General features: G+C 35.6%; 9 protein-coding genes, 4 long non-coding RNA genes and 1 other non-coding gene across 23 annotated transcripts in view; 6 read left to right on the forward strand and 8 right to left on the reverse strand.

Annotated features, from left to right (window-relative positions):
* The window catches only part of LOC18448659 (DUF842-domain containing protein), a 5,415-nt gene extending 2,117 nt beyond the window's left edge, over positions 1-3,298 (reverse strand). Inside the window, exons 1-2 of the mRNA XM_006858720.4 lie at positions 2,484-3,298; positions 1,330-1,467 (exon numbers count right to left, since the gene is read on the reverse strand). Coding sequence (XP_006858782.1) covers positions 1,330-1,467; positions 2,484-2,606 — 261 coding nt within the window. The 5' untranslated portion in view covers positions 2,607-3,298. The remainder of the gene's footprint in view (positions 1-1,329; positions 1,468-2,483) is intronic.
* Positions 3,299-5,258: 1,960 nt separating this feature from the next.
* LOC18448658 (Calcineurin-like metallo-phosphoesterase superfamily protein) lies at positions 5,259-8,226 on the forward strand. The gene has a single exon (XM_006858719.4). It carries the CDS (start codon positions 6,261-6,263, stop codon positions 7,389-7,391), a length of 1,131 nt encoding a protein of 376 aa, XP_006858781.1. The 5' UTR covers positions 5,259-6,260; the 3' UTR covers positions 7,392-8,226.
* Positions 8,227-18,210: 9,984 nt separating this feature from the next.
* LOC148781859 (uncharacterized) lies at positions 18,211-18,834 on the forward strand. Its single transcript, XR_016057361.1, has 2 exons — positions 18,211-18,257; positions 18,597-18,834. It is a non-coding gene; the product is annotated as an uncharacterized LOC148781859 (long non-coding RNA).
* Positions 18,608-18,732, forward strand: LOC148781860 (small nucleolar RNA snoR86). The gene has a single exon (XR_016058690.1). It is a non-coding gene; the product is annotated as a small nucleolar RNA snoR86 (small nucleolar RNA).
* Positions 18,835-27,598: 8,764 nt separating the features above from the next.
* On the reverse strand, positions 27,599-32,184 carry LOC18448657 (uncharacterized). The gene is made up of 4 exons (XR_002283439.2): positions 31,998-32,184; positions 29,665-29,711; positions 29,514-29,577; positions 27,599-28,575 (listed from the first exon to the last, which is right to left on the reverse strand). It is a non-coding gene; the product is annotated as an uncharacterized LOC18448657 (long non-coding RNA).
* Positions 29,978-32,184, reverse strand: LOC148781861 (uncharacterized). The gene has a single exon (XM_006858718.3). The coding sequence runs from the start codon at positions 31,851-31,853 to the stop codon at positions 30,687-30,689; it is 1,167 nt and encodes a 388-aa protein (XP_006858780.1). The 5' UTR covers positions 31,854-32,184; the 3' UTR covers positions 29,978-30,686.
* A 1,622-nt stretch (positions 32,185-33,806) lies between these two features.
* LOC148781862 (uncharacterized) lies at positions 33,807-38,771 on the reverse strand. The gene is made up of 2 exons (XR_016057369.1): positions 38,533-38,771; positions 33,807-35,958 (listed from the first exon to the last, which is right to left on the reverse strand). It is a non-coding gene; the product is annotated as an uncharacterized LOC148781862 (long non-coding RNA).
* On the reverse strand, positions 37,116-38,554 carry LOC18448656 (transcription termination factor MTERF8, chloroplastic). The gene has a single exon (XM_088869222.1). The coding sequence runs from the start codon at positions 38,400-38,402 to the stop codon at positions 37,170-37,172; it is 1,233 nt and encodes a 410-aa protein (XP_088725348.1). The 5' UTR covers positions 38,403-38,554; the 3' UTR covers positions 37,116-37,169.
* A 1,401-nt stretch (positions 38,772-40,172) lies between the features above and the next one.
* On the forward strand, positions 40,173-46,053 carry LOC110008520 (uncharacterized). 7 transcript variants are annotated; one of them, XR_016057363.1, is made up of 5 exons: positions 40,173-40,263; positions 40,486-40,710; positions 40,976-41,031; positions 42,956-43,068; positions 44,744-45,170. It is a non-coding gene; the product is annotated as an uncharacterized LOC110008520 (long non-coding RNA). The 7 variants fall into 7 exon arrangements; XR_016057365.1 differs by lacking the exon at positions 40,976-41,031; XR_016057364.1 differs by lacking the exon at positions 40,173-40,263 and having other exon boundaries at positions 40,354-40,710; positions 42,956-43,057.
* Positions 46,054-48,105: 2,052 nt separating this feature from the next.
* Positions 48,106-80,435, reverse strand: LOC18448654 (Phosphoribosyltransferase family protein). The gene is made up of 7 exons (XM_006858715.4): positions 80,288-80,435; positions 78,231-78,546; positions 72,513-72,608; positions 72,283-72,351; positions 72,064-72,192; positions 48,748-48,847; positions 48,106-48,659 (listed from the first exon to the last, which is right to left on the reverse strand). The coding sequence occupies exons 1-7, from the start codon at positions 80,398-80,400 to the stop codon at positions 48,520-48,522; spliced, it is 963 nt and encodes a 320-aa protein (XP_006858777.1). The 5' UTR covers positions 80,401-80,435; the 3' UTR covers positions 48,106-48,519.
* A 3,025-nt stretch (positions 80,436-83,460) lies between these two features.
* On the forward strand, positions 83,461-89,836 carry LOC18448653 (uncharacterized protein At4g08330, chloroplastic). Its single transcript, XM_020676304.2, has 3 exons — positions 83,461-83,774; positions 85,382-85,429; positions 87,285-89,836. Exons 1-3 carry the CDS (start codon positions 83,749-83,751, stop codon positions 87,619-87,621), a joined length of 411 nt encoding a protein of 136 aa, XP_020531963.1. The 5' UTR covers positions 83,461-83,748; the 3' UTR covers positions 87,622-89,836.
* LOC18448652 (RNI-like superfamily protein) lies at positions 88,375-89,836 on the forward strand. The gene has a single exon (XM_006858713.4). The coding sequence runs from the start codon at positions 88,375-88,377 to the stop codon at positions 89,521-89,523; it is 1,149 nt and encodes a 382-aa protein (XP_006858775.1). The 3' UTR covers positions 89,524-89,836.
* Positions 89,837-91,110: 1,274 nt separating this feature from the next.
* On the reverse strand, positions 91,111-101,378 carry FAS1 (chromatin assembly factor-1 (FASCIATA1) (FAS1)). 3 transcript variants are annotated; one of them, XM_020676295.2, is made up of 13 exons: positions 101,187-101,378; positions 100,290-101,084; positions 99,325-99,424; positions 98,882-99,029; positions 98,732-98,786; positions 95,951-96,429; positions 95,493-95,858; positions 94,837-94,918; positions 94,614-94,754; positions 93,433-93,897; positions 92,298-92,435; positions 92,162-92,207; positions 91,111-92,010 (listed from the first exon to the last, which is right to left on the reverse strand). In XM_020676295.2, exons 2-13 carry the CDS (start codon positions 100,884-100,886, stop codon positions 91,568-91,570), a joined length of 3,060 nt encoding a protein of 1,019 aa, XP_020531954.1. In that variant the 5' UTR covers positions 100,887-101,084; positions 101,187-101,378; the 3' UTR covers positions 91,111-91,567. The 3 variants fall into 3 exon arrangements, with proteins under 3 accessions (XP_020531954.1, XP_088725350.1, XP_088725351.1); XM_088869224.1 differs by lacking the exon at positions 101,187-101,378 and having other exon boundaries at positions 100,290-101,093; XM_088869225.1 differs by lacking the exons at positions 98,732-98,786; positions 98,882-99,029; positions 99,325-99,424; positions 100,290-101,084; positions 101,187-101,378 and adding an exon at positions 98,478-98,692.
* A 32,222-nt stretch (positions 101,379-133,600) lies between these two features.
* On the reverse strand, positions 133,601-143,359 carry IQD13 (IQ-domain 13). 2 transcript variants are annotated; one of them, XM_088869227.1, is made up of 7 exons: positions 143,021-143,359; positions 142,765-142,858; positions 141,957-142,078; positions 139,716-140,039; positions 137,133-137,360; positions 136,743-136,877; positions 133,601-134,447 (listed from the first exon to the last, which is right to left on the reverse strand). In XM_088869227.1, exons 3-7 carry the CDS (start codon positions 142,029-142,031, stop codon positions 133,779-133,781), a joined length of 1,431 nt encoding a protein of 476 aa, XP_088725353.1. In that variant the 5' UTR covers positions 142,032-142,078; positions 142,765-142,858; positions 143,021-143,359; the 3' UTR covers positions 133,601-133,778. The 2 variants fall into 2 exon arrangements, with proteins under 2 accessions (XP_088725353.1, XP_088725352.1); XM_088869226.1 differs by lacking the exon at positions 142,765-142,858.
* Between the last annotated feature and the right edge of the window lie 820 nt (positions 143,360-144,179).

Below are 144,179 nucleotides of genomic sequence, written 5' to 3' on the forward strand. Positions count from 1 at the left end.
GGAGGCCAACGAGAATGGGGACAGACTGGCAAAACTGGGTGCTATGGGCTCTAAGTTCAAAGTCCAAAGGACTCTTTAGTGTGTCCCAAAGGTGAGCTACTATTGTTCATGGAATCTTGGCTAAATCACTGGATGCAGTGTGCCATCTGGGTGTCTCTCCATTTATACCATCTAAATGCCTCTCTCAAACACGTTTAGAGAGAGGACCATGTGAATGGGGACAGACTGGCAAAACTAGGACCTGTGGGCTCTAAGTTCGAACTCCAAAGGCCTCATTAGTGTGGCCCAGAGCCGATGTACTATTTTGATCAGGGAACCTTGGCTAAATCACTGACTGAACATCCCATCGGGGTGCCTCTCTCTTTTTATACCCTTTCTCTTTCCCTCCTCCTCGCACATAAACTGCCCTCCCGAGTTTTCTAGGGTGGGGTGCTAAAAATGCTTTACAGGGATTGCAGATTAAAGACAGGTGAATCCATTCCCTCTCATTCTCTCCCTTTATGCCCCCCATGCCAAAGAAAAAACAGGCCACCCGGGGGGGGGGGGGGGGGGGGGTGGGGGAGTGGGGTCAGTTTAAACAGCAGGCAATGTTGCCATTTCTGTACACAAGGTGGCATTTTGTAAGCTATAACTTTATATATTAATACAATACAACCAACATTTCACAAAAAAAATTGAATTCACCTACTCCATCTGCAGCCAGCAAGTCAATGTATATTTGGATATGCCATTTTTTTATTTCAAACATTCTCATGATATTCTAAATTTCAATAAAACAGCTATCTACAAAACTATAAAAAAATTAAGTAAATCAGTTATATTTGGTCATCAATGGAAAAATCACTTTTGGAGGTCCTATACTTTATCTCCGGGTTTCACAAAACAAGAATGCTTTAGAAATATCTGTTGACTTCAATGTCAGGAGGAAGGAGAAAGTAGCATTGACCAAAACTCTAGGCCTTTGTTCATTCATTTGCATTCCAACTGCTTCTTAAGAGCTCACCTAAGAATTCATACTGCAAGGAGAAAATTCAATACCAAACACATTTCAATCCGATTAACCAAATAGCAATGACTCTTAAAAATATTCAGATATGGCCATGGTGACTTTTAAAGTTTCCTTCAAGATCATTTCGAACAAAATATGTATAGGTCTGACCACTGAAACAGGTTTCAATTGTTTTTTCTTTTTTTTTTTCAGATGTATGTGCAGAAATAATGCAATAGCACTCAAGAAGATTTCATGCACTCTCAGTCCTCTGCAAACAAGAATTTATAAGCCAAAGTCTCTATCATAAAGAACCTAATAATGCAAGTTTATTAGATTACCTGAAACTTGGCCATCTCATCCTGAACAAGGCCATTGGCTTGCATAACAGGCACGCTGCAATGCTCCACACAATCGTTGATATCTTCCTGCCTTCTCCTTCGGTCAAAACATTCGTGCGCACACTTGAAATAAGCTTGCTGATTCCACCATTACAGTAGAAGTTCATCAGAAGAAACCCCAACTAAAAGGATGAGTATATAAAGGGATGAAATATGAAAATAAGATATTAACACATGAAAACTAGCTGTGCAATGGACTGTAAGAAGCACCTCATTGACTTGAGACGGTAAAAGGGTGGTTGATTCTTGGGTAAGTTTTATCTTTTTATAATTTACTACATTTTTCTTTGGATGTACAGGTAGGTAGATAGATTGAGAGAGAGAGAGAGAGAGAGAGAGAGAGAGAGAGAGAGATTTTCTTAAGAGATTGCATAGAAAGGGTTACTTTCTACAGAACCTAGTCCATAAATAATTAATGCAAAACCAACGAAAATGAAAAATGACCTATAATTTAATGGGTGCTTTCAAATAATACATACCACAAAGGCCCGCCCCCCAAAAAAAAAAAGATGAAATACTCAAACAGAAATATGCATGGTTCTACAAAGGAAATCAGAAAGCAAAACAGAGGATTTTATCCCCAAAAAAAAAGAACACATACATTTCAAAAGCTCCAAAAAAATGAGGTCTTTCTTATTCCTCAAAACAAATAAATGAGAGCTTTCTTAAAGCTAAAACTTAAGACCGGATGTTATTTAAGGAAACAAAACAATAAAATGATGAAAGGAACCAAAAATACTAATAATGCAAAAAATCAATAATGCATGTGTCTTCAAGGAAAATAAGAACAAATTTACCCCAAAAAAATCCAATTTTTTTTAATAAAATAAAGATGGGTAAAAGCGTAAAACTAATTTTTCTCATAGACAGTCCAATATTTTATATAAAAGCTAAGAAACAGAAGAATGGGGTCAAAGAAAAAAAAAATCAGTGAAACCCATTTGTCAGGATTCAAGATTCATGAATCAACGAATTCATAAGAACCAGAGAACAATAAAAATCAAATAAATATTAAAGAACAATAAAAATCATTTTTTTTCCAGACAAAATAAATTGTGCATGAAGAAGAGTAAATGGAGAAGAAAACCCAAAACCTGAAGAGTGAAATTGACATGGTCTTGAACTCCTGAGAGCTGCTTCTGAACTTCAAGGTTAACATCGTTCAATTTCCTCTGCAATCTATCTGAGACAATACGCTCTTCCCCCGGAAAACTCATCGTAAAATTGGCTCTTTCTCTCGCTAGGGTGAACCTCTTTCTCTCTCTAAATGGGCTACTCTCTCTCAGGAAATGGGCCTCTCCCTCGCAATAAATGGCGCTACGCTCTCTACAGATGGACGTCTCTCTCTCTAGAATGAAGCTTCCTTCTCTCTCTACAGTTAAGCATGTCTCTCTCTCTAGAACCACGCCTGCAAGGTTGCTTCTCTCCCTAAAGGGAAAAGTTTATATATATAGAGCCGAGGCTCTAAACAATCAAACTTGAGCCTACATCAAAATGCTCATTAAAAGAGGTCGTTTTGGTGCTCAAATATCTTTAAATTAATCATCTTTATTTGAAGATGCATAATCATGAGAAAAATATAGATTTCAAATTTTAAAAATAATATATTTTGGAACTCATTTTTTGACCGTCAATTTTCAAAATTTTTAAATTTTTATAAATATATCGATCTACACTATTTTTTAAATTTTAAACTTTATAAGTAAAAATAAAAATATATTTAAAAACTATCATAAAGATTTTCAATATTAAAACCATATTTTTAGATACCATTTGAACAGGCTCTAATTTGATTGTTTAAAACTTAGGCTCTATACAAACACCACCCCCTCTCTAAAAACCCCGGATGTAACGATCAGAGCCCTTAAACCCTAAACTGTCAACACAGATGGAACAAACGCCTAAACCCATAAACAGCCCCGGATATTCATAAAATGACCGAGATAGCCTCGTAGTTATAGACTTTCGATTTTTAGAACGTTGAAAACACCAAAACAGATAAAATTCTTATGGGATGGTATATTATGAGACAATTTATTTTTAGTAATTATTTATTGAATATAAAATTTAAAAAATGAAAATGTTATAATATTAAAAAAATTTTATTTTAGATTTTGTGTCTAAATAATGACGCATTCTCGCTTATCAAATTTCAAATTTAATAATCAATGATTCTGACTTTTTTATATTAAAAATAAATAATTTTATTATATAAATTTTCAATTATCACATATATTTTATAAAGCTCTCCATATTTGAATGGGTGCAGTTGGCATATAGATGCATGGGTAGGTATAGAGGCAAGGTGCACCTTCAAATTTTATCATGGTATATAATTTTGATGTAAAATGTTTTGAGGATTATCTCAAAATATAATTTTATATTTAATTATAAAATTTTAAATTTAAAAAATGGTTAAAATGAAGTCGATCTATAAACATATGAAAATCTTGAAAATGAACATGCTAATGATATAAGAGCCTTTCCCTTTTGATGAATTGTTGCTTGGCTTACAATATTTTTCAACTTGAAAACAAGGGCAAAAGTGAAAGAAATTGCTGGAAAATTTTTCCAAGGAACCCTTGACAGCTCTATCGGAGCTGTGACGGTGAGAATATGGATATAGGTGTATTAAACAGGAGATTTTGGTACTTCTAAAAATATAGAGAACTTGATGGGATAATTTCTCAAAAAACATAATGGAAATAGAATAGAAATTAGAAATAACAAAGTAAAATATCAAATAAAAAATATTAAAAATAAAATACATTTAAATATAAATAATAACAAAAAAAAATACACATAATTAATTACATTAAATAAATTTCATTTATACTAAATAAATAATAATTGATTCAATAATAATGATAATTATTTATATTAAGTCCGGTTTTTCGAAACACCATGGAGCGACTTGTTCGATGTTTGTATTACTGGACCTGCCCTTTCTATTAGATATGGCTGAACACTTACAAGATTTCTCACTTGTTTGGTGTCTAAAATGTTGGACGGGTGATAATTTTAGAGAGAAAAAAAAAGGGTCGTCGGTTAGAGGTGGTCTCATCGTAATTTATGCAAAAATAATTAAGAAATTGACCTATTACATAATAAAAACATTGAAACTATATCCATACATAAATTTTCTAAATTTATATGATTTGAGAAAGAACTTTCTCATACAAGTGGACAAAGGGACTATTTGTTCGTATTAGTCATAAAAGTGAATGCTCTTAAGTATTCCAATAAAAAAGAGGAAAAAACATAATAACCTCGTCCATGACAAGATTTGGTATATTGCTTATTGCTAGATTTATGCAAGAGAGGTATAAAAAACTAGATTTTGGTACCAAATCTAGATTTTGCTAGATTTGGTATACCAAAAAAACTGACGACGGCTTCTATACTGCTCTTATTACATGGAAGATATATGTTTTTCTTCTCCGCCATTTAATTCAGAACAAGTAAGCCATTGATCATGTGATCTAGATCATGTTCCATAGTATTTTTTTTATAGTTTTTCTTAAAAAATTATTTGAATATGAAATTTGGTACTGCTGTCATTCCAATGGGGCACCTTAAAACAAATATTAAAAGTAAATTTTCAATAAAATGTAATAACCAAATACCTCTTGAATCTTTCAAAAGCATTTTAATCATTTTATTTTTATTAAGAATATTATTTTTATATTTTTACGGGTATGCTTTAAAAGAGGAGTGGACACCCAAAATTTGATGTTTCTTAAAAAAAAGATAGTGCAGAGGTATGACATTATGATTGAAACCATCTCAACCGTCAAATAAAAATGGAACGGCTAGATAGAAGGAGCATATAAGTTTTATGCTATAGAAGACGCATAGAAAACTTGTCGGTGAGAAAAGCGCCACATTGGTCACCCACCAAATCGATCTGAATAGCTGATTCAAGCTGGATCGAAGTAGTTATCCAAATCTGAAAACGGATTAAAATAGTGGGAATCGGCCCAACTAGTTGGAAAAAAAATCATGATTTTTAAACCCGATTTGATAGGGCGGATCTCCCTTGTAACCAAAATTGACATTTTCAAGGCAGATGCAGAGAATGGGAGAGTTTCATCTGGCTAGTTTTAGAGAATGGTAGAGTATCACTTACCAAGTTTTAAAGAGAGAGGGAAGATTTCAATCAGAAAGTAGAGAGAGAAAAGTACAAAGTATCTCCTTTCCTTTCTATTTCAAACTCGGTGTGCCATGCTTTTCCTTTGCAGATGAGAGAGAAACGACTTCTTCGTAGACTTAAGAGAGAGACAGAGGAGCCACTTTATTTGAGAATCAAGAGAGAGAAAGAGAGGTGACAAGCACTCTTCTCGTGGAATGGAGGGTACAACAATCCTAATGGCTGATTCTTGAGAGAGATTAATCCATTGTCTTACATACCAATTTATTATTAGAATAAAGGGTGAGAAACGGATTCAAATTCTCTCTCTAGACCTATCACGTACCTCTCGCTCTCCCTCTCTCTCTCTCCCTCACCCACACACGCAGAGGTACACACACCAGACCCATCTTCCATCTCTCTCCCTCTCTCTCTCTTTCTCTCTCACCCACACACGCAGAGGTGCACACACCAGACCCATCTTCCATCTCTCTCGCTCTCTCTCTTTCTCTCTCACCCACACACGCAGAGGTACACACACCAGACCCATCTTCCCTCTCTCTCCCTCTCTCTCTCTTTCACACACACATACCCCAGACCCATCTGTCTCACCCACACGCACCAGACCCATCCCTCTCTCTTTCTCTAAACCAGCAACCTCGCACCAGACCCCAAACCCAATCTCCACCTGTCTTCTATCTCTCTATATACCGGACATTTCAACCTCCGCATCCCTGATCCAATGGACCCCATCTGCCAAGACGTGCCCTGCTCTCTCTCTAACTTCGTGGACACCTTTGTCGACTTCACAGTGAGTGGACTCTTTCTCTCTCATCAGAAGCCCCAACAGCAACAAAAATCCACATACCCATCTCAACCTCGCTTGCTGGCAGTTGGGGACCTCCATGGCGATCTCCAAAAGGCGAAACAAGCTCTGAAAATGGCTCAAATCATCGATGAAAATGATCGATGGATTGCAGGCGACTCCATGGTTGTTCAGCTTGGCGATATCCTTGACAGAGGAGGTGAAGAGCTCAAGCTCCTTTATTTCTTAGAAAAACTCAAGCAAGGTGCGGAGAAATCGAATGGGAAGCTCTTGATTTTACAGGGAAACCATGAAATCATGAACATAGAAGGGGATTTCAGGTATGTGACAAAAGCTGGCCTTGAGGAATTCAAGAATTGGGGTGACTGGTTTTCTATAGGAATTCAAATGAAAAGCCTTTGTAAAGAATTGGAAAAGCAAATTAACATTTTTACTGGAGTACCCAAGAATTACCCACCTGGAATTAGGGCTAGAATAGCTGCTTTGAGACCTGGAGGCCCAATTTCTACACGTTTTTTAGCTGATAACCCTACTGTTTTGTTGGTGGGTGGCTGTGTTTTTGTTCATGGTGGGATCCTCCCTTGTCATGCTTATCTTGGCTTTGATTGGATTAATGAGGAGGTTAAGGATTGGATCAATGGGTTAAAAGGGCGATTTGGGCCTGACTTCGTCAGAGGGAGGGACTCTCTGGTTTGGTTAAGGAAATTTTCGGAGCAATCTGAGAAGAATTGCGAGTGTTCTCTTCTCGAACATGCTCTGAGCGCGATTCCGGAAGCTAAGAGATTGATTGTGGGTCACACTATTCAAGAATCAGGGATTAATGGAGCTTGTAATAATCAAGTGATTAGGGTCGATGTGGGTTTATCAAAAGGGTGCATTAATGGGCTACCTGAGGTCTTAGAGATAAGGGGAGATAGTGAATTGAAGGTATTGACTTCAAATCCTCTGTATCAGAAGAGGGGAGCTATTCTTAAGCAAGAAGAGAGGGTTGGGTTAGGGTTGCTGCTTAAGGATAATGGAGTTAAGCCAATAGAGGTGAAGGCTTAGGGCGAAACCTTAAGCTTGAAGTGGTATGTCTGTTGATTTTTTTGTGTAATTCATTAAAATTCATGGTAATGGATTCTTTCCTGGACCTTGGTGATAGCATAGACAGATCTCAATCACTGTTTCAAAAATCGCATGTCCGGTTTGGGACTTGCCTTAGGCGGACTAAATTGAGAGGCTGGTGATTCTGGGCACAAAACTCTAGGAACAACCCATCTTCTGATTTTCCTGGTTTTTTTAAATATTTTAAATATATATAGCTCCCTGAGTCAGGCGTGGGGGATCTGGACTTGGACCCTGCCAAATCGGGGCCTGATACTGATATTTGAAACACTACTCTCAATTAGAGATGGCAAAAAGAATCCGAAAGAAAAATTAAGAGGGGACAAAAAATGCTACGTATAATTGGAGGATTTTGAAATTGTGCTTGTTTCGAACAATTGAATTGTAGAGTGGGATGCGCCATTTGGAAATTGATCCTTGATATTTTTATTTCGAGAAAAGTTGGCACCTAGAGCTCAAGTTTCATTTGGATGTGGACATCAAAGAGTGATTCCATGGCGGATGCAAATAGAGTGAAGAAGATGACAATGAATAGTGGATTTTTCAAGACTACAAGACCATTGAAAGCCATTTTGCATGGGCATATCATTTGAAATAGCGATCTCTATTTGCACATGCCAAGAATTAGCCTGATTCTTGAATGGCCTTGTCCTGATAAAGGCCCCTGAGATCATGGTGTATGGTATATGAGAGGGATATCCTGTTGTACTCTTCGCACCGTTAAAGTGCCTGCCAATTCTAATGCAAAGGTATGCCCTTCATAGTCCCTTAGAAATTTCATCCTATACTTGGAATGCATTTTAATAACTCTGCCTTTGCCGGTCCCAAGCCCGGATGAGAAAGGAGGAGGGTTGTGTTAGGTCGGCAACCAACGTAAAACTTCTGCCACATCTCTATCATGAATCATGTTCCTGATTGCGAAGCATGATTCGTATAGCCAACCCCAAATAGTTGGGATAAAGCTCAGATGATGATGATGATGATATAAAATGCATCCATGATATCATTGGTCATTGGAGTTGTAATGTGAGCTGAATGCATACTTCAAACATTCACATGAACACACAATCATACATAATAGATCCTTTGTATCTATGAGAAAATTGTTTTTAGGCATGTGGCTTTATAAACCTATGCCTCAAATTTCACAAGAAATTTTGTTACTGCCTGAAAACCTGTAAATAAATCATCTTGACCTCGACACTCATGGATTTTGGAAAAAGAAGGATTGAAAAGCCCTAAAACTAATATCTATCTTTATGACACATTTTCAGAACTATTCATTTCAGATGTTCATAAATCCGCTAGATGTGCACTATTTTTGGAGCTTCAAATTCCATAGTCAGGGGTGGACATAGATTTGCAGCCTATCACAAGCGTATCCTAATGTCAGAACTGCATTTTTAAATGGGGTTATGAGTGCGGCTTTATCAAATATTATAGAGTTGAGCCCCTACAAAAATTGTACCCCGTGTCTATGATGAGCTAGTATTTATTTATATAGGTTAGTATGCATGGTTAGCTAGTAGCCACTTAGCTGGATTGATTCATATATGGGTATGTACTGACAATGCATCGTCACGAGAATCTAAGAGTCGAATTGATTTCGCACATCTCATGGACCAAATTCTCAACATTCTTATGTAAATCCAGGTTTTCATTTTCCGGAGAGAATGAAAAACACAAAAAGTGACAAGTTCCTAAATTGTCTCTCTAATGAGAGAATGCTCATCTGAAAAGCACACAGGTGCATTCAATTGTGATTGTTTTGTCAGTCTTATCATACCCAATCACTATTTGCTATGCCATGCTGAGAAGACAAGGATACTTCTTCAGGGTCCTAAAGTGTTAAGCTTAGAAAGTTCTTATTAGAATAGCACCTTAGTGACATTTTCTTCACCATCAAGTCCATCGAATATGAGACATTTTAAGTTAGGGTGAGGTTTTGATGTTTTTAGAGTGATACAAAAATCACAAAAACACCACGAGTTGTTGAAATTTGGTAAAGCCATGCATCAAAACCCTACCAGAAAATCAGATCCGGCAATAGAAAAACTTACAATGGCGAGCTTATGAAAAATCCACTTCCGCCGCTTACTATGGAATTTGAAGCTCCAAAAATGATGCAAATCTGGTAGATTTATAAACATGAAATGGAGATATGGAAAAAATTGCAAGATGGACTAGTTTTAGTGCTTGAAGTCCATTATTCTTTCCAAATCCATGATCATCGAGATGGCAATGATTGAATTGCGGGTTTTCTGCGGAACTACATTTTTTGGTGAGATTTTAGTTGTGATTGTATAAAGCTGCGGCTTTACGAAATGCCTTCCCTTGCAAGTTAAACAATTCTAAGAAATGTTAACCGTAAAAAGTCCATAAGAATAATAAACCTGTAAGAAATGGCAGCTTTTGACTGAGGGAGTGCCTGTTAAGTGGATGTTTTGTCATTCTTTTAGGGATTTATAGCTACTAGGAAGCATTACTCACAAAGTAGGAGAACTAGCCTGGCTAGACATTGTATTATTAGAGCTTATAATTAAATTAAACTCAGGCCTCCTTTCCTCACCTTTTTCTCCTTATTTCTTCAGATTCTTCTTATCAGTGTGCAGACAATTTTGCAGCTTAATGCTCTCCTCTTAACATTGTTTAAGTGCTCGAGCACTATTGAGTGTATTGTGGTTTTTCAATTTCTTGCAAAGTTTATTATTGAAATATGTGACATAGTTTTATACTACATATTTATACATAGTGGCACAAGTTATTTAACCACTGTTATTCCCTTAGAAAGGCTGATATTTCCAACCAAGCATAGCTTTTCTTGTGAGTCTAACCTAGTGGAATGTTTTGGTGGATCGATTTCGGATTTTGTTTGGTTGCTCAAATGCTTGGCCTTGGGGGGCCTTTTGCAGCAGAACCGATTCACTGAGTCATATGTTGGAGCATAAAACAGAAAGTTAGAAAAGTCTCTTAAAAATAAAAAAGTTTTAATGCATCAGCAAGAGGGAGAATTCGTAAGTGATGAGGACAGTAGAAACTATGAAAGATAATTAATAATCTGAAATTCTGTTTGATAAGTTTATGTATTTGGAGAGGAGGCAGGGGAATCAGGTTATAAATTTCCCAAGAGATAAAGGAGTCAAATGCTCTAGTGTGGGGCCTTAGCTGGCCTTAAGTGGTGTACAGAGAATTGCTCCTCCTTCCTGTTTTACTGCCTATTTTGAAGTACTTTACTCAGTAGAAATCAATGAATCACTCGGAGATTTTTGGAAAGCTGGTTGAGTTAACCATGGCTAAACTCTGAAATTATCTTTGCTTTAAATGATCAATTTCAGTTATGATACCAATAATAAATTAACTCATTATCCCACAGATATTTCCCCTTGAGCTGCACTTGCATTGTGAGCACTGAAATGTTGTATGGTGATTGAGCATTTGTTCTATGATTCTCTGCATATTGCTGTTATGAATATGATCTAGAGTTTGCTTTAATACATTTATCAACAAGATGATCTCAATGATATAGTTTAAATTTCTAAAAAACGCCTCTGTTTTTCTATCCCACAGTAAGTTTTTTGTTATTTTACTGTGATGGATCGAGGAAATTTAGATAGAGTTGTTTTCCTGGGTGCAAAATTTAAAGAGAATTGTGATATTTCGACAATGGACTGAGAATGAAGCATAGAAAGCAAAACTTTTGGTCGTCCTATATGATAACTGAAACAATGACCTATACCATCTCTGTATCCATTCATTTGGTTAGTGGAGATTGAGGAGGAAATGTTAAAACCATGTACTACTGAGCAGCGGGCAGAGTGAAGGTCCATTGAGATTTTTGCCGTCATACAATTGCCTGAGTTACGGCAAAGGTGTTTCTGGCAGTCTCTTGGCCAGCTTGCTGGAGATACCGTAAGCAGTAAATGAAGGCAAAAGAATGGCATTTTCCATCAAGGTTTCCACCATTAAATATCTTTGGGTGAGCTTGGGCGGAAATTTCCATGGGGTCCTGCCAAAATGTCTCGAAAATAGGATGAGGACAGTTTGGATCCTCAGGCTGCAGGAGGACCAAAACATTTTCTATGAAAGAAATGATGAAAATGCAAATTGTCCACATTTAAGAATATATATGAGCAGCTAATCCTAGGAAAAAGTTGTTCATAGCTTGTTCATTGTAGTTGTAGAGAGACAGTAGTATCAGGAAAGAGAGATTACTCATGTCCCCACCAAAATTTCTTATTAGTAAGAATGATTTATGAGTCCTTAGTCCCTGATATGTGTCTATCACTTCTGAATCCCACTTAAGTAGATTGTTGTACATTTAGCTATGCCTCGAATCCTTGTCCGGAAATCACTTAGGGCATTGGAAATTGGAAATCCCCGTGATGCCTCTAAAATGAATTTCTAACACTGACTATGAATTTTGAAGTTAAAAAAATACGATAGTTCTTGTGGATCCGTGAACACATAATTTTTAGGGGGAAAATGGACGATCTGGATCATTTATTATAATATACACTATCCTTAAGGCTTGAAATCTTAATTTTCTTTTACAACCATAACAGTCGACGTGGAGATGATTGATTTGAAGGTTTTTTAAAGCCTAAACTGTGATTTTTTATAAACTGCAATTTCATGCGGGTTGGACCACATTTCTACGTTTGCAGTCCAGAAAGTGTAAAGCATCCATCTTAAAGATGGATGCAAGTTGGTGTTCCATCTACGAACAATGGAAACTAACGGTTCAAATGTTTTCTTACTAGAATTATTAATTTTATTTTTTAAAATTTATTTATTTATTTATATGCATGATCTCTATGTTAGATATTACATGTCCTTCAAAATTAAGTCTTAAATCGAACTTAAAAATAGATTTATTAAGCATTTCTGCAAATGCGGGCTTGGCCACATTGAAATCGGTCCATCATAATTTAGATGGTCATCTTTAAAATATTTGATCCAAAATACATCTTTAAAATGGATTTTTGGATAAAGGACTGGTTTAAATAGGTTGGACCTAGTACTCATGAAAACCTTGTGGTTTTCGTTTTATTGCAATTGTTGGAAGAAAAGCGCGCTTCCCAAAATCATCATAAAACATCGAATGAGGTTTCTAAAGGACTTTATGAAAACAAAATAAAGCCTCACCTATAATCTTCGTCTGGAAAGCACGGTCACCAATAAAAATCTCCACTGATAGTTCTAAAATCTATTTTTTTAATACGGACAATAAAATTTGAAATTAAAAAAATGTGAAGATTTTGCAGATATATAAACAGTTACTTTAGAGCAAAATGGACGATTTAAATAATTTGTTACAATGTATATTATTTTTAACGCTTGAAACATAATGTTCAAGCCAAGTTGATCGATGGGTTTTCAAGCATTTTCGACCGAGTTATGAGGTGTAGACCTATCAAACCATTTTCTTAAAATGTCATAATAGTAAATGAGGTTAATGTGACAATATAACTAAAGAAATTATTATAATAATAAAAAAGTATATTATTTACCTTTTGCATAAGATGGTCTCAATAAATTTTGACTTTTAGATGTGAATTTGAGTAAATTTATTCTATTGACTAAGCACAAAGGATAAAAGAAATTTTGGCCAATTTTGTGACACTCACACTATCAAATTTTACATGGGATGGTTATAAGCAAGTCTGACCTTTTTGTACAATAAGGAAAGGGGTGTAGTTTGTATAGAGCCGAGGTTATAAACAATCAAAGTAAAACGTATCTTCAAATAGTATCGAGAAATGTAGTTTCAATATTGAAAATCTTTGTGATAGTTTTAAAATATATTTTCTTATTTAATTATAAAATTTAAAGTTTCAAACTAAATATACTTTGATTAGATCTATGAAAACTTGAAAATTTTGAAATAGAAAGTTCTAAAATGTGTTGCAAGATGCAATATTTTCAAAACTCAAAATCTACTTTTTTTTCTCATGTCCATGTATTTTGATGTTGAAGGATCAATTTGACAACCTCTTCTAGTGAAATTTTTGAGGTGAGCTTTAATTTGATTATTTAGAGACACGGTTTGGTATAAACTTTTTCCATATAAGTAAATAGTTTGATTATATTACAAGATTATAACAATCCTTAAAAACAGCGTTTTAAAAAACGCCGAGTCGAACCGGACTCGCCGGTTCGACTCGGAATTCGCGAAAAGGGATCGGATCGGTTGAAAAATCGGAAATCGTCCGGTTCTAGAGAGAATCGGACGATTCCGTACAGTGACTCGCCGATTCACTGTACGGAATCGGCGAGTCCGAACAGTGAATCGGCGAGTCCGTAGGTTTTTTTTTTTTTGTAATCCATGATAGATTTTTTTGTAATACTTGATCGATTTTTTTGTAATCCATGATCGAATTGTTTTTGTTTTTTTGTAATCCATGATCGAATTGTTTTTGTTTTTTTGTAATCCATGATCGAATTTTTTGGTTTTTTGTAACCCATAATAGAATTTTTTGTAATCCATGATCGAAATGTTTGTTTTCTTTTCTTGTAATCCATGATCGCTTTTTTTGTTTTTTTGTTTTTTTTTTGTAACCCATGATAGAATTTTTTGTAATCCATGATCGAATGTTTTGTAATACATGATCGAAATGTTTGTTTTTTTTTTGTAATCCATGATCGAAATGTTTGTTTTTTTTTTTGTAATCCATGATTGAATTTTTTGTTTTTTGCTTTTTTTGTAACCCATGATAGAGTTTTTTGTAATCCATGATTGAGTTTTTTGTAATCCATGATCGAACTGTTTTTTTCTTTTTTTGTAATCCACGATTGAATTTTTTGTTTTTTTTGTTTGTTTTTTTTTGTAATCCATGATCGAATTTTATGTAATCCATGATCGAATTTTATGTAATCCATGATTGAATTTTTTGAAAATTTGTGATTTTTTTTTTTTAATCCATGATCGAATTTTTTTTTGTAATCCATGATAGAATTTTTTGAAAATTTGTGATTTTTTTTTAATCCATGATCGATTTTTTTGAAAATTTGTTTTTTTTTTTTTTAATCAATATTATTCAAAGAGAAAATGAGAGAGATGATGATTCTGAGGCCACCCTATCCCAGCCATATTATTCACATATCGAGTCCTAATAGCAACAGTGTAGGGATGAGCACGAAATACTGTAAATTAAATGCTGAATGGCGGTTCATGCAGGGAAAGAACATATCAATATTCGCATATTCATTCAAAAACATGAAAATTCTTAATGGAGTACCCTCATTTTTTATTGAATTCCTAAAAAACAATATTTATAATGAATTTTAATAATTATTTTGAATTTTTTTTAAGCTTTATTATGACCGATTCACCCGATTTTCGATCCGGATTGTCGATTTGCCGATCCGGATCGGTTTTTTGGAAATCCAATCCGGGTCACTGATCCGTTTTTTAAACCATTGCCTAAAAACAATGGTTTAAAAACCGGATCGGTGACCCGGATCGGGCTTTTCAAAAACCGATCCGGATCGGCGAATCGGCGATCCGGATCGGAATCGAGTGAATCGGTCAGAATAAAGCTTCAAAAAAATCCGAAAAAATTATTAAAATTCATTATAAATATTATTTTTTAGGAATTCAATAAAAAATGAGGGTACTCCATTAAGAATTTTCATGTTTTTGAATGAATATGCGAATATTGATATGTTCTTTCCCTGCATGAACCGCCATTCAACATTTAATTTACATCACACAAAAGGATAAACATAGAATTATCATGGAATAAGTATATCAACATACATGGACTACAATAAAGCATAAAATTAGTAACATACGATCTAAATTAAGATGTAAAAAGTTTAAATTAACCTGACAGTTCAAAAAGAAAAATAATCACCATATGTAATGATAATATGTTGCGGTAGTTCATGTAGTCATATTCGTTGTTATTTGTTATTGCAAAAGGACAATAATATTTCCGTACATATCAATTACAAACATTTAGAATAATACAAAATGCAAGTTCCAAACATGGCTACAACTCAATTATCAAGAACATACATTTTTTGCATTAAAAAATTAATAATAAAAACAATTCTTCAAAGAGCCGGCTAACATCAGTCATTCCAACTAAAAAATCCATGAACAACAGATAAAAAAAATACAGTTTTGTATTGAAAATATAATAACATGCATTTTTTTACATAAATAATCCATCAACATACAATTTTTTCAACAAAAACTTTAACATTAAAAATTTAAAATATGGTTTAATATCTCATGATAATTAAAACCTTGTCACGATTTTCACATCTTTTCGGAAAATCATCATTTTTCAAAAAATTCGATCATGGAAAAAAAAAAAAAAAAATTTACAGCAAACTCAAACAATAAAAATTAAAAATTGGGTTTAAATGTTTAATACATCATGATAATCAAAACTTTATCACGATTTTCACATCTTTTAGAAAAATCATCATTTTTCAAAAAATTCGATCATGGATAAAAAGAAATAAAAGAAAAAAGTACAGCAAATTTTCAAAAAATTCGATCATAGATTAAAAAAAAAAATTAACAAATTTTCAAAAAGTTCGATCATGGATTAAAAAAAAAAAATCATAAATTTTCTAAAAATTCGATCATGGATTACAAAAAATTCGATCATAGATTACATAAAATTCGATCATGGATTACATAAAATTCGATCATGGATTACAAAAAAAAAAAAAAACATAAAAAAACAAAAAATTCGATCGTGGATTACAAGAACAGAAAAAACAATTCGATCATGGATTACAAAAAATTCAATCATGGGTTACAAAAAAAAAAAAAACACAAAAAATTCGATCATGGATTACAAGTAAAAAAAACAAACATTTCGATCATGGATTACAAAAAAGTCGATCATGGATTACAGAAAATTCTATCATGGATTACAAAAAATTCGATCATGGATTACTTAAAATTCGATCATGGATTACAAAAAAGTCGATCATGGATTACAGAAAATTCTATCATGGATTACAAAAAATTCGTTCATGGATTACATAAAATTCGATCATGCATTACAAAAAAAAAAAACAAAAAATTCGATCGTGGATTACAAAAAAAGAAAAAAACAATTACATCATGGATAACAAAAAATTCAATCATTGATTACAAAAAACTCTATCATGGGTTACATAAAAAAACAAAAAACAAAAAATTCGATCATGGATTACAAAAAAAAACAAACATTTCGATCATGGATTACAAAACATTCGATCATGGATTACAAAAAATTCTATCATGGGTTACAAAAATAAAAAATAAAAAATAAAATTCGATCATGGATTACAAGAAAAAAAAACAAACATTTTGATCATGGATTATAAAAAATTCGATCATAGATTACAAAAAATTCTATCATGGGCTACACAAAAAAAAAAAAAAAAAAAAAAAATTGTTCTTCACAGAGTCGTTTTACATAAGCGATTTTAACTAAAAAATTCACCTCCAAGTGAATAAATTACATCCAATTGACTATATTTTCTGATAAACAACAATATAAGGAATCAAAAACCTAAATTTTTAACACATTATTTCAAATATATCATGAAAACAAAATCAAAAGGCGGAAAAAAAAAAAAAAAAACAGAGAATTTGGTTCCGCAGGCATCTCACTGTTCATATCAAATTTCTTGCTGTAATTGATCAGATTACGTAAAATTGAAAATTTTAAATCATACTAGACACAATAAAGATTAAAAACCCTAATTATTGAACTCATTTTGTTCAAAATATGCCGTGAAATAAATCAAATGGCGGAAAAAAAAAAAAACCCAAAGTTCTTACCTGTTTTTGTGAACCGAAGCCTTCAATCTCCAAAAAACTCTGTTTTTCTCAACGATTATCACAAATTAGTAACAAAAGCTTTTGATTCACAGCTTTACGATCAATATGCCTACAAATTTTGAAAGATTCATGCCCTATTTGGCATGAAATTTTAGAAATGGCGGAAACCCTAAACCCCGAATTTTTCTTGATCAAAAAACAACCAATTTTTCCACCATTTAATCTTTGAAAATCTGAATAAAGCTGTTTATAGCCTGCAAAACAGATCACATGCCGAAAAAAACAAAAAAAATGATAAAAAAATGACAAATTTGAAAAAATCCGTGAAGAACACTGTGCAACCCGTGTTCTTCACGGACTCGCCGATTCCGCATAGTGAATCGGCGAGTCACTGTGCGGAATCGTCCGGTTCTCTCTAGAACCGGACGATTCCCGGTTTTTGAACCGATCCGGTACCTTTTTCGTGAATTCCGAGTCGAACCGGTCGACTCGGCGATTTTTTAAACGCTGCCTAAAAATATTCCTCCCAAGTTGTTATTTCCTCATGGAGCTAATGTACAGCATGCTCTTGCTGGGGTGCATTGTATGCGCTCGAAGTGATATGTTAGTTATTTCTAAAAGAGATCCAGGGATATTTTGGTCATTTCTATAAGAATAAAAGGGGTTAGTTAACTCATTCCAATGGACGTTCCAGATTTAACTAGCAATGGCAGTTTCCAGTCCGATGGTCCAGATCGCAAGCTCGAACGCTGGATTCATCTCTAATCTGGACCGTCCGTTCCTATGAAACGATATCCAGACCGCTGGTGGGCTCATTCCCGAAGCTACTCTCTACTTCCATTCTCGGCCGCCGGATCGAGTAAATCGAAATCTAACTGTCCATCCCACGCGAGCCACGAACCATTAGGGTTAGGTTTTCTCCCAAAACCTCCGCTATATATACGGGCATCAGCCATACTTTTAATTCCGTACCCGAGGTAGCCATTTTACCGGCGCTGGAACTGTGTTTTCCGGTGAGTTCCGAGACGCCTCTCTCTGTCTTCTCCAGTCGGATCTGCATTTGCTGGTCATATTTGTGGTGCCTCTTTATGAACCCGCTGCCTGCAAAATAATTACCCTAGTTATAAAGGCTTAGATTTGGGTTTTCTCTTATATGCATGCTTCGTTTTCCACGCTGGTGATCAATAAAGTTCATGTCTTTTATCCTTTTTCCCCTTTTTTGTTGTGAATTTATTGCTGTTTATGAGTTAGGGTTTGAGGATTTATCTGATTCTCTGATAAATTTAGTATTTTTGCTAATTTGGGGATTTATTTATTTATTTATTTATTGTGTTATTTTGTTTGAGTGGAAGCCATTTTGCAGAAGCGAACTCGACAGTTTTAATGGCGTAGTTTGTTTTGAAGGATGGCGAAAGCAAAAATTCTCTGCAATTCTCCGTGCCTTTGTGATCTTTCTTTTGCAAATGGCCTCGAACAAGTTGCTACATTTTTTTGTTTTATTTTTTCAAAATTTTGAGTTCTTTGTGACCCTTTTCCTTTTCAAAGAAAGGAAACTGTGAATTGTTAAAAATTAAAAACTCCTGTTTACTCTTTTTTTGTTTCTTTAGTTTAGATGCTTGGTTCCTTTTATTTGTCCCTCTTTAAGCAATTTTTTTAAGTGCGCTTTTTTGCAACTGTTAGATTGTTGTTGTTGTTGCTATTATAACAGACATTTATTATTATAATGAGGGAAATGTATTAAAAATATATATCTAAAAATGGGTAACGTTTTAGAGTGGGTCTATTTGGATAGATTTCAGATCCTATTTTGATTTTAACAGTTTTTAAAAACTATTTTAGTTTTTGGTGGGGTTTGTACAGAGCCTAGGCTCAATCAAATTAGATCCTACCTTCAAATAGTGTGACAAACGTGGTTTCAACACTAGCCTTTGTAATAGCGTTAAAATATAGTTTTAGATTTATTTATGAAGTTTAAAGCTTAAAAAATAGATCAGACAGATAAAAATTTGTAAATCTTGAAAATCAACTGTAAAAAAATGCATCGCAAAATACACTATTTTCAGAGACTTGAATTCATTTTTATTCTCATGTCCATGCATCTTGCATCTTGATGGCGGGATATGGAGGCTCTAATTTGATTTGTTTAGAGCCTCACCTTAATTTGATTCTTTAGAACCTCGCTCTATTTGAACTTTTTCCTTTTAGTTTTGAAATGAAATTTTAATAGAGATGAAATTTTTTGAGATATACGCAGGGAGAGGCTATTAACAGACTTTAATGCATCCTAAAATACTAGGTCAAATTCACTTCTGACCCTAAACACTAGGTCTAATTCACTTCTGATCCTCGACCTCGACCTTAGTTATGTCAATTGTGGTTACATCTGTTCGTAGCTTGGTCCATCTTTATTCCATTTCACAAATGTCTGAGGATCCGCATAGCCCTCGATTTATGTGTTATTTATCAATTTCTACTCTTTAAACAAACTTTAATGCATCCTAAAATACTGCTCAAAAAATTTGGTGCGTTTAGGTTTGAAAATCTAGGGAAGATTACTCCAATGCCTTGTCCATAAACCCACTCTTTTCTCTCTTATTTGATTGCTTAAATCATAAAGAGAGTAAATAGTAAGAGTAATGATTTTATGTGATCCTCTCAAACCCATGTCTTTAAAGTCTTAAAGAATCACCATTAAATTTGACAACCATTAAATTTGGTATAGATCTTTAAAAAGGTTATTAGGATTTTTTTTATAGATTTATGTTAAATTTAATGGTGATCTGTAAGTTCATTTTTCAAATAGTTAAGAGTAATGATTTTATGGGACCCGTGTATAGGATCCCGATTTCTCACCGTAAAACATGGGAGTGGGACTTGACTATCCTTATAATCATGATGTGGGAGGGTATTTAAGGTTATTTCTCAAATGGTAAGGAGTATTGATTTTACACATAGTAAAGACCTCAAAGGATCATTATAAAACATGGTGTGGGAGGGTCTCATAAGGTTATTTTTCAAATAGTAAAGAGTAATGATTTTACACATAGTAAGACCTCAAAAGATTATTATTAAACTTGGTATAGATCTTTAGAAGAGTTTTTTTGAAGGATCATCATTAAATTTGATTGATCTTGAAAAAAATTATTACATTTTTTAAAAATTTATCACATGGATGTGGGATTAAGTTTTTTTAGAGATTTGTCAAATTTAATGGTAATCTTTTAATGGGTTATAGTGTGAGAGACAGTCATTTTCTTACGTGGGAGGGTCTCACAAGGTGATTTCTTTATAAGAACGGGCTTAAGCGAATGTGAGGGTCTCATCCAATCATTTCTTTATAAAGACGTGCTGAAGCTTAACATCTCCACGTGACTTTGGAAATTATTATATATATATATATATATATATATTAAAAGAATAAAAAAATTATATTTAAATGAAATTTAACAAAAAATAATTATTAGGGTTAAGAAAGTAAAAAAGAAATATAGATTTTAAAAGATGAGTTTGTGAAGGAGGGTATTTTGACATTTTCTTTTAAGAAAGACAAATTTTAAAATAAAAATTTATACCAAAAAGTATTTCCTAGCTAGTGGTGGCAATTGGCAATGGACCTCGATCCGACTCGAGACTTGAGGGGTAGACTTGATTAGATTTGGTTATGGGTCTAAAATTTAAACCCGGGGCTTGGGTCTTGGTATGGGTCCAAATCTTTGGCTTGAACACTTTGGGTTTCGATTTGATAATAATTTTTGGATTTTAATATATAAAATATGTTAAAAATAATAAAATTATAAATTTTTAATTTTTGGGTTTGAACAGGTTTGGGTCAAGTTATATTTTTTAGGTCTCAATATTAGAAAAGCATTTAAATATAATGAAGTACATCAACTTTTTAACTTTTGGATGAGGTCTCGGACCTCATATCATTTTTCAGATTGGGTTCAGGGTTTGGCCATAGCTGAACCGACCCAATCGGACCCCTTGATACCTCTATTATCAACTATTATTTTTTGAGTTAGACCTCTAATTACACGGCTTGAGCCTGAGTAATCGGGAATCAACGGACTTTTTTCGAACCCCGATCATCACACAAGCGTTATCAAGCAAGTGTGCAGTTTGTATAGACGCGATGTTTTAAATCAATGGTTTAAAAAGCGGATTGGTAACTCGGATCGGGCACTTCAAAAATTGATATGGATCGACGGATCGGCTGTTTTGGATTGGGATTCGATTGAATTGATCAGATTAAAACTTCAAAAAAAATTTAAAAATTTTATTAAAATTCATTATAAATGTTGTTTTTTAGGAATCCAATAAGAAATGGTGGCACTGTATTAATAATTTTCATTTTTTCCATCAATTTGTGAATATTGAGATGTTTTTTCTTTGTATGAACTTGTGTCGACCATTAAATTTATATCACACAAAAGAAATCATAGAATTATCATGGATTAATTATATAATTATATATGGATTATAATAAAGAGTTTGACTAAATCGATGAAAATTTGGCCACTAAAATTTTGAATTGATCGGTTAAAAAAAATCCAAATTATTACAACTTAACTAATTATAATATTATATATCAACAATATTTTATAATTATTTTATTATATAAATAATAACAAATCCAAAATGTTTTATAATATCATCTAATTTAAAATGTATTTTTGACAATTGTAAGAAAAATAGTACATTACATGATTTATAATACAAAAATTAATAAATAACTGGAAGATTTAGTTATCAATGTAGAAATTATTAGAATGTGTATCAATTTTCTTTAATTTTTTAGGTTTCTAGAATAAATTAGTGGAAGAGATTGTTAGTAGAAAGCAATGGTTTAAAAAACGGATCCGTGACCCGGATCGGGTTTCTAAAAAGCCGATCCAGATCGGCGAATCGACGATCCAGATCGGGAATCGGGTGAATCGGTCAGAAAAAAGCTTAAAACAAATCCGAAAAAATTATTAAAATTCATTATAAATATTGTTTTTTAGGAATTCAATAAGAAATGAGGGTACTCCACTAAGAATTTTCATGTTTTTGAATGAATATGCGAATATTGATATGTTCTTTCCCTGAATGAACCGCTATTCAGCATGTAATTTACATCACACAAAAGGATAAACATATAATTATCATGGAATAAGTATATCAACATACATGGACTACAATAAAGCATAAAATTAGTAACATATGATCTAAAAATAAAATGATAGACGACGTTATTGTTCTTCTTGGTCACGCTGGTGCCATTGATTGAATTCGTTTAACAATTCATTAATTCGATCTAAAAACGAATCATCGATATTAGCAGGCGTCTGACTATTCCCAAATCCCTGAGTGTTAGTGTTTTGTTGTGTTCCCAATCTAAAATCCCCAAAGATTGTCTATCTTTCATGCTCACCTGTACTGTCGTGCTCATCCCTACACTGTTGTTGTTGGAACTCGATATGTGAATAATATGGTTGGGATAGGGTGGCCTCAGAATCATCATCTCTCTCATTTTCTTTTTGAATAATATGGATTAAAAAAATAATAATAAATTTTCAAAAAAATCGATCATGGATTAAAAAAAAAAATCACAAATTTTCAAAAAATTCTATCATGGATTACAAAAAAAAATTCGATCATGGATTAAAAAAAAAAATCACAAATTTTCCAAAAATTCCATCATGGATTACAAAAAAAAAATCCGATCATGGATTAAAAAAAAAAATCACAAATTTTCAAAAAATTCAATCATGGATTACAAAAAATTCGATCATGGATTACATAAAACTCGATCGTGGATTACATAAAATTCGATCATGGATTACAAAAAAAAACAAAAAATTCAATCGTGGATTACAAAAAAAGAAAAAAATAATTCGATCATGGATTACAAAAAATTCAATCATGGATTACAAAAAACTCTATCATGGGTTACAAAAAAAGCAAAAAATTCAATCATGGATTACAAAAAAAAAAACAAACATTTCGATCATGGATTACAAAAAAAAAACAAACATTGCGATCATGTATTACAAAACATTCGATCATGGATTAAGAAAAATTCTATCATGGGTTACAAAAAAAAAAAAAAAAACAAAAATTCGATTATGGATTACAAGAAAAAAAAACAAACATTTCGATCATGGATTGCAAAAAATTCGATCAAGGATTACAAAAAATTCTATCATGGGTTACAAAAAAACAAAAAATTCGATCATGGATTACAAAAAAACAAAAACAATTCGATCATGGATTACAAAAAATCGATCAAGTATAACAAAAAAACCTATCATGGATTAAAAAAAAAAAAAATATTCTGTACGGGATTCGCCGATTTATTGTTCGGACTCGCCGATTCCGTACAATGAATCGGCGAGTCACTGTACAGAATTGTCCGGTTCTCTCTAGAACCGGACGATTTTCGATTTTTTAGCCGATACGATCCACTTTTTGCGATTTCAGAGTCGAACCGGGCGAGTCCGGTTTGACTCGGCGTTTTTTAAAACACTGGTAGAAACAGAGAGATTTCAAATGGTTGTATTGTATGAATCTTATTTTTAAATTAATATTATTAAATTTATGTTAAAGACCATCTTGTTATAAAAATAAAAAATATAATTAGACCATTTATTCTTAGGTTGTATGAAGAAATTACTTTTTTTTTTTTTGACAATAAATACTTATTGTGTTATTTTTTATTTTTTTTTACAAGAGAAATATGATACTTGTTGATTATTTTTGTTTTTTTTTTTTTGTACAAAAGAAGATGTTGTATTACTTTTTTTTTTTTGCTTGTTGTATTACTTTTTATTTTTCTTTTACAAGAAAAATAAAAAAATGATGCTGTCAAAGTACATTTATTTTTTTGTGCCTTTTATTTTATTTTATTTGCAAGAAATACTTGTTATATTACTTTGTATTTTTTTTACAAGAAAAATAAAAAAATATTGTATTATCTTTTTTATCTTTATCTTGAAAAGCCTTTTATTTTATATCTTTTATATTTTTTTACAACAGTATTTTTTGCCTTTGTTTATTTTTTTGACAACAAATTGTATTTTTTTTTACAAGAAAACAAAAAAAATGTTGTATTATCTTTTTTTTCTTGATCTTGAAAAGCTTTTTATTTTATATTTTTTCTATTTTTTTACAACATTATTTTCTACCTTTGTTTATTTTTTTGACAACAAATTTTTTTTTGTATTTTTTGGTTGTGTTAAGGGCTTTGAACTCAAAAAAAAAAAAACTTGTTGTGTGCTAAGTAAGGGGTTCGAACTCAAAATATTTTTTGGTGTTCGTTATGGGATTCAAACTCAAGACATAGACCGAGAATTCGGTGTTGTCAACCAACATGGCCACATCACCACATGTGATTTTTCTAGCTTCCATAATGATATATATTCATTGATATTGTTTTAATGATTTTTTGTGGGAATTATCCCACATTAAAAGATGAGTGTTGCTTGGTTCTCTATAAGGTCATGTGTATTAGATTTCTTGTTGCGCGTGTAGAAACGTGAGACGAGTTGCCATGTGTCACTCTCGTGCGATGGCTACGTGTCACTCATGTGAGGCTTGAATCGGTGCACGTGTGGGAGTGTGTGTGTGGCACGTGTGACACGTACACACATGTGAAGGCTAGTTCCGGGAGGGAACCGACTAGAACCGGGAGGGAACCGGCGGTTTTGCTATAGAACCGGGCTAGTTCGATTCGAGTCGGCGTTTTTTTAAACACTGTTTTGAACTATCAAATTAGAGCTCACCTTGAAATAGTATCGGGGAAATGTAGTTTTGATATTGAAAATATTTATGATAACTTTAAAATATAGTTTTATTTTTAATTATAAAATTTAAAAAATTTAAAAAAATTTTAAAATTTGAAGGTCCAAAAAAGTTTTGCAAAATGTACTTTCTTTTGTGTCCATATATCTTGATGTCGAGACGATCAATTTAAGGATATTTTGAGCATAAGCGTTATATAATTTTTTTCTAAATGAAGCCATCTTAAAAAATAGAAAGCCTAACACATATAATATTACGAGCATATCATTTATACAAAATGTCAAAATCTCGAAAGAGCCACGTTGAGCAACACGGAAAAAACAGTGGTTCATAGGGACTAGAAAGATGAGTATAGTCCACCATGAGTTCCTCATTTATCATACAAGACTATGAAATCAAAACATTCCAAAAGGACATTGTTTTGACAAAAAAAAAAGCTAATACAAGAGAATCAGTACCACAACATTCTTCTTCATTTCATAAAGGTGAACAGTCTCTACTCAATGAGAGTTTTGAGATGCAGTCCCTTTAAGCATACTTTTAGAATGTAGCTAGTTTGAAATACTTTGAAATTTTTCTAATGAAATACAACTTTTAAATGTAGAATTAAAGTGTAATTCAAAAATCCATGGGAAAAGACCATCTTGATGTTGGAAAACCCTCTAATTCATCATCGTGACATGGAGATATATGAAGAAAGGTTTTGAATCTTCATGATTAATTAATAAAATTAAGTAATGTTGTCAAAAAAATAAGAAGAAGAAGAAAGGTTTCGAGTCTTAAAAATAATGTATCTTGCAACACGTTATCTAGACTGTCTATTTTTTTAATTTTCATGTGTTTATAGATCTATTGCATTTGAACTATTTTTAGAATTGAAAATTTATAATTAGAATTGAAAATGGATTATCAAGCCATCCTAACTTTTTATATTAAAATTATATCTTATGATAAACTTTAGAGCTACACCTTATTTTGATTGTTTAACATTTTAACCTTATACAAACCACACTTTTTCCTTTACTTTTTTTAAATTACATCCTAGAAAATTGTCTTCCGACTTGCTAAAATTGTGAAGAAAGAAATTGCTCAATTGAAATGTGAGGAATCTTTTGAAAATATTAGAAGTCGTGGTTAATAGACTTTGTTCTATCTTAGAATTTGGAAAATAATAAAAAATGTCTTTTCAAATTTTGGATATTACCGATAACTAAAATGTCCCTTTTTTTCACCTATACCCATTTTTGTCATATTTTTATTAGTACCAAATTTGCCCTCACCACATACCCATTAAGTCAGTTGCACAGATGAGTAACACCCAAGCTATATATGGTTTTCTGCCAAAAACCACCATGACTCCATTTATATATGTGTTAAAGAGCCAAAACCTTCACAGACTTGTCATATCTGTGGCAGTTTTTGGTGCGAAAACACCCATAAGCCTATCATATCTGTAGCGGTTTTTGGCTCAAAACCCCGCCACAAATCTAATAGATTGTGGTAGTTTTTTGTGGCAAAACCACATATGCTATGGCGTTGCTCATATGCTCCGTAAACTTGATGGGCCATGGAAAGGGTAAAATTGGCATTAATAGAAGTACGAGTAAAATATTTATATATCGGTAAGAAAAGATATGTGTTTATTACTCGCTTGAACTACTTAGGTTGATTTCTTAAGGCATTTTGTGGGATGTAAAAAACTTCCCTCATGGGGTTAAGTGCAGAAATATTTTTATATTAAGTGGCTGTCAATGTGAAATGATACAATCAATGGTTAAAAAGCGGATCAGTGATTCGGATTGGGTACCTCAAAAACCGATCCGGATCGGCGAATCGACGATTTGGATCGAAAATCGGCTGAATCGGTTGGATTAAAGATTCAAAAAAATCCAAATAAATTATTAAAATTCATTATAAATGTTGTTTTTTAAGAATCCAATAAGAAATGAGGATACTACATTATTAACTTTCATTGTTTTCATCAATTTATGAATATTGAGATGTTCTTTCCCTGTATGAATTTATGTTGACCATTAAATTTACATCACACAAAATAAATCATAGAATTATCATGGATTACATATATAATCATACATGGACTACAATAAAGAGTTGATTAAATCGATGAAAAATTGGTCACTAAAATCTCGAATTGGCGGAAAACCTTAATCCGTTAAAAAAACCCAAATTGTTACAACCTAACTAACTATAATATTATATACCAACAATATTTTATAATTATTTTATTATATAAATAATAACAAATCCAAAATATTTTATAATATCATCTAATTTAAAATTTATTATTGACAACTGTAAGAAAAATAATACACTACATGATTTATAATATAAAAATTAATAAATAAAATAAAAGATTTGGTTATCAATGTATAAATTATTAGAATACGTACCAATTTTCTTTAATTTTTTAAGTTTCTAGAATAAATTAGTGGTAGAGTTTGTTAGTAGAAAGAGAGAGATTTCAAATGGCCTCATTGTATGAATCCTATCTTTAAATTAATATTACTAAATTTATGTTAAAGACCATCATGTTATAAAAATAAAAAATATAATTAGACCATTTATTCCTCGGTTGTATTATGAATTTCTTTGGTTAGCATTTAATATAATTCCTCATGCCAGTAAATCTCCCTTCATACAATCTATCTCCTCCACAAATCTCTCATCATGATAACTCTCATCATGTGTTATCAGCAAGTATACCTCCCTCTTTTCCTAGTTCTTAAAGAGCTGTGAACTTGTCCTCCTCTGTCACCATACTCCCGAGAATACAGAGTGGGATTGTAATGTACAAGTTAGAACAATAAGCTTCATCTAGTACACTCAATTTGCCACCCTTATCACATGTTAATGTAATGCCACTTTTGGTGAAAATGAGCACCTCACCTGCCAAAAGTTGTGGATACCCGTGGTTGCTCATTTTGTCACACATATCTGCAATGTGGTGTGCTTCCACCCACTTATTTTCTTGGGTTGGACCCAAAACCCAGCTTTCGAACCATGGTTTCCGTGTGCAATACAAACAACAACATCCTGGTCTAGGGTTGTATGTTCCTGTAGGCGGTCGGTTCTGGTTTATAGTCTCCCACTTCTTCATCCACTTCCTCTGTCTCCATGTTGAAAGCCAAGATATCTCCAAAAAGGAGGTAACATATGCGGCCGTGTGATGCTGATCTCCAAGGGGATACTGCCACGAAGCATAAGGTGGATGGCATGTTGGCCTGGGGTTATTTGGTTCCTTTTGAGCCCCAGTAACTCAGCCATTAACGAATTGGGCGAAGATCTTGAAATTGTAGTTTTCAGGGATGAAATAAAACCCAAAGTTATCAACATATAAAGGACCAGAAAATTTTGGAGTGGGGGAGCATTGGCCAGTTGCTGGGTTGGCAATGAAGAAAGTATCTATGTTTTCCTTACTGAGGCAGCATAGAATGCCATGGCTGATTTCCATATACTTGGGTGCTTTAAACTTCAAGCTTCAAGATGCGAAAACCATCGCCGAGATTGTAGAGAGATCCAAAAAAGATTCTGTATTATGAAATGATCAATATTTTCAATCATTTTACATAGTAATAGTTTTAATTGTGTGTAATTTGAATTCTTGTTAGTAATCTTAATTACTCTACAATTAATAAAATTTCAATCAGATATATTGAAGTCCCATTGATCAACTAATAAATAGATTCTTGATAAAAATACTATAATATCCCACATAAAACTTGCCATTGAGAATATCTCAATAGGAGTCATTGTCATTAAAATGGTAGGTTGGACTCAATAAATATTTGGGATTCACTTCGCTATAAACCAATGTTTCAAAAAACGGCAATTCAGATCAGGAATCACAGATCTGAATCGGGAATTGGTGGGGACTAATTCACTATAAAGCAAAAGGAAAATATCCCATCCACATAATGTGGACTCTTCAGATTGAACGAGCCCATATCCAAGGGCCACAAAATAATTCCTTTTTGTTTTAGTTAAATATGATCTTTATATGGGCATAGATGATAGAACACTAAAAACTTGAACATAGGAAATATTCTGGTCAATTTTTTTGTTTAAAACATTTTTTATTATTTTTATTTTTTATTATTTTTATTTGATGTCCCATATAAAAAAGCATCTATACTTCAAAATTTTAGACAAAGATAAATTTTTTTTTTTAAAAAAAAAAACAGAATTATTTTATGGCTGTTGAATGAAACCAGGTTCAACCGTTCAAGCATTCATCACATGGATGCTATACCATCCCATAAAAGAAGCTTATCTTCATATGGGGTGCAAGCTTCCACCTCTGTATGATTCCTTTTTCTCAGCTTTTTTAACTTGAGCTTCTCATGGGTTTCCATAACCACTTGCTTATACCTCCATTTATCCACAAAGATCATTAACTGCATCAAAGAACTCTCCCTTAATCAAACCATACAAGAACATATCTACCAAGTTCTGGTCAAATTTAATACTTGGGTTTTACTTGCCAGAATTCACCATCATCTGATTCGTCCATTTATCCACAAAGATCATTAGCTGCATCAAAGAACTCTCCCTTAATCAAACCATACAAGAATACATCTACCAAGTTCTGGTCAAATTTAGTACTTGGGTTTTACTTACCAGAATTCACCATCATCTGATTCGTCACCTTAGTCCATGGAAGTGAGCTGTCGAACATAGAAGAACACATTTGCAATAAATTTTTTTTAAAAAAAGCAAACCCTTCAACAACTACCACCACTAGGAAATGCAAAGGGAAACAGGGATGAACAACTACCACCACAAAGGAAATGCAAAAGGATGCAGAGATGAACTACCACCACCACAAAGGAAATGCAAAGGGATACAGAGAAGAAGAGTGCTCTCCTTCAAACATATGAAAGTTTATAAGATCCACAAAAACAAAACCATAAACAGAAAGAAAACAAAGATATTCCACGAAGCATTCATAAGCATTGCATTCCCCAAAAGAGAAGACAAAAATCTAAGAATCATGTATCCAGAACATGAAGAATACAACTGAAAACCAGGGGTTCAGAGCCTACAACACTGCACTCCATTTCTTGGGTGATCAAAAGGTGCAAATGAAGCTGACATTTTCCAGAGTTTTCTTCAAAGGAAACCCCAAAAGAATCTTCTCTTTGCCCTAATTTGTCTTTAACCAACTGAACACAACTCCAAACAGGAATTAAAACCCACCTAATAGGAGGAAAAAAAATCCCAACTTTTCTAGCTAGAGCTTCCACATTTGGAGAAACCCAGCAAAATCCTCCCAGAAAAACCCTAAACTTGAGGAGAAATGAGCTCAGCAATCCGACAATGACTTCCCATGTTTAGAGAGCATAATCGAGCGAGAGAGGCCAAAATGTGTGCAAATTTCCAGACAAATCCATCACATGGTTAGAATAAACCCAAAATTATCACCATCTAATTTTGCATCTGTGTAGAGGTTAGCAAGCTTTTCTGCTCTTGTAACCTATATTATACAAGGCAGAACAAAGAGAAGCAAGGCAAAATCACAAGGATCACAACACAGAAAGTTTTGACATTCAGTTCTTCTTTTTCAGAGATATAACAAAATAAGAGTCATGGAATTCAGATTTTAATGGCTATTAAGCCTGTTTTAGACCATAGACTCAGCATCAATTTCTTGAGTTTTCTTTGTTTCCCTTATAAATATCGAGCAAATTTTCTGCCTCTTCTCCAAAACTTAACACATATCTCTCCAAGAACACCTTCTCCGATAAAACACAAATTGTCAATAAACTTGCATCCTTTTCCAGCAACTTTCTTGACCTCAACACTTTCAATAGATTAATCCTTGGGATCAACCTTCTCTCTAAATTAAAACAGAATATAAGTGGATGAAAACACAGATATTTCTCATCATATTTAAGTTCGTTGATGAAATAATTCATAGTCTTTTGCAACTTCTGTTCTGAAAGACAAAATATTACAGGCATCTTTTGGAAAGCGGTGCGAATATCTTCTTCTGACCACCCAAAGCTCTTAAAAAACTTAAATTTCCTCTGCCATGTCTCCTTGCTCATCGAACTCATGAACCCAACAGCATGAGAGTACATTTTAAAGTGAGATTCAATACCCAATTCCTTAACTTTCTCTGTGATTTCTATAAGCCTAATGGACTTCACTTCAAATAAGAATGTCCTTTTCAATAAGAGTGCTCTCAACTTCGAGCCGCCAATTCCCTGGCTCTCCATGAACCTAACATTGGACTGCAATCTCTTGGACACCAAGACTGAACTACGACCTTGACCTTTGAGAAGCTTCAAGAAACCTTTGGGATCCAAGTAGTTTTTAAGGAAGAGAATGTTAGGGAGAAGTCTTTTGTTTAAGCTATACATAACAATGGTTGGATGTGCAGAGATGACGGCCCCAAGATCGAATTTAGAAAGGCCCAAATCTTCAAACAATTTGAATTTGGGTGCTAGGTTTTTCTCGACATTGGCTGCAAGAAGATGGGGGCGCTTGCTGATAATTGTATGGATATGGATTGCTTCAAAACCTTTGGCTTTGAGGAAGTTTAGTACCGAGAGAGCTTTCTCAGGGGTTTTGATATGGAGAAGCTGGGAAGATGCAGCAATGGCTCCTTGCTTTGAGAACCCAAAAGAGTCCACAAACAGATTAACCATGAAAGAAGAAGTAGAAGAAGGTAAGGCCGTTCCATCATTAATGAGAGAAGAGGGTTTTGTGGAGAACTGTTGAACATAAGAATGAAGAGAGAGAGGACTGACAAGGGAAATGAGAAATTGGGGTTTGCAGAAAGATTGGGCTTTTGTCAAGGCCATGATTTTGAAGATTTAGAAGAATATCATCAGTTACAGTGTTCATGGACTAACAACACTTTGCACTCAAAAAAAAAAGGGGGAAGATCGTTTATGTTCTGATGAATGAAGAACACGCAGCAAAGAAAGAAAGAATGAGGACCATACCCAGTGGCTTGCTGTAATGGGAGGACCGGTAGCTTCCTTGACGCCCTTTCTTTCCCTTTCTCCAAATAGTTTATAGAGAGAGATTCAAATAGCGAGGGAAGTGCCTTCGTCAAGGTTTAGAGCGAGAAAGTGTGACTGTGATCCTTAGGGCTTGACATGCATCAGAGTAATTTTTCCTCGATCGAGTGCGGGAAGGATCGCACTTAGTGCTTTAAATGGGTTTGGGTTGATGCTGAAACAAATCCGCCCCGACCGTGTAAGGAGTAGCCTAGACCCAGAACCGGATCAGACCCCTCAGGTCCAATATCTAGACCCAGATGAGGTCGATCCCATATGTTAATCCAATTAGCGCCCCTAATTATACTTACTAGCAACCAAGCTATGTTGGAAAAACCGGGTGATCTAACTGGTATATATGCCCATTTAGATTGGAACTGGCCATTGGCCGGTTTCGGGTTCTGACGGTTTTGGTGATTGACTGGTATTTTAATAAAAAAAGTTCAAAATAAATGTATATAAAATTTCAAAAATAAAAAATTTTGTTTATAATATATTTTTTAATATTCTTTATATTATGGTAAAGATTAGAAAATGTTGCGGTCATTAATACTCACTTCTATAGCTTTCCATTTTTTGCGAAAAAATTTTAAAATATCCCTCTGCATAAATCAATTCTTTATAATTTATTTTTTTATTAATCTTCAATTTCTTTTGAATGTGTTTTGTTTTAATCAATCTTTACATGCTTTTCATATTTTAGTAGATTTTTTTTGTATATTTTTTTATTTTTGTCAACAATTTTTTGACTGCCTGGGACTTATTCGGTTAGAACGGTTGAATAAGCTGGTTTATCAATTAGACCGATTAAACTGCTTCTGAGCCCATGTCCAGTTAGTCATTCCTATTTGATTTTGCAATCACTACAACCAAGTGGTTGAGGTGTAAAAGAGATGGCCTTGGCTCGGGTCTATCTTAGTAGAGGACCTACATGCGGACCAGCACTCAAACGAGTCTAGATTCTTCTCATTCAAACCACCAGACTCTGGGATGGCACCCAAAGCACTAGACTTTGAGGATAGGTTTGCTCAATCTAAACCCAACCTAACCTTGGTTTTCGTATTCCTTCTATAATAATAAGTACACAGTTTCTATGAGTCCGGATAAAAATGATTCGCCTCTTAAAATTTTATTTTTGAGATGGATTTTTTGAGCTAATTTTTAAAAACATCTAATCTATTTTTGAGATAGATTTTTGGACCTCATTTCTAAAGACATGCAATTTCTAACATGGAGATCATAAATATAAATAAATAAATAAATTTTTAAAAAAATTAAAAAAATAATTTTTATTAAGAAAACATTTGCATAATCGGTTTCAATTGTTTTGTTTATCAGTTTCAATTATTTTGTTTATAGATAGACCACCTATTTGTATCCATCTTTAATATGGATGCTTTATTCCCCAAAGACCGCAAATGTAGAAATACGGTCCCCGCCATCGTGAAATAATTTTCCTAATCATAAAGCCTTGGAGCACTATCAAATGAAACATTATACGAAGGATATTTATACAATGTGTCAACCTTGGATAATCAAAGTTAGGCGCCTCCAAAACTGGTCAAAAGACAATTTGAGTGCCACAAACCTCTATTACGATTTGAAAATCCATTTCCACCCCAAGTTATGAAATTCAAAACTTAAAATGATGCTAATTTATAAGCTCTTGAAAATGTTGAAAAAAAATTAAACATGTTATAAACCATGTGCAAGTCACAAAGAACTTAACAAAACTAATCAATAAACCCCATATTATCAAGAATGCATGGGCTTCTCATTCAAGCTCACAATTACAATGTCGGCGAAATTCTCACAATTGTCAAGAATGATATTCATCAGCTCAGGTACATTCTCCCTCAGAATTCCAATCGCAAGGACAAGAGGGAGTGACTCCAAACCTTTTAGGGCTTTAAACACAATCGAAATGTTAAATATCATCCCCTGTTTCACCGCCGATTCATTCTTCTCATTCAAGCTCAAACCAGACTCTCAAAACTCGACCCGTGGACCGGAACCCACCAATTTCGTCAAATTTGAATAGAACCCATGGGCTTCGTTCTCCTCCACCTCCATTGCCACCTAATAAGCATCACCCATCTTTTTCCTGGATTCAATGCCCACATTGCTGCCTCTTGGGTGTTCAAACGCACATTACAAGCCTTGCTTTGGACCTTATCAGCATCAATCAAGTCAAGCCTGATAATGTTAAGCAGCCATGATATTATAGCACAAACTATCACACGTCACATCATAACAAAGGTGGCCATTGCATAATCACGGGGTCTATGTCAAAATTTACGTCCACTTTGAAAGATGGGCGAATAACAAATATCCACATTCTCAATCTATATAATCTTCACTTCAGAGTTTTGAGGGGTCTAAAATGGTGAAGAATAAGAAACCTTCTTCTCTACATCTATAACATCCTCATGCTTTGGCACGACAAAGTACTTGAGTATGGATGAGCTTCCTTCCCATTTTTAATTCCACTTTCTTCATTTCAAGCTCCAAGAACTTAGCAGTCACATCCTCGAGCATGAATCCAATTATGCTGAACTTTTCCCTCCATTATTCAGTAAGCTTCCTTCTCCAAAAGGCTTTTTTCCAAAATATACAACGTCCCATTTTCTCAATTTTTGATGGGTTCCTGATCACCTGCAAAATATATTCCCTCTAGGCTATCCCATCTTCATTTCTCACCTTATAGATCAAAACCACCAAATTAAACGCCAAGTTTGCAGGCTGCTATAGAGTTTCAAGGATTTTGGACTTCTTATGGCTACAAAGAAAGTGGATTTCATTTGGGGGTAAAGCCTTGCATTGTTTCTGGGAACACATCACTGAGAAGGCAAATATTCAGGTCATTAGTGGAGGGTGGCTTTGATAATGCTATGGCATCAGCTGAAGCCCAAGGAGAGCTAAGATTTGGTGACCCCCCACAAGCATACATACTAGTGTGTTGGTCCAACGTTTGGTGACCTCCCACCTAGTATTTTTCATGTACAACTAAGTTTTTTTTTTTTTTTGAGAAAATTTAACTGTATTAAAAGGCCAAAATTACAAAAGGTCAGGTGACCCAAGAGAAGAGGAGGGCACATCCTTGAACAAAGGATTAATGGTGGCGAAGAGGAGGGCACATCCTTGAACAAAGGATTAATGGTGGCCTAGAAGGCCACAAGGTTCCTGACCTTATCTGCCAAAAGCCTTGCTGAGGACCTCCTTCCCCTGAAGATTCTCTGGTTCCTTTCAGTCCGAAGGAACCAAAGGGTGGCAGAGACGGATGCTTTCCACAGTAGCTTCCCCCCCTTCAACCAAGGTGAGTGGATAAAGGTTTGAAACAGATGAGGAGTGGATCTAGGGGTCATCCAAGCGTAATATATCTCAGGAAGTAGGTAGCTTCTCTACAAATGTGAAAACTGACTAGTAGCCAAATGATGCCCCCAATATTAGTTGTAACAACAGGCACCCTTCAACCAGATTAGTTTCATCAATCATCACCTCCGCTGTCATTGACGGATCTGAATGATGCAAGTTTCCACTGTAGTAGAGTTTCGAATACGAGATCCAATATTTCAGTGCATAACTTCCACAAAAAGCAGATCTCAGAGGTAAAATAACCAAGACAAAATATTCTTAATCTTCATTAAGATGCCTGGAATTTTGTGATGGCAGCCAGTTTAAACTATCTGCACAGTTCATAGTGATGATTGAGTATGTCCTAATGGAAAAGTAATGGCTAGGAGTTTCCAGAAATGATTCCCAAACATTGCTTTGATAAAGCCCCAAGCATTATCTTCCAAATGCTCCAAGGAAGCAGAGGAACACAAGAAATGTCAACTTTCCATTAAACAAGCATCCGGAGAGTACATGAAAAGTCATATGCAGAGAGAGTTCCAAGCCAACCCTATTTTTAAAAGCAAACAAAATTTTTAGAACCAACTGAATTCTTGAATTGCAGAATCCATGACAAATATCGATGCATTTCTTGAAATTTTTTTTTTTGAGAGAATCATTTCTTGAATTATTCTCTCCACAATCGATGCCTCAATCCTTAAATTCAAAAAATTTCTCAGGTAATCAACCCAAGCAAGAATCATCAAAAAAGGTCCAAGGAATAATGAAATGGCAGCTTCCCAATTAAAGAGGCATTTTAAGAGGACATGAAAATTTTGAAGAAAAAGAAATCCACCCCATGAATGAGATTTTAGCAGCTAATTTAGATCACATGCAATAAAACAAAAGTAGCCGCTACCTGTTGAATTATTATCTTAACAACTGATGCCTCCATCAATAGATTCCATAGTTTCTTATGTAACCAACCCAACCCAGTTTCTAAAACCAAGAAGTAGAGAGCGAGAACGAAGAAACTTTCAAAGAGAAGAGCACAATGAGGGGTAACGAGGAGTAGGTGGTTGGATTTGGTTGAGAATCCGAGTTTGGAGTTGAGAGAGAGAGAGTATTCGCATAAAAAGAAGCAACAAAATCTTATTAACCAACAGCTCTCATTTTGGGGGAAATCATGCATTCAAAATGTGAGAGAGAGAGAGAGTATTCGCATAAAAAGAAGCAACAAAATCTTCTTAACCAACAGCTCTCATTTTGGGGGAAATCATCCATTCAAAATGAGAGAGAGAGAGAGCAGACATAAATGAGGCCTCTTGGGGGGCTGACTTTCCGCACTAGGGGCAATCTTCGCTGCAAAATAAGAGAGAAAGTGCAGCCCCTTTGCCCTGAAATGGGTTTTCAACTTCCCTCGCAAGGGTATACTTCCATCCCTAAAGGGGTGACCAATGTTTTGTGCCAAAGGCAGAAAGTCATAACTTGGGAAGGGTGGAGTGCATTTTCACTCCAAAGTTTGAAAATCGAAACAAATGGGTGGACTTTCTGCACAAACAAACACATACAAAATCCTAGACAAAACCGTAATATGGTCAGAAAAAAACCAAAATTATAGCCTGCTAATTTGCATCTGTGTAGAGGTTAGCAGCCTTTTATAATCTACTAACCCATATTCTGCAATGCAGCAGCAAAGAAAAAATAGAAAGATGCCAAAGAGTGAAATTTGACATACAAATTCTTCTTTTTCAGTAATAAACAAAATAAGAGCCATGGTGTTCAGATTTTAATGGTTACGAAGCCTTTTTTTAGATCCGCAGACTCAGCACCAATTCTTGGGTTTTCCTTGTTTCCCTTATAAAATTTTAGTAAACTTTCTGCCTCTTCTCTGAAACTTAGCACATACTTCTCCAAGAATACCTTCTCCGATAACACACTAACTGACGATAAATTGGCATCCTTTTTCAGCAATTCCCTTGACCTCAACACTTTCAATAGATTAATCCTTGGGATCAACCTTCTCTCTAAACTGTAAATGAAAATATGCGGATGAAAACACAGATATTTCTCATCATATTTAAGCTCATCAACAAAATAATCCATACTCTTTTGCAACTTCTCTTCTGATAAAGAAAAGATTGCAGGCCTCTTTTGGAAAGCAGTGCAAATATCTTCTTCTGACCATCCAAAACTCTTCAAGAACACAAATTTCCTCTGCCATGTCTCCTTGCTCATTGCACTCATGAATCCAACAGCATGAGAGTACATTTTAGAGTGAGATTCAATACCCAATTCCTTAACTTTTTCTGTGATTTCTTTAAGCCTCCTGAGCTTCTGATTGAACATATACGGCCTTTGCAATAGGAGTGATTTCAACTTCAAGCCCCCAATTCCATGGCTCTCCAAGTGCCTTATATTGGGCAGCAATCTATTAGACACCAATAGCAAACTACAACATTTGACAAACCTTAAGACATTTTCATCGGTTCCCAAATAGCTTTTGAGGAAAAGAATTCTAGGGAGAAGCGTTTTGTTTAAGCTATAAGTAAGAATAGATGGATTTGCAGAGATGAAGGCCCCAAGTTCAAATTTAGAAAGACCCAAATCTTCGAGCAATTTCAATTTGGGTTTTAGGTTTTTCTCAGCATCAGCTACAAGGAAACGAGGGCGCTTGCTGATAATGTCATGGATGTGGGTTGCTTCGAAACCATTGTTTTTTAGGAAGGTTAGAACAGACAGGGGTTTCTCATCTGTTTTGAGGTGGAGAAACTGTGAAGATGTGGCAATGGCGGATTGCTTTGAGAGCCCAAAAGAGTCTATAAGCAGATTAACCATGAAAGAAGGAGAGGAAGAAGTTAAGGTCATGGCAGCCTCAGTGAGAGAAGAAGGAGATGAAGAGAGAGAAAGGGGTTTTGTGGAGAATTGTTCAACATAAGAATGAAGAGAGGGAGGAATGACAAAAGAAATGAAATAGTGGGGTTTAGAGAGAGATTGTGCTTTTGTCGAAGCCATGATTTGGAAGGGTTAGAAGAAGATAACCAGCTCTGGGGCGAATACAAATAACACCATTAAGGAATACAAAACCTCAAAAACACAAGAATCATTTAACCCAACAATGAAATAGAAAGAACGAGAACCGTACTCTGTGACTTGCTGTAACGCGAGTAAGCTGCAGCCTGTATACCCTCTCTCTCTCCTCCCAAGCACCCCACCATTCTCTCTCTAAAATGGAGAAGGAGAATCTCTCTCTCTCCTCTCTGTCTTCTTTCAAATAGAGAGGAAGAAGCAGGCACTCTCTCTCTCACTCAATTTCAAACAGAGGGATAGGCCACATTGTTGTGTTGGTGATGAGTGAGAAAGTAGTGGTAAGATTTCATGAGTAAACTTTGTAGAGAGAGAGTGTAGCCATGACCCCTTGAAGCGTAGTGCAAAGGGTGATCATTCGGCTCGAAAGGACGGACGGTTAAGATCGTAGGACGGGCGATGGAATTGACGGCCGACGATGGTAGGCTAATTGGTAAATCTACGCTCATAACTCTTTATAAAAGATGAGGCTTATATAAGGCCTGGGCTTTATGGAAACAAACTTGTGCCTCACCTCCAATCCTCATCCCGAAAACACTTTCGGCAAAGGAAATCTCAATAAAGGCTATAAAATTAGTCTAACACTAGCAATACAATTTGAAACTAAAAAATACTACAGATCTTATATATATGTGAATATTTATTTTTACAGTAAAACGGACGGTCTAGATAATTTATAACAATATACACTATTTTTAGAACTTGAAATCCTATTTTTTTTCACAACCATAATGTTGAAGTCCAGATGATTGATATGAAAGTTTTTTCATGCTTGAATTGTGTTTTTGGATGAGTTATGAAGTTAGTCTTTGCTTATTTTGATAGGGCCGAAGCCCTATCAAGCCATTTTCCTATTATAAAATGAAAAAATGTTTGATAGTACAAATAAGTAAATCCTCACTTTATAACTCATCGAAAATTGTAGTTAAAGTATTAAAAAATCTTTATATCGATCATCTCGACTTAAACATTATGGTTGTAAAACAAATTACGATTTCAAACTCTAAAAATAGTTCATATCATACAATAGAATCAATTGGTGTGAAAACATTCCTACGCCTAACTATGTGAGAATTTTTTCATGTTTCATGTGTTAGTTTGAAATTTAAATCCCTTTTGCTATCAATTAATTTAAAATTAAATATGGAATTTGATATCGATGAAGATTTTATGTTTGACGATCCAAAAAATAAAGGGAAAAATCAAAAAAAGGTTTGAAACCCACTGCAGATGACTAGGGAGGCCAAAAGGTAACATAATTATTTTAAATCCATATACAAGTACGTCCCCCAAATAATAGAGAAAAGTTTTCAAGTTTCCCATGTTTCATGTTGGGAAGCCAAAGAGTTAAAAGAATACTTTCAGTAATTTTGACCTTGGTTATTATTTGGTTAAAGCCCTGAGGGTAAAATTATCGAAATATCTCTTTGGCCTTTCCAACACCGAACAAGGTAATTTTGTAGTTTTTAACATTTTTCGTTAGGATGTATTTTATTAATATAGAAATTTAAAAGCATACCCTGATGGGAACTTTGTAATCTAGTGATCCCTTTAGTAATATTATTAGGGGTTTTAACACTTTTCTTGATATTTTTAGTTTGAGGTTAGATAACGTTCTAGATAATAAATATACAGTATGCTCCTGCTGGAGCATACAATCATTCAGAAACGCTTGAAGGTTACTGTATCGATCGAATCCCTGATCAAAGGTCGTTTCAAACGCTCGAGAATCCCCTCCCTACAAAGAAGCACTAATCAAAGGTCGTTTCAAACGCTCGAGAAAAATGGGGTTTCATGCTTATTCAATCTTTCTCTATCTAGTTTCCCATATTTCTTGATCCTTATCTGACTCTCTATCTCTCTCTACCTCCCCTTTCTTGAGCCATTATATAGATCTCTAAAATTCTCTTTCCTGATACTTTCTTGATCCTTCTCTCCCTCTCTCCTCCTGATGTTTTTGTTTTTTATTTCTCTCTTATTTATTTATTTATTTATTTCTGTCTCTGTGAAGCAATTTTGGATCTTGAAAATGCCACTGAGTGTTGAGGATGTTTTGAAGAGAATCGAACACTTACCTCACAAAGTGTGTATCATGAAGGACGAAGAAGACCTTACTCATTGTTGGGAACAAATAATGGCACCTGCCCACAGGGCTTTGAGTGATATCCAAGGCTCTTATGCTGAACTCTCTTTCCTCAGGACCCATATAGAAAGTGGGGTAACCCTAAAATCAGAGGTAACCCTAGAAGCCATTGCCTCGTATGAAAACAATATGAATTCCCTTTTGGCATGGATTAATCATAATGTGACTTCATTATTGGCCTTATTTGATGACATTGTAAGATGCCATGAGAAACCTACACCAAGGGATAGAGAGTTGTTTAAGGTGCATATCAATAGGATTGCTCCTTTCATCTGTTCCTTCCCTCCTAGTAAGAGAATGCAACAAATTGAGAACATTGTTGGTGGGTTTCAATCTCTCTCTCTCTAAATGTTGATAGGGATATTGTCGGTGGCCTTGAGTCTCTTTCCCTAAATTTGAAGGACTAAAAGTGTGGTAAGTGCCATCCCATCCCCTTTGTTTATTATTATTACTATGTTTTTTTGAGAAAATCCTTTCTTGATTTATGGCTTTGCTCTTCTTCTTTTTTTTCATTTTTTAATAAAAAATATGTAATAAGAGGCCTATCCCAAGTAATTGGGAAAAGACTATGATGATGATGATGATGATGATGATGTAATAAGGGGCATTTACTTTTGGTACACGCAGATTATTATTCCAGTTAGGTATGACATTGGGCAGTGTTGTGCTATTAGTTGCATTCAGAGTTTTAAAAGAAAGAATTGAGTGATTGTGATATAAAAGATAAATGACCTCTCAATTTTTTTTAATAATAATTTTCAAATTTATGAGATGAGGTTCATTCTTTACCTGTGTTTGCCTTCCTACTTTTAATTCATTATGTTAAATTAGATCTTTTGTCTTCTTATTTAGAAGTTTGATATGGAATTAGGGTTTCCACCCCTTGCTAGCAATAAAAATACTACAACCAAATTCTATATTTAGTGCAATAAATCCAGAATAAAACGAAATAATGAATACTAACATAAATAATGAAATAACAAGTTACCAGTATGTGAAAACCATCCTTAAGGAAAATTGATTAAAATCCAATTGCCTAGAATGTCATATGACAATGGCTATCTGAGCAGCCACAAGGCTAATTAATCTTTTTAAAACTTTAGGTTTTTGATTCTTCAAATGGAACTAACCAACCCAAAGCTTACATTGTAGTAAGCAGTTAACCACTATTTAGGCATCCATCTCAGTCCTAATTAAGAGAACACCCATTTCTCTGGGCATTGCATCCTTCTTAGAGCAAGGGATTGTATATTATGCTTTGTAGGATATCACAGAAGGGGAGCAATAACCAGCATGACAAAAATTCACCAAGTTGTTAACCTAGCTTATCTATTCTCCTCCTGGCTGATGATATTAGTCAAGAAAAATAGAGTTCATGTTTCATGGATTACTGTCACATTGAACCAAGAAATAGAAAATTAACCTATATGTTAAATATACAAATCTAGGTTATGTTTGAAAAGAGCTCAAAATGCATTATTTGTACCATGTGATTACAAAAGGGAAAGTATATAACCAGACCATTTACTTTTAACACAAGGAGGTCACAATCCTCTTGTCCTTTAGATTTCAAATCGAGTGGTTATAAGCATATGAAAATATCTCGAAATTCAAGACACATCCAAGCCATCCAATTCGACATCTAATGGCTAGGAATAATTGTGACTTCCTTCTAAGAAAGATAAATGGTCTCATAGTATACAATCCTATAACAAAATGCTCAGTAATGGAACCAGTCGGTGGCTAATTGGGTAACTGTTTAAGCTAACTCTCTCAACCATTGTTACCAAGATCAGATTAGGTTACCAAACTAGGGTGAAGGTGCTTGTCCAAACCGGTTATAAGTTTTTTAAAAAATATAAAAGTAAGAATAATAATTTAAAAATGAGAAATGGTCCTATACAACCCTCTCCCACCCATGTGTAGGTCCCGAAAGAATCACCATTAAATTTGACACGGATCTATAAAAAAGTCAAGTCCCACACCCATGTGAGTACTTTTCTAGAGAACCATGCTAACTCTTTAAAAATATAAAATATATTAGAAATAAGTTTATTAACTTTGTACGTTTGTCAGAATTGTGAAAACTGGAAGGTCCAACAGTCAAAACTAGTCATACACTGAATTTTGAGTGGTTTTCAATCAAATCATTTTTTAACTTTAAACAAGACTAGATGAGGCCCTGGACCACAGGCCCCAACTGGTCGGATGGACTGACTAGTTAATGCGGTACGATCTTTATAACTATGCTCCCCATCTTGTTTCATTATACAAAACAAAGGACATCATGAAGTTTTATTAGTGTGCTATTTTACTTGGGTTTAAAATTCGCTTTCAGATTTGGTGGGGGACCGACCCAGTCCAACTTGGAGGGAACAACCCAATTCTGCAATGACTGATGTCGTTTTGTCAGAATCAACATTCCGGGTTAGAGAATCGGGTGATTATCTTGCATGTATTTTTTTTTAAGAAAGAAAAAATATGTATAATAAGATAGATTATTTTAAGCACAAGCTATAATCATTATTGACTATTTGACTATTTTAGATGTGAAATCGGGATTGGTGTGATGGATTGGGCACAAAAATCGGGAAAAATAAAAATAAAAGAAAAGAAAAATCTCAACATGTATGACGCACCATTCGATTTCACATATGATGGCTAAGGTACTCGGGACCTCCTTGTACCAAAATTTTTGGCAGCAGTATATCTTGCCCTTTTTTAGGTTAGAGGTTAGTTAGGATTCTAAACAATAAATAGACAGCATGCTCCGCTGGGTCATATATCTAAATCATTTAGATATGTTGAAGGTTGCTCTATTTATCCCTACAAAGAAGCTAACTCATGTATTAAATCAAAGGTATTACGGTGATAAACATGGGATTGCTTTCCTATTCTGGCAATTTACTTTCTTGATCCTTATTCAAGTTTTTCTCTCTATAGCTTCCCATATTTCTTGATCCATACTTGACTTTCTCTCTCTACATTTTCTTTCTTTCTTGAATCATATGTAAATTTCTAAAATTCTATCTTCCTGATTCTTTCTTGATCCTTATCTCTCTCTCCGAATGAAACTAGTTATATTTAACTCCATCTCTCCCTATCTGTCCATCTATATTTACTTTCACTCTCTAGTTATATTTAGCTCCCCCTTTCCTCTCTACCCCCTCCAGTTTTATTTTAGATCTCTCTCCCCCTCTCTAGTCTTATTTTCTTCATGTCTCTCCAAAAACAATTTTTGGACTCTCTTTCTCTCTCTAGAAACAATTTTTGGAAAGAAAATGTTGATGGTTGAGAACATCTTGGAGAAACTCCAAACCTTCCCTAATGAAGTCTTTCTCTTGAAGGCCCAATCAAATTGTGGGGTTCTTCAAATCCCCTCCCAAACCATGGCCAAGCCTCTTTTGACTCTCTCTCTCTCTCTCTCTCTAGGGGCCAACACCAAACCCTAATGGCCTCTTCACTAAAAGAAATTGATGAGTATGTGAATTCATTGTTGGCCTTGTTCAATGCTTGGGCCTTCAGTCTGTTTCTCTATTGTGATTTATGCACACCTTGAAGATGTCTTTGCTAGACTTAAGGCAATATGTGCTAGCCTTAAATTTGAAGATGGGGCTCAAATTGATAATATTTTGAGTGGGCTTGAGGCCCTTTCCTTGAATTTGAGCAAGGATAGGGATGGTGGTCATGGGACTCTTTGAGCAAAATTGATTTGATGAGGTATGTGGTGTTAAAAAAAAAATTTGTTTCTTAATTTTTTTTTATTTTTTTATTATTCTTATGTTTATTTCATGATGTTTGTCTTATTTATTTGGGGAGAATTTGATCCTTGGTTCTTTTATTTCATGATTTTTCCTTTTGTTTGGATAATCTTAATGTAATAATTTTGGTGTTTGGATTATTACTAAAATACTAAAAGATTCTCAGTCTAAAGGTATATGGAGCAAAACTTGTCCTTACACAAGGTTTAGTAAATTTTGTGAACTTATTCGATCTCTTATCCTTTTTCATTTCCCAATAGAATTAAGGAATAAGGTTTAATAGATTTTCTGAACTCTCTTGATCCTTTTTTTTTTTTTCCGAATAAAATTAAGGAGTACTTCTAAACTTTCTTTCAACATTGCAGGTAATTAAACTCTTCAATGGATGGAGAATGAATTCATGGCTGAGCCTCTCTCTCTCTCTCTGCGACCTGATACATCTCTCTCTCTCTCTATCTCTGCGACCTGATACATCGAGGCTTAGTTTCGGATACATTAAAGTTCAGTTTCAGGCTTCTACTCTCTTCATTCATTGATAGCTGCTGACTTTACATGAAAAATCCGGATTTTTCTTAATATTTTTGTGAATAAGGATCAACTTCACTCTTAGCTCATTGATAGGTGCTGTGTACTTGAAAAATTAAGATTTTTTCTTAATACTTTTGTGAATATAATGGATTCTGGAGTTTGTTTTATTACAATTTTGAGTTTTTTTTTTTTTTTTGAGAGAATGCGAGATTTGTGAAAGTACAGTTTTGAGTTGGGAAATGGTTCATCCACGTTTCATTGGCACTGTCATGGATCTACTCTCTCTCTCTCTATCTATGATATGATTTGATGAGGTATGTGGTGTTAAAAAAAAAATTTGTTTCTTAATTTTTTTTTATTTTTTTATTATTCTTATGTTTATTTCATGATGTTTGTCTTATTTATTTGGGGAGAATTTGATCCTTGGTTCTTTTATTTCATGATTTTTCCTTTTGTTTGGATAATCTTAATGTAATAATTTTGGTGTTTTGATTATTACTAAAATACTAAAAGATTCTCAGTCTAAAGGTATATGGAGCAAAACTTGTCCTTACACAAGGTTTAGTAAATTTTGTGAACTTATTCGATCTCTTATCCTTTTTCATTTCCCAATAGAATTAAGGAATAAGGTTTAATAGATTTTCTGAACTCTCTTGATCCTTTTTTTTTTTTTCCGAATAAAATTAAGGAGTACTTCTAAACTTTCTTTCAACATTGCAGGTAATTAAACTCTTCAATGGATGGAGAATGAATTCATGGCTGAGCCTCTCTCTCTCTCTCTGCGACCTGATACATCTCTCTCTCTCTCTATCTCTGCGACCTGATACATCGAGGCTTAGTTTCGGATACATTAAAGTTCAGTTTCAGGCTTCTACTCTCTTCATTCATTGATAGCTGCTGACTTTACATGAAAAATCCGGATTTTTCTTAATATTTTTGTGAATAAGGATCAACTTCACTCTTAGCTCATTGATAGGTGCTGTGTACTTGAAAAATTAAGATTTTTTCTTAATACTTTTGTGAATATAATGGATTCTGGAGTTTGTTTTATTACAATTTTGAGTTTTTTTTTTTTTTTTGAGAGAATGCGAGATTTGTGAAAGTACAGTTTTGAGTTGGGAAATGGTTCATCCACGTTTCATTGGCACTGTCATGGATCTACTCTCTCTCTCTCTATCTATGATATGATATTGTGTGTTTTCGGGAGATTCCATGATGTTAATGGGAGTGCTCTATGGTGTTTTTCCAAGTTTGACGACTAGTAGGTATGTATTCAGATGGGCAAATATACTGAAGACAGATTAAAATTACTTTTTTGAGAGAGTAATATATATATATATATATATATATATATATATATATATATATATATATATATATATATATATATATATATATTTCTTTTTTCTTTTTTTTTTCAGGTGCTGGTTCACCTACAAATCTGTGTTATGATCCAAAAATATTTAAAAGGAATAAAATAAAAAAAGGAAAAGTTCATATAGAGCCTAGGCTCTAAAGAATCAAATTAGAGCTGACCCCACAACTTCCAAAAGCTTATTTAGATGCTTGAATATCATCAAGTTGATCATCTCAACATCAAGATGCATGGATGTGAGAAAAAATGGATTTGAAGTTTTGGAATGGTGCATCAAATGGATTTCAAGTTTTAGAATGGTGCATCAAATAATGTATCTTTGGATCGTCAATTTTCAAGTTTTTATAGATTTGCATGATCTAAACTATTTTTTAAGCTTTAAATTTTATAACAGAAGATGAAAACATAATTTAAGGCTATCACAACTTTTCAGTATTGAAACCATATTTCTAGATACTATTTGAAGGTGGACTCTAATTTGATTGTTTAGAGCCTTGGCTCTATACAAATCGCACCTAAATAAAAATATAGGGGTTATTGGGGTGTGGATTTAAGGGGACTCAAGAAAATATATATTAAAGGGTTTTAAAGAACCATACCATCTTAGAACCGACTCAAATACCTATTCTATTCAAATTAGTGCCACGATAAATCACCGGATTTTAAAACTATTAAGAGGTCGAAAAATCAGTGCTTACTTGTCTTCCTGATTTATAAAGTCGTGGGTTTGCAAATTTGCACCTCAAATCTTATAAAACTAAACTCAGATTGATCATTTTCACCTCTAAAATAATGGATATGATAAAAAATAGATTTTCCAGTAAAGCAATCCTCCTTCCATTTAAAGTGTTTACACATTAATTTAAGTCTAGATCTTTCCGAAACTTGGAACTTCAAAGTTGGGCAAAAATAAATTTTCAGGCCATCACTGTGTTTTCAAGCACTGGATATGGGCATTTTAGAGGGGCTTGATTTAAGCAGTGGATATGGCGTCATAGAGGGGCTTCAAGGTGCAACTTTACCAAGTTTCAAAACAATACATCCTAATCAGAACTTTTTTCTTTTTTGGGTAATTAAGTGAGGATGACGAACCTCTATCCATTGTTTAAATCGTTAGTTATTTTTTAAAGTGTTAGATGAAAATGGAAGCCTAAACCTTATTTAAAGCATAAATAGTGCCACCACCACGACGCCAACCCCATTCTCAACTAATCAGAATTTGATAAAAGGATACTGCACCCATTTTTTTAAATTATTCATGTTCATGTCATTTAACCAAGGAAAAAGTAAACCTCACCTCTAACTTATTGAAAATTACAGTTCTAGCATAAAAAACCTTTCAAATTGATCATGCCATTAGCCATTAGGGTTGTGAGAGAAAAAAAGATTCCAAGTACTAAAAATAATGTATATTATAACACATTATCCGGATCGGCCATTTCGCCTGGCAAGAACTATATAGTTTTTGGACTTCAAATTTCATTGTGGGCGTTGGAAATTGATTTTAAAGCCATCATAGATATTTTGATGCCGAAAGTTCTTTATAAACAAGGATTCAAAGTGAGCTTTACTTTGAAAGAGATTGAAGTTGTGGGTGCAATTCCAAAGAGCTGACAGGACAAGTCGTCTGATTGGTCAAACCGCCAACTAAAGCCTTGACCGATCTGATCCAAATTAAAAACTAAGTACAGCAAAAACTAGTGCTTGACTGGTTCTAACAAGTCCGACCAACTTTGTTTGCACCTATTTGACCATCCAAAAAAAAGTTGGCAACGATTACTTTATATTACACATTTTTAAACTATTGTTTATATTTTCTTAATATTTTTAAAATCCTATTTATATTTCTATCAATCAAATTTGACTAACAATCATCAAGTTTTAACTGGACTAAATCCCTTACTAGCTTGGAAGCTCGTCCAAGATAACACTGGTTGAACATAATGTTTTAAACTCTAAAGATCGGCAATTTCTAAGGCTGCTCTTCTTGATAACTTAACAAGAGGTTTCATCAGACCGGGCTAGACAATACCAAACCCATTACCAGTTTGGTGGCTGGTCACACTCATCCAATGCGGTATGTTAGTAGCAAAGCAAAGCCGAATTTCCCAAAGAAACGCCTATACAAAATCCGGCATACGGGAAAGATTATGCATATCACAGAGGCTCTCAATGGGTCCTGGAGCCAACTCCCCTATCAAGATTCGAAATAATTTATCCAAAATGAGACCAAATGCTTCAGATTTGAAGGGCATCTGCAATGGACCCAGCCAGGGTTAGCACTTCAAAGGGAGCCTTTCCAGACACAGCTTTAACAGTAAGAGGACAGGAATCTGTTATCCAAAAGTATGCGAAAGGCTTTTCTGTACCCTCTCCCTCTGCAACAAAGATAGAATCAACTAAGCAATGAAACTCATATTTTCTAACTTATCTCAATAGTTTAGAGGAGAAGAACAAAAATATTACCACTATTACGATGAGCAAACCGCTCCCATGATCTCTTGGGGAATACGCCATGTGTGACATAAGCACTAACCTTTGCAGCACCATGGGCTGCCAAAACTTTCTGGGAGGAAGACAAAAATATAGCACTTGCGTCAGCAGTGAATGGTTAGATCTAAAATTAAAATAAGCATCCATTGCTAACAAGTAAGACTTGTCTTCGATAACCAAACATGATGATTGAAGAAACACAAATAAAGCTCTTCTTATATGTAAGGCTTGCAATGTTTGCCATTAATTAAGGTCACCCCTTACCATTGTAAAACAGAGCCAGTAGCATTTCAGAATGGCACTTAAAGACAGAATTCACCTTAAGTTACTAAGCACACTCAATGTACAGAACAAGATTAGCCCATTATCATGTCTTGCATTTTGAAGTACAGTGTTAATGGTATGGGCACTATGGTTTTGTCTTCCAATGATAAAGAAATGAGTTTGGGACTGTTAACACTAAAGCTCTAACAATTGACCAAAGACGGTACACAACTCATTCTGACATCTAGTAATAGGTAACCAATAATTTTATTGAGGCACTTGTTTCAGAAAAGGAGTCATATCATATCGGAATTTATGGTTATGGTTGATTGGTTATTGACATAAATTTTGGCTTCCTAGAATGTTTGGAAGAATATTTTGCGCACTCAACAACTGGTAAGAGTACTTCACATCATGGTTAATTAATGCTCACAAGGAAATTCAGAGACAAACATGTCATTTGCCCAAATTGGTTCTATGTCCACTGCTTAAAGAAAAATATCTGAGTCCAGTTCTATTTTACAAAAATTCCACTTTGATTGAGTTGGCTGTAAATCATTTTGGGATTCGGACCAGGGCCCCCTCTCTATTTTGCAAAATAATGTAGGAAGTTATAATTTTAATGAATTGGAGGTCCCGCGTGTGTAAGACAAAAAACAAAGGAAGTTTTCAAATGCAATGAGCATGAAAATAATATTGTCTGCCACGATGAGCTCCAAACTTGTACAACACATATTGTATGTATATCTGTAGAGTATAACTGAAAATGATTTTGTGGTTGGAAACCAATTTGAGAACATTCAAGAACAATATCCAGAAACAAGGGTACCTGTTAAAAGTCAATGTGTGCTTTACATATTTAGTACAAATAAACTCACAAACAAAGTAGAACTCGAGCAGGTGGCACTAAGAACTGCTCCAGTAATATTTCAAAATACCTCGCATCCTACTTTTTTTTGAGAGAAGGTTAACTTAATACCTCTCATCCTACTTGTCTACCAATAATTTCTCGTTGGATATAGAAACTAAACCATGAATACTCCCCATCAACACTAGAAAATAGACACCTAAGGTTGAAAGAATGATGCCAGTTATTCTAATGGTTGAGCCCACATGCAACTAGTACAGATTCAAGAAGTGTTAATGTTACACACACGTCACAAACTAGATTTCATCTGAGACTATGGTGAGAGATTTCCATTTGCCCACAGGCTCCAGTAGGCACTAAAGCACATATGAGGTAAGAAGTCATAAGAAGCTGACAACCGTGACATACAATTCTATGGTAGGCCACTAGTTTCCAATAATGGACACCAGTCAATCTCCTTGGGCCATGAGTATATATTGGTGTTCGGGCTGGTAAGAACTAGTTGCAGTGGGAACAAAAAAAATGTCTATGACAAGTGAAAAAAAGGAAAAACTATACATGGAGAAACATATGGAGAACCACCAAAAGAATGTTATTAATCAAAATACCAAACTCCTTCATACAAGAACATAGAATGAGGACTTTGAACAAATGTCTGCGAAAGTGGCATTTTCTGACAAAGTCTAGTTGGAATGCACCAAAAATCAGTGTTGAATGAAAGAACAAATAAAAACCTGTAAGAGGGCACCCAAAAGTTTATGGGTGAATTGGATGCGCCCAATTTTTTTGGTTGGATGTTGTCTAGACTATTGACAATAAGAGTGAGTGACTTAACTAACACTGATACAAAAAATCTGCTATGCACATTTGTTTTGTTAATGTTTCATGAACTCATAAAAACAACATAGTTCCTACCAATGTTTTAAAATGCGGGATGCGGCCTTGATGCAGTGGGGGGCCGATGCGGCAATGCGGCCTCGATGCGGGTGCATCGCGATGATGCGGTCAATAAATGTAAAAAAATTCTAAAAAATCTAAAAAAATAAATTAATGCATAGAAAAAAATATGAAGGTGATATATGTGATAGTAGGTATTTTAGTTTAATGATTAACTTCAAAACTATTAGCTGTCGGAGATTCTGTATCCAGTTATCCACAATCCCCTGATAGAAACTAGAAACTTGAAACCAGCTTCATAAAGCATTCAACAATCAACAACCATCAGCACAAATTTGCACCATAAGCACAACTATAATTAAACACAACCATCAATAACCATAAGTACAACCATAAGCACAAAATAATGACATTACAAAATACAAATCAAAAGTCAAGCTCAAGAAGAGTTAATAGTTAATAAATAATAACTTAATACAATCATCCATTTTGAGAGTCAATTTTGAAATTTGAACTTCATTTTTTTAAATTATCAATCAGACAAGTCATTTTCAGAGTCGTCATGTGCATCATCAATATCATCCTCGACGGCCTCCATGTATTCTTCTTGATCAGTCTCCTCTGAGTCAGTTTCCTCCTCAACCTCTGAAGCTAATGTGTGAGTGCGACTAGACCTAGAAGCTCCTCTACTCCTTTGTGCTCTAGTGTTAGGTCGATCTTCTTCATTAGCCCCTGTTGCTAGCTCGACATCAAGCCATGTAAGATCCTCACCCTCAAACACACGCTCTTGTCTTGGATCCATGGTCCACTCACTTATGGAATCACCATCAGCTTCATATAATTGAATAGGGTTGAGCTTCGTGCGATTTTCATACCTCTCTCTATGCCGCTCGTTATACCGTACATAAACCAAATCATTCAACTTTTTCCGCTCCAACCTATTTTGTTTTTTTGTATGGAGCTGTGGTAGAAATTTGAAATCAGATAAATTAGATTTTAGATTAGAAAATTGAAATTTAAGAAATAAGGATTAAGGAATAAGGAGTAAAGGACTTTCATGCTCAAATGCACCTCCATTTGCGCTCACAACCAGGTGAGCTACATGTGAGATTCAACACTCGAATAGCGAGACGTAGATTTGGTGTCTCGTCTCCATATAATGCCCACCATGCAGCTGTATAATATTTTATAATTTAGAATATAATTAAAAATTAAGGGTATAAAATAAACAATAGAACTATACATAAAATAAGCGACAAGTAAGATTATTTTTGGGCTTTTGGCCTTTACCTGGATCTGTAGTGTCGCTATTTCGAGTGGCAATATCTCTCCCAAAGTTTGCCAAGGCTAACTTGAACTTAATCAATTCATGGCTCTGGATCTCATCCTGGATATCTTTGTCTGGCACCAACCTCTCCAGCACATCTAAGAACCCACCATTTATTACACGATCTGACTCAATGGATGGGTGCTTGTAGTGAAGAGATGGGTTTAGAAAATAACCGGCTGAATGGAGGTGCCTGTGAAGCAGGGTATCCCATCTCCTATCAATAATTTCAAGTATAGCCTTGCGCATATTTTCATTATCCTTTAAAACATCTTTTATTTCAATTCTTGCCCTAGTCATTGCCTCATGTATGTAGCCCATGGCGGGCTTCGCATCACCATCAACCAATCGAAGCACTCTCACTAAAGGGCGAGCCACCTCCAATGCAATAATTATTTGACTCCAAAAAGATGTATTCAGAATAATTTTTTCAGCCTTTCTCCCATCCTTATGCTTTGACCATTTGCTTTGACTCCATTGCTCTGAAGCAAACATGGTCCTCAAGGCACTTTTTTGCTTGGCTAGGCTTCGAAGAGTGAAAAATGACGTGGCAAATCTAGTGATACCCAGTCTCACTAATTCTCTTTTCTTTGTAAAAGACCTCATCATGCTTAGGACTATGGTGTGATTGTAAATAAATCCAACAACAAACATAGCTCTTGAAATCACCCCACTAAATAAAGATGTTGTACCCATTTCCTTAAGCATAAGATTAACACAGTGAGCTGCACAAGGAGTTCAAAACATATGCTTCCTTTTCAAAGTCAAGAAATGCCCAGCTGCAGCATAGTTGGCACCATTGTCAGTGATAATTTGTACCACATTTTGCTCCCCAACAAAATCGACAGTCTCATCCATCAAGCCAGATAAGTATGTACCATCATGTGACTTGTCTGATGCATCAATAGACTTAACGAAAAAAGTACATGTTGGGCAGTTAACCAAAAAATTAATGAATGCCCTTGATTTCCCATTGGACCAACCATCACACATAATAGTGGCCCCAGATTTCTCCCACCCTTCTCTCTGAGAAATCAAAATTTTATTCACATCAAATACAACATCCTTCAACAAAGGCTCCCTAACCTCATGTAGTAAATGAGAAATAAGTCCTGGGCCATATTGCCCAATTGCTTGAACCATACATGCAAAACTATCCAGAGTTATAGTATTAAAAGGAATGCCGGCCATGTAAATCCACTTTGCAATCCACTAATATACCAACTTCCTTTGTTCTTTCTTATATTTATTGTCAATTATGGTTTGTTTTGTTTTTTTCTTTCTCTCCTGAACCACAATTTCGGGGCTAAGGGTAAAAAAAGAATCCATTGGCCCCTTAGAGAGAGGTGTTCTTTTCTCAGCACTACCACCAATATTTATAACCCTCTCTCTTGAGGTTGGAGTATGAGTACCCCTTTGCCTCATAGCATCTTCAAACATATCATCATCATCATCATCATCATCATCAACATCATCAAATAATTGCATATCATCAAGTAATTCCTTTCTTTTCTTTTCTTTTTTTCTCTTTATCTTTTTTCAATCTATCCAAATATTCTCTAATTTCCTTTTTTATTTCATCTGTAACTTGTGGGCATGCTCTTACATTCCCAGAAATTCCGGCTAAATGCTCTTTTTGTTGAAAAATACCACCCATATAAGTATTTCCACAGAGCAAGCATATCACACAATTTCTATCTTTCGGATTTTTTAGTTTAGCATATTTCCAAGCCGGAACATTGTTACTAGAAGATTGGGAAGAAGACATTGCCCCAAAAATAAGCATAACAGTATTATTGTACAAGAAGGAATAAAAAGTTACCGACTCTGTGAAGTAGTGCTCGATTTCTTCATGGCCTCTGAAATCCCCAATTTCTTATCACAAATTCACCTTAACATCCCCAAATCAACAATCAAAGGCATCAAATGAACATCCAAGTATCAAACAACCGCCAAATCAAAGATTTGGATGAAAAAAAAAATTTCGCCAAATTTTTTTTTCCTTCGATTTGATGCAAAAAAAGCCACAAAAGTGGCTGGAAATCTTCGTTTAGGGGGTATAATAACCCCCCAAACAGTTTCCCTAAACTTTGGAACTACAAAAAGACCATTTTGCCCCTCCTCGAGGGGCAAAATCGAAAACATTTTTTGCAGAAACAGATGCGGCGCGATGCGGGAAGCGGCCATGATGCGGCGCATATGCGGCCGCATCTGTGAAAAGCGCATATGCACCAGTTCGCGATGCGGATGCGAGCGCATCCCACATGATGCGGCCGCATTTTAAAACACTGGTTCCTACTCCTTAGCCCTGGGACTCATTTTTACTAGCTACTATTTTACCCTTTGAGTTTGTACCTGCTACAACTGTTACTGCCTGATTTTGCACATTGGTGTTAAAGCCTCTGCTTCCAAGGCTTCTGCTTGTGTGTTTTAGGCTCTGTTTTTAGACCACATTTTTGTACAGCACCTCAACCCAGAGATTTCCTCATTTTTTGACTGAGAGGCCCGGCCTGTGGGTCCTCTCCTTCTATCAGCGTATTTTTTCCCCCTTAATTCAATGTTAACTTTAACAAAAAAAAACAACATAGTTCCTACTCCTATCAAATAGATTTCTTGGTTACTTCACAGTCTCACTAAATTTGAGGTACAAATGTTTATGACTAAAAGGTTAAGAAACTGGGTAAAAATGTTTATGACTTAAAGGTAAAGAAACTGGGTACAAATGTTTATGACTTAAAGGTAAAGAAACTGTAAAGAAAATAAGTTTCAAAGGACACTACATTTTTGAGGATATAAACCAATTACCCAAAATTTGGGAACAATGAATTCTTGATTCTCCTAAGGGGGAGAACTTGAGCAAAGAAGAGATGGAATGCAATCTTCATGTTCCAAGTGAGAATGTTCCCATTCTTACTAAACATAACAAAAACTACTTCCTAATCTTCCTGAATAGCCAAAAAGATGCCAGGAAACAGAGTATTTTTTTAAGAACTACAGACCACTCATAGTGAAACCTCCATGAACTCAAGTACACTTATTTGTGGCTTATTTCCATCTTTGAGTTCAAGCAAGTAACTCCTAGAAATAAAAAGAAATCTTAAACTAACCATTGCACATATCACTTCATTTCTTATGGTCCTTGTCACCCTCCAGTAAAGTGTTAATTTCCTCTACTTCTATTTGAGAACACTCAAATTTTGAACTGGCCATTAAAAAAGAAAAGGTTATGAAAGAAGAAATGAAGGGTGTAAGATAAATAGATGGGACATTGTCCACTATACAGAGGAAAATACCTAGTTGATTGCTCACAAAAGGACATGGTGAGGTCAAGAGACAATGGCTCCATTGAGAGTTACATAGCTGCCAAAGGCGTTCACCCAAACACATGGGGTGAGGAAAAGATGCTGGTGCAGTGAAAGTTCATGAAAGAAAATAGCCAGTGATTAATATCTTCAAAGATGGAAGTCAGAGTCCAGGGACAAGGGGACGAGCCTGAGGCCCAGGCGATGACATTACTTGAGTTGCCTTCGACCAGCGGATTGGAGCCCAAGAGGGATCAAATTGTTTTAGGCCTTCTAGAACAGCGAGAACTTCAGCAGTTTGAGAATCTGAAGGGCCTATATGTCTGGAGAACGAACTGAAGACTGAGCCTACGTGATTCCTGAATAGAACACCTATGCCAATGGAGCCAAGGTTGCCTAGGGAGCAACCATGAAAGTTCAGTTTGATCTAATCAAATTCCTGTGGAGGCCACAGAGAAGCACAAGAGATACAATGCCTGTTGAGGTTAAGCATGGTTACCCAGTCCAAGTGGATTAACGAGAGAGGAGCTCTTGTGATTTGAAGCCCATAAAAACACAAAGGACTTGATCTTATCGAATAGGGCTGATGGAGATGACCTCTCTTTGCGAAAAATGTGTTGATTGCGTTCAATCCATGTGGTCCAAAAAAGGATTGCAACAACCGCTTTCCAAAGCAGTGTTTAAAAAATCGGTGATCCAATCCGGAATCGGGCAATCCGGATCGGGTATCGGCTGGACCGTTCCGGATCTAGGCATAAAACGGGATCCAGCCATGTCTGCACAGTAAATCAATAGCATGACATCACAACTCACTGAGTCCGTTGATTATGACATCATCAAATCGACTATTGACTTATCACACCTTTTTTTAAAGTCAAGAGGGCATTTTTGTAATTTTTTTTAAATCGGGGCAATTATGGTGTACAAGTACTTCTTGTCTTACATGGCCATGTGTGCCTCTATCAACCATGGCCCCTGGCGCCACGTGCCCCTATCAACCATAGGCACACTGCCTCATGCTTCCTCATGCATTTCAAGCTCGCATTTGAGCATATGGTACTAAGGAAGCTTTTATTCACATCAAACTTATTCTATTCTTTCGATGTGGGACATTTCGTCCCATTCAACCTGCACAATGTCATTGGACCATTGGAGGCTTGGAGAATGTTACTCTTTTTCTTTCTCTCACATATCAATGCCTTGTTAGATTTTTTTTTTACTAGGAATAAATGGTCTAATTATATTTTTTTATTTTTATAACATGGTGGTCTTTAACATAAATTTAGGAATATCAATTTAATGATAGGGTTCATACAATGAGGCCATTTGAAATCTCTTGGTCTCTCCTTCGCTCTTTCTACTAAGAATCTCTTCCACGAAATTTATTCTAGAAACCTTAAAAATTAGTTTTTTTGAAAAATTAAAGTGTTATTTCGAAAATTGGTACGCATTCTAATAATTTCTACATTGATAACCAAATCTTGTATTTTATTTATTAATTTCTTTGCATTATAAATTAAGTAATGTACTATTTTTTCTTACAATTGTCAATAATATATTTTAAATTAGACGATATTATAAGATATTTTGGATTTGTTATTATTTGTATAGTAAAATAATTATAAAATATAAACCAACAATTTCAATTTCACTATATAATATTATTGTTAGTTAGGTTGTAATAATTTTCGATTAGTAAAGCGAACTAATAAATATTTGTTACTTTGATATGATACTAATTTCATTTTACATGAAAATTTATTTTTTTAATCTTATAATATGAAAGTGTTTTCTATTATTTTTTAAATTATATTGATGCAATATTATAATATTAGATTAATTATATAGACACAGAATTGACCTATTTTTACAAAGTAATTAAAGTACATAATGCACCACTCCTAAATTCTTTTAGAAACAAAAAGAACACTATTTGTAGAGATTTATAGTGATTTTCTTAGAAAATTGAGTCAAAAATTGCCAATTCCGCCGATTCTCCAATCTGATCAACCGATTCTTCGATCCGACATGGGTATGGGTGTGACCGATTTGAGTCACCGATCTGTTTTTTTAAACCTTAATCCAAAATAAGATACCAAAATTGGGCCATGGAAAGCGTGATAGTGAGGAATATAATATTGAGCTAGAGGTAACCCATTGCCACTGAAACAACTGAAGAAGGGATCCCCGCAGTTGGAAAACGATGGGACAATGGATGAACAAATGGGCATTGGTATCTCTTCAGCAGCCTTACACATAACGCAACGGTTTGGTATTGGCATTCCCCTTCACAGAAGTTGGTCTACTGTGAGTACTCTCTCAGCCAAGGCCAGCCAGTTATAGAACTTAATTTTGGGAGGGGCCATCAAGTTCCAAGCCTTAACTCCAAAAGATGGGGGAGCATGGGGGAAGGTGGGGGGCTCAAGAAGACAGAGAAGGATCCCAAGGGGGCAGGGCACCAGATGATGCTGTCCTCTCCATGAAGGGAAAGAAAAGAAGAACAAAGAAGGGAGGAGAGGTCAAGGAACTCTTGGAATTCTTTGTTAGATGGGGGTCTTCTGAAGTTTGGACTCCATATTCTGGCCCACCCTACCACTGGAAATTGGTGCTCGACGGTGGTTTGGCAATCAAGGGCTAAAAGGAAAAGTGATGGGAATTGGTCCTTGAGGGTGGTTTGGCCCAACCACCGGTCTTGCCAGAAGCTTATCCAAGAGCCCCTCTTAGGGTGTGAAGTCTGGTGTGGCTTTTGAAGAGATGGAGAATTGAGCGGATATATTTCCAAAATCTTGAGGACCTCTCGTTGGCTCTGCAATTAGGTAACCAAGAGATAGTGTCGAGGTGATATTTGTGTCTTAGTACCCTCTTCTATAGGTGGTTATCTTGAGTTGCAAACCGCCACCCACTTTTCGAGCAAGGCTAGATTAATGGATTTAAGTTGACAAATGCCAAGACCACCTTGAGAGCGAGGAGACGGATTTTGTCCCAAGAAATGAGGTGATATTTGTGCTTATCCTCTTCACCGGCCCACAAGAAATTTTGAGTGAGTTGTTCGAGTCGAGCTCTTATCGAGGCCGGAATTTGAAAAGTGGTCATCTGGTGTAAAGGCGTATAGGATAGGGTTTCCTTTGTCAAAGTGGTTCACCCAGCTGGGGAGAAGAACCGACCCTCCAAGTGGCTAGTTTCTGATCAAACCTATCTATCAGATGAGCCCACTGGCTGAGCTTGGGCTTCCCAATACAAAGGGGAAGTCCGAGGTAAGTTGAGGGGAGCTTGTCAGCCAAAAAGGCCCATCTCTTAGCCAACTCTTGGGTGATGTGATAGTCGAGGGCTAAACATCATCTTGGTCTTAGCCATTTTCACCTTGAATCTAGTTGCCACACAATACATTTAAGAACAGTAGGCAGATATCGACTTCCTGGGCATCGGCCTTGCAGAAGACGATGGTGTCATCTGTGTATTGAAGATGGGAGATGGTAGGTCCTTGGGATCCGACAGTAAAGCTATGAAGCCACCCAGCTTAGTATAGACGGTAATAGAATAGGGGAAAGGGGATCTCCTTGGCGCAAACCTCTAGAGGAAAGAAATTTGCCCTTGGGGACCCATTGACAAGGCTGGAGAAGTGGAGATTGGAAGTACAGCCGTGCATCCACTTGTGTCGTTATGGACCAAAGCCCATACATGCAAGAGTTTCATCAAGGATTGACCGATCTACATGGTCGTAAGCCTTCTCCCAATCAAGCTTGATGATGAAGCTTGGAAGTTTGGAAAGATGCCTCAAGTGGATGCACTCATGGGCGACTAAGGCACCGTCGAGTATTTGGCGATCCTTGACAAAGGCCTTTGATGGGGGGAGATGACTAGGCCTAACACTTCTCTGAGGCAAGATGCTAACACTTTTACGAGGATCTTGTGTGTGCCATTGATGGGGCTAATGGGCTGGAAATCTTTAAGTTCCTCAACCCCCTCCCTCTTTGGGACCAAGGCAATGAAAGTAGAGCATTGAGAGCCTAGTGGAGTACCCATATGTCATAAAATTCATTTAAGTAGTCCAGAAAATCTGCCTTTAAGGAGCGACAAAAGAACTTGAAGAAGGCAATAGGAAAGCCATCAGAGCCTAGGGCCCAGTCTCGACCAAGATCGTGAATTGCCCTTAGAATCTCTTCCTCTGAGAATGGTCATTTAAGCCAAACTACCTTCTCGTGAGAAGGGAGAGTAAGGATAGGTCCCCCAAATTGGGTTTGGGGTTGGAAGGGGCTGTGAAAAGGTTCTTGAAGAATTCAATAATTGCTCCTTTGATGCAAAAGGAGCCCGAAATTAATCCGGCCTTCTTTTGATCATGAAGGGAGAAATTTCTGCAACTATGGATAATGTATTGTGGTTGTAAATCCACCCGAAGGGAAAAGAAACTCCTTCTTTGATAAAATTAAGTCTCAGAAAAATTATCAAGTCTAAGTCTCTATGGGGCGTCCCGCTTTATCAATACATCATCATCATCATCATAGCCTTTTCCCAATTAATTGGGGTCAGCTACATGAATCATGGTCCGCTATTCTGCTCTATTAAAGGTCATACCCTCAGTGAAGCTATAAGTCCCCATATCTTTTCGGACTATTTCCAACCGCGTCTTTTGGGCCTACCCCTTGCCCTTTTCAGTCTTCTACTTGAACTAACTCGCACCTCCTAACAGGTGTTGTACTTGATTGGTGCCACACATGACCAGCCCACCTAAGTCTATTCTGTCTCATATTATCGCCTGTTGGTCCCACACCTAAATTCTCCCAAAAGGATACCTTTGGAATTCCATCCCTTCTTATCTTGCCACTCATCCATCTCAACATCCTCATCTCCACTACACTCATTCTATAAGTATATTGTTTTTTGTCTGCCTAACATTCCACCCCATAGAGCAAAGTTGATCTCATAGTTGTCCTATAGAACTTGCCCTTCAACTTCGTTGGTATGCAGCGATCACATAAAATTCCAGTTGCGCATCTCCACTTCACCCACCTCGCTCTAATTTTTTGTACGACATCTTCCTCAAACTCTCCATTTTCATGGATTATCGACCCAAGATATCGAAAGTGTGGTCTTTTTTGTATTTTCTGACCGTCAATCTTAACTACTTCCTCGTCTCTATTCTTATTATTCCTAAACTTGCATTCTATATACTCTACCTTAGTCCGGTTAATTTTAAAGCCTTTGGACTCTAGAGCATCCCTCCAAAGTTTTAACTTTATGTTGACGTTGTTTCGGGTCTCGTCGATCAAAACTATGTCATCTGCGAACAACATGCACCACGGTACCCCATCCTGTAAGTGCCTAGTTAAGTCGTCCACAACTAAGATAGCAAGAGACAAAACAAAATAAAAAGTAAACTAAGAAAAAAAAATAACTTTCTCAAGAAAAAAAAATAACTTTCTCACCCACATTTTCTCTCTCTAGCTCCGTCTTCTTGTCACGTAGATCTCCCCCCATAAAATCTTTCTTTAAATCTTTAAGCCCCATGAAAATAGGAGTTTCACTTCCCTTTCTTATCTACCCCTCGATACCCACACGTCCCACTTAAAGAAAACAACTCATCCCATAAAAATAGCAACTAATAAATTCTAAAGTAAATAACCCTTTTACCCCTCATGCCTTAAGTCAATTCAACCAATAAAATAAAAAAAATTACACTCATGCCCCCTAAAGAACAAAATGAAATATAGTTCCCAATAAACTTTTTCTTCTATTTTTTAAATCAATTTGCGCCATCCTCCCCAGGTTGGAGAAGACTCGACTCTGTCGGGTCGACATCACCATGGAACACGAACAGATCTCGAACATTGAAGTTGGATAGATATTCCACCCGCTCAGTAGCTTCACTTTATAAGCATTGTCATTAATCTTCTTTTCTATCCGACAAGGTCCAATCTTCTTGGCTTTGAGCTTTTGATAGGTGCCAACAGGAAACTGTTCAAGTCTCAAATACACCATCACAAGATCTCCAACATAAAACAGTTGTTCATGACGGTGTCGATTCACAGTATCCTGCTACATGTCATAGCTCTCCTCTAACTTTCTGCGGACATTCTCGTACAACTCCTTCGTATATTCAAGCATACTTGCAGCATCTGTATTTACAGTCTCACGTGTAGGCAAAGGAATTAAATCATCAAAATGTAAAGGAGACATACCATAAACTACTGTAAAATGAGTCTTCCAGTAGACCGATTTGGAGAATGATTATAAGCAAACTTACCTTGCGGTACACCAAAACCCACATTTTCACATTTTCTCCAACCAAACTCCTTAGCATGTTGCTCACTTATATTGACCACCTCGGTCTGGCTAGCTGTCTGTGGATAATATACATTACTGAAATGCAACTTAGTACCTATCTTCCCCCATAAAGTCTTCCAAAAATGATTAAGGAAACGGGTATCACGGTCTAAAGTAATCGTCTTGGGAAGCCTATGCAATCGTATTATCCCTTTAAAGTAGAGAATAGCAACCATCGTAGCATATGTGGTCCTCTTACACGATATAAAGCGCACCATTTAGGAAAATCGATCCACCACCACCATAATAGAATTATATCCCCGTGTTGTCCTAAGCAACCCCACAATGAAATCCATGGACAAATCAACCCAAGGCCTAGTCGGGACAGGGAATGGTGTGTAAAGACCCGTGTTCTGAGGATGTCCCCTGGCCATCTGACATACTTTGCACCTGTCAACAAAGCGATGCACATCCCTCCTCATGCATGGCCAAAAATATCGCTCCTCCACCAAGACATATGTCTTATCTCTACTAAAATGACCACCAAGGCCTCCTCCATGGAGATCCGCTATAAGATGCTCTCGTAGAGAAGTATCAGGAATATATAACCGTGCACCATAAAATATATATCCATCAAATAAAGTGAACTGGTAGTAAGAGGAATGATCACTTGATCAGCAATTTGAAACAATAGGGTTGAAATATGGATCCTCCAAATATGCTTCTCGAATAGCTTTAAGACCCACCACATTCACAGCCAAAGTGCGCAAGAGGTATAAACGTCGGCTCAATGCATCGGCCACTTGATTCTGATCCCTTGACTAGTGCTGAATAGTGAATGTGAACTCTTGCAAATAAGCCACCCACTTTGCATGTCATTCACTAAGCTTCTTCTAGCTATTGATGTACTTTGCATCATGATCAGTATATAAGACAAACTCTTGCTGCACCAAATAATGTCACCAATGTCCTAAAGCTTGAACAACTGCATAGAACTCAACATCATATGTGGAATACTTTCTTCTTGCTTTATTAAGTATTTTCACTAAAGAAAGCAATAGGCTTCTTCTCTTGACTGAGCACCGAACCAATCCCTATGTGAGAGGCATCACATTCAACCTCAAAAACCTTGTTGAAATCTAGCAAAGCAAGCGCTTGAGCATTCAACATCTTTTCCTTAAAGGTGTCCAAAGCCTTACTTGCAGTTGAAGTCCAATGAAAAGCTTCATCCTTTAAGCACTCGATAACTGGGGTCATAATACTGCTGAAATTTCCAATAAACTTCCTATAGAAAGTAGCAAGTCCATGAAAACTTCGTACTTCTATTACTGATTTTGGAACCCACCACTCTACTATAACACACACTTTCTTAGGATCTACCTTCACCCCATCTGAAGACACAACATAGCCCAAAGATACCAAGCTATTGGTCAAGAAGCTACAATTTTTATATTGATGTATAGCCTCTCAGGCCTTAGCACTGTTAGTAACTGGCGAAGATGATCAACATGGACATTGGCATCTATACTATAAACAAGTATATCATCAAAATAAACCACCACAAAGTTGCCAATAAAAGGTCGTAACACCTATGTCATCATGTGCATGAACGTGCTCGGCACATTGGATAGACCAAAAGGCATCACCAACCACTCATACAGCCCATTCCTTGTCTTAAAAGCGGTCTTCCACTCATCTCCTTAGCGTATGCAAATTTAATGGTAGCCACTTCTTAAGTCAATTTTTTAAAATATAGAAGCCCCAGCTAACATATCAAGCATATCATCTAATGGTGGAATAGGGAATCGGTATTTAACTGTGATTTTGTTAATTGCCCGCCTGTCTACACACATCCTCCATGATCCACCTTTCTTAGGGGTAAGCAAAGCTGGTACTGCACATGGACTCATGTTAACCCTTATAAGCCTCTTTGCCAACAACTCATCCACCTGCCTCTGAAGCTCATCATGCTCTTTAGGACTCATTCTATAAGCTGGTAGTTTAGGTAAACTTGACCCAGGTATGAGGTTTATACAATGTTGTATATTCCTCATAAGTGGCAAGCCAACAGGTAACTCATCTAGCACTACGTCCTCAAACTTCAATAAAAGTGTTTTAAGAGCTTCGGGCACTGAAACAAGCTGCCCCAAGTCGTTTCCCACAAGTGCATAAATTAGTCCGGTCTCCTCACTCGTGTCCACAAAACTGCCGGAGTAAAAGACGAGACACACCCTCCTCTTTAGAAGACCTGGGTGGAGACTCCTCACGAAAGGGCAGCAATGCCACCTTGCGACCATCCTTCCAAAAGGTAATTACGTTTACCATTATGGATGGTCTACCAATCAGACTGCAAGGGACGCCCTAGGAGTATGTGGCAAGCATCGGTGCAACATCACACCACACCTCATCCTTATAAAAATTACCAATGGAAAATTTAATTAAACATCAAGAAGTAATAGGTACCTTAGCCCCGAGTTTGAACCATGCGACCTTGTAAGGATGTGGATGCTTCTGAGCTTTGAGATGTAACTTGTCCACCACCTCTTGAGAGACCATGTTTTTACAACTCCCGTTGTCGATGATGACATTGCAAACTTTGCCATTACACATACACTAGGTGCGAAATATGTTAGTCCTCAACCAACGCTCTTCCTGGGGTGCACGAGAGAACACGTCGAACCAACAAGGTACCTCCTTGATCAGCCACTACTTCATCGACTTGATCATCAAAATCAGCCTCATTTTCAGCCTCCATCACAGGGTGCTCCGTGTTCTTCATGGCCTTCCACTTCTTCAGCATCATATTCAGGTTCTACCAAATTAGCATGGCTTTGGGCTGCATTCAATGGGAACTCTGCAGCTCGGTGCCCCACCTCATTGCACCTAAAACATCTCGAACCAGCAGCCTCTTGGGCTCGGGTTCGTCCTTGGGTGCCGGCAGCTAGGCCATCTTTTGCTGCAGGAACTCCTCCGGTTGGAGGCACGGCCTCCTAGTCTGTGATGATCCCGCTCCAGGTGTGGGTCAGTGTATGGCTGTCCCCTTTCTTTGTCGTTCGTCCACCTTTAAAGCGGCTTGATAGGCCTCCTCCAACTGAGGCATATGATGCAAGGCAAGCTCATCTTGGATCGAACTCCACAGCCTCGAGACATAACATGCCACCTTTTGATCCTCGGTCTCTGCTAAACCATTACACAAGGTTAAGCGGTAATACTCCTCTGTATGCTCCCAAATGGATTTTGTACCCTTATGTAACCTATGGAACTGTTGGTACAACGTTTGTGAATAGCTCAGCAAGAGAAACTGCTCACACATTCTTGCTTTCATCTTGTTCCATGAGTTGATCTTTTCTTTGCCCTTTCGAACCCGTTCTTCTTGAACTTGATCCCACCATACTAGTCCCCCAAGTTTAAGAGCCACAAGTTTAACCTTATTTGAATCGGACAATTCTTTCCAATCAAAGAAGCGCTCAACCGTGCTCAACCAGTCCAAAAATTCTTCTAGGGAAAGATTTCCATAAAATTCAAGGAGATCAATTTTAGTACCTGAATCTCACTCCCTACGATCATATATTCGTGCATCTCAATGTCGATCACGCGATTCCCCTACACCGATCATATCTGCCTCGAGGTGGTCAACTGCCCGACTCTTCATCAGATTTATGCTCTTATCAACGCCGTTGCGCATATTTGGATGATCGGACACATAATCAGGATGCTCCATCCCAAAGTCAAGGCCAGCTTCGTACCCATCTCATCAAGACTCTCACGATTCGGATCTATCAACACGGGAACCTCTTCCTTTGGGGCACTTTGCTGCCGATCTCTCTCTTGCAGCAACTGTGCAACCATCTCTATCAAGCTATTGATCCTTCGGAACTAGGCGGTATACCCACGGCCACGACCAGCCATCGTAGTCGCCAACCATTGCTTTGATACCACTTGATGCAAAAGAACCCAAAAATTAAATCCGGCCTTCTTTTGATATTGAAGGAAGAAATTTCATCAATTATGGAGAATGTATTGTGGACGTAAATACAAGCCAAAGGGAAAAGAAACTCCTTCTTTGATAAAAATTAAGTCTCAACCAGTGCTTGCAAAATTGAACCGGAACAGTTAACCGGACATGGGCCCGGAAGCGGTTTAACCGACCTAACCGATAAACCGGCCGATTCAACCATTCTAACAGAGCAAGTCCCGAGCGGTGAAGAAAGTGTTAAAAAAAATAGAAAGGCACAAAAAAAAATCTTCTAAAATATGAAATACATATAAAAATGATTAAAATAAAACACATTCAAATGAAGTTGAAAATTAATGAAAACAATGAATCTTAAAAAATCGATTTGTTCCTAGGGGAATTTTAAAAAATTTTTGAAAGAGATGGGGAAATATAAAAGTGAGTATTAATGACCAAAATAAGTTTTAATCTGTACCATAATGTAAAGAATATTAAAAAATGTATTACAAACAAAATTCTTTATTTTTAGGAATTTATATACATTTTTTTGAATTTTTTTTAAATACCAGCTGATCAACAAAACCGCCAAAAACCGGATCTGGTCAGTGGCCGTTTCCGATCTAACAGGGCAGTTACCGGTTAGATCAGCCAGTTTTTCCAACAGTTATCTCAAAAAAATTACCAAGTCTAGGTCTCTATGGGGTTTCCCCCCTTCTCAAAAAAAAAAGGAAACTAAAAAAAACAACTCTCTCTCACCCACAATTTTCTCTGTCTAGCTCCATTTCCTTGTCATGTAAATCTCCCCCCATATAATGTCCGTAAAATCTTTCTTTAAATCTTTAACTCCCATGAAAATAGGAGTTTCACTTCCCTTCCTTATCTACCCCACCATACCCACACATCCCACTTAAAGAAAACAATTCATCCCATAAAAATACTAAATTCCAAAGTAAATACCTATTTTACCCCTCATGCCTTAAGTCACAATTCAACCAATAAAAGAAAGAACATATGCCCATGCCTCCTAAAGAACAAAATGAAATATAGTTTCAAATGAACTCTTTTTTTTTAAATCAATTTGCATCATCCTTAGAAGTGGTAATTTATTCGAAACTGTATTTCATTTTGTTCTTCAGGGGGCATGGGTGTCAATTTTTCATTTTATTGGTTGAATTGTGACTTAAGGTATGAAGGGTAAAAGGGGTATTTACTTTAGAATTTAGTAGTTGCTATTTTTATGGGATGAGTTGTTTTCCTTAAGTGGGATGTGTGGGTATGGGAGGGCTAGATAAGGAAGGGAAGTGAAATTCCTATTTTCATGGGAGTTAAATATTTAAAGAAAAATTTTATGGGGGAAGATTTACATGACAAGGAGATCGAGCTAGAGAGAGAAAATCATGGGTGAGAGAGAAAGTTATTTTTTTCTTAGTTTCTTTTTCTTTCTTTTTTTTTGTATTGAAAAGGGGGGGACGCCCTTTAGAGACTTAGACTTGGTAATTTTGTTGAGACTTAATTTTTACCAAAGAAGGAGTTTCTTCTCCCTTTGGGCTGGATTTACAGCCACAATACATTATCCATAGTTGATGAAATTTCTTCCTTAAAGATAAAAAGAAGGCCGGATTCAATTTTCGGGTTCCTTTTGCATCTATTAGTATCAGAGCAACGGTTGGTGACTATGATGGCTGGTCATGGCTGTGGGTATACCGCCTTAATACCAAAAGATCGACAACTTAACAAAGATAATTGCACAGTTGCTGCAAGAGAGAGATCAGCAGCAAGGTGCCTCAAATGAAGAGGTTCCCATGTTGATGGATCCGAATGGTGAGGGTCTTGATGGAGATGGGCACGAGGCGGGGCTTGACTCTAAGATGGAGCATCTTGATTATGTGTCCGATCATCCAAATTTATTCGATGCGCGACGGCGTTGACAAGAGCGCAAATACGATAAAGAGTCGGGCAACCGACCAACACGAGGCTGATATGATCGGCATAGGGGCAGGGATAGGCGGACTCGTGTGATCATCATCGAGATGCACGAAGATACGATCATAGGGAGTCAAATTCAGGTATTAAAACTGATCTCCCTGAATTTTATGGAAATCTTTCCCCAGAAGAATTTTTGGACTGGTTGAGCACTTCTTTGATTGGAAAGAGTTGTTCGATTCAAAGAACGTTAACTTGTGGATCTTAAACTTAGAAGACTTGGTATTCTTTTTAGTATAGAGTTTATTCTTATCAAAGGAGTTTCTTCTCCCTTTGGGTTTGATTTACAGCCACTTAAATTTCTCCATTGTTGCTAATTTTGTTGGTGTTTAAGATCAAAAGAAGGCTAGATTTAATTTTCGAGCTCCTTTTGCATCAAGCCCATCCACGTCAGAAGGTTCTTCTAAGTAGCTATCTTCGATTTTGATGCGAGATATTGAGTTGCCTCTCCTCCTACAGTTGGATATTCTATGAAACAAGGAGATATTAAGATCCCCGAACTCAAGCCGCTTAACTCAAGATCGTTGATACCAGGAAATCTCCTCTTGCTTCAGGATACTTTGTTAGTCGATCTTGAGTTGTGCCCTGGTTTGTCACTCCAAATCAGTAAGTGGACCAAGCTCTTCGAGTGAGTCCCATCCATGGATGCCTTGTAAAATATCACTTTTTCGAGAATGGAAATTGCCAAGTTGTTGCTTCTTGCATTCGGTAATCACATTTTTGAGCAACTGGATTTTTCTTTGGAGCTTAAAACCGGCTCTCCCCAAGACTTGGGAAGTAAAAGAGTTCCACCAAAGAGGGACAAGATGAGGAAAGGTTGGTTCTTCGAGCCATAACAGCTCAAACCGAAAGGGGTTTTGGGCCATGCACTATGGGATTGGTGTCGACAAATATAGGGCAATGGTCTGAGGTGGTCTTAGATAAGGCAAAGGCATGGGAGCCAGGGAAAGTGGCATCCCAATCGGAGCTGAAGAGAAACCGGTCAATTTTGGAGAGGGTTGGGGAAGAAGAGTGGTTGGATCCGGTGTAACGAGCCCCTTCAAGCAGAATATCGATCAAGTTGTGGCGAGAGATGAAGTCTTAAAATTGAGATATGGTTGTGGTTACTATGGAAAGATAATCTCTTCCAAAAGGCCATCTTGTAATATTGAAGTCTCCTCCAAGACACCATGAGGGCGAAGGGAGAGAGGCAATAGCGTTTAGTTCAGTCCAAAAGGAATCCCTAAGACTGCCTGGTTTTGGGGCATCGATAGTTGAAAACTTGAAAGCCAGGCCATCTGAGACTCTTGATAAAATAACCGTCACTGAAAAGGCAACTTCGATAGAGGAGGAGAGAGAGAAAGCGTAGGATCCCAAATAATCCAAATTCCACCAGAGGCCCCCGCTACTGCTCTAGCCACCCATTGACATGGTCTTCTTCCCCAAATTAGTCGAAGGCTTAGAGAGGGGGGAGGTTGTTTGGTTTCATTCAAAGCTACGATCGAGGGGAATAACGGCCAATGATATCGTGCATCGCATAGCGCTTAGCTGGGAGCCTGAGGATCTAGACGTTCCAACAAATAATTAGCATGGGAAAACAGGGACGGAGGTATCACGCCCAGGGGAAGGTCGAAGGAGGCCTCCGCCGGGGCTTGGGGTCCCAGTTCACTTTAAGATGGGGGAGGAAGGAATGGATGGTCATAATTAATGCCCCATGCAAGATTCGAGATCTCTCTAGATTCTCTTCCTTTTTAGTCTTTGGGATAGAGCTAACTTCCGATTTCAGAAAGACTTGGAGGGCCACTTGAGGGCCATTGAATTGGAGACCCATGACTCTGAGGACCTAGGATACGTTCCCTTGTGCTTGATCCAAAGCATCGACAAAAGCTGAATCCACCGAGTTCGGAGAAAGCGAGGATTCACTGGATAACGGCGAATGGATTGAACGAGAGGCTGAGGGAGGTATGTAGAGGGGCGGGAGGGGGGAGCAGACTGAGGAGGGTACTAGAAACTAGGTCCAAGCAAGAAGGGGAGAGGCATTAAGGGGGGAACAGTCGCAGTGGACGAGGTAGAGGGGGCCCCCAGTAGAGAAATAGGGGGTGGGGGAGGAAAAGAGGGAGGCGATGAAGGGTTGAGAGGGCAGGCACGAGAAGATGGGGGCTGGGCTGATGGGGGAGGGATAGAGGAAGGGGGAGGGGGGGGGGATGACAAGCCGGAAATGAGGGACCCGAACGACCGGACAACAATACGGGATCATGACGAGGGGTGTCGAAAGGAGTACCAAAGAAGTCTTCAAGGTTTCGCGGTCTTCGAAGGGGTTTGTCGACATGGTAGGGGGCAACTGGTGGTTGGCTACAATGGGGTTCAGGGCCGAGGCAATGATGAGAACGTCTAGCAGGTGGGTTTGAGGAGTGGGATGGTCAGAGTCTTGAGGGGCGAGGGGGGCTGAAGAAAATAGGCCAAGAGAGTTGGAACGGGAAGAAGGGGGAGGGTTAGACGAGAAGATAGGAGGGGATGAAGAAAGGGATGGGGGAAGAGGAGAAACCAAAGGGAGATGGACCTATGGGGGACTGGACTAGGACAACGGGAAACGGTCAATGGCGAGAAGGTGACTGTTAGATGAAGTGGGCTGCGAATTGGAAACAGATAGTGTGGGAGCGAGGGCCAGGGAGGACTTCCCAGCTGAAGAGGTAGGGGAGGTGAAGTAATGTGGCCAGAGGATGAGGAAGGGATCACATTGGAAGAAAGGCTAGGAGAGGGATGGGAGATAGAAGAGAGACAAAAATATGGTCAGCCGCGTGGAGAGAAGGCAGCTGGGGTCATAAAGGATAGGAGATGTGTTGACATTGCGTGATGGGTTGAAAAAGGTGGTTGACGTCTCACATGCAGGGAGAAGGAAGACGGTACAAGTGTTAGGTGGGGAAAAAGGTGGGACAACTGGATTGAGAGAAGTGGCAGGCTGATTGGGATAGCGATCAAGATGGTTGGCCTCCGATGGAGAGATGGACGGCTTCAGTGGGGACGTGGGCCGTGGTTGTTCGTTTCAGGACTACAGTGGTCCTCTCATCCTGGTCCGGATGAGGTTGGGGACTATGGACCTGCGCTTGTACATGGGGGGGGGGGGGGGGGGCGAGGTGAGGCGGATTGCCATGTTACTAGAGCCCTGAAGAAACTGCCTTCCACTTCAAGCCAAAGAGAAGAAGGATTGAGAACATCCACCAACAGTTGAATCGAACCCATAGGGAGGAATTCCGCTGACTTCCAGTGAATGGATAAGAATTGGCCTTTGCATTAATTACATATTGATATGCCGTTCTTACATTGTCATGTACAAGAGGATTACAAGTTTGCTCCACCTCATGTTTTAGGACAGGGGAAGAGAGGCAACGTTTGCAGGCTAAAGAGACAACTCATGGATTTAAAGTTTAAACAGCTCCCAAGACTGGACATAATTATTATGGAGAACTGGCATGGCCTAATGATTTTTTATATACCTTTCCAACAGCAATTTTAGGTACTATTGCATGTAACATGGGTGCAGCTGTTCTAGAACCTTCAATGATTGGTAAACTACCAGTCCATTTGAAACTCCTTCAGAAATATTACCGCAATGGTACTTTTTCCTATATGCCAAACCCTTTCTATCAATGAGTTGCTACTAAAGCACGTCCTTGGACAATGCTGAAGGCTCTAGGATTAGTAGCAGGAGCAACTTTTAATTTGTTAAGAGCCCAAACAATGGATTTAATAAGTTCTTGCCAGTAACCACATCTGCCGAATAGAATCGTTAAACTTAAGGCCCAAACAGAATGAGCACCTTGGAAGAAATGGCCATATGTGGATAATAAAGAACCATAAGAATGGATCACCTAAGAGGCCTGTGACTTGTTGTTACATATTTCTAATACCACACAATCATGTTAATTGTTTTATCCTCATAGAAAGAACACAAGGGGGCAAGAAGGAATATTTGTTCCTTAGAAGAGGTTGACGATATCAGCCTCACAGGAGATGAAATTACATGTTTTGGGTAAGTTCTTTAACAATTAGCCTTTAGGTGCCTAATGTGCATTTCATGTATTGGAGGGGTGTGCTTTAAGAGAGGTATCCTCATTTACCAAGGGAAGTAAATGTTGAACCTGCAACAGAATACAGGAAAGTTAGGGAACCATTAGATTTTCCTATTGATCTGCACCATAATCTATTTTCAGTAGAGAAAGAACTTCATTTATGCTGATTAGAGACTGGTGACTACACCTGGCATATGCTATAGGGCCCACTGTTATGAATGCTTAGACATCACTTAGAGGTTGTTCACAAAATATTGAGGTATCTAAAATTGTTCTCTAGTAAGTAAACCATTATTCATCTTCATGGCCATCTTTGGAAAATAAGTGTGGAATAGAGCTATTAAAGAAACACATAATTAACCTAAGGCATTTTACTTTCATACCTGACACTCAAAAAGTGTGCCCCCAGATTGCACTAAGTCATCAACAATGACAACATGGCGACCAGCAGGATTCCCTTCCTTTATCCGAACAATCCTCTTGTCACCATCTCGAACTTTTGTGCAGATAACCTATTACTGAACAGAAGTCAGACATTTTGTAAGATAGATAAGGACCATGAAAGGAATGTGCTCTGTTCCACTAGTTTTGAAAATAAAAACCATGGGAAAATGTTGCAACTGCTTGTAGAATCGCTTCCATGCTCCATCATCAGGAAATGCCACGATTATCTGGAATTCAATAATATTAGAAAACATAAAAAGAAGGTTAAGATACATAAAACAATATCAAGTCAACGATTTCAACAATAGGAAAAATACAGATTATAAAGGGCTTTTCATAGCAGCCACACGGTTCAGAAATGCAGAGGTCCTGCTTTTGAGATACTCACATTGTCCGCATCGGGAAGCTCTCCAAGGCGCTGCTTTAATAGAGGGATCCCAGTTTCAAAGCAAGGTAAAACATGGTCACCAAAGTAAAATCTTTCCTGTGCAGCAATCAAGATCAGTCGTAAAAAGTTTGCCAGGCAAGAAAGATGGTGACAAAAATCACCGATGCTTGGAATGCATTACATTTTACAAGGATCAAGTGCAGTAGGAGAAGAAGAAACTTATAAATCAAATGGAAGCAGCACACAAGCCCCATATCATTTTCTTACAAGACAATGTCATCACCCTTGTGCTACATAATGCCTCAATATATGAAAAATGATAGATGAATCCTAACTCTTCGATGGTGAAAGAAAATGCTCTAAATGGTAAAGCAACCATGTAACAAGAACAAAGTGTGCAGATATCGTTATATCTCATAACACGGAATGTACAGTACACAGAAAAAATGAAAATAATACATTATCCAAATAATTTTACAAATGAATTTGACGTCCTAGTGAAAATGCAAATTACTTAGCAAGACAAACAAAAAAACTAGGTGCAAGCAATGAAACCTAATCATCCATAGAATAAGATTTCAGAACGGTTGTGGTTTGCATAAGTCTGAGGCCATAAACAATCGAAGTAAGGCATACCTTCAATAGTGTCAAAAGATGTCGTTTCAGTACCAAAAATCTTTATAGTGGCTTAAAATTTTATTTTCATCTCTAATTATAAATTAAAGTTTCAAAAATAGTGTAGATTAGGCAAATCTATGAACACTTGAAAATCTTGAAAATTGACGATCTAGATAATACATTACAAGATGCACTATTTTCAACACTTGGAAGTCCTTTTTTTTTTTAACGTCCATACATCTCAAGGTCGAGATGATCGGATTTGAAGGTTTTTTGGTATCGAAACAACTTCTTCTAGTGAATTTTTGAGGTGCGCCTTAGTTTGATTGCTTAGGGCCCGAACCTTAGACAAACATTTTCCTTTTACAAATACACACATATCAAAATATTTCAAGCTCACAGTGAAAGGAAAGCTTACCACACATCCCTACCCATATATATTTTACTTGCATCCCTCATCTCCCAGCTGTTCGATCTAAATGGATGGCTGGGATAGCTTCAGCAATGATGTCGTGACTGAGCCACTACTTATTTGATCTAGATCTAATGTTTTATTTTAATTTCAATTTTTTTTTACAAATCATATGAATATGAAATTTGGTGTGTGTCATCATCTCACTGAAGCACACCTCAGAAAAATATTAGAAATGTTTTCGTAAAAATAAAATGACCAAAATACCAGTGAAAGTTTTAGGGGTATTTTGGTCATTTTTTTTATCAGAAATACTTTTTTATATTTTCATAGGTGCGAGCTTAAGAGAGGAAGCCCCAAATTTGATGTCAATATCATTTCTAGAAAAACATTAAAAAAAAAAAAAGTGTTTAGGCATGACATTGAGATTGGGGCCATCTTAGCCGTCCATTCAGATCAGACGGCTGGGAGATGAGGGATGTAGGTAAAATATATGTGAGTGGGGATGTAAAGTAATCTTTCTCCACATTGAAAGCCTTACAATTGCCGAAGATTCATGGTGTTTAGGTTAAGTTCATCTTCTTTAAAAAGAGGGCATTGATTACAGGGAAAAGTTTATATAAGGTTGCAACCTTAAAATGTAGAATCACAGATGCACCTCAAAAATCTATCGGAAATGTTGTTTTAATGTTGAAAAAACCCTCTAATCGATCATCTCAACATTGAGATGTATGAATATGAAAAAAAAAAAAAAAGTTTTTGAGTCCCGGAAATAGTACATCTTGCAACAAATTATCTAGACCATCCATTTTCAAGATTTTCATATATTTTTTAACCATTTTTGGAATTTAAAATTTTCTAATTAGGTATGAAAATAGATTTTAAGATAATACTAAGAATTTTTTATACCAAAATTACATGTTATGATAAAATTTTAATGTGCGCCTTAATTGGATTGTTTAAGGTTGCATCCTTATAGAAACCGCACCCTTGATTAAATGAAACAAAACAAAATACCTTGCAAGAAGCTATACGATGAAAAGTACTTTGATTGCAACAAATTTGTCTGCCATTTATAAAGGAAAAAGAAATCCACAACATGATTAGAACTTGATCATTAAAAGTGTAATTTTGACAATATAATGAGCATCTGAATGAAGTAATCTCCTCTCGATCAACACTGCTGGAAAAGAAACTCAAAGCAATTGGAAATGCTGCTCCTTCTGAATGTGAGCAAAACACATCAAGTTTATCAAGACAAGACCAAGTTGTCCTTACCACGAGAGAGAGACTCATCAAAGGACACAGCTGCACACAGATAAGTAGCATGAATAGCAAAGAACCAAAATATATGACCAGTAAGAAAATAACTGTCATTGAAAGATCCAAAAAGAAAAAACTGGAATCAGGGTTAGATGACCAAAACTTCATATACCAAAACCGCTCATACATTAATGATTGGATATGATATCTTTTTCACAGCCTAGTGATATGACTTTTACAAACCCTTAGGAAAAGCTCCAACTAACCAACTTCTGCCACACCCAAACATTAGCTAGCTCACCAACCATTTGGTTAAACTAACCCATTGGTATGCTCGAAAAGTGGTCTGAAACCACCAATGTCCAATGATCATCTAACATATTCTTGAAAAGAATTAGAGCAACGCAACAAACCAAGGGAGCCCAAACCCCGTTGAAAACCACCTTATGCACTCGATACGAGCATCCATAACAATTTACCAAGGAACACAAAACTTTGAGGGACCAGCAAAGCACCAATAGCCCTCAGGCTCCTAGAATACCCCACTGCTCCAGGCTCGAGTAAAGTATGGAAAACCCTCTTAAAAGAGAGGGGTACTCATTGACCAACCAAAGGACACATTTTACAAAAGACTATTTTGGAAGGATGCACAATATCCATTTTCCACACAAGGATCGTATCTGAACAAGAAGAATTATGCATAAGTATTGCATTTGAAAACCTGGGAAACTTCAGACACCTTGAAAGCCTTTTTTATGAGCAACGAGCATAGCACTGATGCAAACCTCACCCACCAAGAAGAAGAATACCAGATGCTCGGGCTAAAGCAATAAACAGTGAATGGAGCATTTTTACCTCATTGGTTTATAATTCTGAGAAAAAAAACTCTGCAGAATGGAACATATGTAACAAGTCATGGAGACGTACTTCCCATTCAAATGCTCTGAAAAAGAACACATGCTAAAGACCAGGCTCTGTACTCCCCAGAAGCGCCAAAGCTCATTCCTGGAGCTTGAGCTAAGTGGCACCAGAACTTGGACTCATCAGAAGAAAGCCCTGACATGATCCTGGTCCTGATGATATTCTCATATCCTGCTGAGCATTTGTTGTTAGGAGCTCTAACATCCAACAGCCAAAAGTTTACACAAGCCACCAAATAAATGAGTTCATCCAACAGACTTGAGGCTCCAATTACCACCCTATAAGCAGAAATATATCTGAGAAAGCCTTGCCAACAATGATGATCTATGTGGCTGCAGAGGAAGTCTATGGAAACCTTCCCATATTATGGTTTTCATAGCTAAGGCTGCAGGACATCACAGCATCATGTTCTCTCTCCAGAAACAATGTCATGGTTCCAATAAATGAACAACAAAAAATCCATCCTATCTACAATTCTTACAACACGACTCACAGCATTATGCCAAAATATAATAGTGAAGTAGTGCAAGCTCCTCAAGGAAGGAAATAGCTACAGTCCCACTCTGGAACAGTTCTCTCAAGCACCTGGGGTGACATGGTCACAAAGGAGCCAAAAAACACCAATCCCCTGCAGATATTACTTCTTAGACCTCTGTTACCTACCCCATCATAGGCAGCTGATGAAAGGTACCGAATGGCCTATGGGGATTACTTATATTTTAAAAGAGTCTCACTAACCCTGCACAGGAAACTTCCATTACACCAAAGAAATGCCTGTGGCCAGCCATTTTGCCCCTCTAAGAAGATGGAATGGAAGTTGGCACATCAGATTTCCTCTTGTCCTCGTACTGTCATCCCAACTAAATGCCTCGTCCAGCTCTTGGGATCAATTCCATCCCCTAAATTGGAAGCCAGCCCCATTGCACCAGTGTTACCCTCCCTAGCTGATCTTCTGAATAGGTAAGAAGAAGAAAAGGGTAAAGATGGAACTTTCTCTTTATTCTTTATTATTGATAAAGATAATTACGAAATTTTCACCTTGTTCACAAAAGAATAAATGGCACAGCATGAGGTCATCCAAAGAACAACAAGATCACCAAGACATGGCGATCTGAGGAGTGAATGTCCAGAAATTTGCATCCACAACAAGATTTCAAAACTCTTTTTGGAGGTCAAAATATAGATTATAATTAAATTTTCCTAGCCTAATGCTATCCATCCTATTTTCTGATGTTCTTTGGGTTTTCCATCCTACCTACCGCCACAGTCTCAAAAAAATTATTCTGGACTGTCACATAAACAAGAAAGTCCAACATGGGTTGTTATGGACTTGCTTTCATCAATGGATTCGAATAAGGATATGCCTATTTTGGAAAGCAAGTTCTTATCATCGTCTTTCTCACAAATTCAATCCTAGAGGGGCCTCAGAAGGTGTCTCAAATCTCAAGGACCTGTAAATCTAGTATTTACACAAAAGAAATTGAGCTGCTCTTATATTAAGTCTCATTGTTTAGATCCAGGATTGGAGAAACCTCTATAAGAGCTTAGAAACTTTTTAACTTCTGACAGACCTTGAATTACTCTTCATGTCAACAGCTTTGATGACTGAAGATTGATTTTTCCTTTAAAATGGAAGGGGATTGTTTATTTTTTACGTAATTAATATGGGAATTGCTCACATTTATCTTTTTTGGAATCCATATTTACAAAGAGAAAGGAGGGTGGGCATTGCAGTCTGTTCGATATATTTGAATTGGAGTCACACAGTTCAGTGGTTGCAACCATGATACTAACTGTGCCTTCTCTGTAGTAACCAGCTTTGACAGCAAGCTTCGAGCCCCCAAGTGGCACTTAGAGTGTAACAGCAATGTTCTAAGAGGAAGAAGCAAAGCACTTTCAAAATCTGGCAATGTTGTACCGTCATAGAATCTTTATCAGCCTTGATTGAAATGAAGTGCATGTATGGCGACCTGCATCCTCTTTTCCCTTCGAATTGGAGCTCGTGACACAAGACTGGCAGGTCTCGGAGATTACTCATCTAGATATGCTCCACGAAACTTGCACAAAGGCACAGATATGAAAAACCAGATATGAAAAACATTCGCCCAAAAAAAAAAGATACAGTAGTGAATTTTTCAGCATAGTATGAACTAGAAAAAAAGGAAGTCTATCCAACATGGATATCAGAGAGAAGCTCATTCCAACAATCCTTTCTACAAAAAAAAACCAATTAGTTTTTTTCTCACTATCCATTACTTGTAATCTAAGTGTCAAGATAATTAATATTTCTCCAGAAAGAATGCAGTACCTGCCTCCCACTTTCTAAATTTAACAATATTCATTCTCATGTTCAGGACATTGGTAACATGAGTCAATGGTGGGGAATATCACAGACAAAAATATACTAATTGATGTGGACAAAGGAATAGTATATTACCATAAAATAATAGAATTTCAAGAGGTATATGAACCATATTTTCGTACAAGTCCTAAATAAAACAAACCTGTAATGCATGGATGTCATAGATGACCAGACTAGTTGGGCCACCCCTAGATATGGGTATATTTGACAGTATCCTTGCCATGGTGAATGCAGTTGCTACATCTCCTTCCTCCTCCATGCGTTCAAAAGAGCCGGTAGGAAAGAAAGGCAAAACCAATGTAAAAGACGCCACAAATAGTCTTGGCAAAGCAAAGATGACAGAAAGCTGCTCAAAAATGACTGCAGGAGAGCTGAAAGAAGCGAGAAAAGCTACGTGTCGACCTCGGATATCATGTGCATTATTAATGAAAAGATTTGGGAATCCATCATCAAAGCTCCTGCCATTTCAAACGAAATAAGCCCTCCCCGAATAACTCTAGGAAAATTGAAGTAGTTCTTTCAATGAAGAACTCATTAAATAGAAATGCAGCCAGAAAAATAATATGCAGTGCAGGAATATACACAAATAATGACAAAGTGCGTTTGACTAGACAATAAGATATAAGCATATTAATAAAGAATTAAAAAAAGAGATTTCTATGAAAGTACAAAAATGTATCCCACTAGTTTAAAGGAGAGAGGGCTTTAATTGAAACAATTCATTTACCTTCCATAAAAGTCCAACAGAAATGTGCAGCCAGGACACTGATACCTCTAAGAAGCGGCCAGAATAAAAACCCAAAATATATTAAGCCCAATTTCTAATGTTTACATTCAATTGAAGGGCCAAATATTACAAATATATGTGCACATATGTTTGTATGTGTACCTGTAGACTTCTGATGACACAGGAATCTAAATTGAAAAAGATAGCTGAGATGATATTGGATTCCTGCACAAGTGCTGAAGTGGCTAGTGACTGCTAACATGATTTAACTTCTCAAAGAGGTCATTCTTGAGCTTGAAAACGCTAGAGCCCGTCTTGAAAACGCTAGAGCCCGTCTTTTCAAATGTCTAAACTAACAGTATTAAAAGAGGCTCTCATAGGAAGCAACCAATTTATTGGCCTCAAATACCCTGCGTTTCCTTGGCAGTCAGAACCCATATTTGATTTCAACATCACCAGGGGATTGCAGTTTGTCTTCAAGCACTCTTAGCCCCAGTCTAATTCATCAGCGGATAATTTAGTAAGAAAGGGTAGTCCGGCCCATAGTGTTGAAGTAGCTACGATACCCACATATTGATTCATGTAGCTTTTGCAATATGATTTAGTGTCTTGTTGCATGTCTTTGGAAAAACAGGTCGTCAGGCCACTAAGGTTATACACGTAACCCTAAACTTTACTTAATGCAATATTAAAGTGATTGCCTTGTGATATTCTAAATTGTGAAATGTTGGAAACCTGCAATGTAGGGGCAGAAAGAGATAATCTGGCAACCTATAAAGGAAAAACAAGAAGAACACACACAAATGTCGCAACAATCTAATTTTCCGAAATAGATAAACCAAACCAGAAAAGTATTAGCATCAAAACTTAAGATCACCCACAAGCTTGAGCAAAATTGCGAGTGTATGAAGCTCACTTAAATCCTCGCCTATGTCAATGACGATCAACATATGGAACTAAAAAACTGGTAATACAATGAGAAACTCAAAAACAACAAGAAATCAAGGGAAGCATAGAAGGGAGATCAAATTTCAAATGGGAAAAAAATGATATATTTTGGGCAATAAACTCGCTTGATTCCTGACAAACTCAAAGAGCATCAACCTATCTAAATCCAATTGAAATAAATGATCAAGATACACAACCAATTCCTTCTTATGGAATAAATGATCATACACTCATAAATGATAAAAATCAAAGTGATAATACACTACTAGTTTGAGGAATCCAATATGATATAGCCATATATAACACCGAAAAAGGATGGCAGTCAAAGAGATAAACAAGGAGAAGCAATGGAAGATAGAGAGAACCCAACCCCCAATTACGCAACTTCATAAAAAAATAGCAAGAAAGAGAGCGACCCTCCAGTTTTTTGTCAAAAAAAAAAGACAGAGAGAAAGACCGAACCAACCTCCAGTTAGAACCAACCTAGAATCACAGGCAATTTCATCAAACAAAAAAAAACCAACCTCCAATTGATGGACTGAAGGTGAATGCAGTCTGGATGTGCGGCCGCAACATTACGTGCAAGTTCTTCGGCCTCCATGCAGTAGAAAAGGGATATTTCCTTTTTCTTCTCCATCTTCTCTGCAACAACTTCACCACGAATGTAGACACAAAGAGATATATGATGCTCCCTTACGAGCTCTTTATTTTTTAATACTGGCGTGTTTCGTAAGGCATAGGCTTTATCAAAATAAAGTAAAGCCGCATATCGAACTGGCGGCACTTTGAGGGGCTTCGAAATCCCGGCAATGAAATTTTGATGTTTTAAAAATGGCGTAAATTTCTCAAATTTAATAATATAACTTAAAAGGATTATACAAATCGACCATTTACTTTTAATACAATGGGATAACAAATTCCTTACAATCATTTGATGTGAAAATTGATAGCTTGGATGCGTCTCAGAGTTCGAAAACATTTCTTTTGAAGTTTAAGCTTGGTAATGGAATAATTGTAGCCATCTATTTTTACATTCAATGGTCGAGATTAACGTGACTACCTTGCATCAAAATAAAGGTATAATGTATCCATTTAGGGAAAAGGTTTATATAAAGTTGAGGCTCCAAACAATCAAATTAGAGCCCACCACAAATATTTCACTAGAAGAGGTTGTTTTGATGCTCAAATATCCTCAAATTGATCATCTCTACATCAAGATGCATGGACACGAGAAAAAAATGGATTTCAAGTTTTGAAAATAATGCACTTTGAAACATATTTTTGGATAATTAATTTTCAAGTTTTCATAAGTCTGCTTGATCTACACTCTTTTTTAAGCTTTAAACTGTATAATTAAATATTAAAATATATAATAAGGCTATCACAACAATTTTCAGTATTGAAACCACATTTTTCGATACTATTTGAAGGTGTGCTTTACTTTTATTGTTTAGAGCCTTAGCTATATACAAACTGCACCTTTCATTTAAAATTATATCTCTTTCTCGCTTGCTACTCATCCATCTCGACATTCACATCTCAAAAAATCCATAAAACTTCGAAATCATAAAAATCCTCTTAAGCGTGTATTTTACCCAAGAGACTAAGTGTACAGTGTGCTCCATAAAACATATCACAATCACGGAAGATAAAGATGTACAGTTTCTCTGTACGAGTACATAGAATCTAATATGACTGGCTAGTCCCTGCCTTAACTGAGAGAATAAACGGTGGAGATCCATATCGCCTAGCTGCAACAATGTATATTACTTGCGCGTTGTTTCCCATGTTTCTATTGAGGTTTATGTGAGGTGGCAAATACAAATAGGATTCGATACAATCAAACTATCTATTTTTTTGTGCAATGGGTCCTAATTATTTTTAGTTTTTTTTAACGTAAAATCCAATAGAGAAAAGTGTATCACAATATTCACAAATATTTGTTTTGAACTTTGTGCCTAAACAATAACGTATTATCAACCATCTGATTGTGACTTTCTTGTATCTAATTTAAATGATCTAATTGTATACATTTCTATATGAGTAAGGTTGTGAACATAGTTATCAATATTAGACCAAACTGGTGGTTCAACCAATCGAGAATCTAGTTTGGTCTAGTCTAAAGTAAATGATCATACCAGTGTGTTGGTTGATCTGGTCTAAAGTAAAAATTTAGTTTTTTACTTTGGTCTTTATTAAACTAAAATAAATAATCATAACAGTGTGTTGATTGGTATAGTCCAAAGTAAAAATCTAGTTTAATCGTGAATCAGTCAAAACCAATGTTTTGGTTGCTCAAACCAGTCGATTTTAAACTATTGTATCTATTTTTTTATTTTTCTAAAATTTAGTCCAACCAGTTTGAGTGGTTGCAGACTAAAGCCTTAATTGATCCGGTGGCCGAGCCGATATTGACAACACTAGTTACGATATTCCCCACCATTCATCCTAGACAAAGACATATTTTTCAAGATAACACTAAAAAAGAATGTCTTTTAATATAATGTCAAATCTACATTATAAAAAAAATTAAATGATATTGATTTTTGCACCCTGACTCTAAAATCTATTTCTTTCATACTTACAAAATATAAAATTTTAAAACACTTATGATCAAACATATTTAAAAATACTTGAAAATAGATTGTATCGTTGACTTTGTATTTATTTTAGGACTTGAAATTATAGTTTTTTGTTGTATTCATACATCACTTGATCGAGATTATCAATTGAAAGGTTATCCAACATCGAAATACTCTCTTCTATAGGATTTTCGAGGTGAACATTATTTCAATAACATGGAGTTGCAACATTATATAAACTTATGATATATATCTAGGAAGTTACTTAGGGGTATTATCAATAAGGGAAAATTTTTTATAGTACTCCAACCCTATCAAAATAAGTAAGGCCTCATCGTAAAACTCACTTAAAGTTATAGTTATGGCATTAGAAAATATTCAAATCGATCATCTTCGCCTCAACCATTATGGTTGTAAAAAATGTTAGAATATCAAGCCCGAAAAATAGTGAATATTATAACACATTATCTAGACTATCTATTTTACCATAAAAATAGGTGTTCACATATCCGCAAGATGTGTACCAATTTTTTAGCTTCATACTGTATTGGAAATTAATTTTAAAGCCATCATAGAGATTTTTGATATCCAAAGTGCTTTCCCATGCCTTATTTTATTTTGATGAAACTTAGGCCTTATAATAAAAGGCAAAAGTTTATATAAAGGCGAAGCCCTAAATAATCAAATTAAGGCACCCCTAAAAAATTAACGAGAAAGGTTATTGCGGGTTGAAAAACCCTCAATTCATCATCTCTCAACATGTATGGACATGAAACAAAATAGATTTTAAGTCTTGAAAATAGTGCATTTTATAATGTATTATCTACACCATCAATTTTTAAGATTTTTAAATGTTTATAAATCTGTACGATCTATACTATTTTAAACTTTAAGTTTTTATAATTAGAGATAAAAATAAATTTTCATACCATCCTAAATATTTATTATACTAAAACAACATATTTCAATACTATTTGAAAGTGCGCTCTATTTAAAGCTTTGGCCTTTTATAAACCAAACTGTAACAAAAGTACGTCTCATTTAAATTGGTCAAGGGGTATATCAGTAATTAAGCCCAGAGTTTAATAAGATTATTCAAACTAAACAGGTCCGTTGACTGCAATCCGAAGTCCTCCTTTCTCTCTCTAGCCCCTCTCTCCTTATCTGGGCAAAACACTCTCTCCACATTTCCTTCATTTTTCTTGCTCTCTCTCTCTAAAAAAATCACTGCCCTTCACTCTCATTTTCAGCGCAACCAATCTCTCTCTTTTTTACAACTCTCTCTCTCTCACAAATACCAACTCTGAGATTTCTTCCTCTCAAGCGCTCTGAAACGTCACTTTCTCTCTCCAAATTCTCTAATGGATGATCCTCCAAAAGACCCAGAGTCCTGATCTCTAAGCATGTCCCAAGCAGATGTCACTTACAGGTACCCTTTTATTCATCTCCAATGTATATTATGTCATGTCCATAGTAGAATTTTAGTTCTCATCCAAAAGCACAAAAAAAAAAGGACGAAATCTCAGAGTTTCATTATCTTGTTAGGATTATTGGATTTCTTGTAGAACTAGGGCAAAAGTGAAAACCCACTAAAGTAATTCTGCTTTTTTTTTTTTCTCCCTTCAATTCTAGAGATTGTTTTGCGCTTATTTTAAGATCCCCGCAAAAGTGATGATTTTTTTTTGCGTGGAAATTTAAGAATGCGGGGTATAGACTTTGATATTGATCTCTAATTTGGAGCTTCTGTATTTTTCATGAATTTGCATCATTGGGTCTCTTTAATCCAATCAGTCATGATGAAAATTTTGAATTTTTGTTATTTGCATTTTGTTAGCTAGGATTCAATGATTACTTCTTTGATGTCATTAGACTGATAATGTTGAATTATTTGGTCATCTATAAAAAACGCGAAATTCTTTTATTGGTTTCACTAGTTAGAGGGTTTTCTCTGAATCTCAACTAGAAATGCTGTTTATAAATCATAGGACCAATGGTATAGAGAGAGAGAGAGAGAGAGAGAGAGAGAGAGAGAGAGAGAGAGAGAGAGACCCAATTACACAATGTTCAAGGACTCCGATGGCTCTTGCCTGCTAAAACTCAGGGTATTTTAAAAATTCAAAAAAAATCAAAATTGATAAATAATTTATATGGAATTTGGATGCTTTTGGACAATGATTTGTGAGTTTTCTTGTCATATTCTCTATTTTTATAGTTTCCTTTTATTTTTTTTGGATTTTTCTAAAGTGTATCCAACTGTAAACCATTTTTTTTCTAAATCCATGTTTTATATATATTTTCAGCTTATTTGTTATTTTTATGTTATTTTTAGTTTTGTTTGGCTTTTACTATTTTTATTTTATTTGTTTACAATTTTTTGAAATTGTTTTCAAACTTTTTGGGTTTTTGGGCCCTGTACATGATTCAAGTGAGTCCACTTGGACTCATTGGAGTAACTTGGCTCAGGCTAGGGCCGAGTCCGCGGCCTGAGCTGAGTTCTTAAACTTGGCAATTGCATATTTTTAAAGAGAGAATGAGAACTAAAGCATATTTATTTTGTTGATTGCACATGTAACTGTGATTCCTATTAGTAAAATCATAGAGAAATAGTTTACTTATTGTCCACTTTGGATTGCTAACAAAATGCATAGCGATGGGATTCATGCATTTTTATTTTGGCCAAGCTTGCCATAGCTTGCTGGGATCAACACCTATCTGGATTCTGGATAACTAGGGAGCTATTTTATGCAGGCTTGATCAACTTCTGTTATTTTTCACTGATAACGTAAAACTTGCATAACCTAATCAGAAAACAAATGTTATGAACTTGATCAACTTAGGTTGGCCTTGAAGTTCAAAAAACATACTTCCTCATATTTTATCTTGTTAATCTTTAGTAGATAAAATCATGGATCAGAGGCATCACAAATGATGGAGAGGAGTGATGTATAATAGGTAGTGAGAGTGAAGAAATCATGAAAGGAAATATGATCCCCCATGAAATAAGACTCCCTGCTCATTTCTTATTTGGCTTGACAGTCGGTCTCCTCATTTTCAGTGCTGCGCATATGATCTATTAGGCATTAGGTGTGCATCTCTCTCTCTCTCTCTCTCTCTCTCTCTCTCTCTCTCTCTTGCTTCTATTGAGTATTTATTTTAGCCTTTTTTATTTTTTTGAGTAATGTTGTGATTCTTCTGACCCTTGGATGTGCACTTGACTAACCCATGCTGACTATCGTATCTCACAAAGCATTGAATACATCTTCCATGATGAACAAGATAGATCTTACAGGGATTGGCAATGGTTACAATCACACAATTGACTGATGAATTCTTCTATAACTGCAATGATAGCAATGACTTACAGTTGATATTATGAATTATAGACTCAGAAATGTCACAAGATGAACAAGCAGAAAAGGATCAGTAATCAAAGATTGTTAAGATTAGAGATTTTTGTGTACTAAAGCATCTGTTCAATCTCCAATAGAACCTTGGACTCTCCTGATAATGTTATTTTTTCAATCATTCTGGTTATTAGGTTAGAATGTTCAGTAACTACTAATTATCTGATGGCTCTGTAGCCTTTTGGATGAAGCAATCTTGGCAAAAAGGTCCTACTTAACCTCACGTTTACTCGCCTTTCCAAAATGGAAGTAAAACGAATAGTTAAAAGTTTTTTCTCTCATGGAGATTCTTCTGTCACCAAGAAGGGAGTTATGCAAACTGCAACCATTTGTTGAATGCTCCAATTTAGTTTTGAAGCGGATGATCGAGCTCGAGTCAACACCCATCCACCCCTCCTATAACCCTCTAATGTATTGGTTTTGGAGGGATGTTGCATCAGAAAGTTTGTGTAAAAATATATGTGGGCAGGCTGCATTAATCAGAATGTTGGATCCTTTTTTTATTTGTTTAAATGAGATAATTCACTGTATAATATTGAAGGAGACAAAATCAAGTGCAACGAGGTGATAAGGCAGCCCGCCGGCCCCAAATAGTTGGGATAAGGTTCAGATGATGATGAGGCGGTAAGGCAGCCCACCAAATGGGTGCTCTGTACAAGCAAGATGATAAATATGTACTGTGTCCCAAAAATTTTGTTCAAGCAAAATACAGAGAAAGCAGCTGTTCTAGGGAGAGGAAGAGAGGTCTCGGGGCCCATTGCTCAAAAAGGTGCCAAAAAACAGAGAGAGCAACTGTTGGTTCTTTCCCTTTTCTTTTTTTCCATTTTTGGAAAATTACCATTTGGTTCTTTTGACGGGCTGGTTCATTTTACAAAGTTTGCTCTATGTGCCATCCGTTATACATTCTTGTCATAAACTGTTCATAGTTAAGCTATTATTGTCCTCAAGATATTTTAGGCTTCATGTTAAGGCATTTTGATACTCATCAATGGAGTTTTTATATGTTCAAAACAAATATCCACAAATTCAGTTGCACCATTGACAAGAAAGGAAGGGGCATGCCAATCATGGTATAGTTGGTTACTTGTTACATTGTAATTCGACGTTTGTGCCATCAAACCTGAGATCTATGTTATTTTCTGCTCATAAGATATTTATTTCTCAATTTTAAATGCACAGAACAAGATAGTATGACCAAAACTGACCACTCTTTGTACCCTATAGACATTTGAATTGTTGGTTTATGATCCATGAACTATGGCCAATTCACAGTCCATGGGGACAACACATAATTGAATTGGACATGATGGAGAGAAAGTTGGACCCACTAGAACAAGCCATAACCCCACTGACAGGCCCAGCCTCTCTCCATCACTGTCCACATTTCAATGGAGAATGATGACGCATTGGACTATTTCCAATGACGATATGCTCTCCCTTGGTTTCTAAACACACTTTTGCCAGCATATTTCTACTGTATGTTCCTCTCTATGATATTTGCTTTACAATATGAGTTTTGTTCTCCTCTTTTGCAGTTGTGGGTCTTGTGGTTACTCCTTGAATTTAAAATCTTCCAACCGAATTACCTCACGCATAGGCTCTGGGTACCAAAAATCCATCAAGAAAGGTGTCATCTCCTTCCTTTCGGTTGATCCAAGCAGGTTCACTCAGATTGATGAGGTCAAGTGTCTCCCTTACTCGTGGGGCCCATTTGGCATGAAAACCAAACTCCTCTGTCGAAATTGTGGGACCCACATTGGCTATGGATATGGCGATTCAGCCTCTAACTGTTCAGATTCAGCCACCCATTCTTCACACAGGAAGTACACTATAAAGATCAGAGCTGTTCAGCCTTTGGATGAGTTCAGCTAGCCCCATGATTCAGGGGCTTAAAGATATAAGTTAATAATTTGAAGCTAAACACTTTTATAAACATTGTCTAAACCAGGTAGCTGGCATCTGCATCTTCCTTTTGATTTGCATTCTAACTTGGCTTTCAAGCTGTGGCACCCTTGGTTGATGATTGATATTCTATCAAAATTGACAAATTGCGTTCCTGGGAATTTCTTAACGAGATTTTAGGATGATCTGTGAATTCTCTGTAAAATTTGTTAAACTTGCACATAGAAATTAGAGCACATTTTCTCTCATAAAATTAGAGAATCTTTGGAGAAACGAGAAAATATTTGCAAAGAAACAAACCATTGATAATCTTTTATTTACATTGTTTTAAAAAAATTGAGCCTCTGTTTACTTATTGCCTTCAAAAGTTGAAAAGATGTGATGAAAAGCACTAGAATTTTTTTATTTTATTTTTTATGGTATGCATTATCTTTCCTTAGTATTTTGGTGACATGCTCATGATATTTCTGAAAATTAGCAGTGCTTTTCTTTTATGGGCTTTATGAAACCATGCGGTTTGTCACAATGCTTTCATCAAGGGAATCACCTGGATGACCAATCCCAAAGGAAAAGAGAGTCGGAAGTTTTCACAACCCAGATATTTAAACCACTCAAAACATCATTTTTCCTTTTATTCTTTTCCTTTTTTCTGATTGAACGAACCAGATTAGGAACCTGTGTCCCATCGGGACCATCAGGAGGAGGCCTGATTGCTGCAACGCTATGGGAACCACTATTGCTGAAATCCCAGACGATTGTTTAGCCATGATCGTGCGTCTCCTCAATAACTGGGAAGACCTCAATGCCTTTAGCCTGACTTGTCAGAGGTGGCTAAGGGTCGACAGCTCAACTCGTGGCTCCTTGAGGTTACGTTGCATCTATACCCCAGAAGCATCTGAGGACTACATTAAATATCTTCCAAGACTCTTAGCCCGGTTCACCCACCTCAGCTCAATATCACTAGCTGGTTGCACCAAACTCACAGACCATGGGCTAGCCTCCCTTTCCCTAAATGGCTCGAGGCTACAAGCACTATGCCTCGACCTGTGCCTGGGCCTTACTGATTCAGGCGTAGCCGACATCTCAGCTGGGTGCCCCAACTTGACCTATATAAGCCTCTATCGATGCAACATCACTGACACTGGGCTTCGAGTCTTGGCTGAGTCTTGCAAGAGCCTAGAACATGTGAACCTTTCATGCACCACGGTCACTGACACGGGGCTTGAGGCTCTATCCTCCGGGTGTCCAAGTCTCACTACACTAGTCATAACCAGTTGTACAGGAATAAGAGGATATGGGCTAAGGCATTGTGGTGAGTTAGCATTGCTGGAGGCTGACTCATGTAGGTTTAGTCCTGAGGGGCTTGCCCATGCAGTGAGTGGGGGTTCGCTCGAGTATCTGAACCTATCAAGCCCGAGGGGCTGGACCGGAGGGGACCAGCTAGGCTCGATTGGGCTCAGGTGCTCGAGCCTAAGGTACTTGAACCTCAGGCTATGTCGGTTTGTGGGGGACGAGTCAGTCTGTGCTATAGCCAAAGGGTGCACTAGGCTAAAGGAGTGGAACCTTGGGGTGTGTCACGGTGTTGGGGTTCTGGGTTGGAGGGCTATAGGGACTGATTGTTTGAATTTGGAGATATTACATGTGAATAGATGCCGGGGCCTATGTGATGTCGGGTTGAGGGCATTAAGGGATGGGTGCAAGAGGCTTAGCGTGTTGCATATTAGCTGGTGCAGGCAGGTTACTAATGCGGGTTTGGAGTCGTTCAAGCTGGCAAGGGGTGGAGTTGAAGTGAGGAGGATTGAGTCTGTAACGTTGCTTGGGCTCAATGAGTTATTGTGTGAGAGGAAGAGGTTGGCTTCATGTGCTCCTTGAAGGTGCTTAGAGGGGAGATTTTTCTGTCTTGAGTGAATTACTTTCGGAGGGAGACCAAGTAGTCTTCTGTTGATTGAAGGTGACTCTCTCTCTCTCTCTCTCTCTCTCAAGTGGGTGATTGGGTAGGCCTACCCTTAGATTTTTTTGTTGTTGGGGGGTTTGTGTTGAGGAGACTTGTGACGGCCTGTTGTTATGAATGTTTCAGCTTTGAGTGGATATGATTATTCAGTTGTTAGATGACCCTCTCTCTCTCTCCATGTGTATGTAAAGTTGAATTGAGTGGATATGATTATTCAGGACTTGTTGGACTCTCCCTCCGTGTGTGTGCAAAGTTGAGATTTTATCTGATTCATTGAGTTTAACTCAAGTCTGATGCTTGAAAATCCCCATGATCCATTTGCATCTAATATCTAATTTATAAGTTTATCAATGTTGTCCAGTTACATACTTCTCTTTCGGAGGCGACAGCTATCCCCATCTTAACCAATATGATTTTTTCCCAAAGAAAAGCTGTCCAATGTTAACATAAAGAAAAAAGTTTATATAAGGTTGTAATAAGTAAGGTATAGAAGTAAGGTGTACCTTGTAAATTCAATAAAAAAGAGTTAGACTTGTAAATCCAATAAAAAAGAGTCGGAAAATCTTTCAATTGGTCATTTCAACATCAAGATGTATAGATATATGTAAAAAAAAATGTATAATCATTGACCATTAGATTTGAATTCGGATGGTTGAGGTTGCATAACTCATTGAGCATAAAATCCAAAAAGAAAATTCTCAAATATTGTGACACTTTTATTTATCAGAATGTACGTTCAATGCAGCCTAAAAATGATTACTTGGACCACTGATTTTCACCATTGATTTTCAAGATTCTCAAGGGTTTATTAATATGATTTGTACCTTTTTAAAATTATAATTTTTATAGTTAAGGTTAAACATGAATATTTTCAAGATTCTCAAGTGTTTATTAATCTGATTTGTACCTTTATTAAGATTTGAATTTTTATATATAAAGTTAAAGATGAATTTCGAAGCTATCATAAGGTTTCCGATATTAGATCCACATAACGTGGCAAATGGTACAAGGCGAGCACCTTTTACAACCGTTGACATAAATATTACGATGCCCAAGTATCATGTAATTCCTTGAACTCTATGAAAAAAAAGTATAGAATGATGGCATTTACATATGGTACAATGAGGTTAATAATATATGAAAAAGTATAGAATGATGCCATTTACATCCTGGTACAAAAAGGTACTATTAACCTCTCTCCTTTCTCAAACTTTGTTGGAAGTTAACCGACTATGCATCACTTATCGTACACATTCCACTACATTTGTTCTAGTTATCTGACAGCCAAAAAAAAATAGCAGTGAAAGCTGCGTTTGAACGAAGTTGCTCAAGAACAAGAAACAGAATTACCACTCTTTCAGTGCATCCAAGACTAGGAGGATCTCGCCAAGTAACTCAACTCAGGCCAGGAGCCAGAGACAAGTCTCAGACCATTCTCCATTATAGAATCATAAGACTGCAAACACACAATTGCCCAAAAGTACACAATACAAAATGATGCAAAATACTGAAACAATTGCCCTCCTCTATCCATGGAGTATATGTATTGTCATTATCACTACAATATGCTAACAAAAGGTGCACCATGCAGATATATACCCATGAATCCATCTCTTCATGTTAAGACATCACTCTTCCATATCCTGCCACATGGCCATACATAGTTATACATGCAAAAATACTCACGCACCATCTTTCATGTACGGCCAAAAATAGGCATCTACAAGGTATAACAGCAACATCAATCAATAGTCATACACGGAGGCGTGATTAATAGATGCCCCAGCATGGGTCATATGCATGATGGATGATGAGTAGAACTTAACAGCATGGTTGAGAGCCATTTATGACATCATCATGAATCCGCGAAGGTTGGGAACCAGGAATGTCATCATGATTCTAGATTTGTTGCATGTTTTCTGAGCAAATGACATGGACATTGATGGCCCCCATTTTATGGACTGTTTAAGGAGAGGTATTGATTGCTTTCTTGACTTCAACATTAGTAGCCATCGGTTGAAAACCAGTAAAGCTTTCCGAGCACATTACATGGGCATCAATATCCTCTGTTTTATGGAATGGTTGAGGGTGGGAATTGATTGCTTGTGTGACTTCAACAGTGGTGGCCTCTGTCTTATGGCATGGTTGTTGACGAGAGGAATCAATTGCTTTCATGGCTTTAGTATTGGCCTCTGTTTTATGGCATGGTGGAGGAGAGGATTCAATTACTTTAATGGCTTCGGTATTGACGACCTCTGTTCTACGGCACGGTTGAGGAGAGGAATCGATTGGTTCAATGGCTTTCGTATCGGTGTCCTCTGATTTAATTGAGTCCATGGCTTCAGTTTCTGGAGGATGACATCGCTTCGTAAAAAATGTAGTGATCCCCTTCTTCACTTTTCCTCTCTCTGGAAAAGCAGAAAAAAAAAATCTTAGGAAACTAGGAAGGGAGATTCGTATTTAAATTCTAATACATTTATAAATAAGCCTTAAAAATTCAGTGAAACAGAGTTCAAGAGAAAACCCCAATAAAGATCCAACTTGTTTCCTACAACTTACCTGGCAAGACAGACTTCCCTAACTTGTCCAGGATCTCTTTCTTTACCTGCACAGTAACAATGCCCTTTTCATTAACATGAACTTACAAGCTTTATGGAAGAAACACCATTTATGAATATATATAAACCCAACAAACCTGCCAACGTTTGTGCAAAAAGGTTGCAATTTCTAGCACTTTGCAACGCAAATCTGCTCTGGAAACCAAAGGAAACTTTCTTTGCAAGCACTTGAACAGCTTCCTTGTTTCATATGAGAATGACTGGATGCACCAGACCTGAATTCCAAATCCCCATCCGTTCATTAATAATCAGGGTTGAGAAATTGCATCTTCCATTTGAATGATTCATTTGTTTCCAAATACAGTAATACATCAGAAAACAGATCCCAAAAATATCTCATTGTATCTGACACAAATCCTTTCCATATTGGTTCCCATGTACAAAACTGATAAACTCTCAAACTTAATAACCAATACCATTATTTGCATGCATGCGTGCTATCTGTTATGAGATACGAAATGTTTAGTAGAATTATCTGATGTTGTGCAAAATATTCATGATCCCCCTATCAAATCTGATACAAATCCTTTCCACCATATTGATTCTTATAAACAAAACAAACTAGCCCCATCAATTTTCACAACAGATACTAAAACAACATATAAATTGGTCTTGAAAGGTAATTCTTTTGTACATATTACATTGAACAATACAATAACATAAATATTTCAATAATTATCTAACATTGCTTAAAATAGACATGAATATCTTTCTGCACACCTTTCTCAGCCTGTTTTATCCTTAGTTCATCTCACGTTTTGAATTTTCACTTTTTTTTCACATCTTGGATTTTGACTTTGTTTTGGCTTTAGATTAATTTGCAGACAAAGAGAACAGACCAATAAAGAGAATAGGATAACGAAACAGAAAGAGAGAAAGAGAGAGGGTGGGCTATAAGGATTGCCAGAGCCCTTTCTTTATTCTTATTCATATTCATACAATGCTACTATGGTAGGTTTTTGTGATTAAATTTTTTATCATTTTCACAATTGTTTCCTAACACCAAAATGCTAAACGATGACCCCCAGAGGTAGCAGTTTTGGGAGGTTTTACGGCACCATGAAGAATAGGGAGAAACTTAAATTCATTAGTCATTACAGGTATCAAAATATCTAACTAATCCTGAAACCAAAATGCTAAACAGCTTTCACCAAAAGTACTGGTTCTGGAAGGTTTTACAGCACCATGATAAATAGGGCAAGTGATACTCACAATTTCAGGCAAATCAGCATCGTATAAGACAGTAGCTGTTGTTACAGATGGAGTCATGCTGCTCTTACTTTGTCTCCTGGGGGCCTCTTCTTTGTTCGTCTTGCAAGATTCAGATTCTTTCTTAGGCTTCCTCTTTGGGACCTCCTCATTGGTCTTACAAGACTCAGGTTCTTGAGAAAGCTCTACACATGCACCTTCAAAACATGGCCTTATGCTCAGAGCTTGTAGACACAGTTGTTCAACCCTGGGGTTGCCTGTGACATCTTCCGCCACCATTAGATTGAGCTTCTCATGCATCAGGTTTGTTATCACCAATGCGTGGTTTCTTCGAAGGGCTTGTTCTGTGAGATTATTGAGGTATCTCTGTTGTCTTAGCAATGCCCTGAATTCTTCAGTTTCATGTTCAGGCTTGACTTCACAACCACTAGTTCCCTCCTCATCTGTCAGGCTATTAACCTGCACTCCCTGAATATAAAAGGAGAAGAAATTAAAGAAAGTTTGATCTCAGTTACACATCATTTCCAAATTGTGACGAATTTTCCCTCAACTATCATGCCAAGTTAATAAATGTCATGCCAAGTTCACTTTCCAATATCTGGCTTAAGAAATTGGAATTCAAGCAGCTGTATGAATGCGCTTTTTTGAAACAAGGGTAATGAAAAGCCAATATATGAATTAAAGACATAGTAGTCCACTTGGATACTCAAAACAACAATATGAATTATAGGTACATATGGTAGTCCATTCAGATGGATAGTCAAGAAACAAGTTTGCTGAAAGCTGCAGGAAATGAAAAATGAAACCCAGCATATTTGGATGGATATACCATAAGGTATTGTAGGGGATTAGGATATGAGTAATGATCCTATAGGACCCTCCCCCACCCATGAGTGTAGGACCCTAAAGGATCACCATTAAAGTTAGCATGAATATCTAGAAAAGTTATAACATGGGTGTGGGACTTGACTTTTCTATAGATCCGTGCCAAATTTAATGGTAATCCTTTGGGGTCCTACACACATGGGTGGGGGAGGTTCCTATAGGATCATTTCTCTTGGGATATAAATACTAGAGAATAAACAGGACTAAATGCATACTCAAACCACATAAGTTTCAGCAAATAAATTTTGAAATCGATAGTCAGCAGTCAGCACCTCAAAAAATAGCCATGGAAGAGTTACCTCATTTTCTGAAAGATAGCCATCAGGAACAAGGAAGCTATCTTCACTTCCATCTTCATTCTCAGTCTTTAAATTATCTTCAGCTTCCTTATCTTCCTCATCATCTTTATCTAAGTCAGACAAGCTTTCACCTGGATCATCCTGCAAGAGAAGCAAAGCAGCTGTTACCAATTGGTAGTAGCAACAAAAGACTTAGGCAAAGAACATGACTTAAAGCTAATACCTCTTCCCATTCTTCGTCACTCTCAATTGTATAGTCCAAGGTGGGATCTTTTGAGAAAGGATGGCGTGCTCCAACAACATCACTGTAAGAAGAAGATAAGAATCTTAATTATCATATGGAGCCATAGAAGACAGAAGTCTCTATGAACACACAGCAGCAGTTGGGATCTTTACTGACATAAGCAGACCTTATTAGCACTCATCATCTAGAAATGGGAAACTACAACAATGCCACTCATTTTCATAATTCTGCAAAAAGTAGCACCAGTCTTGGAAATATTATAAGACTAACCCTAAAGCTGGTAAGTCACAAAAGGTCTCCCACACTGTAGAATAATGACAAAACCATAACAAAAGAACTCCTCCCTCCAAAACAAAGGCAACTTTACATCCATTTCCCACTCTCCACAATAAAGACAACCATATCCCCCATGCAAAACCCCTCTCTCCAAATCAAGGGCAACTTTGGGTTCCCCAGCTGCCTGGAATACATGGTACAAGAAACCTTGGATGGTACAGGCTACAGCATTTGTCCCTTAATCAAAATTTGTAATTTCTCTAAACAATCTAGATTTTGTTGCACCCTGGTATGCATTCAAAAGTCAAGGGGAACTTTTATAGGTTACTGTGGTTTGAACATGAACAAAGAAGGCTTACCTTTTCTTGGACATAGTACCATAATATGCAGGCCTGTGACTCTTATAAAATTGCAGAAGCTTTTTAGTCTTTTTGCACAACCGAAAGAAGGTCGGTGAAGCATTATGGCATAAACTATCATCAGATGCCATCACACCCCATCCATCATCGAGCTTCTCTATGTGATGATCAGTTGAGTCATTGGTGTCATTAAAGGCAAGCCTTTTAGCTGTTAGAGTTGTGATTTTTGAAGAATTTTCAACTTCGGAACATGATCCTTGTAGCCTAAGCTCCTTTATCACAGCAACCTTGGGATTGTGACGCATACCCCACCGTTGAGATTTCTTCTTTCGAAGGGAGCAATTTTGCCATGTACCCAAGTGTGATCTACATAACAAAAAAAAACATACTATATCATAAGAACTGTATGCAAATAAAAAATACATGTAACTTTCTTAAATTACAGTCATGATAATAACCTTAAAAGGTCAGATAGTTCCATTGCCTCATAATGAGAAAATGCGTGATCCATTGCCAATATTACTGCATTGGATATTTGCTCATTCTTGTGAGGAGAACGAGGAGAAGACACCTTGGTCGGTGATATGTTGACATTAGAATTACTCTTGAAAAAACGTTTCATCATAGCAGCTTGCTTCTGTACACTGAGTTGCTTCTTGCGTTCAGCTTCTTCTTTTTCACGACGTCTCTTATCTTTCTCGGCTTCTTCTTGCTGCTTCTTAAGTTGCTTTTTTGATTCAGCTTCTTCCTTTTCATGACGTCTTTGTTCTTTCTCAGCGTCCTCTTGCTGCCGCTTAAGTTGCTTCTTCAGTTCAGCTTCTTCTCGTTCACGACGCCTTTGTTCTTTATCCGCTTCATCTTGTTGGCGCTTAAGTTCCTTTTCACGTTGCCTTTCTTCTCTTTCAGCTTCTTCCATCTGGCGCTTCAGTTCCTTCCCCTGACAAGAGAAACATGTTCTAAATTATGTGGCTTAAAGGAAAAAGCATAAATTGTCTTCTTCTTTTTTTCCCAAAGCGCAAAATGTTTGAACTCTTAATTCAGACTTACAGATACTATTCCCATTAATAACATATTATCAACAATTTCAAAAAAGACATAATTTAATTAAATAACCCAGTGGACCGAAAATGAATAATGAGTAAAGTTAATGAGCGTGTCATTATTCGATTGCCAGTATCAGATCCGCCTCAATTTGGCTAAAGAGGGTGAAGCATTCGGTTTCAGCCTACCAACTGAAGCTGAAAACCAAAGCATGTAAAAACTCTGACCAAGTTTTACCAATATACAATTTTAGGGTTATATTAGCAAACAGTTGAACGTACTATTTGGCTTTTTTCCACTTCACTTCGGCCAAAGAGGATGAAGTATTCAGATTCAGCGTCCAAACTGAAGAAAAGTACTCTCAAAACCATAGCATGTAAAAAACTGTGCAATTATTTGGAGAAAACTCAGTAGTTCTCAATATAAAATGATAGGTCTATATTAGGGTTTATATTAGGAGGTTGGAACTTTTTAAAATGAACTAAATGACATAGGAAGAAGGAGCTTTCGATGTTTGTAAGTTACTTACAAAAGATTTATTGTTGCCAACTTAAGCACATGACATAATAACCTATCTTTCTAGGTTCGACTGTAAAACTAAAATACACTCCCACTTATTGAGGCTTCGGCACACATACGTAGAATACGTCCAAATTTTTTATGCACAATTAAACTCTTTAAAAGTATCAAATTAACAATATCCACAAGATCTTCACCAAATATATGTCAGCAACAATCATGGATGAGTAATAAAGATTAAGGAACCGTTCATTCATCCATTTATTATTGCCAACTTCATTAAGAACATGACATAATAACCCATCTTTCTATCTTTATAGGTTCAAATTCAAACATAAAATATGCGCCCACCTATATTGGGGCTTCAACAGACATACATAGATTAAGTCCACAATGTTGTTTTTGAGAATGAATAAGTCCATATTTTTTGTTTCAAAATTGAACTCTGTGAAAATTAACTATAAAATATTCTTTCAAGGGTGCATTTTGCATAGGGATGCATCCGTAGGTGTAGAGGTAAGGTGCACCTTCAAATTTTATCATGGTATATAATTTTGATGTAAAATGTTCTTAGGATTACCTCAAAATCTATTTTTATATCTAATTATAAAATTTTAAATTTCAAAAATGGTTAAAATCAAATAGATCTATAAACATATGAAAATCTTGAAAATGGAGGTGTAGATAATATGTTGTAAAATGCACTATTTCTGAGACTTTTTTAATTTTTCATAGTCATACATCTCGATGTTGAGATGATCAATCAAAGGGTTTTTCAACATTAAAACTACCTTTTCCGATGGATTTTTGAGGGGCATCCGTAGTTCTACATTATAAGGTAGCATCCTTATATAAACTTTTTCATTCTTTCAAATTACAAATACCAAACTAACAATATCCAGAAAACTTCCATAAAAAATATTATGATGAATCCTTTGGCCTTTTCAGCCCTTTCAAACAAAAAAGAACGTGTATGTACGTGTACGTGTAGCAGCACTTCTGCTAGCCCACAGGCTGATGGAAATGTATCAGCCCAATAACCAAAATTGAACCACCAAGGGCAATCTAGGCAATTCACCAACAAGATTACGCGTATTATTGTTAATTTTACTTTTGCTCTTTTTTTTTGTTGTTTTTTTTAGTATGCCTAGGTCAGGCTCACATACCCTCCAAAAGTTTTGTCTATTGTGCTTGTTAAACAAATGACCCATATAATATCATTTTTGTGGCCATAACAACTTCATGACCAAGAATCAGTCTCATCTGGGTCAGATGGTGTTGAAGGGAGAGTCCCACCATACAATTTCAATAAATATTTGCACAGCCATACTTTCTCTTGATCACTGACCAACCAATTGATTGAAGGATGATAAACCCATAGGTCACGAATGTTACTATGACCATATGGATGTTATTATATTTTACCTTTAAAGAGTGTCTGAAGGCTTCCCCCAATCGGAAGCACTTCTCTTCCCCAGCCAAACTGAAGAGGGCTCTGGAGAGGATATAAATCTAATGATGACATTCATTTAGTACGTGCCTAGCAAATATATAAGAAAACTTGTTCCTGCGACAGTGTCATGTTGATTCACACATTAAAAATCAGTAACCTAATGCATGTTAAGCTCTCTGATGACAACTATCAACAAATGCAAATCAACCAAGTTCTTCAATTCTACCATATTTTTAAGCTCACGATCCAATAGCTTCTGCTCCTGCTCCCCAATCACCTCCCTGGATTATGTATAAACTGGTTAGATTTGTTAGAGCAGTCAAGAACATAAATGCATTTACACAATGCCTAAGTACAACCAACTATAAGCACACACCTTCCTGCTTCAATCTTTTGCAGTAAGTTTGATACTAAATCACGTATACGTTCCAAATTTAATATTTTCCGAAGTTTTCCAGATGCTTCCATTATTTTTGCTTTGTAATCATTTTCATTTTCTTGTGCTGACAATGATGATATCATCTCTGAAATCGGCAAAACAATGTCAATAACCTTCAAAACCAGAAGGGATAAAAAATATAGATTCAAATTCAGCTCCTGTACACAGCACCTGAAAAATAATAATGAAGCAAACCATGATAATGCCAAACAGTACACCATAGGAATGGAATCCTTTTGTGTTTCAACTTTCATTTTAAAAATTTTGCTATAAGAAAGATTATCACTTTGCCAAAATGATGAGAAAAGCAGAATAAAGAGAAAGAATATTATACAGTCAAGCATAGACTGCATAGTAAAACACAAAATCAGGTAGCCCACCAGAAACTGCAGCAATTCTTTCCCTGATCCTCCGTCGACCAGTGCGCCTAATTTTCAAAATTCCATGGTGGGCCTTGGGGAGTAGCTTCAATTCTCTCGTCTGTATCATTTTAAACAAATAGTTTAGTAAAAGGAAATCACCGAAAATAATAATAGACGGAAAATAAAATACAAAAAAGAAAAAACTGTTTGCGTAAAATCTAAACAAAAAATAAAGTATCTCAATACATACCATACAATAGTTCAAAAACATGAAAGCCACCACTAAATCAATAATCAATAAAATCCAATGATTGCAAATAAAATAGTTACACAGAGAGACAACAATATCTAAAAGAAACTGTAATGTGCACAAAAGCCACTTATTCAAAAACTTGAATTTCTCCGCAGCTTTGCAAAAGGAAACCATGGTAAAGTTTATAGGGTCACAAAAAGAAAGCCATAAAGAGGAAACTACGCACAGATGGCGGAAAAAACCATAATAGGCATGCTTAAATAGTAGGTCCAAAAACCAAAACTAATAAAGAGTCAGAACTATTTTCATTCTCACAAAATAAAAATAGCCAGAGAATGAGATAAAACAATGGCATGACAGATGCTATCATATATTGGCCAATGAATCAGTATCTTGAAAGTCCCCATTCATAATGAAAATGAATAAGAAAACGAATAAAAGCTCCATTCATCAACAACCATAATGAATAAGAAAACCATAAAAACCCCATCCATAACCAAAATGAATAAGAAACGAACAAAAAACCATCCATCAATAACCGAGATGAATAAGAAAACCAATAAAAACCCACAACGTGAGAAAGCAGAGAGGTAGAGCGATATGCAGACATGTAAGTATAAAAAATGGAACACGGTAAGCACAGCAACAAAATGAAAAAGGGGTGGGGGGAGGGAGGGGGGAGAGAGAAAGAAAGTGCAATAGATATAAAGGAATGATTTGAAACCATCACCTCCCAGCACCAAAGGCAAGGCTTTGATTCATCTTCCATTAAATCTGCATTTGGATTTTCAATACCATACTTATTTCTTATCCCAACACGATGAATAGAGTTTTGAACACTCAAAAGTGTAATGTTCGCCCCTTCTCCTCCCTTTCTCTTCAGGCTCTTCAGAACACTATCAACGAGCTTTTTCAATGGCAATTCGCTCTCCTCGATTAAACATGCAATAACTGAATCCATTGATCCATTCAAATCCACACCCAAATCTGTTTTCTCACTCATAAATTCATCATAATACCTTAACAAACCCTGAATTTCTTCACGAAATGCAGCAATTTTCAACTCCTTCTCTTCCTGACTCATGTTCCCCTCTAAAGATCGCCGCTTCCTCTTGCGTTTAGGCAAATCCTGGCTTTGAATTGGCGATACCAAACCCCTACAATCCATATCACAAGAAACCCCTGATTTCTCCATTGGTTGCCCATGTGATTCTATTGCCATGACTGCAACAGGAGAAACCCTAGGGTTTTCATGCTCGATCATTCTTGTTTTAGGGCTACGTTCTTCTACAGATGAAGAGCATTTGTTCAGAACACATTCCCCCATCGAAGCAAACAAGCAAGATTTAAAAAGCACAGATCGAATACGGAAATGGCAAATGCGAGTGAGACTAAAACAACCGTAAAATCCAATCGAAACAGATAACAAAACGATCCAAATGAAGATCGGAGAAAGTTATCTGAGACTGAAACTAGGGTTTCCTGGGGCTCCCGCAACTGCGACACCTTCGATTTTCCCTGAACTCTGCAAAAATGCCAGGTTCACAAGACAATAATCACCAACAAAAGCCATGAATCTATAAATTTTACGGAGATAAAATATGACAATTGCCGCCAATATTCAAACCTAAGTTTTAGAGAGAGTGTGTGAGTGAGGGTGTGTGTTTTGGAGTGAGAAAATGGATGAAGAATTTGGTGCGCTTTAATTGAAGACGGAAGAGGCGTAATGAAATCTGGAGTGGGTGCAGTGTCAGATCGGACGGTTGTAAACGGCCGATGATTTTTTGTGAGCGCTCATGACCATTGGATCATGGGCGCTAGAGCGGGAGTTAAAAACCGACACGTAGAATTTGTTCCCGCCACAACCCATTATTTTTTTGGCACGCGCCAATGGCTGGAAAAATGACAATATTGCCCTCAAATCAATAACTAATAACAGATTTGCCATAAGGATTTGGCTGTGGATTACATTGTGATCCATATGAGCATGGAAGTCAGTAATCGTTGTCACTGTCCAAATGATAGATGGACGGTAAAGGAGATAAATAATCTAGAATACTGAATTAGTTGATCCCACTTTCTCTTTTGCCACGGTCCATTTATTAGATGGATGGAGATAGGCCTTGCCAGTGGATAATTCCCATGGTCATGCGGATCAAACTATACTTTCCTCGTAATATAGTAGTAGTATCTTCATCCCCAATGCTAGACTAGAAAACTAGTCTGAGGTTCACCTTGTTCACTTCTATTCGCATGAAAAAACAACCCCTTATTAAAATTTAATGCTGCATATAGTGCTCCGGCGTGAGCAAAATGTGCACTTGTTTCTTCAAGCAAAACACACAAAAAATAAAATGAACTAATCTGAAATTTTGGAGTCTATTTTAGAATCACCTGATGAGTATTTTGGAAAAAAGTAGTTTGTGAGCCTCTGGACACCCAATTCTAGCCATCAAGAAATGTAAAACTTTATTTATATAAGGTTATGAAATGTAAAATATTTGTTTTAGTTTGACAGAGTAGGTTTGACACGTCTTTTAAAATGTTATTAGATCTATCGAACTAAAATAAATTGATAGTATAGATTATTGCAACTTTGCTATACAAGTAAGATCGAAACTTTATAAAAACTTCTTTGTTTATATAAATTATCTTTCCTTTTGAGTTGTTAAGTTTTAGGGTCCTGAAAGTTCTTCTAGCTAGGTTTATGGATATGGAACAAAAATCAGGGCCCTAAAAGTTCCCCTAAGAGTTGTGCATATGGAACAAATCAAGCTCCTATGTGAGCACAAAATTTATGAACCAAAGTAAAGTATATATATCTTAGGTAAATTATTAGTTTGTATTAAAACTTTTTATTTCAATGGCATCATCCCTTTTAAATTAACCCAAATGTGCATTAAAGCTCCCTATATATATATATTTTTTTTTTCAAAAGTAAGAAGAACACCTATCATGATCACACTGTCTTAAGGCCGGTTTGGAAATACCACTTGATCTAGATATTCCCTTGTGTCCCTTTTTACTTAGGGCACGCTTTTTATGTGCGTATGATCTAATATTTTAAGTGTATATAAATTCTTACAGGGAGACCATGAATATATAAAAATATTTATTTTAATTAAATAAAAATCATATTTTATAGAATAAATTAGACCAATTATTTTTATCTTTTTTTATAGGGACCGCTACTTAACATGCATTTTAGGTTGAGTGTTATGCCTCGAGGCATGCAAATGTAGATATGTGTCCCCCCGATGCATAAAGCACTTTTCATAGAGTGCATCTCTAAATCTTGCTGAAAGATGCATTTTCAGTAATGAATAATCATTACAATGGTCTTTATGTTTTTCCCTAATTATGACTTTTAAACCTCTAAAAATAGTATAGATCAAGAACATCTATAAATACTTCAAAAGTTTTAAAAATATATGGTTCAGAAAATGTATTATAAAATGTACTATTTTTAGGACTTGAATCTTTTTTTTACATGCATGTATCTCGAGGTCAATATGATCCATTGTAGGGATTTTCAATGTTGGAACAACCCCTTTGAGTGAAATTTTGATATGCAAGTTATTTCTATTGTAAACGGTCGACACCTTCTATCAACTTGTTCTTTATTAATATGATATTTTAATCTAAGTTTGTCATCCAAAAGATCATATACTATTATATATATTGTGTGTATGTGTGAGTATATGTGTGTATATATATACATATACATATTCATTAGGGAAATTTATCAAAATACCCACGAGATACACTATTTAGCATTTTACACATTTGTAACTATTCAAACTCATGGTCGTACGTCTTTTGATGGTTATTTTGAAATCAAATCAAACCATATGGGTAAAATGTTCAATAGTACATATCTTATGGCTATTTTGATCAATTTTCCTATATATATTATCATGAACAAGTCTGAATCGAGCTCGAGCCAACCTTGTATCTGCTTGAGGGGCTTGGTCTGGCTTGGTTATTCGTCAAAAAAAGATTACTCAACTTTGGTTAATTGAGAGTTAAGATGAGTGGACAGTGAGTTGGATTGGTTTTTTGTCACTCCTCTACAACATAATAAACTTACCATCTCGAGTAGGGTGGCAATGGACCCTGTTGGGTTTATATGGCTTTTAAAGGCCTTATGAGTGTATATTGAAATACTTTCATTATAGTGAAATATAAACTAGTGGGAGTGTGGTCCCTCGAGGATCACACTAAGCAAATGATGTTTGCTTATACCGAATTGTGCTTATCGATCTAGGGTGGACAGTTGAAAAATCCAAGGTATCTGGGCATAAAGAATTAACCTATGAAGATTTTGGGTTAGCCCTTGATGAGGTCAGAGCTAATGCCTAAATGAGAAAGCCGAGAGACTGTGTGACCCTTATGTGTGATGGTAGGCCTATTTAGACTGGAGCAAACACCTCATTCATGTTCCATCACACGGCATGTATATTGATAGATCGTTCAGAAAAGTCATATATTCACCTTTGGGTTAAGCATATGCATGTGCGAGAGATACCCCTATGCGTCATAGAGTCGTGGTCGCATTAGGTCATGGTGACCTTAAATCTTCTCTAGGGGAGGACCTGTAATCCACAAACTGGGATTGCGATCCCTTGGCTTATCGGCCAGACTATGGTGACCTGCTAATGAGCCCTTGCTTGGACTGTGGGTCATGAAAAACATTGGATCGGTTTGATAAAGCAAGTGTAGTATGTAGTCCACAGTTGAAGGTGGAGTACCCCGTGATCGTTGATAGAATTCCTGAACCATATGGATTCACTTCCCATCATATTAATTTAATTGTATCCATTTTATTATTAAACTATTTTAGATTTATTATTTGAATTTTTTAAAAGTCATTTGATATTTTATTTCTTATTTTTTGATTTATAAAAATGAAGTTATTGATTTACAAAGTTATCATATTTTAAAATTCATTTTGTTTAATTTTAAAATATTTATTAAAAAAAATACATGGGGGCCCATAGTGCACATGGGCCCATCACGTGGGTATTGGGTGGGGCCTCACATACCATACATGGGTGGCACGCCCCACCCTTGGATACCTTCTCTTGTTGCTTTGTCTTCAAGTTTATTAAATATGGTAACTATATCTTGTAGCATATGGTCAAATATTGATTAGGAAATATTGACTATATCTTTTCTTGATTATTGAAAGAATATATTGACTTGATATTATTGAAATATTCTTATGGAAAATATGAGATGGAATATGCAATTTATAATATGCACTATATCTTTAATGGATTTGATTTATTTAAATACATTGATGGGAAAATGGTATAAAGAAAGGGGGATAATGATTCATACACCTTCCATAATATTGATGGTCCATTTATAGAATTGATGGCTCAGATCTCTCACCTCACAAGTCACCTTGATCAACGGTCCATATTCAATCTCAAGAAATAGGCAAACTATAGAAAACCCTAAAGAAACCCTATACCTAAATTTCACTATAAATAGGGGTGCTCTCCTCCCATCTCTATACACCTCTCTCTCCTATAACCTCTCTCTTAAACTCTCTCTCTCCTCCCTAGGGGCCACGCCCTTCTCACTCCTCTCATGCTTTCTCTCTTTAACATTTGCTCTCATATCTAGACCTAAGAAGAAACTAGGGTAAGAAATCAGAAGGAAACTTAGAGTTATTTTTTGGGGATTAGGGTTTTGTAGATATTTAAAGGTGGTTACCTAGTTTGGCCGAAATTAGCTTTTTCGGTTTGAGATTGAAGCTATACCGCTGATCCCATACTATTGGATATGGTGATTCGGTGTGGGGTGTAAAAAGTCCGGTTGAGGTAATCTCCGACATCTTTTATTTTATTTGTTAGTTCTTTTATTTTGTATTATCAAGCACATTATTAGGTTGTATGAGATTTATTTCATTGATGTGTTATTTATTTTTTAAATTTTTATTGTCTATAATAAAACTATCTGTGAGTGATCTTGTTGCCAAAATTATAAGGCGTGATTATTATTTTAAAAAAAAAAATGTATTTCCCCCGCAAAATATCACATAGGTCTTTCTTTCAGATCCGACATTCGAACCCGACTTGGGTTCGGGAATGGGTCCAAATATTGGACCCGAATACTATTCAGGCCCGAATTCGGGTCCATGTGGACCCGACCTGGACCCTAACCCAAATAGTATTATTATAGAAATAATATTTAATATACAGTATTTTAATAAAATATATTTATATATTTTTAGTTATAATGTTTAAATAATAGATGTATACATTTAACATAGCATTTAAATTTTTTTATTTTTTTTGGTCAGACTGGACCCATACCTGACCCAACCCATTCCCGTACTCCATCAGAAGTATCCACAAATCAAGGTAGCTCACAAAGTAGGCTTGTCTCGACTTGGAAGCCAATATTGAACAATATTTTTCAACCCAACAAGCTAAGCCAAATCTGATAACTTATTATATGAACAAATAAAGGCGAAAAATAAAATGAAAAAAGACATATACCTCCCATTTCTAAAATAATAATCCCAAATAACCCCACGGATCCATGAAAAGCACATAGACCCCTTAAAGTTAATGACGTTTAACCCCTTACTTACCTTACTCATTGTCCAAATTACAATATTTATTATTTATCCTTTTACTAATAATCACATCATACAAATGGAATTTGAGAGGCCTCTTTTTGGAGGTCCACGGGCAAGAAAGTGAGGGAAATAATAAGGAGGAGTTTTTTTAGTCACAAAAAAAAACTTAGAACGATAGATATTAATTTAGATCATGAAAGAGGTACAAAGGAAAGTTAAACATCATTTGTTTTCAACTTGAACTGGTCCATGAGTTTTAATGGACTAGGGGCGTTATTTGGGATTATGATTTTTAAGGAGACGGGCATACATCTTTTTACCAAAATAAAAGGACCCATTAAAAGGACAAGCAAGCAGTAAGATGGACTTTATTTATTTTTGATGGAAAGAGGCGGAGGCTCAATATAAGACCAAGGATAAATATGGGAAATAAATTTATTTTTCTTGCCCAACTCATATTGGGATTTTGAAGGATATGGAGGCACTCTCATGCCTCACGCATTTGTTGCAACCATTTATTGGTCATTTTTCTTAAAAAGTAAAAAGTCCTCAACATAGTAGAAGTGATTATTGTAAATAGGAGATTTTTAACATTGACAACTTTCCTAGATAGGAGATTTCCTTAAATATAATGAGATTCTAGAGGCTCTGACTCGTCCACGATATAGGGCGAGTTGACTCTGACTGAATTGGCACAGCAAGTCCGAGTCAACTCATTGATGTTGTCTTTAGAAAACCACACATTTTGAAGAGTACCCACTATATTTTTGACAGATTGGGCTAACTAAGAACATCCATATTTAATTCATCTAGAACAGACACTGTCTTTTCCATATTACTCAAGGTTGTTCGCTCAAACTAGCCGAGTTTCAAGCATTGGAATTGGTTAAAACCAATGGTCTAAAAAGCGGATCGGTGACCCGGATCGGGCACCCAAAAAACCGATCCAGATCGGCGAATCAGCGATCCGGATCGGGAATCGGGTGAATCGGTCAGAATAAAGCTTCAGAAAAATCCAAAAAACTTATTAGAATTCATTATAAATATTGTTTTTTAGGAATTCAATAAGAAATGAGGGTAATCCATCAAGAATTTTCATATTTTTGCATGAATAAGCGAATATTGATATGTTCTTTCCCTGCATGAACTACTATTCAACATTTAATTTACATCACACAAAAGGATAAACATAGAATTATCATGGAATAAGTATATCAACATACATGGACTACAATAAAGCATAAAATTCTACATACGATCTAAAAATAAAATGATAGACGACATTGTTGTTATTCTTGGTCACGCTGGTGCCATTGATTGAATTCGTTTGACAATTCATTGATTCGATCTAAAAATGAATCATCGATATTAGCAGGCGTCTGACTATTCCCAAATCCCTGAGTGTTAGTGTTTTGTTGTATTTCCAATCCAAAATCCTCGAAGCTTGTCCATCATTCATGCTTACCTGCACTGTCGTGCTCATCCCTACATTGTTGCTGTTGGGACTCGATATGTGAATAATATGGCTGGGATAGGGTGACCTCAGAATCATCATCTCTCTCATTTTCTCTTAGACCCCCTGCCTACTCTCCCTTACTAGGTGCAATATCACCGACATCTCCGACGAATTGTGGATACGTTGGCTGGCTGCTTCCTCTTTCATGCTGCTCATCACTTTCTTCAAGATCTTCATCATCGATAGCCTCAAGGAACACTCTCTTGTGCAACACTGGCTCCTCCTCATCTACTACCCATAGGTCTGCTGTGTCTGTGACAAATATTGTGTCTAAGTTTATCGGCCCATAGTCTTCAAGCTTCATTCTTATTTGTTACTCTCGAAGGTTTAAATTATAATGAACGTAGACTAGTTTATGAAGCTTATCAGAAGCGAGTCGATTCCTCCTAGTAGTGTGCAACCATTGAAACGTACTCCAGTTGCGCTCACAACCAGTAGCAGAACATGTCTGGGAGAGCACCTTGATTGCTATCCTCTTTAGGTGAGGTGCATCAGTACCATATCTCCCACCATTCAGCTGGATTAAAATGCAAAAAGCATTGTAAGGGCAAAAACAATTCATAAGATTAAATATATGAATGAACAAAGTATTAGCAAGAGGATAACCTGGATCCATCATAGTTCGAGAATTCCTGGCAAGTCTAGTTCCGAAGGATCCTATAGCATCCCTATACATAGCAAGCTAAAACAAATATATTACGTTTTAGTGCATTATTCCTCACAAATATAACAACAATGAAGTTCTTACCCAAATATTAAATAATACCTCTTATATTGCTGCTACTTGGTTTCGATGGCTTCTCTCCAACCTTGCAATAATGTATCTGACCCCTTCCATAATCTTGTGGGGTTGTTCAGGTGTCAAATAGAAATATTTTGGGTTGAAGTAGTAACCTACAAAATATATAGGTAGAAAAATGTCATTTACAATTTCATAAAAAAATGATTTAAAATGAAACATTGTAATGACATAAATATATATTTACCAGCATAATGAATTTGACGTCCAAATTTGGTGTTCCACCTCCTTTCTATAATCTCGATCACTTTGCTAGCAAAATTACACATCTCCCTAATAGCTGATTTTGCCCTCTTAATACCTTCATAAAGGATACCCATGGTAGCTTTATTGTCAGCATCCACCATTCTTAACACCATGACCAAAGGGGCAGTGGCCTCTACAACACTGGAATATCGAGACCAGAACCGTCTATTTGAGACTATGTTGTCCACTTTTATACCGGTACTGGACTTCGAGAGGCGGTCATTTAACTACTCTTCACAGGTAAACAATCTCTTTAATGCACATTCAGATTATCGAATGGAGTCCACAGCTAAGTAATCGGTCGCAAAGCGGGTTATGGCAGGCCTGATTATATCTTTTTTCTTAGAGTGTTCTCTAAACAGAAATAAAATTTTAGAGTGGTTGTATATAAATCTCGACGCCAACCTTGCTTCCTCTAGAGTCTCATTCACAATTTTGATCTCACCGATCTCCTCTAACATAAGATCGATGCTGTGTACAGCACACAGGGTCCATACTCGATGCTTCGTTTTATCCATCAACTTGCTGCCCGCAAAAACACTGCACATGCATTGTCCGTAATAAACTGGATTACATGCTTATCTCCCACCTCCTCCATTATCTGATCATATAGTCGTATGTAGAAGTTTGCATCCTTCTTCGTCCTTGATACGTCTTTGCTAGACAAAAAAGCTGTACATTTTGGGGAATAGACCAAGAAGTTTAAAAACTCCTTTTCACTAACTTTATTAAACCAACCATCATTCATGAGAGTAATGCCTGTCCTTGGCCAACTCTGTTTATATTATTCAATCCATTTTTTAACTTCCTCCACCTCTTCATCTAATATTGGCCCACTGAGCTCATATGCCGTCAGGGGTTTTACCCCGGGCCCGACTCTCTGGATTGCACTGACCATAGGTGAAAAATATGGGCTATTGGCTGCATCAAAGGGAATCCCTTTATCGTAGAACCATTTACCAACATATCTCCCCAACACGTTTCTTGTACCTTTAACCATGCCTTTTAGGGTTATCTGTTGTGACTTAGGCTTTGAGAGAAATGAGTCTTTACGACCATGACCTGCAATACTGACACACCTAGGTAACCTAGAAACAATTTTTTCAACATCTGATTCTCCTTGATACATATTGCCACCAACCCCTCCATACATATTTGAGCTGGGCTCGCCATACATGCTCGAGTTGGGCCCGCCAAGCATATATGAGCTAGGCCCACCATGCATGTCTGAGCTAGACCCACCGGGCATTCTAAACCCACGTTCCCTCTGATATTGTTCATGTAAACTCAATCTTGTGGCCATGTCCAGGTCATTATTATATTGCTCTTCTAGGTCATTATTATATTGCACTTCTGTATCATTCTTGCTTGATGGCGTATATAAACTAGTTATCTCCTCATTCATCCTATGTTTGACAATTTTTTTACTTTTGTTAGCATTAAGAATTGCCGCCATCTATTTTTTTACATTACTAGGGACACTAGTGCATGCAGAAACTTCTCCCTTAACCCCTGCCAAGTGTTGCTTAAACCTATGTACCCCACTACTTATCACTCTTTGACAGTACTTACAAATAATGTTGTCTTTTTTTGTTGGGATCAAGTCTGACCCCATGTTGCCATGCGGGGTCTTCTGCAGATCTTAACATGATTCAACTGTTTTAAGATGTAAAAAGTACAAAATTAACCTGACAGTTCAACGAGGAAAATAATTACCATGTGTAGTGATAATATGTTGGGGTAGTTCATGTAGTCATATTTGTTATTGCAAAATACCTCTATTGACAATAATATTTTCGTACATATCAATTACAAACATTCAGGATAATATAATACAAAATGCAAGCTCCAAACATGGCTACAACTCAATTATCAAGAACATACATTTTTTGCATTAAAAAATTAATAACAAAAACAATTCTTCACAGAGCCAGCTAGCATCAGTCATTCCAACTAAAAAATGCATTAACAACAAATAAAAAAAATACAGTTTTGCATTAAAAATACAATAACATGCATTTTTTTGCATAAATAATCTATCAACATACAATTTTTTCAACAAAAACTTTAACAATAAAAATTTAAAATATGGTTTAATACCTCATGATAATTAAAACCTTGTCACGATTTTCACATCTTTTAGGAAAATCATCATTTTTCAAAAAATTCGATCATGGAAAAAAAAAAAAAAAAAAAAAGTATAGCAAACTCAAACAATAAAAATTAAAAATTGGGTTTAATACATCATGATAATCAAAACCCTATCATGATTTTCACATCTTTTCGAAAAATCATCATTTTTCAAAAAATTCGATCATGGATAAAAAGAAATTAAAAAAAAAAGTACAGCAAATTTTCAAAAAATTCGATCATGGATTACAAAAAAAAAAAATGATCATGGATTAAAAAAAAAAAATAACAAATTTTTAAAAAATTCGATCATGGATTAAAAAAAAAAAATCACAAATTTTTTAAAAATCCGATCATGAATTACAAAAAAAAATTAGATCATGGATTAAAAAAAAAAATCACAAATTTTCAAAAAATTCAATCATGGATTACAAAAAATTCAATCATGGATTACAAAAAATTCGATCATGGATTACAAAAAATTCGATCATGGAGTACAAAAAATTCGATCATGGATTACAAAAAATTCGATCATGGATTACATAAAATTCGATCATGGATTACAAAAAAAAAAAAAAATCGATCGTGGATTACAAAAAAAGAAAAAAACAATTCGATCATGGATTACAAAAATTCAATCGTGGATTACAAAAAACTCTATCATGGGTTACAAAAAAAAAAAAACAAAGAATTCAATCATGGATTACCAAAAAAAAACAAACATTTCGATCATGGATTACAAAAAAAAAACAAACATTTCGATCATGGATTACAAGAAAAAAAAACAAACATTTCGATCATGGATTACAAAAAATTCGATCATGGATTACAAAAAATTCTATTATGGGTTACAAAAACAAAAAAAGAACAAAAAATTTGATCACGGATTACAAAAAAAAAAAAAAAAAACAATTCGATCATGGATTACAAAAAAAGCGATCAAGTATTACAAAAAATTCGATCATGGATTAAAAAAAAAAAAATTATGTTCTTCACAGAGCCATCTTACATAAGCCATTTTAACTAAAAAATCCACCTCTAAGCGAATAAATTACATCCAATTGAGTACATTTTCTGATAAACAACAATATAAGGAATCAAAACCCCAAATTTTGAACACATTATTTTTAATATATCATGAACAAAAAATCAAAAGGCGGAAAAAAAAGAAAAAACAGCGAAAATTTGGTTCTGCAGACATCTCTGTGGTCATGTGAAATTTCATGCTGATATGTTAAATCATAATAGACACAATAAAGATTAAAAACCCTACAAATTGAACTCATTATCTTCAAAATATGCAGTGAAATTAATCATATGGCGGAAAAAAAAAAAACTCAAACTTCTTACCTGGTTTTGTGAACCGGAGCCTTCAATCTCCAAAAACCTCTATTTTTTTCAACGATTATCACAAATTAGTAACATAAGGTTTTGATGAACAACTTTACGATCAAAATGCCTACAAATTTTGAAAGATTCATGCCCTATTTGGCATGAAACACAAGGAAAGACGGAAACCCTAAAAATGCAAGTTTCGTGATCAAAAAACACAAAATTTCTCAACCATTTAATATGTGTAAACGTTGAATAAAGCTGTTTAAAGCCTGCAAATTAGATCACATGCCAAAAAAAAAACAAGAAAAATGATAAAAAAAATGACGAATTTCTAAGAATCCCATGAAGAACACTGTGCAGCCCGTGTTCTACACGGCAGTGAATCGGCGAGTCACTATGCAGAATCGTCCGGTTCTCTCTAGAACCGGACGATTCCCCATTTTTTTAGCGGTTCGAGCCGTCCATGACGATTCTTGAGTCGAACCGAGCGAGTCCGGTTCGACTTGTCGTTTTTTAAAACACTGGTTAAAACCCAAAATGTGGCAAGCTCTTCAAGAACATACTGCAGCTCTTTTCAAAAAGATTCCATGAGTTTTTGCTATTCTTCAGTTTCAATGGTGTTTTATTGGGCTGAAATGAAGTGAATTTGACTACGGTATTTAAACAACAAACAACTAGTCAATTGCAGGTACATTAGTTGCCTGTATTAAATCTCATTGAGTCTTTTAGAAAGTTACCCATTATTCACCATGCTCCTGTTAGATAACTCATTTGGTTTAGTTTGGATGTTGGAGCTGAACATGTTTGCTTCTTTGGCCAAAATGAAGTGAATCTGATAAGGCTAGTTCAAATAATGGACAAGCATGTAAAATCCTGGTTTTTCTTTAACTTCTTGTATCAGAAACCTCCAAAGTTTTTGAAAAACTCAACAAATTTTTATTGTGTTTTGGTTTAAGATTCCAGCCTTTTCGGCCAAAACAAAGTCAACATGCTATCACTAATTTTGCCGTTTGTATGGCTACTACATATGTTTCGATCAGATTCCATATTGAGGCCCCACAAAAAAGGCGGGGCTCTCGAATATAGGGCTAAAGTATATTTACATGCAAAGCAGTCGCATTTTGTGTGTGTGCATGCCTGTGCATTTAAAAGGTTGTAAAAGACTTCTTTGGGCTTCAAATAAGCCATTCACGCGCATTATGTTAATCGTCTAAAACGCCGCCAAAACTCATGCAACGCAAAGTTTACGGAAGCATCCAAACAAGCCTTTACAACAATAAATGAATAGTATAACATGGGCAATAGGATTACCTGTAAAGTAGCCTCAAGTTGGAATTCAGCCATAAGAATGCACAAGAAACCAACAGCAAAGTAAGCAAGTACTTCTCACCAGAGTGTAGAAAAACATGTGTCTACTGAAATTGCATACACATAAATTGTGTCAAAGAACTGATATAACCAAAGAAATGTAGTCATGACATATTTTTAGAAAATATGAGTCACACCCTAATCCTCGTGGAATCCAAGCATGCTCAAACCAAAAATAGAAGAATACCAAAAAAAGAGTAATCTATCAAAAGAAAAATATTAAATCTGCCACATAACTTGAACTATTGATAGAAAACTACAATTAATGGCTAAATAATGTACCGTTTTCATGATTCTAGCAAAATCGAGAGGTTGGATTCGGCCCATCAGGACACCAAAATTTTGTACTATCATATTGGTTAGGATATAATATTAATGAGTTAGCTGATTGATCTATTCATATGCATCCCCTTAAAAAATCTCTCAAATTTGGATCCAATTTTCAAGGGTTTGCTATTCTCAATCTGAAATTCATGAATATGAAAAAGATCAAAAGATTTAGAAGCTATTAATTTTAAAATATTATTTATAGTATTGATCTGAGGCTTTGGAAGTGTGCCCCTTTTTGGTGGTTCCTCACAATTAATAGCTAAATCATGTCCTATTTTCATGAATATAGTAATATCGAGAGGTCAGATTTGCCTCATCAGGACACCATATTTTTGTACTATCATATTCATTACTATATAATCTCAATGAGTTGGCTGGCTTATCTATTCATATGCATCCCCCTCCAAAATCTCTCAACTTTGGATCAAATTATATAGGGATTATTATTCTCAATCTGTAATACATGAATATGAAAAAGATCTTGAGATTTAGAAGTGATTAATTTTCAAAGTATTCCTTATAGTATTGATTTGAGGCTTTGGATGTGTTCCCCCTTTTTGGTGATCTATCATAATTAACAGCCAAACGATGTAGTCTTTTCAAGATTATAGCAAAATAGTGAGGTCGGATTCACCTTGTCAGGACACTAAATATTTGTACAGTCATATTGGTTAGGATATAATCTTAATGAGTTCGTTGACAGGTCTATTCATATGCACCCCCCCTTAAAAATCCCCCAAAATTGGATCCAATTTTCTAACGATTACTATTCTGAATTTGAAATTTATTAATATGGAAAAGATCTTAAGATTTAGAAGTGTTTAATTTTGAAATATTTATTATAATGTTGATTTGAAGCTTTGGATGTGTCCTCCCTTTTTTGGTGATTCATCACAATTAACGACTAAACCATATACCATTTTCATGATTATAGCAAAATCGAGAGGTCGGATTCGCCTTAGGGCACCAAATTTTTGAACAATCATATTGGTTAGGATATAACCTTAATGAGTTGCCTGGCTGATTTATTCTTATGCATCCCCCTTCAAAATCCATCAATTTTGGATCTAATTTTATAGGTATTTATTTGAGACTTTAGAAATGTCCCCCTTTTTGGTCGTCTATCACAATTATCGGTTAAATCATATAATACTTTTCACAACAATAACAAAATCGAGAGGAGGATTTGATCATCAAGATACTAAATTTTTGTACTATCATAATGGTTATGATATAATTTTAATGAGTTAGCTGCTTGATCTAATCATATCCATCCCCCCTCCAAAGTCCCTCAAATTTGGATCTAATTTTCCAGGGATTGCTATTTTCAGTTTGGAATTCATGAATATGAAAAAGATCTTAAGATCTAGAGGTGATTAATTTTGAAATATTTTTTGTAGTATTGATCTGAGGCTTTGGATGTGTCCCCCTTTTTGGTAGTCCATCACAAATAATGGCTAAATTATGTACTACTTTCGCAATTATAGCAAAATCGAGAAGTCGGACTCGCCTCATTAGGACACCAAATTGTTGTACTAACATATTGGTTAGGATATAATCTTAATGAGTTGGCTGAAATTTGGATCCAAGTTTCTATAAATTGCTATTATCAAACTAGAATTCTTGAATATGAAAAAGAACTTAAGATTTAGAATTGTTAAATTTTGAAAGTGTTTCTTATAATATTGATTTCACGCTTTGGATGTGTCCCCCTTTTTGGTGATCCATCACATTTAACGGCTAAATTAAATATTATTTTCACAATTATAGCAAAATAGAGATGTCGAATTCGCCACATCAGAACCCCAATTTTTTCTACTATCATTTTGGTTAGGATATAATCTTAATGAGTTGGCCGACTCATCTATTCATATGCATCCCTCCTACAAAATCTCTAAAATTTGAATCTAATTTTTTAGGGATTGCTATTCTCAATCTGGAATTCATAAATATAAAAAAGATATTAAGATCTAGATGATATTAATTTAGAAATATTTCATATATTATTGATTTGAGGCTTTGGATATATCTCCCTTTTTGGTGGTTCGTCACAATTATCGGCTAAATAGTGTATTATTTTCACGATTATTGCAAAATCGAGAGGTTGGATTCGTCACATTTGGACGCCAAATTTTTGTACTATCATATTGATTAGGATATAATCTTAATGAGTTGGTTGATTTATCTATTCATATGCATTCCTCCTCCAAAATCCCTCAAATTTGGATCCAATTTTCTAGGGATTGCTATTCTCAGTCTGGAATTCATGAATATGAAAAAGATCTTAAGATCTATAAGTAATTAAGTTTAAAATATTTCTTATAGCATTTATTTGAGGCTTTGGATGTGTCCCCCTTTTTGGTGGTCCTTCACAATTAATGACTAAATCATGTATTATTTTCACAATTATTGCAGAATCGAGAGATCAGATTCACCTTATCAGGACACCAAATTTATGTACTAATATAATTGTTTAGATATAATCTTAATGAGTTGGTTGACTGATCTATTCATATGTTTTTCTACTCCAAAATCCCTCAAATTTGGATCCAATTTTATAGGTATTGCTATTCTTAATCTGGAATTCATGAATATGAAAAAGATCTTAAGATCTAAAAGTGTTTGATTTTGAAATATTTCTTATAGTAATGATTTGAGGCTTTAGATGCGTCACCCTTTTTGGTGATTCATCACAATTAATGGCTAAATCATGCACCATTGTCATGATTATAAAAAAATCGAGATGTGGGATTTGCCTCTTCAGGGCACCAAAATTTTGAAATAATCATATTGGTTAGGATATAATCTTAATGACTTGGTTGGTAGATCTATTCATATGCATCCCCTTCCAAAATCCCTCAAATTTGGATCCAATTTTCTAGGTATTTATTTGAGGCCTTGGATATATCTCCCTTTTTGGTGGTCCATCATAATTATCGACTAAAATCGTGTACGATTTTCAGAGCAAAATTGAGAGGTTGGATTTGCATCATCATGACACTAAAATATTTGTATTATCACATTGCTTACGATATAATCTTATTGAGTTAGCTACTTGATCTATTCATATACATCCCCCCTCCAAAATCCCTCAAATTTGGATCTAATTTTATAAGGATTGTTATTCTCAGTCTGGAATTCATGAATATGAAAAAGATCTTAAGATCTAGAAGTGATTAATTTTGAAATGTTTTTTATATCGATCTGAGGCTTTGGATGTGTCCCCCTTTTTGGTGGTCCATCACGATTTTCACGATTATAGCAAAATCGAGATGTCAGATTCGCCTCATCAGGACACCAAATTGTTGTACTAACATATTGGTTATGATATAATCTTAATGTGTTGGTTGACTGGTCTATTCATATGCATTTCCAATCCAATATCCCTCAAATTTGGATCTAATTTTTAGGGATTGCTATTCTTAATCTGGAATTCTTGAATATGAAAAAGATCTGAAATTATTTAATTTTGAAACCATTTTTTATAGCATTGATTTGAGGCTTAGGATGTGTCCCCTTTTTTAGTGATCTATCACAATTAACGGCTAAATCACGTACTATTTTCACAATTATTGCAAAATCAAGATGTCGGATTCACCATATCAGGACCTCAAATTTTTCTACTATCATATTGGTTAGGATATTCTAATGAGTTGACTGACTTATCTATTTATATGCATCCATCCTACAAAATCCCTGAAATTTGGATCCAATTTTCAAAGGATTACTATTCTCAATCTGGAATTCATGAAAATAAAAAAGATCTTAAGGTCTAGAAGAGATTAATTTTAAATATTTCATATAGTATTGATTTTAGGCTTTGGATATGTCTCGCTTTTTGGTGGTCCATCATAATTATAGGCTAAATAATGTACTATTTTCACAATTATCGCAAAATCGAGAGGTTGGATTTGCCTCATCAAGACACCAAATTTTTGTACTATCAAATTGGCTAGGATATAATATTGATGAGTTAGCTAGCTTATCTATTCATATGCATTTCCCCTCCAAAATCCCTTAAAACTTGAATCCAATTTTCTAGGGATTGCTATTCTCAATTTGGAATTCATGGATATAAAAAATATATTAAGATCTAGAATTGATTAAATTTGAAATATTTCTTATAGTAATGATTTTAGGTTTTAGATGTGTCCCCCTTTTTTATGGTCTATCACAATTAATGACTAAATCATGTTCTATTTTAACGATTATTGCAAAATCGAGATATTGAATTCACCTTATTAGGACATCAAAATTGTGTACTAACATAATAGTTTGGATATAATCTTAATGAGTTGGTTAATTGATCTATTCACATGCTTCCCCAGTCCAGAATCCCTCAAATTTGGATCCAATTTTCTAAGGATTGTTATTCATAATCTGGAATTCATGACTATGAAAAAGATCTTATAATTTATAAGTTTTTAATTTTGAAATATTTCTTATAGTAATGATTTGAGGCTTCATATGTGTCCCTTTTTTAGTGATTCATCACAATTAATGGCTAAATCATGTACCATTATCATGATTATAGCAAAATCGAAATGTCGGATTCACCTCATTGAGGAACCAAAATTTTGAAAAAAATCATATTAGTTAGGATAATTTTAATGACTTGGTTGGCTGATCTATTCATATGCATCCCCCTCCAAAATCCCCCTAATTTGGATTCAATTTTCTAGGTATTTATTTGAGGCCTTGGATATATCTCCCTTTTTGGTGGTCCATCGCAATTATCGACTAAATCGTGTACTATTTTCATAATTAGAGTAAATTTGAGATGTTGGATTTGCATCATCATGACACTAAAATATTTGTACTATCATATTGGTTATGATATAATCTTAATGAGTTGGCTGGTTGATCTATTCATATATATCCTCCCTCCAAAATGCCTTAAATTTGGATCTAATATTCTAGGGATTGCTATTCTCAGTCTGGAATTCATGAATATGAAAAAGATCTTAAGATCTAAAGGTGATTAATTTTGATATATTTTTTATAATATCGATCTGAGGTTTTGGATGTGTCCCCCTTTTTGGTGGTTCATCACAAGTAACGGCTAAATCATGTACTATTTTTATGATTATAGCAAAATCGAGAGGTCGGATTCGCCTCATTAGGACACCAATTTGTTGTACTAACATATTGGTTAGGATATAATCTCAATGAGTTCGCTTACTTATCTCTTTATATGCATCCCCACTCCAATATCCCTCAAATTTATATCTAATTTTTTAGGGATTGCTATTCTCAATCAGGAATTCTTGATTATGAAAAAGATATTAAGATTTAGAATTATTAAATTTTGAAAGTATTTCTTATAGCATTGATACGAGGCTTTGGATGTGTACCCCTTTTTGATGATCCATCACAATTAACTGCTAAATCTTGTACTATTTTCACGATTATAGCAAAATCGAGATGTCAGAATCGCCACATCAAGAATCCAAATTTTTCTACTATCATATTAGTTAAGATATAATCTTAATGAGTTGGCTGACTTATCTATTCATATGCATCTCTCTTACAAAATCCCTGAAATTTGGATCTAATATTATAGGGATTGTTATTCTCATTATGGAATTCATGAATATAAATAAGATCTCTAGTTCTAGAAGAGATTAATTTTAAAATATTTATTATAGTATTGATTTGAGGCTTTAGATATGTCCCTCTTTTTGGTGGTCCGTCACAATTATCGGCTAAATAATGTACTATTTTCACGATTATCGCAAAATAGAGAGGTTGGATTTGCCTCATCAGAACACCAAAATTTTGTACTATCATATTAGTTAAGATGTAATCTTAATGAGTTGGCTGGCTTATCTATTCATATGTATCCCCCCTCCAAAATCTCTCAAATTTGGATACAATTTTCTAGACATTGCTATTCTCAATCTGGAATTCATTAATATGAAAAAGATCTTAAGATGTATAAATGATTAAGTTTGAAATATTTCTTATAGTATTGATTTGAGGCTTTGGAAGTGTTCTCCTTTTTGGTGGTCCATCAACATTAATGACTAAATCATGTATTATTTTCATGATTATTGCAGAATCAATAGATCGGTTCGCCTTATCTGGACATCAAATTTGTGTACTAACATAAAAGTTTGGATATAATCGTAATGAGTTAGTTGACTGATCTATTCGTATGTTTCCCACTCCAAAATCCCTCAAATTGATCCACTTTCTAGGGATTGCTATTCTCAATCTGATATTTTGAATATGAAAAAGATCATAAGATCTAAAAGTGTTTAATTTTGAATTATTTCTTATAATATTGATTTTAGGCTTTGGATGTGTCCCTTTTTTCGGTGATTCATCACAATTAACGGCTAAATCGTGTACCATTTTCATGTTTATAACGAAATCGAGAGGTCGGATTTGCCTCATCGGGGCACCAAACTTTTGAAAAATTCATATTGGTTAAGATATAATCTTAATGACTTGGCTGACAGATCTATTCACATGCATCTCCGTTCAAAATCCCTCAATTTTGGATCCAATTTTATAGGTATTTATTTGAAGCCTTGGATATGTCCCCCTTTTTGGTGGTCCATCACAATTATCGACTAAATCATATACTATTTTCACCATAATAGCAACATCGATAGGTTGGATTTGCATCATCAGGATACTAATTTTTGTACTATCATATTGGTTATGATATAACTTTAATGAGTTGGTTGGCTTATCTATTCATATGCATCGACCCTCCAAAATCTCTCAAATTTGGATATAATTTTCTAGGAATTGCTATTCTCAGTTTAGAAATCATGAATATGAAAAAAGATCTTAAGATCAATAAGTGATTAATTTTGAAATATTTTTTATATAAATGATCTGAGGCTTTGGATGTGTCCCCCTTTTTGGTGGTCCATCCCAAGCAACGGCTAAATCATGTACTATTTTCACAATTATAGTAAAATCAAGAGGTCAGATTCGCCTCATCAGGACACTAAATTATTGTACTAACATATTGGTTAGGATATAATCTTAATGAGTTGACAGACTAATCCATTCATATGCATTCCCAATTCAAAATCCCTCAAATTTGGATCTATTTTTTTAGGGATTGCTATTCTCAATCTGGAATTCTTGACTATGAAAAATATCTTAAGATATGGAATTGTTTAATTTTGAAAGTATTTATTATAGGATTGACTTGAGACTTTAGATGTGTCCCCTTTTTTTGGTGATCCATCACAATTAATGGCTAAATCATGTACTATTTTCATGATTATAGCAAAATTGAGATGTCAGATTCGCCACATCAAGACCCCTAATTTTTCTAGTATCATATTGGTTACGATATAATCTTAATGAGTTGACTGACTTATCTATTCACATGCATCCCTCCTATAAAATCCTCGAAATTTGGATCCAATTTTCTAAGGATTGCTATTTTCAATCTAAAATTCATGAAGATAAAAAAGATTTTAAGATCTAAAAGAGATTAATTTAAAAATATTTCATATAGTATTAATTTGAGGCTTTAGATATGTTCCCCTTTTTTGTGGTCCGTCATAATTTTCGGCTAAAAGTGTATTTTTTCACGATTATCGCAAAATCGAGAGGTTGGATTCGCCTCATTAGAACACCAAATTTTTGTACTCTCAAATTGGTTAGGATATAATCTTAACAAGTTAGCTAGCTTGTCTATTCATATGCATCCCCCCTCCAAAATCCCTCAAATTTGGATCCAATTTTCTAGGGATTGCTTTTCTCAATCTGGAATTCATAAATATGAAAAAGATATTAAGATCTAGAAGTGATTAAGTTTGAAGTATTTCTTATAGTATTGATTTGAGGCTTTATATGTGTCTCCCTTTTTGGTGGTCCATCACAATTAATGACTAAATCATGTACTATTTTCACAATTATTGTTGAATCAAGAGATCTGAGTCGCCTTATCAGGATACCAAATTTATGTACTATCATAATTGCTTGGATATAATCTTAACGAGTTAGTTTACTGATCTATTCATATGCTTTCCCACTCCATAGTCCCTCAAAATTGGATCTAATATTTTAGGGATTGCTATTCTCAATCTGGAATTCATGAATATGAAAAAGATCTTAAGATCGATAAATGTTTAATTTTGAAATATTTCTTATAGTAATGATTTGAGGCGTTGGAATTGTCTCCCTTTTTGGTGATTCATTACAATTAATGGCTAAATCATGTACCACTTTCATGATTATAGCAAAATCGAGAGGTCGGATTCCCCTTATCAAGGCACTAAAATTTTGAAAAAACCATATTGGTTAGGATATAATCTTAATGACTTGGTTGGTTGATCTATTCATATGCCTCCCCCTCCAAAATCCCTCAAATTTAGAACTAATATTCTAGGTATTTATTTGAGGCATTGGATATGTCCCCCTTTTTGGTGGTCCATCATAGTTAATGGCTAAATCATGAACTATTTTCACGATTATTGCAAAATCGAAAGATCGGATTCGCCTTATCAATGCACCAAATATGTGTACTAACATAATGGTTTGGATATAATCTTAATGAGTTGGTTGGCTTTTCCACACCAAAATCCCTCAAATTTTGATCCCATTTTATAGGGATTGCGATTCTCAATCTGGAATTCATGAATATGAAAAAGATCTAGAAGTATTTAATTTTGAAATATTTTTTATAGTATTGATTTGAGGCTTTGGATGTGCCCCCCTTTTTGGTGATACTTACAATTAATCGCTAAGTCATGTACCATTTCCATGATTATAACAAAATCGAGAGGTTAGATTCGCCTCTCAGGGTGAAAAAATCATATTGGTTAAGATATAATCTTAATGACTTGGCTGACTGATCTATTCATATGCATCTCCCTCCAAAGTCCCACGGATTCGGATCCAATTTTCTAAGTATTTATTTGAGGCTTTGAATATGTCCACCTCTTTGGTGGTCCATCACAATTATCAGCTATATCGTGTACTATTTTCACAATTATAACCAAATCGAGAGGTTGGATTTGCATCATCAGGACCCTAAATTTTTGTACAATCATATTCGTTACAATATGATCTTAATGAGTTGGCTGACTGATCTATTCATATGCATCCCCCTCCAAAATCCCTCAAATTTTGATCTAATTTTATAGGGATTGCTATTATCAGTTTGCAATTCATGAATATGAAAGAGATCTTAAGATCTAGAGGTAATTACTTTTGAAATATTTTTTATAGTATTGTTCTGAGGCTTTGGATGTGTCCCTCTTTTTGGTGATCCATCACAAGTAACGGTTAAATCATGTATTATTTTCATGATTATAAGGCGTCGGATTGGCCTTATCAGGACACTAAATTGTTGTACTAAATTATGGGTTACGATATAATATTTAATTACTTGACTGACTGATCTATTCATATACATTCCCACTCGAATCCCTCAAATTTGGATACAATTTTTAGGGATTCCTATTATCAATCTAGAATTCTTGAATATGAAAAAGATCTTAAGATCTAGAATTGTTTAATTTTGAAAGTATTCCTTAGAGTATTGATTCGAGACTTTGGATGTGTTTCCCTTTTTGGTGATCCATCACAATTAACACCTAAATCATGCATTATTTTCATGATTATAACAAAATCGAGATGTCGAAATCGCCACATTAAGAGCCCAAAATTTTCTACTATCATATTGGTTAGGATATAATCTTAATGAGTTGGCTGGCTTATCTATTCATATGCATCCCTCATACAAAATCCCTGAAAGTTAGATCCAAGTTTCTAGGGATTGCTATTTTCAATATGGAATTCATGAATATAAAAAAAATATTAAGATCTAGAAGATATTAATTTAAAAATATTTATTATAGTATTGATTTGAGGCATTGGATATCTCCCCCATTTTGGTGGTTTGTTACAATTATCGGCTAAATAACGTACCATTTTCACAATTATCATAAAATCTAGATGTTGGATTCGCTTTATCAGGACACCAAATTTTTGTACTATCATATTAGTTAGGATATAGTCTTAATGAGTTCGTTGTCTTAGCTATTCATATACATCCCCCTTCCAAAATCCCTCAAATTTGGTTCGAATTTTCTAAGGATTTGCTATTCTCAATATGGAATTCACGAATATGAAAAATACCTTAAGATCTAGAAGTAATTAAGTTTGGAATATTTCTTATAGTATTGTTATGAGGCTTTGGATGTGTCTACCTTTTTGGTGATCCATCATATTCAATGGCTAAATCATATACTATTTTCACAATTATTTCATAATCGAGATATTGAATTCGTCTCATTAGGACACAAAATTTGTGTACTAACATAATTGTTTGGCTATAATCTTAATGAGTTGGTTGACTGATCTATTCCTATACGTTCCCACTCCAAAATCCCTCAAATTTGGATCCAATTTTCTAGAGATTTATGTTCTCAATCTGGAATTCATGAATATAAAAAAGATTTAGAAGTGTTTAATTTTGAAATATTTGTTATAGTATTGATTTGAGGCTTTGGATGTGTCCCCCTTTTGGGTGATTCATCACAATTAATGGCTAGTCATGTACAATTTTTATGATTATAGCAAAATCGACAGGTCTGATTTGCCTCATCAGGGCACCAAAATTTTGAAAAAATCATATTGGTTAAGATATAATATTAATGACTTGGTTGGCTGATCTATTCATATGCATCCCCCTCCAAAGTCCCTCAAATTTGGATCCAATTTTATAGGTATTTATTTGAGGCCTTGGATATGCCCACCTTTTTTATGGTCCATCACAATTATTGGCTAAATTGTGTACTATTTTTACAATTATAACAAAATCGAGATGTTGGATTTGCATCATCAGGACACTAAATTTTAGTACAATCATATTCGTTACAATATGATCTTAATGAGTTGACTAACTGAACTAATCGTATGCATCCCCCTCCAAAATCCCTCAAATTTGGATATAATTTTCTAGGGATTGTTATTCTCAGTCTACAATTCATGAATATGAAAAAGATTTTAAGATCTAGAGGTGATTACTTTTGAAATATTCTTTTATAGTATTGATCTGAGTCTTTGGATGTGTCATCTTTTTGGTGATCAAGCATAAGTAACGACTAAATCATATACAATTTTCACAATTATAGAAAATTTGAGAGGTCGGATTGGCCTCATCAGGATACCAAATTGTTGTACTAAACTATTGGTTAGGATATAATCTTAATTACTTAGCTGACCGAGCTATTATTCCCACTTCAAAATCCCTTAAATTTGGATCAAATTTTCTAGGGATTCCTATTCTCAATCTAGAATTATTGAATGTGGAAAAGATCTCAAAATCTATAATTATTTAATTTTGAAAGTATTCCTTATAGTATTGATTTGAGGCTTTGGATGTGCCCCCCTTTTTGGCGATTCATTAAAATTAACATCTAAATCATGTATTATTTTTATGATTATAACAAAATTGAGATGTTGGATTCGCCACATCAGGACCCCAATATTCTATACTATCATATTGTTTAGGATATAATCTTAATGAGTTGGTTGACTTATCTATTCATATGCATCCCTCCTACAAAATCCATGAAATTTGGATCCAATTTTCTAGAGATTGCTATTTTCAACCTAGAATTCATGAATATAAAAAAAATCTTAAGATCTAAACGAGATTAATTTAAAAATATTTATTGTAGTATTGATTTGAGGCTTTGGATATCTCCCCCATTTTGGTGGTTCGTCATAATTATCAGTTAAATAGTATACCATTTTCGTAATTATCGTAAAATCGAGATGTTGGATCGCCTTAGCAGGACACTAAATTTTTGTACTATCATATTGGTTAGGATATAATTTTAATGAGTTGGCTGACTTAGCTATTCATATGCACCCCCCCTTCAAAATCCCTCAAATTTGGATCCAATTTTCTAGGGATTGCTATTCTCAATCTTGAATTCATGAATATGAAAATGATTTTAAGATCTATAAGTGATTAAGTTTGAAATATTTCTTATAGTATTGATTGAGGCTTTGGATGTGTCTACCTTTTTGGTGATCAATCACAATCAATGGCTAAATTACATACTATTTTCACGATTATTGCATAATCGAGAGATTGGATTCATCTTATCAGGATACCAAATTTGTGTACTGCCATAATTGTTTGGATATAATCTTAACGAGTTGGTTGGTTGATCTATTCCTATGCGTTTTCACTCCAAAATCCCTCAAATTTGGATCCAATTTTCTAGGGATTCCTATTATCAATATGGAATTCATGAATATGAAAAAATCTAGAAGTGTTTAATTTTGAAATATTTATTATAGTATTGATTTGATGCTTTGGATGTGTCCCCCCTTGTTGGTGGTCCATCACAGTTACTGTTAAACCATATACTATTTTCACGATTATAGCAAAATTGATAAGTCGGATTCACCTCATCAGGGCACCAAAATTTGAATAATCATATTGGTTGGATGACTGGTATAGTGCATCCCCCTTCCAAAATCCCTCAATTTTGGATCCAATTTTCTAGGGATTGCTATTTGCAATCTGAAATTCATGAATATGAAAAAGATCTTAAGATCTAGAAGTGATTAATTTTCAAAATATTTCTTATGGTATTGATTTGTGATTTTGGATGGGCTAAATCATGTACTATTTTCATGATTACAGCAAAATAAAGAGATCAAATTTGCTTCATCAGGATAACAAATTTTTGTACTCTCATAAGTTGGCTGACTGGTCTATTCATATTCTTCCCCCTTACAAAATCCCTCAATTTTGAATATAATTTTCTATGGATTGTTATTCTCAATATGAAATTCATGAATATGTAAAATATCTTATGATCTAGAAGTGATTAATTTTGATATATTTCTTATAGTATTTATTTGAGGCTTTGGATGTGTCCCCCTTTTTGGTGGTCCATCACATCTAACAACTAAATTATGTATTCTTTTAATGATTATAGATAAATCGAGAGGTCGGATTCGCCTCATCTTGACACCAAATTTTTGTGCTATCACATTGGTTTGGATATAATTTTAATGAGTTGGCCGATTGATCTATTCATATGCATCCCTCCTAAAAAATCCATCAAATTTGGATCCAATTTTCTAGGGATTGCTATTCTCAATATGAAATTCATGAACATGAAAACGATCTTAAGATCTAGAAGTGATTAATTTTAAAATATTTTTTATAGTATTGATTTGAGGCTTTGTATGTGTCATCCCTTTTTGGTGGTCTGTCACAATTAATGGCTAAATCTTGTACTACTTTCATGATTATAGCAAAATCAAGAGGTCGGATTCCCTTTATAGGATACTAAATTATTGTACTATCATATTGGTTAGGATATAATCTTAATGAGTTGGCTGGCTGATCTATTCATATGCATTCCCCTCCAAAAACCCTCAAATTTGGATCTAATTTTCTTATTATTGCTATTATGAATATGGAATTCATGAATATGAAATAGATCTTAAGATCTAGTAGCGATTAAGTTTGAAATATTTCTTATCATATTGATTTTAGGTTTTAGATATGTCCCATTTATTAGTGGTTTATCACAATTAACGGCTAAATTATGTACTATTTTCACGATTATAGCAAAATTGAGAGGTCGGATTCACCCCACCAGGACACCAAAGTTTTGTACTATCATATTTGTTAGGATATAATCTTAGTGAGTTGGTTGGCTGATTTATTCATATGCATCCCCTTCCAAAATCCTTCAAATTTGGATCCAATTTTTTAGGGAATGCTATTATCAATCTGGAATTCATGAATATGAAAAAAATCTTAAAATTTAGAATTGATTAATTTTAAAATATTTCTTATAGTATTGAGTTGAGGCTTTATATGTGTTCCCCTTTTTGGTGGTCCATCACAATTAACGACTAAATCATGTACTATTTTCACGATTATGGCAAATCAAGTGGTCAGATTCACCTTTATCAGGACACCAAAATTTTGTATTATCATATTGGTTAGGATATAATTTTAATGAGTTGGTTGGCTAATCTATTAATATGTATCCCCCTTCAAAATCCCTCAAATTTGGATCACATTTTGTAGGGATTACTATTTTTAATTTGGAATTCATAGATATTAAAAAGATCTTAAGATCTAGATATAGTTTCTAGTCTCTAAAATTTTAATATGCTCTTTCTCTAAAACTTAAAATTTGAGATAATTTCTCTCTAAATTTTTTTAAGTAGTTTTTCTCTCTAAAATTTAAAGATACTTTCTCCTTCTAAAATTTAAGATTTAATACAGTTTCTCTCTCTAAAATTTGAATATGGTCTCCCTAAAACTTTAATTTTGATATTGTTTCTCTCTCTAAAAACTTGAGATAGTTTCTCTCTCTAAATTTTTTTGTAGATTTTATCTCTCTAAAAATTTTGTACACAAAATGGACCATTTCCATGAATGTCAATTCCACCTATTTTGGTGGAATTGAAATTTCCAAAATTTAGGCTTAAAACGAGCATTTAGGAATCCCACAGAAATCTCAATTCCAACAGAAAAGTCAATTATATGCAAACTAAACACAATTGGCTCAGCTTTTCCAAGAAAAATGATTCCTGGAAATCTGCATCCAATGAGCCTAACGGGCCCTTAAGAAATGCAACTCTTAAAAAATATTATAAGTTGAACACGAATAATATGCTCCCTCATAAGTATAGTTTATTTCTACTCCCTCTGTCAGAATATCTACTTGGGAGGATTTTTTTCCATCTAAAATTTTGGGAACTACCTAAGAATCATTGGAAGATTGATCTCAAAGAAATTGAGTTTTCTAACACTTTCATCGCACCATCAAAAAATTGGATGGTCTCTATTCAATCTCGAGACTTTTTTTTTATTGAGATTTTTTGTTGAGATTAAAATGTGAGTTGAAGAGGTTATATCCCCAAAATTCGGGGTCCTAAAATTAGTTATAGGAAATTTTTTTTATTGAGATTAATATGTGAGTCAAAGAGGTTATATCCCCAAAATCCGGGGTCCTAAAATTAGTTCTAGGTGAGGTTTTACCCGAGGGAGTAAATGGATAGTTCCGTGGGAGTATAATATCAATTGGCTTATAAGTTTAAAAGAAATTGTTTTGATTGGCTTTGAAAAGCTTTCAAATTGACCATCTTGACCTTGACCGTTCTGGCTGCAAAAAATTAGGATCCTAAGCCCAAAAAATAGTGTATATCACAGTATCTAGATCATTGATTTTCTACTGTTCAGAATCCTCGATATCTGTATCATTTTTTTGAGCTACAAATTTCACCAATCCATGGTGAAAATTGATTTTAGAGCCATAGTAGAGATTTCCCATATCCAAAGTGTTATCGAATGGGGCTTCAAGGTGAGGCTTTATTCTTTTCCACAATGCCTATGCCTTATAGAAACCACATCCTTATTTATAAATGGGTGAGGTTTGTATAAGTTGTCCACCTTATATTATGAGGTATAGTTTTGGTGTTGGAAACATTACGATGACTTGAAAATTTATGTTCAAACCTAATTATGAAATTTAAAGTTATAAGAACGATGCAGATTGAGCAAATAATATATATCGAGCAAATAATATATAAACACTTGAAAATGTTGAAAATGAATGGTCAAGATAACTTGTTACATGATGCACTATTTTTAGGACTTTAAATTCCTTTGGAAAAAGTTTATACAGAGCCGAGGCTCTAAACAATCAAATTAGAGCTTACCTCAAAAATTTCAATAGTAGAGGTTGTTTTGATGCCCAAATATTCTCAAATTGATTATCTCGACATCAAGATGCATGGACATGAGAAAAAAAATGGATTTCAAGTTTTAAAAATAGTGTATTTTGTAATCAATTTTTGGGCCGTCAATTTTTAAGATTTTCAAGTTTTCATATATCTACCGGTCTATACCATTTTTTAAGCTTAAACTTTATAAATAAAGATGAAAATATATTTTAAGGCTATCACCATGATTTTCAGTATTGAAACTATATTTCTTGACACTATTTGAAGGTAGGCTCTAATTTGATTATTTAGAGCCTAGGCTCTATACAAACTACACCCAATTCTTTTTTTTGGTATATATGTATATCTTGAAGTCGAGATGATTAATTGAAAGGTTTTCCATCAAATTAAACTTTTTTATAGCCCTAAAAAATTTATTTTTATTTTTTCGTCATTAGAGTTTAGCTTTGATGAATTTTAGAGTTTTTAGCCATACTTTCTTTGGGCATTTGTCTTTGTAAGATGTTTGCCTTTATCTATATCATGCACCACATTTTTTTCCAAATATTGTCGAGAAATGTGGTTTCAATACTGGAAATCTTTGTGATAGCTTTAAAATATATTTTCATCTCTAATTATAAGATTTAAAGCTTAAAAAATAGTATAAATTGAGTAGATCTATGAAAACTTGAACATCTTAAACATTGATGGGCCAAAAATGCATTACAAGATGTATTATTTCCAATTTATTAAAAAAATATATGCATTATTTCCAAAACGTGAAATCCATTTTTTTCTCATGTCTATGCATCTTGAGGTTGAGATCAATTGGGGATATTTGGGCATCAAAATAACCCTTTCTAGGGAAATTTTTGAGGTGCGCATTAATTCGATTATTTAGAGCCTCACACCATTTTTCTATTCATAATACTTTGTTTTCTAGAAGCCTTAAATCTCATATTTTGCTTTTCATCATACTTGTTCAACAAAAGTCTTAAATTTCATATTCCCTTTTTATTCACGGTTGAAAAACTCATTTATTTTAGATGCGTTTGAGTTTCTATCGATTTATTCATTTTTTGAGGCAAGTTACTTGATTGAAGAGGTTACATCTCATAATTTTACATACTTTATTGTTGGGTTTGTGTGGCTTTTAAGAGCTTAAGAGATATTGTATAAACATTTGAAATAAATGAATTATAAACTTAGTGGGAGTGTAGTCCTCTTGTGGACTATATTAGGCAAATGCAATTTTTTGATACTCAGACTACGCTTGACGTGGTAGGCTAGTCAAGTTGGAAACCCAAGGTACCTGGGCATAGAGATGAAACCGATGAGGGTTTAGTGGGTTAACCTTTGATGAGGTCGAAGTATGCTCGGATGAGAACCAAAGGACTGTGTGACCCTTGTGTGTGATGAATAGTCTAGAGAGACAATACTAAAACCTCAGCGTTGTATCATCATGCGGCATGTACATAGATAGTCGTACTGAGATAGTAATCTACTATTGAAGGTGAAACGTGTACATGTGCGAAAGATTATCCCTATGCACTATAGAGTCATTATTGCATCATGATTTGACGGATAATAGTTTGTCTCTAAGGAAGAATTTAAAATCCACATAATGAGATTACATCCCTATAGCCCATTGATTGACTTTGACAATTCAATCATGAGCCCCCGCAATAGACTGTGGGTTATGGGAACTGCTGGGTCAGTTTGAAAAAGCTAGTGTAGATTGTGGTCCACAGTTGAAAGTGGAGTGCTTATGTGCATTGATTAAATCCTATACATATTCGGATAAAATTCCCATCAAAATTAATTTAATTTAATTAATTTTATGTTATATGATTTTTTGGATGTTTATTTAATTTTTTGTGATTCTTCTGATATTTTAATTATGTCATTTGGATTTATAGATTAAAAAAAAATCAAATTTCCGTATTTAAAATACTCAAAGTACATAATGTTTATTCCTAAAAATCTTAAATCTTTTTATTAATATTTTATGTTCTACATGGGTACCATGCTTACCATGAGATGGTATGTGGGGAACACCGATGCTCACTATGGGTGGCACGCCCCATTCCAAGGGGCATTAGTTTCTGATGGTGATAAGCCTTTTTTATTCAAGGCATGTATTTTTAAGTAAGCTTTGATATTGAAAGGTGGCTTGTAAACGACACTTAGTATATCTTGAGAATCAAGTTTTTGAATAAGTAAGAGATATTCATTAAATGAGAAAGTAAATAATTATTTTATTTATTCAACTTATTTGATGGGAATATGTTTAGGAAAGGGAGGATAAGGTTTCTAGCATATTTCTTAGCATCTTGATGGTGGATATAGAGAATGGATGACTCACATCTCTCACTCCACAAGTTTTTTTAGATCGACGGTCAAGATTTACTCTTACGATGACAAACCCTAATGCATAAAAAATCTATAAAAGATGTCATTTTCATCCTTTGTCTCTATACCTCTTACTTATTCTCTCTCTAAAATAGAGCCTCTCTTTCTCATGGGTTTTAAATCAAGCTAGATCTTAGTTATGTGATTTTGTGGGCAGCAAAGGGATATCCCTTGTTATTAGTTTCTCCCTCATTTATTGATTTTGATATCTCATAAGGATCAAGCCAAGGGGCTTGAATTAGCCCTAAGCATTAAGGCTTAAGGTGGGTGATTCTAAATTGGGATCCATGTGCAATGTTTGGGTTTTGCTATAAGAAAGCTTTAGGTGGGTGGCTCTAGATTGGGATCCATGTGCATTATTTGGGTTTTCCTATAAGAATGGGAAATCAAGAGACCAATCAAAAATCTTGAGCAAATCACTGACTTGATGAAGGGGTTAGATCCCAAAAGTTTGAGTTTTAACTGCTCTTAGACAAAGTTCCATCAAGGGAATTTAGGAAAGGCTCATAAAATCTTGAATCTTCAAACCAATGTTTCCAAACCCAGATCAGTGGGGTAGATTGTCTATCCCACAAATCTACGTTGGATTACTAAATCGACAATTTGGATAAATATGGACTTGTTCAAATCAACAATTTAGAAAAAAATTTCAAAATAAAATAAAATTTAAATAGAGATTTATGGGGTGCGGGTTCAAGGGAGAAAATAATAAAATATAAGAGAAGCTTAAGAAAAAAGAGAAGAGAAATACGAAAGGGGTTTTTTAGGTTGGGTTGGGCCAGGACTAGTACATTCTCAAAACCGGTTTGATCCCAATTGATTCTTAATCCAGATTAGATTAGGTTGGACGGGCCAGGACTGATACCATCTCGAAACCGGTTTGGTCTCGACAATTTCCATCCAGATTCATGATTCGGATTGGAAATTGCCGGATTTTATAGAACTGTCCAAAACACAGCTACAAATCCATTTTCATTTGAAGTCTATATGAATTCATTTTAACTTCAAATCCGTGAATTGAGAGCGCTAAAAATAAGTTATATATGATATTTGAAAAATTACAATGACTTGTTCAAAAAAGGGAGACCAGAGGATCATTTTGAAGGCCTAAGAATTCATTTTTTTTTTAAATTCAAGATCATGGTAATAGAGACGAAATATCCGATAAGTTTTGGATCGAAAGTTCACCTCCAAAATGGATTCTACAAGGTAAATGCACTTGAATAAATGCGTCCACAGACATATCTAAACCGTAATTAATTAACCAAACTACGGACCATAAAGATATGGATGTCCTATGGAGGAAATACACCATACATAATGTACACCATATGCAATCAGTGGAGAGGAGTCGTGAACTCTTCTTTCAAAAGACAATAGCACACATTCACTAGAAACTATGAATCATCTCCACCATCCATTGTCGAGGACGAACAGCAAATACATCATGATCCAGCTTAGGAATTGCCAGTTGGACAAGTTGAATCGGAATCGGAAATTTGGCCCGATTCCGAATCTTGGAACACTGGGTGGATTGGACCTTTAAAGGCCATTGCATCATAATCAAGTTGAGCTCTAGCCAACAACAGTCCGGTCCATGAGAAATAACACAAGTTGTAACTTGAATTATTGCAAAACCTTTCTATTATACTTTTCTCAATATTATTACCATTAAGTATCACTCTCAATCAATCAACTTACAAAACCCCAAAAATCCCAAAAGAAAAAAAAAAATATAGAATAAGAAAAAACTAGAGAATAGCAATAAAAATCACACAATAACATAAGACACACCTCATCTATAGAAAGGCTTTCTCCCCACCCCGACAGGCAAAGAATGGGCAGAGTCCAAACTCAAATTCCCAAGTGCATGCAAAGAGCCATCTTGCTTTGAGAGTCTTTGGGAATTGGAGCTCTTGTTTGAGAAGATTGAGCCCTTGTTCCACCTCAACGACCCAAATGGGCCTTTCTTGGGGTCATTGCTTGGTGCTTGTGACCCTCTCTTTGGGGCACTTTGAGCCCTAACCTTTGCCTTAGCTGACAAAGTGGGTGCCATATAATTAGGCATAGAGAAAGGTGGGCAACTGGTTAAGCTCTCATCATCTCTATCACCTCCATTGCCATTGAAATTCGAGCTCTTGATGTTTGTTGAACCAAAAATTGAAGGTGGTTTGCTTGCAATTACATGTCTTGAGCTTGGAGCTGGAGAGGATCTTGAGGACTTGGGGGTGGCCAAATCTAGGGATTCAACACTAATTTGCTTGTGTCTTTTGGAGTCAATGCGAGGCCTTGAGTCTATGGTGTTGTCCATTGGTGCTTGTTTGGGCTTCTCATGTGTTGTTGCTTGGTTTTCAAGGGGTTGAGTTGTTAGTTGGCGTTCAAGCCAAGTCCAACCCCATGGGAGACCATTGGACCTCAGCTCTGTCATGCCGGCTAGCATTGGTTTGGAAACTCCCCTCAAGAGCTAAGGCCACGAGTTCTCAAAAGTTAGCAAGGAGGGAGAGAGAGTAGGGGTGGCAACGGATAGGGTATGGGTCCGGTCCGGCTGGATTTGGACCCGAACCCAAACATGAATAGTATTCAGGTCCAAAATTTGGACATGAACCCATACCCGAGATCGGGTATACCCGTCGTATCTCGGGTCCACTGCCACCCCTGAGAGAGAGAGAGCAAGAGAGAGAGAGAGTGGTGCCCCAAAAACTACATTAATAAATAAATATTAAAATTCGTAGATGCCAAAAAAAATAAACTCCATTTTTCCTTATTCATTTTTACTTTTCTCTATTGGCTTTTCATTTTCTATTAATTTTTTGTGACTTCCAAAATCTAAACCTAATTTTTTTTAAAAAAACACTGAGATAGAGGTCTATTAACAACATTATTATCAGTTGTAATTGCAATCGATATCTTATTATTTACTTATAAGTAATACCAATAAGTATTTTTATTTTGTCTAACTTTTCAAAATAATATTTGTTTATAAGTAAATAATATATTTACTAGTATAAATTGAAGACAATTTTAATTATTTTTTAAAAGAGAAACTATCGCAAATATACCTTAATTTAAGGTTAATTGGAAAAAAGCCTAAACTTTTGTTTACCTCGTCTACACCATTTTTCCTCATTTTCGGTTTTTTTTAGACCAAAATGACCTTCACAGTAATCTTACTACCGTAATACATATCATTTTATACGGTATTTAAAATACCGTAGTAATTTCAAGTAATATTATGGTACTTTAAATACCGTAAAACTTTGACCATGACCGTGAAGCCAATTACGGTACTTTAAGTACCGTAAAAATTAAAACCCATTATACAGCATTTTAAGTACCGTAAACACTAACCATAAAACTAAAACCCATTATACGGCATTTTAAGTACTGTAAACACTAACCATAAAACTAAAACCCCCATTATACGACATTTTAAGTGCCGTAAACACTAACCATGTTATACGGCTCTTAAAATGCCGTAAACCATTTTATCATTTTGTTTATCTTTTTCATCTCTAATTCTTTTTATGTTTATCTCTTCTTTCTCTCTCCAATTCATTTTAATATTTATCTCTTATTTTTCATTCTTATTATTTTTTATCTCTTCTTTCTCTCTACAATCTCATCATCATTTTCTTAGATAGATCATGTCATCTGTTTTGTATAGCTGAAGTCGGTATTTGATTACTCTCTCTAAGGAGAGGATGATGAGATTGTAGAGAGAAAAAAAAAAGACAAAAAATAATTAGAGAGAGAAAGAATAAATAAATGTTAAAAAGAATTAGAGAGAGAAATAATAGATAAACATAAAAATAATTAGAAATGAAAGAGATAAACACAATGAGAAAAATGTTTACAGGTGACGTATAATATGGGTTAGTGTTTATGGTACTTAAAATGCTGTATAAGGGTTAGTGTTTATGGTACTTAAAATGCTGTATAAGGGTTAGTGTTTATGGTACTTAAAATGCTGTAGAAAGGTTAGTGTTTATGGTACTTAAAATACTGTATAAGGGCTAGTGTAAGTTTACGTATAAAATTTCATAAGTATTACGGTACTTAAAGTATCGTATAACATGCACTAACTATTACGGTAATATGACTACCGCGAATGTCATTTCGGTAAAAAAAACCGAAAATAAGGAAAAATGGTGTAGAAGAGAATACTTATATTGGTATATATAAAAAATAAAAAGATAATTCCTTCTCTATCTTTCTTTCCGGTATGCATTCTATCAAGAATCATACTTTCAAGTAGACCATAGGTAACCATATCTCTTTTCATTACTTCACCCAAATAATATAATTGAAATTATTTTTAAAAAATAATCACGTAAAAATACAGTTATAAATAGAATTATAATTATATTTTGAAGTTTATGTGGTCTGTTTTTCTATTTCATTTTTTCTAATATTCCATAATAATATTTACTTATGAATATATTATAATATCATTAATACTAATTTTAGAGTAGGTTAGAAAATAATATAATTGAAAACACGAAAAATTAATTATTATCTAATAGAAGCCTAAATGTGAAGATGGACCCATCAAATTCTCTCTCTTCTACAAACCCTTTCATAAACAAATTTTATGGTTTTTGAAAATTTTATTTGAAGATTGAAATTTATTTTAATCATTAATATTTTAATACACACGTGCAACTCACGCGCATATCATTAGTGTGTGCATATATATATATATATATATATATATATATATATATATATATATATATATATAAAGGTATATAGAGAGAACCTTTTGAGAGTATGCGTAGGCTAAGGCTCTCTCCCTCTTGATGATGCCCTCCAGCTTTTGTTGCATCCTTGCATCGATCTCCTCCTTTGTAAGCACGCTGTCGTCCCATTCGTCGTGATGATGCTCATTTTCGGACTGTAAAAGCATCCTAATTATAAGGGATTTGTGTACATTTATGTGTATTATACGATATTATTTTTTAGAGTTCATATTTTTGAGACTTATATCTGTATCATAGACACTCGTGACCATATATATATATAGCTCAAGATGCACTATCTCTAGCAAGTAGCAAATACATATAGAGAGAGAGTATTTGTCGACTCAAAGAGAGAGAGTATTTATCGACTCAAAGTCCATCTTCAGAGAGAGAGAGAGAGAGAGATTCACTTGGTGACTCAAAGTCCATCTTCCCAGTGTGCTCTCATTGTCCTTGTCACTCTTTTGTTGAATGGAGTTTTCCAGCATATGAATCCTTCTTGAATGGATTTGAGCTTGCACCCGCACCAGCAGCCGCATGCACCTCATTGTGTTCGTGGTCTGGCGCTTCACACTCTGTCCTCTCACCAATGCTTGAAGCCTCACCAAACCCTTTAGAGCCTTAAAACTCCTCCTTGCCTAGAAACCATACTCCAACATTAATGCCCATTTTCAGAATCATAAATCTCTTTAATCATGCTTAAATTAGAACAAAGAATCTCTTTTAATCATGCTTAAATGGGGGTGGCAATAGGTTTGGCCGGACCTGGAAAAATGATATGGGACCTGACTTGGACTTGGACCTGACAATATAGTGTGGGACCCAAACCTAACCCAAAATTAAAATATTTATGTATTTAATTAATATTTAAATATATTTTATTTATTGGGACCCAAAAAAATTACCAGACACGGACCCGAATAGTGCTTGTGTCCAAAGTTTGGATATGGACTTGATCCGCCGGGTAACCGGACCCAGATCGGGTCTACCCCTTGGGTCTCAAGTCCATTGCCACCCCTATGCTTAAGCTTGCTACAGTGGTATTTGTTCTCAGTTTACATTTGCAAAATAATGTGTACCATTTCAATTTTATTTTCCATATTTTAGTACTGAGATCTACATCAATCAAAATTGTTATTCCAAACTAAAAGAAATAAACGAGGAAGTATGCAACAAGGCTATTTAACTTTCGTACAAAAAGATCACAATTCTGTTAGATGTGAAATTGGATTGTTGGGGCTGTGCCATTAATGTATCCTGAGTTTAAATTTTTTTTCCCAAACTTTGGGGCATACTGCTAGCTGTTGGATTTCATATCTGGCACCTAAGGATGACTATGACTTTCTTTTAAGAAAGGTAAATGGTCTTATACATAATTTCAAGATAAATTTATTATTATTATTCTCTGATTTAATTTTTTATGATTTTATTGAATTTCAACACTTTTCAATCATAGATTTGGTTTTCATGTTTAACTATTTTGAATTGTTTTGACGATTATAATAACAAGATCTCCAGTTACTGTGCTAGGCCCAATGATGATTCGAATGTTCAAAATTCTATCTTTTGTTGATTAGTTGTCCAAATAAAAAAAAGGTGTAAAATCCTTTACTTTTGATACAAGACGTTCACATGCATTCTGAGCTATCAGATTTGAAACAGGAGAGTGAGGGGCAAGTCACATAATGTGAGAAATATTTTATTAGACACTTGCAATAGCACACCCCCGACTGCCGAATATTATACATGACAGCTAAAGGTAATTATGATATATTGATCTTCTTTTATACCATTCCAAAAAAGAATATCCTAGAATTAAATGGGGAATGGTCCAAGCCCATTTGGGTCTAGATGAGATTAGCTCAACTTTACATTTATCTCAAGGAAAGATTCACGACACTCAAATAAGGGGCCTAGGGCAAAGGGTTCCATGTGACCATCTAAACCGCTTTCACGCAATTACGATGTAGACAGCCAGGCTAACGGACCCTAATAAGTTAGAATCTAGGGGAGGCAATCTAGTCAGGATCAATGTCAAGCCTAATAGGTCTACTTGACTCGAGTGTAGTCCTGTAGTCCTGAGTTAGTTCCGGTTAGGTTAGGTTTATTCAAGTCCTTATTGGGTTGTGTCAGGACAGGTTGACGTCGACCTGATTGGACCAACCTAATAACCAATAAATTTTATTTTGTAAAATATGTATAATAATTTTTTTTATTTTGTAAAATATGTATAATAATTTTTTTTATTTTGTAAAATATGTATAATAATTTTTTAAAATTTTTCTTTTTGTTTTTTATTTAGACCTAAATTCAACTTGATTAGGCAAGTTGGGTCTTCGTTGGGGTTGACCTAGGCCCGACCAGATTAGTTTATATCATACTATCGAAGAGTATGGTATGATCCAAATGATCATGGTAACAACATGATCATAAGGCTCATCACCATCTAACCAATGCCTTGGAGGACAAAAGAAGAGGAGTGGAGCCTACACTTCAAATAATGAATTATTTCGTTGCTAGCCCCTGCAATACACCCCCTGGCAACCCACAAAAAAAAAAGAAAAAAAATCACACTATAAACCATATTTAGGGGTAGCAATAAGCCAGGTGGCCAACCCAAAAAATTATGGTTTAGGCCACAAAATGTAGCCTGAGAGCCGAGCCGAGTGTGGGCCTGGTCAAGACAGGGCCAGCCTATTTGGGCTCTGCCCGGCCCTTTTTATATATTTTTTACATTTTTTCAATTTTTTTACTTAGTCCTCACTCGGGCCACCCCCGCTTGGCCGTAATAGGTCCTGGACCTCTTTGGCCTTGTTAGGGCTGGGCCAGGCCTAGACCGACCCTATGGGATCAGGGCTGGGCTAGGGCTGGGCTAGGGCCGGGGCTGGGCTAGGGCCGGGGCTGGCCAAGCCCATTGCGAGCCCTAGCAATACTATTATCATGATCACATGGATGATACAACTTTTCCTTATTATGCATGATTAGTTTCTTACCACGTATCCTCTAAATGCAGATTGTATTTTGGTGGCTGCCAAATGATCATTTGAACGAGGAGGGTAATATGAGCCTGTCAGAAGGGCAACCTCTGCGGCCGCATTGGCGGCGGCGACCGCTGCCTCGGCAGCAACTGCGGTCGCCACTGCGACTGCATATGAGTGCTTCTTCTGGTTCTCTTGCTCAGCTTCACCAAGAATCGACTCCACACTACTAGGCTCTCTAGTGTAGCGTGAAATGAAGGAGGAGTTTGGTTCTCCATGCCTGAATTTGCCAAAACCCCACTTCTTCTTCTCCTTCAATACTCCTTTCTTTGGTTGGGCCTGTATCAAAGATTCAAAAATCAAAACATTGAGTCAGAGAGCATGAGAGAGAGAGAGAGATATCACAGCAACGAAAGAGAGCATGCGTGTCAGAGAGAGGAGTGTTTGAGTGCGTGTGAGAGGTATTTGATAGCGAGAAAATGTATAGGAGAGAGTTGTGTTTTTGTGTGTTGGAGGAAAGAGAGCTTTTGTATAGAGCCGAGGCTCTAAACAATCAAAGTAATGTGCACTTGTAAATAGTATCGAGAAATGTAGTTCAATAGTGGAAATCTTTGTGATAGCATTAAAATAAATTTTCATTCAATTACAAAATTTAAAACTTCAAAATAGTATAGATCGAGCAGATCTATGAAAACTTGAAAATTGACGGTCAAAAACTGCGTTACAAGACGCACTATTTTCATAACTTGAAATCCATTTTTTTTTCATGTACATGCATCTTGATGTCGAGATGATCGATTGGAGTATATTTGGGCATCAAAATAACCTCTTCTAATGAAATTTTTGAAATAAGCTCTAATTCGATTGTTTAGAACCTCGGATCTATATAAAATTTTTCTTTGAAATAATAACATTATTCAAGGCGGGTTCACATAGACTCCTAACCAAGACCTAGACTTGAATGGTATTCAGGGTCCAATATTTTGACCCGGACCCAACCTGTCGGATCCAATTTTTGGACCCTCTGGAATCGGGTCGGGTCGGGTCCGATCTCCTAGATTCGGTCGGGGTCCAGGTTCATTACCACCCCTTCCGTGAGAGAGAGATTGTCATGATGGTGAGAGAGCGATTGCTATTTATTGTCATGATGGCATTTTTGCTTTTTAAGGGAGCCAATTTTTACTTTTAAGATGGGAGTTCTAATTTTATAGTGAGGTCGCACCTTATTGGTCATTATGGGGTATTTTAAGAGATAAGAACCTCTTTTTTTAGCACCCACCAATCAATCATTTTGGTATTTTTAAGTATTCTAAACCCTTTAAGACATGCACGTAATCATATTAATATATTATGAAGTGAAAGTACAGGCATGAAGTTAGATGAATAGCATATATGGAGAGAGAGAGGTGTTTGAGTGTGTATGTGAGAGGCATTTGATTGAGAAAGAAAATGTATGTGAGAGAATTGGGTGTTTGTGTGTGTTTTCGAGGTGAGAGAAAGAGGTTTCACTTTTTTTCCTTGTTAAAAAGAGGAGAGAAAGCTGTCTAAGAGAGAGGGAGTGCTATTATTGTCATGATTGTGAGAGAGATAGAGAGTTATTTATTGTCACGGTGGTATTTTGCTTTTTTTAAGGGAGCCAATTTTATTTTTAAGGGAAAACTACGTCTGTATCGCTTTATTTTACCGTTATAATGAAAATGCCCAAAAATATGTGGTATTTATATAGAAGGACTCCTTTTATTTTGTTTAGTTTTGTTTCTGACCGGATGTTTCAAATATTAGATCGTTTATTAATTTTTATTTTTATTAAATTTTGATATTCATAAAATTGTCCGATGTCAAAAAAATCGAACCGCACAATTTGTAGGGCAGACCCACTTGTGTTAGGGTGATGCAATAATAGATAAGAGAGAGGAGGAAAAAAAATCGCACAAGCGGCATAAAAATGATCCTGTTCGATATTTTGACATCGGTTGATGGCCTTATTAAGATTAAAATTAACAATCAGTAGTTTGAAACATCAAACATTGGACCGGAAGCAAAGTTGGAAAAAATAAAAAATATAAGGGGATGCACATAATAAGAACCTCTTTTTTAACACCAACAAATCAATCACTATTGTATTTTTAAGTATTCTATGCCCTTTTAAGGCATGCACATAACCATATTATGAAGTGAAAGCACAGGCAAGGGAGATGAATTACACATATGGAGAGAGAGAGAGAGAGAGAGAGAGAGAGAGAGAGAGTATGTTACTGTTTCATATTTTTCTTTGGAGGTGGGTAAGAAGACCCTCTTGAGCACTGAAAACCAACTGCCTTTCTTGCCCATGATGTGTCTACCATCACTTTCCTCTTTGTTCCCCTTCTTCAAGCAACCTATCAAATTTGCATTTAGTATTGTGAAACAAAACTATAAAAAGTAGTCTAAATTAATATTGTGAAACAAAAACAACATTAATAATATATAAAGAGTAGTTCGGCCAACATACTACAAAAACAACATTTTTAATATTATTTGAAAATCATTTCACTTATATCTGTCAATATTTTATAAAAAATACCAAAATTTTAGGTTTAGATCCTTAAAAAGTGAGGGTATTTTGGCTACTCTAGAGCCAAATGACCTAATTATTCATACTTATTTTAAGTTTTAAACCTGTAAAAAAATATGTTCAACTTTTAAAAACCAGAATAAGGAAAGTATTTGCACCTCTCAGCTCAAATAATTTAAGTGGGGCCAAAATATTAAAATTCCCTTATCTTGTTTCCAAGCTCATGATATAATTTTTTAAGAAAAAGAAATATTCTCGGTGAAAATTAATTTGAATTTTTTTAGTTTTGCATTTAATAGACGAAGGTCGATTCCGCACTTGGAGTGCCAAATAGACAATAAGAAGCCAATTTTCACAGATAACTATAAGGAAAACAACTAAAAAATTCAGATGGGTTCAATGCAAAAGAAAATGGTAACAAGATATTGGGTGCAAAAACATAATTAATGGAAGGTCCTATCTGCAGAAACTCTAATGCAGAGAGAGTTTCAAATTCTCATAAGACATAACTCTTGACTCATACTACATCGCTCTCTCTTCGAATCGGTCAGTGCGCGGTTCCAGTTTGACCGACGGTTCCGAGTCGAACCACTGCTCTCTCTCTCTGTTAAGTAAACCAAGCAGTTGGAATCAACTCTGCTCTCTCTCACACAAACACACACACAAAAGTGAAGCAAGCAAGAGGGATCTCTCTCTCTAACCGGCGCACGAACAAATCAATCAGAGAAGAAAAAGTAGTAACACATGGAAGTTAGCAACATCATACCTGCTGAACCTTATTCCAAGAGTTCTCAGACAGGAGATTTTGATAACAAAAGTAAAATGGCTCTACAATTCTGCCTTGTTCAAGCAAATAGAGAGAGAGAGAGAGAGAGAGAGAGAGAGAGAGATATGGTCCTTGAAGGGACTCTCCTGTAGAGAGAGAAAGAGTTGGTCCTTGAATCTTCCACACCTCACACCTAGAGAGAGAGAGGCCGGGTCCTCTTTCGATCCTTGGATACTTTGCCTTGGCCCTCTCCTTTGTTGCACAATTTTTGTTCTTCTCTTTCTCTCTCTTTCTTTTTCCTCTTCATATTCCTTTCTCTCTCTACACCTTCCTTGCAATGTTTGATATTCTTTCGCCTTTGCAACTTATATCATATGTCCACGCGTAGGCCACACGTGCACCTCACCCCCTTATGACATGATAACATGGACGGACGAGATTTTAAATCGAGATATTGTAGGGTCCACATTACATCGTAGGGTATGTGATGCAAAATCTGGGCCGTAGGTTTGATGGGGGCATAAAGTATTGCGTTTAAGTGTGGTGAGATGGAGAATAAAAGAGTGAAGATTATGATTTGTGGTGATGATGGGGGCGGTTAGAGAAGGGTTCTCCACTTGCACACTCCAATCACCAAACTCACTTTACTTGCCTAGAAAGCCTCTCTCCTCTTTTTCTCTCTCTCAACATCTCTCCCTACCAAGTAGCACTTTTTTAAAACCCTCCGATTTTCGATTCGGATCGTCGATTAGAATTAGTCGAGATCGAACTAGTTTTACTAATATGGGTCCCACTTGATTCCTTCTTAAAATCTTTTATAAAATTTTTCTGTTCTTTTAAGCTTATCTAAATATTTCTAGATCATCTCTAAATCCTCACCCTATAAACTTCTGTTTTAACATTTGTTTTATTTCATTTATTATTGCTATTTTCCTTAGATCGTCGTTCGAACAGATCTAGATCACCGATCCGACATGAATAAGTAGGTGAAACATCCAACCCTAGCAATCCGATGTTATGGCAACACTTTGTCTTTCTGGATCTTCTATTTTAATCGTTCCATAGCCAAATCTCCACTATTTTTGAAGGTTCATGGATCTTCTATTTTAATCGTTCCATAGTCAAATCTCCACTATTTTTAAAGCTTCAGATTCCACAA

This window comes from Amborella trichopoda, chromosome 6, assembly GCF_054954075.1.
Source record: "Amborella trichopoda isolate Santa Cruz 75 chromosome 6, AtrichopodaSantaCruz75HAP2 v2.0, whole genome shotgun sequence".
Lineage (NCBI taxonomy): Eukaryota > Viridiplantae > Streptophyta > Magnoliopsida > Amborellales > Amborellaceae > Amborella > Amborella trichopoda.

Coding starts and splice junctions, on each gene's coding strand:
- LOC18448658 (XM_006858719.4), top strand. CDS start 6,261: ATGGACCCCATCTGCCAAGACGTGCCCTGCTCTCTCTCTAACTTCGTG.
- LOC148781861 (XM_006858718.3), bottom strand. CDS start 31,853: ATGGCCTTGACAAAAGCCCAATCTTTCTGCAAACCCCAATTTCTCATT.
- LOC18448656 (XM_088869222.1), bottom strand. CDS start 38,402: ATGGCTTCGACAAAAGCACAATCTCTCTCTAAACCCCACTATTTCATT.
- LOC18448654 (XM_006858715.4), bottom strand. CDS start 80,400: ATGGAGAAGAAAAAGGAAATATCCCTTTTCTACTGCATGGAGGCCGAA. Junction 72,609..78,230: donor ATGACATCCATGCATTACAG/GTTTGTTTTATT, acceptor ATTGCTGCACAG/GAAAGATTTTACTTTGGTGA. Junction 48,848..72,063: donor GCACACTTTTTGAGTGTCAG/GTATGAAAGTAA, acceptor TCTTCCTCCCAG/AAAGTTTTGGCAGCCCATGG.
- LOC18448653 (XM_020676304.2), top strand. CDS start 83,749: ATGTCCCAAGCAGATGTCACTTACAG. Junction 83,775..85,381: donor CAAGCAGATGTCACTTACAG/GTACCCTTTTAT, acceptor TTGGCTTGACAG/TCGGTCTCCTCATTTTCAGT. Junction 85,430..87,284: donor TATGATCTATTAGGCATTAG/GTGTGCATCTCT, acceptor CCTCTTTTGCAG/TTGTGGGTCTTGTGGTTACT.
- LOC18448652 (XM_006858713.4), top strand. CDS start 88,375: ATGGGAACCACTATTGCTGAAATCCCAGACGATTGTTTAGCCATGATC.
- FAS1 (XM_020676295.2), bottom strand. CDS start 100,886: ATGGGGGAATGTGTTCTGAACAAATGCTCTTCATCTGTAGAAGAACGT. Junction 96,430..98,731: donor ATCGTGAGCTTAAAAATATG/GTAGAATTGAAG, acceptor TTCTCTTGTCAG/GGGAAGGAACTGAAGCGCCA. Junction 95,859..95,950: donor GAACTATCTGACCTTTTAAG/GTTATTATCATG, acceptor TTTGTTATGTAG/ATCACACTTGGGTACATGGC.
- IQD13 (XM_088869226.1), bottom strand. CDS start 142,031: ATGGGCAAGAAAGGCAGTTGGTTTTCAGTGCTCAAGAGGGTCTTCTTA. Junction 140,040..141,956: donor CCAAAGAAAAATATGAAACA/GTAACATACTCT, acceptor TCTTTGATACAG/GCCCAACCAAAGAAAGGAGT. Junction 134,448..136,742: donor CCTACGCATACTCTCAAAAG/GTTCTCTCTATA, acceptor TCGTGGCCTTAG/CTCTTGAGGGGAGTTTCCAA.